The sequence below is a fragment of the Thamnophis sirtalis genome, unplaced genomic scaffold (genome assembly GCF_051295495.1).
Source record: "Thamnophis sirtalis isolate CommonGarterSnake01/CBP01778 unplaced genomic scaffold, rThaSir2_p1.2 scaffold_12, whole genome shotgun sequence".
Classification (NCBI taxonomy): Eukaryota; Metazoa; Chordata; class Lepidosauria; order Squamata; family Natricidae; genus Thamnophis; species Thamnophis sirtalis.
In genome coordinates, this window is record NW_028261392.1 from 62015119 (window position 1) to 62144392 (window position 129274).

The window sequence follows — 129274 nt, forward strand, 5'->3', positions numbered from 1 at the left end:
GAAGGGTATATTCTTGCTCCATTCCAAACCAAGGGATCTGGTTGGACACCATGTCCATAATCCTTCTACAAGTAGATCGTAGATTTGTTTCTAAAAGAAACAATAGCAATAGCAGTTAGACTTATATACCGCTTCATAGGGCTTTCAGCCCTCTCTAAGCGGTTTACAGAGTCAGCATATCGCCCCCAACAATCCGGGTCCTCATTTCACCCACCTCGGAAGGATGGAAGGCTGAGTCAACCTTGAGCCGGTGAGCTTTGAACAGCCGAACTGCAGAACTGCAGTCAGCTGAAGTAGCCTGCAGTGCTGCATTTAACCACTGCGCCACCTCGGCTCTTGGAATAAGCCAATGTTGGTCATTCATATAGATTTTATCCTTCCCTTAAAAGAGAGGCGGAGATGAATTCGAACCGCAACTTTGTCTAGTTGTACTTCATTGTTCTTGAGCGAAGATTCAAGATTAAACAAGGTTTTTTTTTTTTAACAGAACAGAAGGATTTAGGTTGATGGTTTAGAGATGGCCAAAGCCAACCTCTAAAGCTCAATTTGCCTAAAGTGTTTTCTAATTAATTTCCCCGGTCACCTTGTAAGATAAAACACCCCACTGTACTTATTTTTACATTACCAAGTGCAGTGAGAGCTGGATGACCTTGGGAGTCCCCTTGAATATTTTAGCTAAGCAATCTTGATTCAACCTCAATGTCAAGATAAATAGCAACAGCGTTGTCAGTGTGGCTATTAAAACAGGAGGGTTAACAGAATGGCTAATGAATCCTACATTTCCTATAGGGTTGTGATTCATTAGTTGAAAGGGAAAACATTGTTCAGTCAGTTAAATGAAAGATGCATGAGTAGAAGCTATGCCTGTCAGCTGACAAGAAATCAGCTGAAATTTCAGAGAATGCAAGTCTTGTGGCTGGAAGGGGCTTCACATGAAGAGCATTCACTAACTTTTTTTTCCTGGCAACTGCAGGCTGAGTTGGCATTTTTTTTTTTTAAGGATCTGGTAAGTTGTTAGCAAAATGTCATGCTAGGCATGATCAGGCACGATGGCCTGGTGCAAAAAGGAAGAGGGTTTTTTATTCTCATTTTGCATAAACGTTATTAGAATGATGCATTAGTATCTTGACCAGAGGTGGGTTCCTACCAGTTCGCACCTATTCGGTAGAACCGGTTCGTCAAATCTACCGAACCGGTTAGAAGAGGTTCCACCAGTGGACCCGGAAAGCAGGCCACACCTACAGAAGAGGCTCCAAAAATTTTTGAAACCCACCACTGGTCCTTGGATATGATTATTCTACACTATCATGCTCATACTTATAAAACTCAGTGCCTCTGTGAAAGGTAAGGATGACTCCTGCGTTTGTGGTGCAATCAGAACATTGCGTGTGTTGAAGTTGTTTTAACGCAAACCAAAGATGCCTTTTAAAAAACAAGTTTGCATCGTATTCTTATGCATGCCAGTGCTGTGTGTGAGGTAATTTAAGGTGGTTCTGACAAGTGTCGTCGGCATCTTCATATCCGGTCACATGGGCGGCAAGCCACTCCCATCCGGTCACATGGGTGGCAAACCACTCCCACAAAGGAGGCCACACCCACAGAGTAGGTTCGAACAATTTTTGAAACCCACCACTGATCTTGGCTGTTTCCAAAATAAGACTGAACAACCAAGATCAAAATGCAAATGAAATATCACAGCACAAGGCAGAGGCCTCTTGTTACATACACGATGTTCCATAATGCTACACATTATTATTTCCCTACTGAAATATAGATGATCTTGACAAATGAATTGCAATCTACTATATTTCAACAAATCGCTCTTTTAAATTATACTGCCAGGTAGTGGCCCCCAATTCTTATCTTCAGTGGAACTACGAGTCCCTGTTTAAAGTTACCATTGTTGACAGTGAAAGGAGGCGAAGTGATGTCAAAAATCTGGAAAAAAATGGATAGACTATATACAAAATAAATACGGGACCAAGAAATTCCAGTTAGCCTATGCTTAAGATCAGGAATGATTTAAATGGTTTAAAGTGAGCTGAGCAAGAAGAAGCTAAGGTCAATGTAGAATGTCATTAATTTCTTTATTTCTTTTTTCTCAATAGATTTTAGACTGTGTTTGTTAAAAATCCATACCGTGTACGGGTTCTGGGAAGTCGGGGGGGGGGGAAGGAGGAGGGGGTTGGGGTGGAGGGAGGGAGGGGTATATATTAGGCTAGACAAGAATTTGGTGGTAAACTAGAACTATTTTGACACACAAAAAATTGTACTTCGATGTCTTACCGATTGAGGAATGATGAAATGTTTGTTTTAAAAGAAATAAAACTTTTGAACCAAAAAAAAGATAAAAGATAAAAAAATAATACTTGTTCTTTGTTACCCTGTGAGTTAAGGACTATGGCAAAACAAAACCCTAAAATCTCATTCGTCAGAAAAGGGCAAATTCTTTCCCCGTTTGGAATGAATTGCACAGTGATCCTCCTCCAGATATCTTTAAGTATGAACTGGAGATTTCATTTAGTTTTCGTGACTGGAGGCTATCAGCTTTAATAATCTAAATTCCAGTCCTATTTTCTCAAAACATTAAACGCACTTTCTCCAGGCAAGGCATGCAAAGAGGGGTGGGGGTTTTTTTGTGCAAAATATAAGGGTTAAGCCTCTGCTTCATTATTCATCTCAATGAAGTGGGGGGGTTTCCTGCATTCTTTTCCTGGTCAGGTTCGAAGTTTTAAAAGGCCCGAACTGGAACACACCTGCAGGCTTCCGGTTGTACTTTAAAACTTCACATAAAACCAGTTTGTTTGGATCTTTGCGGAAAGGATCTCGAAACATAGCTGAAGGCACAAGAAACATGTCACTGTTTGAACCTTCAGACTGGAAAGTGCTTGAGCCATCAAAATTCCACTCTGGTAGATCTGAAAACAAAAATAAGATTGAGGTTAAGCCACTTCTACACACCTTACAAACCTGCACTATTTAATTTTTGCTGCTATTGTTACTCACACAAGGATTGAGCAATGATTTACATCAATAAAAATATACTTCCCGTTGTACTCATTAATGGGAGTTAGCCAGCTAAAGTCAGCCAATGTACTAATTATTATTTGCATTATTACATGTTCCAAAGGGTAAAAACTAGATAGCTGCCATAACTAGTGGTCACTAATAATCTTAAGAGCAGACGTAGTCAATATTTGCTGGTGGCACTCACATTTTACTTTTATAGTTGTAACAATTGTAAAATCAGTTTTAATATGCCCACGCTGAATTAAAAACTCACTTCAGATCAGAGGTGGGTTCGCACCAGTTTGGTAGAACCGGTTCGTCAAATCTACCGAACCGGTTAGAAGAGGTTCCACCAGTGGACCCGGAAAGCAGGCCACACCTACAGAAGAGGTTCCAAAAATTTTTGAAACCCACCACTGACACACACAGAGACTCACACAGAGAGAAAGAGAAAGAAAGGAAGAAAGAAAGAAAGAAAAAATGAAAAAAAGAAAGAAAAAGTGAGAGAGAGATGAAAGAAAAAAAGGAAAAAGGGACAGAGAGACAAAAGGAAGGAAAGAGAGAGAGAGAGAGAGAGAGAGAACATGGCCAGCAAGCCACTCCCACCAGGTCACATGGCTGGCAAGCCACTCCCACAAAGGAGGCCACACCCACAGAGTAGGTTCGACAATTGTTTGAAACCCACCACTGCTTCAGACATTCACTGACTAGCAGACCAAAAAAGGCATCTAGGATGCTCCAATGCAGAGGAGCCATGCTGACACAGTGGTTAGAATGCAGTATTGCAAGCTAACTATGCCCACTGCCAGGAGTTTGATCCTGACTGGCTCAAGGTTGACTCAGACTTCAGAGCAGTATAGAAGTCTAAGTGCTACAATTACTATTGCTTTCCCTACGCCAGCTTAGTGCAAATATTTCACTTTAATTGCCTAGTACTGGACAGGAACAGGGAGCGTTTTCCAGGATTATAATTTTATTTCTAATTTTACAGACCTAAAGGTTTTGCAGAAAGATTTGCTTTAAACCACTCTGGGTATATAGATGGCAACTGCAAACGATATGCAGTGAAGCATCTGTTCTTAGCTGTTGCCTGTGGCTCGTTGCTAAGTACCCTTTCTTGGTTTTTGTCAACAAGTATATATTATAAAATTACAGAGGGGAAGAAAACCCCAAAACACGGAAATAAGAGTAATTTTTGTTTTAACTCTGAATAGACTCAAGGGTTATAGCATTAATCAATGCTATAATTGATTCCATTGCCCTAGGAAATGTATGCCTCGGTTTGCCCACGGTATTCAATACTGATAATTGCCAAGAGGAGAAAAACTAATGAATACATAAGCACACGGCAGCCAGCATTAAAGTGGTTAATCTAGTTAATCAGTTTGATCCCTTTTCATGTGCTGAAGGTGGTGAGATGATTTAAACAAGTTGTGTCAGCCACTTCCTCGGAACAAAAACAAAGCCTTTAACTAAATTCTCCTAATGAGCTATACACACTGGGGCAGGTTTCGTAACCATCTCTGGCTAGCTCCATAGCAACCAGGGAAGAAACTCTCATGCTCTTGAGCGCCCTGTTTTATTCCAAGCCAAGCAAAAAAGACCAGGTTTTTGCGTATACTCTCTTGTCCATCTGTATTGTGCACATAAATCAGGGCCAAGAACAGGGAGCTACCAACGGTACATTTCCTAAATCATTCCAAAGGTGTTTGGAAGGATTCTGTGGCCTAAAAAGCCCCATCCTCTATCACATAACACCCCCTCCCCATTAGAAATTAAGGTTTCAGATGAACAGACTGAAGTAGGGAGAGGTGATTGAAAGGACAGCAAATGGTTGGTTCTGTAATGTATTAATGTTATTTTTGGGGGAATGGGAAGAAGGAGTACTGTGTTTTTGTTTCAAATTCTCAAATAGGTTTATTTTTCAGTCAATAAATTACCTTGACAAACACAAGCAAGAAAAATCTGAATGAAAAGGCAGTGTTTCTTTCCCAGGCAGGGGGACTATAAAGGGAAAAGGGCTAAGGTAGTGTTTCTCCTTTAAAGCCCTACATGGCTTAGGGCCAGCGTACCTGCGAGACCGCCTACTGCCACATTCCTCCCAACGGCTGATGAGATCCCACAGGGTGGGCCTCCTTCAGATGCCGTCAGCCAGACAGTGTCGGCTGGCGGCTCCCCGGAGGAGAGCCTTCTCTGTGGCTGCTCCGACCCTTTGGAACGAACAACCCCCAGAAATCCGGACCTCGCCCACTCTCATGGCCTTCAGAAAAGCTGTCAAGACCTGGCTATTCCGGCAGGCCTGGGGCTGTTGACCTCATTGTTGAGGTCCAGCCCCGACTGAAATGATTGTATCTGTGTTGTTTTTAACTTGTCTATTTTATTTTTATTTTCTTTTATTGCTTTCCCCCCCCCCTCTCTGTAATCCGCCCGGAGTCCTCCGGGATTGGGCGGCCTATAAATAAAATTAAACTTGAAACTTGAAACTTCTCGACTGTGCCGAGTTTGAGATGTGTGATCTTCAACTTTTAGAGTTGTGGGGGGTTGGAAGTCCACACATCGTAAACTTGCCGAGGTTGAGAAACACTCCTCTAGGGCCCGAGGGCTTCAAAAAAGGGCACGAAGTGGGCAGAGATTAATCGTGTTGAAAATGAGAGAGGCATGAAGGCAAAAGCCAAGTGCTTGCCATCTGTAATTCAAGGAACCAACTAAGGGCCAAGGAATTCTTTATTTCAAGAGCAGCACAAAAGATGGAATCCTGCCAGAAGGTGGTTCTACCATTCAAGCCTGACAGATTGATAGCTAGGAAAAAAGGTGAGGTTTGAGTGAAGTAATACATCTTGGCTGCAGTTCCATAATTTAGCCTTCTCCAGGTGCAATGATGTTCTCCAGACATGCTTCACAAATATGGTAGCAAAGATGTTTTAGCCAAGGTGGAAAAACCTATTCTAAGTGTCAACCTTGTTTCACAGAAATTAGAGGACAGACACAAATATGGATTTGAAGAAGGCATCCATAATTCAAAAATCAGAACTTCCCGGAGCAGTAGATTAGCAATTGTAGTTTTACAGGCTGTCTTTAATCACATGCTGATTGCTCCTCCTGCCTTTGTCCTATCTCAATAAAAGGGACTACCAGACTCCATTCTGGGTCGTCCCATCCCGAGAAAGCTCGTGTCCGTGTCTTTTCTCAACATTGGCCTCATGGGCGAAACCACGGGTACTTCGCACAACATAATGGTCATACAGATTTTAAAAAATGGAAGAACTAAGCCTATTCCATCATTTATTCCATTTAGCAACCTTACATATTATTTTTTTATTTATATATTCATTTCTATCGTCTGGAATTATGAAATGCATTTCATCGAAGCATAAAGCCTTTCATCCTATATGTGGTCTTCATCAACAAAATGTAACCCGATTTCTTTTAGAAATGAAACTGTTTTTTTTCTGTTTATTATTACTTTCTTGCATATTTAGAACACAATGCAACGCAGTTCTATTTGTAAGGTAAAGATTGGTTGGAATGGATAAGCACATATATACAAGCAAATCATTGTATGCCTTTCCTGAGCTAGGCAAATTTTTATTTTTGGGAAAAAAAATTAGCTATGGGATCAAAACCAGAAGAAATAATAGGTAGTATGAAGGTGGTTTAAGAAACCCCTCTGCCAATGATTAACAATGATTAACAGATGCACATTGCCACCGCCTGGTTTCTCAAAATTTCATCAATTCTACCCCTTTTAGCTGAATGTCCATCTATGCAGTTGTGAGAAAATGTAATTTTAATAAAATGCTGAAAAACACTGGATAAAACTTAGCAACTTGGTTTGAATCTTATTTTATGGAGAAAGTATTTATTTGTGGAAAACTATTGAATGCTATATTTCCCATGTCAACAGGGATGCAGTGAAACGGGAAGTTCAGGGGGAAATGAAAGTTAAAAATACAGTATAATGTACCAAATAATTCAATTCTATTCATAGAAAACTGAGATTGGAAAGAGGTGTTAGGGTACCAAATATATATTCTGAATGGGATTCCAGATATAGAGAGCCACAGGGGAGAAAATGTAAGTTTATCTGAGAACTCAAAACCACAGTTGTAGACATGATTTCCCAAAAGAAAACTATTAACCAGCGCTTTTCAGTTCATACAAACATTTTTTTTTCCAACAATTTGAAACTCAACCAGGTGTCTAGCTAGAAAGGAAACTGAACTGTGGCAGACAATTAATCCCAGTGTTTGTTAACTCTGCCATATTTCTTTCACTTAACTGTTTAATGTACATCTACTCAAAAATAAATTCCCCTGGGGAATTTATTATGGGTTGTAGTGTGGTTCCACCACAAATCCGCGAAGCCCTTATCCGCGGAGACATAAGCGCGAAGACTAATTCGCGCTGTTCGAAGCGCTAAGGAAAAACGCGAGCCTACCGCGATGACATAATCGCGGAGGGCAAATCCGCGCATTCCCAAGCACTCAGTACCCTAAACCTAACCCTAAACCTAACCCTAACGCTAAACCTAACCCTAAACCTAACCCTAAACCTAACCCTAACGCTAAACCTAACGCTAAACCTAACCCTAACGCTAAACCTAACCCTAAACCTAACCCTAAACCTAACCCTGAACCTAACCCTAAACCTAACCCTGAACCTAACCCTGAACCTAACCCTGAACCTAACCCTGAACCTAACCCTAAACCTAACCCTAACGCTAAACCTAACGCTAAACCTAACCCTAACGCTAAACCTAACCCTAAACCTAACCCTAAACCTAACCCTGAACCTAACCCTAAACCTAACCCTAACGCTAAACCTAACCCTAACGCTAAACCTAACCCTAACGCTAAACCTAACCCTAACGCTAAACCTAACCCTAAACCTAACCCTAAACCTAACCCTGAACCTAACCCTGAACCTAACCCTGAACCTAACCCTAAACCTAACCCTAAACCTAACCCTGAACCTAACCCTGAACCTAACCCTGAACTTAACCCTAAACCTAACCCTGAACCTAACCCTAAACCTAACCCTAAACCTAACCCTGAACCTAACCCTAAACCTAACCCTGAACCTAACCCTAAACCTAACCCTAAACCTAACCCTAAACCTAACCCTGAACCTAACCCTGAACCTAACCCTGAACCTAACCCTGAACCTAACCCTAAACCTAACCCTGAACCTAACCCTGAACCTAACCCTGAACCTAACCCTAAACCTAACCCTAAACCTAACCCTGAACCTAACCCTGAACCTAACCCTGAACCTAACCCTGAACCTAACCCTGAACCTAACCCTGAACCTAACCCTGAACCTAACCCTAAACCTAACCCTAAACCTAACCCTAAACCTAACCCTGAACCTAACCCTAAACCTAATCCTAACCCTTACCTTAATTGAAATCGGCTTTCTGCCACGGCGCCGTTTTAAAGCGCCCTTCTGTTGCCGCGCTGTTGTCGCGGCGGTGATGACACGCAATGATGACGTCGCAGCTTTAGCGAAACGCTTATGTCTCCGCGGATAAGGGCTTCGCGGTTTTGTCGTGCCACGTTGTAGCGTCATCCCTAAGACTCTAACCTAAGTCTAAGGCAGTAGAAGCTGTTCTTCTTTTGGCTTTTTGCCCTGACTTATTTGTCCTTAGTTCTAAGCTGGTTCTCTCCTTGATGGACGTCCTAGGAAAGCTCACTCCAAATCTGCTTACCTTCAACGTTCTTGGGCTCCTGCTCCAAGGTCCGGGTTTTACAGCGCAAGAATTCACCCGTCCCATCGATCCATATGTACATAGCTTGCACCTTGTCACCTTGAGGGAGTTTCATGTACATTTGTTTTATAGTTTTGCTCAAGTGGGAACTGGCAGAGGTGGCCATGGTGGCAGTGGTTCCTGAAGTTCTGCAAGATGAGGACCTGGAGGGAGAGAAAAAGGGTGTATCTATGAAAATTTCCAAAGGGATTCTTGCCAAAAAAAACCAAGTGGGGACATTCCCAGAGTGCCAGCCTATGAGCTGGCTTAGTGTGTGACGAACTTTCCGCAGCTGATTACAATCCGTGTACAAAATGTACATCTGCTGCAAGTCATCGTATTTCTACTGAAGATCGTGGAGGATTGCAAACTATCTCTACATTCATGATTTCATCAGGCTTCTGTAGCAGCTTCTAAGTTTGATAAAGTTAAAACCAGGCACTGAATAAGCCACTATATCTTGCTTTGGAAGAGCTGTTTCTTATCTGATCCCCTCGATGTGCCTCAGGACTACGATCTTCATAATCCTCAGTCAATTTGACGATAGGATTAAGGCAGTTGTTCCAACGTAACAGGAAGCTACTGGCTGGGAAATATTACTGTACGGTTATTATCCAGTAACGTTTATGCATTGTAATGGGGTGTTTAGAAATAACTTAATTCTTAATTCTAAACTCTAAAAGAAAAGTAATCTCTGAAAAAGAATAATCACAAACGATACAGTCCTTGTTCTGAAAATGAATCTATTGCCAAGACTGCTTCGATTCCCAGAAATTTAGAACTCTGGTCATAAAAGGAGGGAAATAAGGTAGCAATAGCAATAGCAATAGCAGTTAGACTTATATACCGCTTCATAGGGCTTTCAGCCCTCTCTAAGCGGTTTACAGAGTCAGCATATCGCCCGCACAATCCGGGTCCTCATTTCACCCACCTCGGAAGGATGGAAGGCTGAGTCAACCTTGAGCCGGTGAGATTTGAACAGCCGAACTGCAGAACTGCAGTCAGCTGAAGTGGCCTGCAGTACTGCACCCTAACCACTGCGCCACCTCGGCTCGGTAATGCCCCTATTTATGTGCAGTATGCGCCATGGCCAAAATGGATTCCAACTAAACATTGATGTTATTCTAATTGTCCTTATCTCTAGATTCATGATTTCATCAGGCTTCTGTAGCAGCTTCTAAGTTTGATAAATTTACTTTTTTAATAGGATTACTCTCAACATAAGATTTGTTTGGTTTTGTAGCTTTTCTTCTCAACAATAAGCTTTACTACAAGCAACACAAGAACCCAATAGCAATAGCAATAGCAGTTTGACTTATATACCGCTTCATAGGGCTTTCAGCCCTCTCTAAGCGGTTTACAGAGTCAGCATATCGCCCCCAACAATCCGGGTCCTCATTTTACCCACCTCGGAAGGATGGAAGGCTGAGTCAACCTTGAGCCGGTGAGATTAGAACCGCTGAACTGCAGATAGCAGTCAGCTGAAGTGGCCTGCAGTACAGCACCCTAACCACTGCGCCACCTCGGCTCTATAGGCTTGTTTGAGGGTGGAGATGAGGAAGTATACATAGAAATAACACTGAAAATTCCCAAAGTACTATCAGAAAATTGTAAAATCCATACAAGCAATATAGGAAAATCACGAAAGACAAAAAACCTTCCACGTTATTTATATTGTAAAAGTAATACATAGGACTTCCTAAATTGCAAAGTTCTCCATCGAGATTTATATGGGTTTCAACTGAAGAGAGTTCCAAAAGACGACAAAAGTTTTTTACATTAAGAGTTATTTGTGTAGAACCAACCTGATTTCTATTGGTTGAAATGGTGGGCAAACCTTAGAATGTTAAACTTACGGTATATACCCAAATTCCTAAGAGATTAAAATGTGTCTTCTCCCATGATAGCAGAAATCCCATCTTTTATGTCAGGCCATGGCATAACTATTATAAATTAATGGAAACAATCCATTTTTAAAAAATCTCAATCATGAATTTTTCAAATTTGTTGGGAGCACATCTGCATCTCAAATAGGATAGCAATAATCTCTCATTGTAAAACCTGTAGAGGTATATGTGTAATAATCTGTCTACCTTTCCTGAACAATGCGCCTTCAACATTATTGCTGGCTCTTTAGCTATTTCATTTTTTGTTTGAATCCTGTTTAAACATGACAAAGGTTCTAAGCTGCTCAAAGTAAGTCAATTATTGAAATGGTCCAGAAACCCTAGCAAAAATAAGCAATATACTCAAAGAATTCTAAGCAACTGGCGATAATACCTAGAATCTAAAACTAGTCTCAAAGATCTGGAAGACATCAGTGGAGAAGAATTTAGAATGTAGAAATCTTGAACCTCATCAAAACCCTAAATAAGGATCACCTCAAAACTCCCATTAGATCCTATTTTAAATGACCTAATATAATTGTCAATGTTAAAATCCAGCTGTCAAGTGTTAAAATAAAATTACATTTTGCACATTCTTGTAGTGGATTGGTACTATCGTACCAATGGCATTTTCCTGCCAGACAATCCCATGCAAGAATGAATTACTCCCATACCGGCAACTTGAGAGGTATTTGTTTCGTGGTATGGAGACTAACTGTAATGTTATGAAGCACCGGTTTGCAAAACGGTTCTTGTTCACAATGAAACTCTTTCAGGTTCTGAATTTTAAGTCACTGCAAATGTCACATCGTAATACAATACATACTGGGTGGTAACACAAAAGAATGGGATTTTTTAAAATCATTCTGAGATCTTTACCATTCCAAGTCTAAGCTTAAGCTTTTCCTTGTGTGGAGCTGAATAATATTGTATAATTAAAAGGCAATGAACTAGTAGTTGGTAGTCAAGGAATATTGCTAAGAAGTTTAGGATACAGGGAGGGGGGATGGAAGGCGAGGTAAGGGATAGCAGACGGAAAAGGGGAGAGGGGAAGGGAGAGAGGGGGTATCCTACTCTTGTTAAAAGTCATGGAATGTTTTTATGGAGAATGCAGACACCCACTCATCTCCCATTAAACACTACTACTGTGAGATTGAAAAGATGTACAATTTACACGTTTCTGGTAACTAAAATATCAATTGTGAAATTCAAATTCTATTAATTTTCTAAAAGTAAAATGCTGGATTTCTACAAGAGCATTAGTTATTATACAGCAATCCTGCCAGGATTTTAGATGGCAAAACTAAATTGGGACTTACATTTTTTTTTCCATTTCTACTAAATTCCTTGACTTGCTTATAAGTAAAAAAAATTAATGAAGAGCCCTACAGCTCTTTAGAAGCTAGCCAATTATTATTTATTTATTAAATCGATTTATAGGCCGCCCAATCCCGGAGGACCCCTTATGATTAACTATGTACATGATTTTGAATTATTTTACCTTTATATTAATTGCTTGCTACAGTATTAAGTATGTTCCTATCAAAATACTGAATTTTATTGACAATTCCATTGACTAATAAAAACACAACTGTCAAGACTTAGATAATTTCTTCCATAGGATTTTCGCCTTTCTTTTATACCAACAGAAATATTGGAATGAAAATAGTATCAAATCCCCATTCTGGGGGAAAATATTCCTAAATATGTAGCTCCAAGTACTGATCCGACACCATGGTAACCTACAATCCAATTCAACAATATTACCTGGATTTTGAGCTAGTCTTCCTTTTATAAGGAATTATCTTACATGCCACACAGTAATCATGGCTGTTACAGACATTCTAGGCATGTTAGATGACGGAATGGACCATCTGTGTCACTAAACTGGATTCTTAGAATTATCCTACTTATTTCACTTGTATTTTCTCTAAAGGTGATTTTAAAAATGCAATATATACAGGGACAGCAGATGGCAGCATCTAGTCAACTTCAGTTGATCTTGGGGGGGGGGGCAACCAGAGTTGAACTAGTTAGTACTTGGATGGGAGATCCTTGGGAAATTGTAGGGTTGAACTCTAGATTGAGAAATCAGAAACCATCCTTGGAAAAAAACAAAAAAACAATGCCAAGTCACTCTTTGGAACATTCCTCCTATACCAGCCCTGCCTGGGGGAAGTTCACACAACACCAAACCCTGGTTGTATTTTGCAAATAAGCACACACACATATACACACAATCAACACTGTTTCTCATTGGCAAAGGAACAAATTGTTTCGGGATTTTGTTTTTATCTGATTTTGTTTTAATCTGCTTTGTCTTTTACAATGAGGACCCGGGATATTAAATAAGCAAGTAAATAAATCCATATATATTGTTGTTTTTCCCCAAAAATTTGTCCTCCAGGATTCTCTTTACATTAATACATAGATCTCTCTCTCTCTCTCTCTCTCTCTCTCTCTCTCTCTCTCTCTCTCTCTCTCTCTCTCTCTCTCTCTCTCTCTCTCTCTCACACACACACACACACACACACACACACACACACACACACACACACAACCTCTCCTATTCCTAATCAAAACCAACCCCCTCCAAAGGCTCTCTGCGTTGTGTTTTCAACCAGCACTTCCCTCTCCTACCTCTGGCTCCAACCTTGCGAGGAGCACATTTTCACCCTCCTTTTACATCCTGCGCCTTCTCTTCTCCAATGCGTTACGAGGGAGACCATTTTATCCCCTCCCCAGGCCAGCGGCGTTTTTGCTTTCAGGCACCCCGCTGCCTTGAACCAAACCGGAGCCACCCAGCCTTTAAGGAAGGCGGAGGAGAAGAAAAAGGGACAGAGCTGGAACCGTTTCAAGTCCATGGCCGTCCTTGGGCGACCCTCCCTGGCCTCCCCATTTAACAAAAAGCCAGGGCGAGGGATTCAAAAGCAAGATCCGCTCGGGGGCTCAAAGGGCCTGCGAGAAACCGGGGGACCCCTCCTCATAGGCCTCCGCGGGGTTTTCCCACTCCCTCCATCCAGAAACCCGAGTGGCAGGGATCTCCCTCTTAAACCACCGGAGTTGATCGCAAGCCGGCCCGTTCCAATGAAGCCTCCAGTGAAGCAGAAGGGCAGGCGCGGTTCCGAACGTCCGAACAAAGACCCCTTTTCCTCCCCGGAGATTCCAGAACGCCCCCTCCCCAACAGCAGCAGGAGCGCCTTAAGGCTCCCGCTTAACGACTCCATTGCTTTTGTTTAGAGGAGAGACAGCGAGCCTATTTTCTGCAACCCTCTAAAACTGCATCTCTATAACGGAGCAGGGTGGTTCTCGTCCACAACCCCCTAGAGGAAAAATTGAGAGCGACTTCGGGAAGAAAACTTCCTATTCTCCCTCTTCCTTAACCCCATTCTCTCCCCCCCCCAGGGAAGCCCCCCGGGGGGCGGGGAAGGGGATATATGAGATGATGCGCTCGGTTCCCTGGGAAAAATGCAACTCTAAGCCCCGGTTCCCTCCCTCCCTCGCCCCCTCCCCAACCCCTTCCAGCCTCTGCTGCTCCTTTTACCTTGGCCGCCGTGGAGGAGAAGGTGCGACGGTGGGAGGCAGGCGGGGAGAGATCACTGGCGAGTCGGACCACTAAAGAGGATCGCCCATGCTCTGCTCTAGAGCAGTCCAGCTGCCGGCTGCCTCCTTTAACTACTGGCCGGTGCCGATCCCCCCCTCCACCCACCCCGTTTGCTCATTGGCTTCTCCCAATCGGGAGCGAGGCAGGATCAGCTGATGGGGGGGGGGCTCCTGGCTCCAGCGATTGGGCAACCAAGAGAGGAGGAGGAGGAGGGAGAGAGAAAGAGAGAGAGAGAGAGAAGAAAGAAAGGCAGAAGGGAGGGGACGGGGAGGCAAGGAAAGAAAGGCGGGGGGAGTTTGGGGAGGGGGCTTCCTCTCGTTTTGGGGACGGGAGGAGGGAGTAAATTCAGGGCAGATGCCGGAAAGAGGTGGAAGGCGGTTACCGTGGCTAAAGAAACCCCATTCGGGTCCATCCATGCCGAGGAGAAGCTTTCCGTGCCCACCACACGCGCGTGGCAGAGCCCTTTCGCCACGCGAGCTTCGCAAAAGCTCTTTGAGGACCCGGATTGTTGTTGGGGGCGATATGCTGACTCTGTAAACCGCTTAGAGAGGGCTGAAAGCCCTATGAAGCGGTAGATAAGTCTAACTGCTATTGCTATTGCTATCTTTGCCAAAGTCCCCGGGGGCTGAGAAAATTACAGCAAGTTGCAAAGCGAGGATGGCCTCTAGACGAGAGAGCTACGCCGGGGACCCCCAAAAGCAGCCCCCGCAGGCTGCACGGAGCCCCCCTAGGCTTCCTCAGAGGAAATCCGCCGGGGGGTGGGTGGGGGGAGTGGGGAGGGGGCTGGGCTAAGCTGCCTTCTCTTCCGACCGCGGAAAGGGGCTGCCGCTTTTCGGCCAAGGGGCTCTGAACACAAGATTTGATCTGATACGAGCTCCGGAATGTGGTTTGCGGCGAACTCTTCAAAGGGGGGGGGACCAGCTGCTTTCTCTCCTCCTCCTCCTGTCTGTTCAGATGGTTGCAATCTAGGGTCTCCCCCCACCCACCCACCTCCTTAGCAAGCGAGCCTTTGAAAAGTAACGACGCAAGGGTTGGGAACGTCCCCTTTTGTGGGGGTGCAAAGGCTTGCAGCCTTTTATGCATGTATGTATGGAGTCCTTCGTGCATTGCGGTTGGGTTTTGCGGGCAGGCTGCCTCTCGGCTTCCTTTTGTGTGTCTGTGTGTCTGTGTGTGTGTCTTTGCAAAGCCAAGGGCTAAGGCATGTGGTTGGCAGGCTGGCTCAGTCTTTCCCGGCCTCTCCGAGGAACTTCCCGGAAAGTTAAGGACAGGAGGATCTCTCGGTCTTTTAATTAAGGTGTTTACAGCCCCGAGCTGCCTTTGCGTAACTTTCTCTGCGCGCACAAACAGAGCCGCGTTTTCAGCCTAAGCGAAAGTAGCTTTGGCTTATCGTTCAGTCCAAAGAGACAAGCTAATTTAGCCATTAAGCTTAATGCTGACATGCCGGTACATGCAGTGCTCCAGGTAGTAAACAGGCTCCCAGGTATAGAAAGGAACGCAGCTCTTGTGCCTCCCCAGATGAGTTGTTTTCTTGGCTGTAGGCAACTTAGAGAGCAGTGTTTCTCAACCTTGGCTACTTGAAGATGTCTGGACTTCAACTCCCAGAATTCCCCAGCCAGCGAATGCTGGCTGGGGAATTCTAGGAGTTGAAGTCCAGACATCTTCAAGTGGCCAAGGTTGAGAAACACTGACTTAGAGTATCTTTTAAAAAGGCTTTGGTGGCTTGCCTTTTAGAGGAATTACCCCCCAAAAAATCCACCTCAAGGCAGCCTCCCTCAATATCCTCATTATTACCATTCCACATCAACCAAACTACAGGATGAAGTTTGTTGGAGCCCCAACTGACCCAGTGCTGGTTGGTATAATTATTGATTTATTGAGATTGAGATTTAGTTTATTTGTATGCCGCCCTTCTCCGGGAGGGACTCAGGGCGGCGAACATCTCAGAAAGGGGAAAGGGGACACAAACCCAATACACGTAATTAATACACAAGAGTCATACAGCCATACAAGTCGAGAGGGGAGGGGAACTCATCAACCCCAGGCCTGCCGGCACAGCCAGGTTTTAACGGCTTTCTGGAAGGCCTGGAGAGAGGTGAAGGTCCGAATCTCCGCAGGGAGTTCATTCCAAAGGGCTGGAGCAGCTACAGAGAAGACCCTCCCCCGAGTAGTAGCCAGGTGGCATTGGCTGGTGGACGGAACCCAGAGGAGGCCGACCCTGTGTGATCTAACGGGTCTATGGGAGGTAATTGGCAGCAGGCAGTCTCTCAAGTACTCAGGTCCAATACCATGAAGGGCTTTATAAGTTACGACTAGCACTTTGAAGCGTATCCGGCGACCGATCGGTAGCCAGTGCAGCTCGCGGAGGATAGGTGTAACGTGGGTGTACTAAGGTGCACCCACAATCGCTCGCGCGGCTGCATTCTGGACGAGTTGAAGTCTCCGAATACTCTTCAAAGGCTGCCCCATGTAGAGCGCATTGCAGTAGTTTATTTATGGTTTTAATTTTATCAGTTTCCCAGTCTAGGGCTGGGAAAAAAGAATGATTCTCAAAGTCACCCACAGGTTCCCTACCTAAAGTACCAGACCCAATACAAACTCGGCACTCTGAAAATTATTTTTGAAGTGAATTATACAAGCCTTAAATAGGGGAGGGCGCAGGCCGTTGAACAGAAAATGAATTCCAAAAAAATTGTGGGGCCATAACAGAAAAGGCCCTGCTCTTTTCGTACTGATTTTTTTTTTAAGAGTCCAAGGCTTTGCCTGTCATTTTTCACATACAACCGTTCGTGGTTTTTAAATAACCTAAGAAAGTTGATGACATCTTGCATATCAAAAATTCCTATATCTCCCCTGACTTTTTTTTTTCTTAAAAGAGTATTCTCAAGCAGAAAAGGATAAAACAACCGTTTGAGTTGATACTTCTATGCACCCGGTCATAGTTTATTCTTTTAATCATGGTTTAAGTAACTGGCATAGCACAAAGGAGAAACACAGGCAATGTTTTTTTGCTGAGTAGTGTTATGAGCCAGAAGCATGGGAACTATTTCTAAGTTTATCTCAGCTCTTCGAAGGAAGTGTGGGAAGATTGGATGAAAGTTGGATATCTTTCATCAGAATCGGCAGACAAATGCGTCAAGTCTTCCTAAAATCACATTAGCTCCAATCCTGTGGGGCTTTGTGTAAGGCCTTAAAACACCTGGTTTTCCGTGCTCATCAGAGTGTGTAGAATGGCTTGCTGACTGTTACTGTTGATGAGTTTTCGGCTATCTCAGCTACTGCTCATTGAATTGGGTTATTTTGTTTTGTATATAGTTAATTGCTGCGTGGCACGACAAAACCGCGCTCGACTACAGCGCACCCAATTAAACCGCGTCGCTGACGTCATCAGCAGGGCGACAACAGCGAGCGCAGAGAAAAAAGGGCGCTTTAAATAGCGCTTTGAAAGCAAGCCGATTCAAGTTAAGGTAAGGGTTAGGTTTAGGGTTAGGTTTAGGGTTAGGTTTAGGGTTAGGTTAAGGGTTAAGGTTAGGGTTAGGGTTAGGTTAAGGGTTAGGATTAGGTTTAGCGTTAGGTTAAGGGTTAGGTTTAGGGTTAGGTTTAGGGTTAGGTTTAGGGGGGTTAGGTTTAGGTTTAGGGGTTAATTTTAGCTTTAGCGTTTACAGCGTGCTTTTTTCTCCGTGCTGTTGTCGCGCTGTGATGATGTCAGCTACGCGGTTTCGTCAAGCGTGCTTTAGTCGAACGCGGTTTTGTGGTGGAACCAATTGCTGTGAGCTACTTACACAGTCATGGATTTGACCTGGGTAGTTATATACTTTAATCACTAAATAATTGTTTTACAAAATACCAAATTAACCAAGTGACCATCTTCTGTAGGATGTCCACATTAAAGACAAATTCCTTTAAGAACTGGGAATGGTGGTACTCGACTTAACGAACACAATTGAGCCCAACATTTATATTCTAAGTGAAACATTGGTTAAGCGAATTCTTGCCCCATTTTACCATCTTTCTTGCCACAGTTGCTAAGTGAATCGTTGCAATTGTTAAGGTAGTAACACGGTCCTTAAGTGAATCTGACTCACCCCACTGACTTTGCTGGTCAGAAGGTTGCAAAAGCTGGATCCCGTGACTCTGGGACCCTTCAACCATCGCAAGTACTATATAAAACAGTTGCCAAGCATCTGAATTTTGATCACATGATCTTGGGGATGCTGCAATTGTCATAAGTGTGGAAAATGTTCATGTCACTTTTTTTTTGAGAATTTTTTTTAATTGTTTTAATTAAACAAAGAGACAAAAAAAAATCCTCTTTCGTTACATCTTGTAGAAAGCGTATCGATTGCTTACAAATATATTCCATGCGTTTCTTCCACAATCCTTGCATATGCTTCATTCAAATCAGGTTGTACATTTTAAGTCAAGAAAGAAAAGTTACGTATTACGTATTTTACTATCCCTGTACCATAATTCTCATTTGGTTACTATTGTTTAAATATGTTTTTATCTCGAATCGTTTATATTAGAAGACACAACCACCTACTGGCATTCATTTGCAATTTCAATAGATCTCCAATACCATTGCACCTTTATGACATGTTCTAAGATTAATTCGGTTAAGTAAGATATCTGAGCATCCCCCCCCCTCTCCCCGTAACACACCTGTATGTATCATTACAGAGCCGAGGTGGCAGAGTGGGTAGAGTGCAGTACTGCAGGCCACTTCAGCTGACTGCTAGTTCAGCGGTTCAAATCTCACCGGCTCAGAATTTGCTCAGCCTTCCATCCTTCCGAGGTGGGTAAAATGAGGACCCAGATTGTTGGGGGCAATATGCTGACTCTGTAAACCGCTTAGAGAGGGCTGAAAGCCCTATGAAGCGGTATATAAGTCTAACTGCTATTGCTATTGCTATTAAATATTGTCCATTAACATTTCATTGTTGTTATTGTGGTTAACTAAAGGTTATTTACTGTTTATCTCACCTCTCCAGGGCCACACAATATTATAACTTTATAGCCGTCTTTAAACAATGATTTATTAATAAGATCTATAGGACTTTTCCCTCAATCCCAAATTAGTTAATTACGTGCTAAGAAAATAAACATTAGACATCTAAGACAATCTAAGAGATATTAACCTTTCTACTTGACAGTCACCCAAAATATACATTAGCATTTCTATGTCCTGGTTATTTATCCTAACTGAGGTTATTATTTCTCTAACGGTCACTTTTCAGTGCCGTCGTAATATTGAACCAGTCGCTAAATGAAGTTCCAAGTTCAGAACTACCTATATAAGTTTGGGCTGCTTGCAGAGGGCAAACTGACCAGGTTACCTGAAAACACATTTTCCTTGCAGTCAGCTTCGTTATTTCTGTTTCTATTGTTGCCGTTATATTTGAAGTATTCTCAACAGAGTAATTAACATGCGCAACTTTTACGTCTGTCTATATTACATTTTCTTTTTCTTTTTTTTTTGCATCTGAGGATTGTTGCTATTTTCACATCCTGTTTGCAGATGCGAGACAAAACAAATTGACTTGTTTGTGCAAAATAATTCCTATCCTTATTTTTAGGGCACCCTTCAGAGGTGGGTTCCTACCAGTTCGCACCTATTCGGTAGAACCGGTTCATCAAATCTACCGAACCGGTTAGAAGAGGTTCCACCAGTGGACCCAGGAAGCAGGCCACACCTACAGAAGAGGCTCCAAAATTTTTTGAAACCCACCACTCACACACACACAAACATACACAGACTCACACAGAAAGAGGAAGAGAAAGAAAGGAAGAAATAAAGAAAAAAAGAAAGAAAAAGTGAGAGAGATGAAAGGAAAAAAGGAAAAAGGGACAATAATATATAATAATAGCAATAACAGTAGACTTATATACCGCTTCATAGGGCTTTCAGCCCTCTCTAAGCGGTTTACAGAGTCAGCATATCGCCCCCAACAACAATCCGGGTCCTCATTTTACCCACCTCGGAAGGATGGAAGGCTGAGTCAACCCTGAGCCGGTGAGATTTGAACCGCTGAGAGACAAAAGGAAGGAAAGAGAGAGAGAGAGAGAAAACACATGGCCGGCAAGCCACGCCCACCAGGTCACATGGCCGGCAAGCCACTCCCACAAAGGAGGCCACACCCACAGAGTAGGTTCGAAAAAATTTTGAACCCCACCACTGGCACCCTTCCACAATTTGATATTCCCCTAACTCCTGGATTACCTTATTCTTAATCCACAAACCAATTGGGCAATCCAGTTCTGAGGATAATGGGAGTTATGCAACATATTTGGACAACACTAAATTGCAAAGGGAAGTCTTCCAAAAGTTATGTTTTGGAAGCTAATGCTACCTACCGCCTGGCCCACACTTTCATTTCTTCTCAACTCAAGTTTTTAAAAATTCTTATTAAGCAGTGCTGTATTGATTGCCAGATTTTAGGGTACTTAAAATGCTTGATTATTTCACAGTAGACGAAACCTATTCAGACAAGTTCATCTCTGGTCACTTGAACGAAATGCTCAGTTGCGGAGAAAATAAATGAGGAGCAAGGGGGAAGAACAGTTGAATTAATTTGGGATAATTCAAATTAATGAGTGTTCCTTTGGAATTGTCCGGCATAAAATTCAACCCAGAAAACAAAGATTGGGAAGGATTGTTTATTTAACATGTTTGAATGAATCAATCTAGTAATTTTTTTTTGCACAGTAACTAAGCATGTGAAGGAAGGTATGGTGGTATTGGAGTGAATTAGCGATTTGTTTGCATTGTTCATAAAGCAATTTAATAAACTTCATATTCTGCATGTTACAGACGCTTGGATTTCCTAACAAATTTTAGATGCAGATCATAGTTAAGAGCATAAGAGCAAATCTTTTCTGCCAAAAAAAAGGGCAAAAACTATTTAGTACAATTAAAGAGAATCAATCTCAACAGGTAGAATAACTTTATTGTCACTTTGAATGTACGCTAATTGGCATGCATTAAAATGAAATTTTGCTGCATGCAACTCTCAAAGGGGGTCACCGCCTCCAACATACACTACATAAACATGACAAAATAAATACAAAATTATGCATGTACCCACATATATGACACAGAGAGACAACACAGTCTAGATTGGAGGTATACATGTACATGGCAAGAAAAAGGAACCTTGAATTGAATTGAATTTTATTATTTGTATGCTGCCCTTCTCCGGGAGGGACTCAGGGCAGCGAACAACTCAAAAGGCCTCCTTTGTGGGAGTGGCTTGCCGGCCATGTGACCTGGTGGGAGTGGCTTGCCGGCCATATGTTTTCTTTCTTTCTCCCCCCCCTTCTCTCTCTTTCCTTTTGTCTGTCTGTCCCTTTTTTCTTTTTTTCTTTCATCTCTCTCACTTTTTTCTTTTTTCTTTATTTATTTCTTCCTTTCTTTCTCTCTCTCTCTCTCTGTGTGTGTGTGTGTGTGTGTGTGTGTGTGTGGCAGTGGTGAGTTTCAAAAACTTTTGGAACCTCTTCTGTAGGTGTGGCCTGCTTTGTGGGTCCACTAGTGGAATCTCTTCTAACCGGTTCGGTAGATTTGACAAACCGGTTCTACTGAACCAGTACGAACCAGTAGGAACCCACCTCTGTTCCCAGCCAAAGGATGTTCCAGAGGGACCCCCATTAATTTGTATCATTTGCCAGCTTGTTTATTTGATTCCCTTTGTTGCGTATTAGAGCAGAGCTTACTTAAAAGTAAAAATTGTGATAGCTGCCAGTGGGGGCTGCTCAATTCCAAATGTATTTTTGTCTCCCACTCATTGCTTCTCTCCCTTCGGCTGTTTTTTTCCAGTGCTGTTTACAAGGGAAATCTGAGCTTTGCCAGCATGAACTTAGTGCCCTCTAGCGAGTGATTCTGGAAAAATCCATGTTTTGCTGTCCTTTTACCTCCCACTTGTTTACTGAATTCATTTTCTGTTCCCTGGCTGAAGTTACACTGGGATTAATTGCGTTTGTACAAAACAGATCTGGTTGGTGCATCATTCAAAACCTTCCCACTGCAATCAAGACTGTATTTTTTTTTTCCAGTACTAAGTTAGAGCCACGAAACTCCAGCTGCCCACCAGATTGCATCCACAATAAGTAATGTGTCTCTTTTCTGCCACCTAGCGATCATCCAGATACCTGCAGCCAGAACTGGTTACTCTAATACAGTGTTTCTCAACCTTGTCAACTTGAAGATGTCTGGACTTCAATTCCCAGAATTCCCCAGCCAGCGAATGCTGGCTGGGGAATTCTGGGAGTTGAAGTCCAGACATCTTCAAGTTGACAAGGTTGAGAAACACTGCTCTAATAAAAGTACTGCATAGCATTTTAGCTTGGTAGTAATGATACTTGCCTTCATAGAAGAATTGACCAGTTCAGTGATTTTAAAAAGATATTGATCAATGGATTCCACTCTCTTTTCGGTTGAAATTATCTTATCCGCCTTTGAAATGTTATGAAATTAAAAACATATCTTTATTTAGTGAAGGTCATAAATAAACTTGTATTATAAAAACATAACTGAGACACGAAGAGCATATGGTGTTGGGTTGGTGAATGGTAAACAATATAAATAGAAAGAAATGTACAGTGAGAATTACTTTCTCAAGAATAGCCATTTACTCCACATTATTGGGGCAAAGCTGAGAAAGAGTGACACGCAAATCGATCAGGTTTGGTTGGGCCACAAACAGTGGTGGGATTCAGCCGGTTCACACCTATTCGGGAGAACCGGTTGATAACTTTCTAAGCAGTTCAGAGAACCGGTTGTTGAAAGAAATCTTTTGTTTTTTTCCAAATTTACAGGGCTAATCCTGAAAGGAAAGCAGGAAGGAAATATTCTGGTGTTGTTTCTAGCCTAATCTTTATTGCCCTGCTTACAGAAATTGCCTCTCCAGTTAACCCTTATTACCACTGTAAGAACTAAGGCGAAGTGTCCATCGACTTGAGTGACATTGACTTGACTACGTCCACATGATCACCAAGCCCCGCCTACCCAGCTGGTCATTAGGGCAGAGAACCGGTTGGTAAATTATTTGAATCCCACCACTGGCCACAAACAAGGATTTGGGGTGGGGCCACCCAAGGACACCATCCCGATCCTAATAAGCATGTTGATACTTTTTCTGTAACGGCATGGAATTTTATTGGAGTTCTGTCTCTCTTCCCAGAAAGTGATGTTAAATCCCTAAAAGCCGATGCTATAATAGCAAGCCTTAAACCAAAGGTTTACTAATTACAATAATAGTAATCTGTTAAGTAAATCTGTTCTGAGAGTAAGAACTGCAGATAGTCCTCAACTTACAACCACAATTGACCCCAAATTTTTCCGATTGCCATGCAAGACGTTAAATGATTTTTTCCCACATTTTATTACCTTTCTTTCCACAGTTGTTAAGTGTATCACTGCAGTTAGTAACATGGTCGTTAACCAAATCTGCCTTCCCCGTTGCCAGAAAGTTGAAAAAGTGACCACGTGACCCTGGGACACTGCAACCACCATGTTTATGAGTCAGTCGCCAGACATCTGAATTTTGGTTACATGATCATGGGGATGTTGCAATGGTCGTAAGTATGAAAAACAGTCACAAGTCACTTTTTTCAGTGCTATCGTAACTTGTGCGTTGTAAGCTGAAAACCCTGTATTTTAGTTTATGCAACTAGGACTATGCTCTACATGGGGCAGCCCTTGAAGAGCATTCGGAGACTTCAGCTTGTCCAGAATGCAGCCGCGCGAGCGATCATGGGTGCACCTCGGTTCACCCACGTAACACCTATCCTCCGCGAGCTGCACTGGCTGCCTATTGGTCTCCGGATACGCTTCAAGGCGCTAGTCGTCACTTATAAAGCCCTTCATGGTATTGGACCTGGGTACTTGAGAGACCGCCTGCTGCCAATTACCTCCAATAGACCGATTAGATCCCACAGATTAGGCCTCCTCCGAATTCCATCCGCCGGCCAGTGTCGACTGGTGACTATCCGGAGGAGAGCCTTCTCTGTGGCTGCTCCGACCCTCTGGAACGAGCTCCCCGTGGAGATTCGAACCCTCACCACCCTCCAGGCCTTCCACAAAGCCCTTAAAACCTGGCTGTTCCGACAGGCCTGGGGCTAAAGAGCTTTTGCCCCCCCCCCTCGAATGGTATGGTTGTTGTGTGCTTTTAAATTGTGTATTGTTTTGTTCGTCTTTTTTATCCCTTATCTGTACCCACCCACCCCTTGACTTGGGTTGTGAGCCGCCCTGAGTCCCCTTCGGGGAAAAGGGCGGCATATAAGTGCAATAAATTCAATTCAATTCAATTATATTCTTTCTAATGACTTGAAATTTAGCCTGGGCAAAAGCGCAAAAGTATTATTATTGCCAGTATTATTACTATTTATTTTTTCATCGGGCACCTATGTTGGGGAATGTCACTTTAAGAAAAAGATGTAGGATGTTTTGAAAGTCATCTTTTTTTTTTCCTACCCACATAGAGTAACAACCAGTGAAGCTGGGTGTAGGTAGATGGAGAAAATTCTCACCATTATGAGATCAGATTGCAGATCAGCTATCTAGTACTCACTGGTAAAAAAAAAATGTGAGTCGGCAGCACACCTCTGTGTTCTTTCTGCATCTATTTTGCAGCTGCCAGCAAGTTTATATAGGCATTGAGAAAAGTAAAACAGTTTTTTCCATGGTTAACAATACATTTGGACTTGAATTCTTGTAATTCCCGGCAAACAGCACAGAGTAAGTTTTCCCCTCTTCTCTTCTCTTGGCTGTTCTGTTGAGAAAGCGGAGAATGAGAAAGCATTCTGGCCTGAATTGCTTCCTGGCGTAGAAAGGGAAAAATATCCAGGCAAAACTTTAGTTCTAAACTCTGCAGCAACAACCCTGGATTTTTGGAGGAGGCATCCAGTGCTAGTTGTAAAAGAGAGCTTTGATTCCAACATGAGAGAATATGGTTGACCTTGCACGTAGGTTCGGGAGCCTGGGACCCTTTCGGATTGGAGGTTTGGGGGTTGATGAACTTCTCAGGTAGAGTCAGAGGCCTCTCTGCCCGCGTTTTGAATGAATAAATATTGAAAAGTCCACAAAGGTCCTTTGCTAGCTTTGAAGAAGCTGCCAGGTCGGAGGTTGATGATCGCTGGTTTCAAATTGGTCTCGGATACAGAAGAGGCCATCGGTTTTATCAGGATTGCGCCGCGCGGCTCTCTTCCCCCCCTTCACCCCCTCCAAAAAAAGAGGTCCATCTGGCACTGATAAACGTAGCTTTGATGTGCGTCAGCAACGTATCTAGGACTGTCTCAAGCTAAGTGTTTCGGGAAAACGGACTGGAAGTAAAAGAGCTTTACTGAAACTAGTAGGCATTGCACTTGAAGGACCAAACCTACGTGTGCTGACCTGCTAATTGAGTAAATTTTATTGCCATGTAAGCATTCAAACATGCTTAATAGGTTAAGGCCAACTTGGGCCATAGAAGCTCAAGGCAAACAGGAGTTTACTGCGTAGAATCAATACTACAGTTCTGCCTGTTGATTTTCTTTCCCCAGCAGTGAGATCAGTGATGTGCGGTGAGGTTTATGGCTGGCGAGGCAAAAAAGAAAGAAAGCGGCTTTTGGCCCTGCCGCCATGACCGACAATTTTTAGAGGCTTTTTTAAACAGTTAAGCACTAAGCAGAGTCATCCACACGGTGACTCTGGCAGCAACTAGCTCAGCCTGACCTCAGCTCTTGCCTTTTTCCTTTTACATTTTTCTTTCTTTTCATGATGACAGTGGTGAGGCTCTGCCTCCCCTGACTGCACGTCACTGAGTGATATATTTTATTAAGTTCTTGTCTAAATGTGTGCAGGCCGCTTCCTTTCCGATCGTAAAAGTCTGTATTTTAGAGAATCGTAGGGTTAGAACATGAATCACAGCTTTTGGGCTGGGATTGTAAAACACCCCTGACTCAGTGGTCAGGAGTGTTTCTCGGAACTACTCTGCTATGTGGTAACCTTTAGGGGAGATATCTGTATTATTGAAAAGGAGGGTAACAGGGTTACTGCTACTGTTACTGCTTAAGAGCCGAGGTGGCGCAGTGGTTAGGGTGCAGTACTGAAGGCCACTACAGCTGACTGTTATCTGCAGTTCAGCGGTTCTAATCTCACCGGCTCAGGGTTGACTCAGCCTTCCATCCTTCCAAGGTGGGTAAAATGAGGACCCGGATTGTTGTTGGGGGCGATATGCTGACTCTGTAAACCGCTTAGAGAGGGCTGAAAGCCCTATGAAGCGGTACATAAGTCTAACTGCTATTGCTATTGCTATTGCTACTTTAAAAAATGGTTGGTACGTTATACCGGATGGCCAGATGGCTAACACAGCTTATCATAATGTTAAACCCCATGACGAATGCATACATTTACTACATAGACGCATGGGGCACATTAATTTCAAGATGCTGCAAGAAACTGTTAAGTTGGCAGAGGGAGTAAAACTAAAACAATGCGGCAAATATTTAAACGGCAATGTTTGCAGTCAGGAGAAAAGCAAAGTTACTCCTGCAAACAGACTGAATGGTTTTAAAACAAAGGAATCGCAGCTGAGGAAAATGGGGATTTTGCAGTAACCTCCTCCTGGAGTGGGGAGGGAATGGAGATTTTACAGTATCCTTCCCCTGCCACTCCCACTAAGCCACACCCACAGAACCGGTAGTAAAAAAAATTGAATCTCACCACTGACCTGTAGTCAGTAGAAATTCTCTTGTTCTATTAAACTTCTCCAATTTTTTTTTGGGGGGGGGGGGCTGCCAGGACCTACTTATCATGCTATTTACATAGTGTTTTCTCTTTTTGGGGGGGGGTCAAAAGTTTTATTTCTTTTAAAACAAACATTTCATCATTCCTCAATCAGTAAGACATCGAAGTACAATTTTTGTGTGTGTCAAAATAGTTCTAGTTTACCACCAAATTCTTGTCTAGCCTAATGTCTAGCCCTCCCTCCCTCCACCCTCCCCCCCAACCCCCCTCCTCCTTCCCCCCCCCCCGACTTCCCAGAACACGGTATGGATTTTTAACAAACACAGTCTAAAATCTATTGAGAAAAAAGAAATAAAGAAATTAATGACATCTCTACATTGATCTTAGCTTCTTCTTGCTGAGCTAACTTTAAACAATTTAAATAGTGTTTTCTCTTTTTGATGAAACTCCTTTTCGAAAGTTTTTTTTTTTTTAATTGAGTAGAATTATGGACTATGGGGAAATAATAGGAACGGGAGGTTTACGTCTTAACAATCCACCATTCATTTAGGGCTGTTCAAAGTTGGAACGGCACTGGGGGAAAAAAAAAAGATTTTTGAGGATTCCTTGCCTTTAAGGCCATCACAGGATCATCCCCTTGGTTACATGATCAAAAAGTGGGCACTCCGCAACCAGGATTTATATCCAATGGTTGCAGTGTCCTGAGGTCATGTGATGGTCTTTTTTGCAATCTTCCCAGCTGGTTTCTGGCAAGCAAAATCAATGGAGAAAACCAGATTCGCTTAAAGACTGTCTGGTTCACTTAACAACCACTTAAGAACCATGGCGAGAAACGTCATAACATTGGACAAGACTCACTTAACAGTCATCTTGCTCAGCAGTGGTAACTCTGGTCCCAATTGTTGAGGAGTACTTGTATTTCAGAGGCATGATAGATGTGTTGACTTAACAGTGTTTTTATTCTTTCTTGTTTTAACTGTATTCAATGTTTATTGTTTGTCTTTTCAAATTTTAACATTTTGATTACTTAAAAGCCAACTAAGCTGCTAAACAGATTATTTTAGACCACAGCAATATTTCTCAAGCTATTGGCAAACATTTTAGGGTTCCTATGTAAATAAATACTCATCCATGCAGGAAACCGTTTTCCTTGGATCAGCCTCCTAAGGATATGATTATAAATTGCCATAGCATCTGTTTCCACATGAGATTGCCTCTTGATTTCCAATATCATTATTTAGGATTTCCTTGTTTTAATCATGGACAAGGTTCTTATTAATGTCTTAGGCAGAACCAGAATGTCATGTGCATTCTAGTTCTGCCTAAGACATTACAAAATTCACATTTTGTTCTTTCAGATAAGGATGTTTCGTTTCACTCTGCAGTTCCTCTCTATGGAGAAAGAAAAAACTTTTCTTCGTGTTTGTAGCTACTTCTATTTCCTCGCATGCCACAGGCTTGAAATATTTTATCTTCTGCATTTCCATATTGAAAAACGAGTAACAAAGAAACAGCTGTACCTCATGCTTTGGTAGGTAACTTTTTAAACTTAAAATATGTCCTTAACCATACCATAAGTGCATTCTTGCCACCCTGTCACAATTTGTGAGAAAGTACGAATCGCTGTCCAAAAGCTTGAAAAACAATGCTTTAAAATTCTTGAGCTAGAAGAGTAGAAGAATGTGGACATAATTATGCATCATTTGGGGATAGTTTTAAAAAAAACGGATCAAAGGAATGACATTCTCTAGATTGCTCAAGCCTGTAGTAGAGAGCAAGTCTGACGTGATAGTAGCTCTGTTGGCACACTCACAGTTGACTCCGTAAGATAGTGGGACCTTAGCCAAGCACTGTAAGGTCACTCAATGTCTGTCCTTCCCTCTCATCTGATTGGCCTAGGAATCTATGAGCAGAGCTTTGGAATGTGCTGGTTAAATGATAAGTGTAGCAAATGAAAACATACGTCGTGTTCTTAGTCTATTAGAGTTGTGGTACTGTATTGCATTTCTCAAGGATGTTCTCCAAATGTTCTAGGTGGAACAAGAGCCGAGGTGGCGCAGTGGGTAGAGTGCAGTACTGCAGGCTACTTCAGCTGACTGTTATCTGCAGTTCGGCGGTTCAAATCGCAATAGCAGTTCGACTTATATACCGCTTCATAGGGCTTTCAGCCCTCTCTAAGCGGTTTACAAAGTCAGCATATCGCCCCCACAGTCTGGGTCCTCATTTCACCCACCTCGGAAGGATGGAAGGCTGAGTCATCCTTGAGCCGGTGAGATTAGAACCGCTGAACTGCAGATAACAGTCAGCCGAAGTGGCCTGCAGTGCTACACCCTAACCACTGCGCCACCTCGGCTCTTCTTCGGGAACTCACTTCGTTACGCAGGACTAGGGATTCAAACTGCCGAATTGCCTGCCTTTCTGATTGACAAGCTCAGCGTCTTAGCCACTAAGCCACCTTTTTTGATTATTAATGTAATATTGGCAATATTACATTAAGCCATAATGCCAGTTTGGTGAGTGTTAACCTTGGTGCTTTGTAAATCATGGTTTCTGCCTAAGCCCCAACAAGCTGAGGGACTGTGTGATACTGTGGTGGGTTTCAAAGATTGTTTGAACCTACTCTGTGGGTGTGGTCTCCTTTGTGGGAGTGGCTTGCTGCCCATGTGACTGGATGGGAGTGGCTTGCCGCCCATGTGACCGGATATGAAGATGCCGACGACACTTGTCAGAACCACATTAAATTACCTCACACCCCAGCACTGGCATGCATAAGAATATGATGTCAACTTGTTTTTTAAAAGGCATCTTTGGTTTGCGTTAAAACAACTTCAACACACGCAATGTTCTGATTGCACCACAAACGCAGTAGTCATCCTCACCTTTCACAGAGGCACTGAGTTTTATAAATATGTCCATGATAGTGTAGAATAATCATATCCAAGGACCAGTGGTGGGTTTCAAAAACCTTTGGAACCTCTTCTGTAGGCGTGGCCTGCTTTCCGGGTCCACTGGTGGAACCTCTTCTAACCGGTTCGGTAGATTTGACGAACCGGTTCTACCAAATAGGTGCGAACTGGTAGGAACCCACCTCTGGTGTGATATATTAATACAGTTGTAATATCAGTTCGTAGGAAAGCAGGTTTAACTGGGAACATTCCTCCTCTACTCTCCCCCCCCCCATCACTCCAAGGTGAAAGGACGCCGTAACCTTACCAAGGCTATTCCAGGTTACATCATCTCAGAGAGAGATTGGATCAGCAATCCTGTATTGCCTTGAACTAATCACCCTACAAACCTCAGCCTGCCAACAAGAGGGCTTAATAAGAAGCCAACACATGCGATCTGCAAAATAAGGTGCTCAAAATTGATGCACTCAGAAAAGTTTAGTTTAATTAGTTTAGTTTAATAAAATTTGTATGCCACCCACTCCCTTGGGACTCTGGGCGTCTTACAGGCAGATAAAAGAAGCATTTAAAAAAATATAAAATAAAAGATACAATTAATAAAATTCCACACCATCCATTTCGTCTAAGTGGGGCTGGATATTGCTCAACAGCCCCAGGCCTGCCGGAACAGCCAGGTCTTGGTGGCTTTACGGAAGGCCGGGAGAGTGGGAAGGGTCCGGATCTCTACGGGTAGCTCGTTCCACAGGGCCGGTGCAGCAACAGAGAAGGCCCTCCCCCGGGGGGCCGCCAGCCAGCATTGTCCGGTCGACGGCACCCGGAGGAGGCCCAATCTGTGTGATCTTGTTGGTCGTTGGGAGGTAAGTGGCAGGAGGCAGTCTCTCAGATAGCCAGGTCCTAAACCATGTAGGGCTTTAAAAGTAACGACTAGCACCTTGAAGCCCGTCCGGAGACCAATGGGGAGCCAGTGCAGCTCGCGGAGGATAGGTGTAACATGGGTGTATCTAGGTACACCCAATATCGCTCGCGCGGCTGCGTTCTGGACCAACTATAGTCTTCGAACACTCTTCAGGGGCAGCCCCATGTAAAGTCTCCAAGCTGTTAGCATCCATGTGCTACTCTAAACAAAAAGCTGTCCGTTGAGTTGCGTTTAGCACAAGAAGCTCTTACGGAATAGGACTTGCAATCCGTCTCTCTCGTCTCCAAAAATAATAAAATCCCCACCACCACGTGAGAGGAGGACTCTCTAGAATGAACTCTTGAAAAAGGGGTTAACTGACGCAACTGAGGCAGGAGCCACCACAAGCCGTCTCCATCCCAGGGGAGGCTTTCTATGATTCCCCAAGTTTTGGAGAAAGAAGAAGAAACCTGTCTACTCTGCATTGTCAATCTCTAGTGTGGAAGCATTACTAGGATGATGAGAGGACCAGGCCAATTCTTGGAACTGAGTTTTGTACAGTCAAGGAATTCTGAAGTCTGTGCAACAGGAAAAGGGCTGAGAGACCACCTCCTGCCACTTACCTCCCAACGACCAACAAGATCACACAGGTTGGGCCTCCTCTGGGTGCCATCAACCGGACAATGCCGGCTGGTGACTCCCCGGGGGAGGGCCTTCTCTGTTGCTGTGCCGGCCCTGTGGAACGATCTACCCGCAGAGATCCGGACCCTTACTACTCTCCCGGGCTTCCGTAAAGCTGTTAAGACCTGGCTGTTCCGGCAGGCCTGGGGCTGTTGATTGATATCCAGCCCTGTTTAGATGGTATGGGTGATGTGAATTTTAATACTGTATTTTTTTATTTTCTTATTCTATTTTTAAATTCAAATGTTTCTTGTCTGTTGTGAGCCGCCCAGAGTCCCCTGGGAGTGGGCGGCATACAAATTCTAATAAATTTGAACTTGAAACTTGAAACTAGACTGGCCAAGTATTTCCAAAGGATAAAGGGAAGGATAGATCTGCACGAAAGAAATCATGAAAAGTTGGCAGGAAGGTATAAAAAATAGAGTGGGCTTTAATTCCAAAGTCCTCAAATTCTAGCAGAAATGAGCAGGCCTTGACTATATTTTAGGATTGCTTTAGAAGGCAACCAGAAAACCTTTGTTTACTTTGAAATAAAAACTGGGAAAGTAGAATGGTGTTTTCCTTTTTGCCTTCATCCATTTTTGCTCACCTTCTACCTGTATTGGAGCTCCTATTACAAGGAGGAGAGAGAAGGAAAGAAAAAGACATGGCAGGCAATTAAATTTGGGACAATTTTTAATTTATGGCTACAATACAGATGACATCCCTCCCTGGATCGTTAGAAGGTGGAAAGGAGGTACATCAATTGCAAGCAGAACAGAGGTGGGTTCCTACCAGTTCACACCTATTCAGTAGAACCGGCTCGTCAAATCTACCAAACCGGTTAGAAGAGATTCCACCAGTGGACCCAGAAAGCAGGCCACACCTACAGAAGAGGTTCCAAATTTTTTTGAAACCCACCACTGGCAAGGATCTTGTAACTTGACAGCTTTAAGACTTGCATGCTTCAATGCCAGAGTTTCTGAATAGCTACTTGGACCGACCTAAGTACTAATTCATAATTTCATATCCGGTCACATAGGCGGCAAGCCACTCCCATCTGGTCACATGGGTGGCAAGCCACTCCCACAAAGGAGGCCACACCCACAGAGTAGGTTCCAACAATTTTTGAAACCCACCACTGAAGCAGAAGCAAAGTAGCTGTTTATAATACCAGATGAAGCTGTTTCTGAATCAGGAAACCGGCGTGATTCCCTCATCATTTCTCACCTTGATTACTGTTGATCTGCTTTATTTGGGCTGACCCAGAAGACCACTACTCAGCAGTTGTATCTGGTCCAAGAGGCAGCTATGTAGGTGCTGATGGTCAGTCCCAGTTCAGAAGAATCCTATCTGTCCTGCAGGAACTTCATTGGTCGCCAGTAGGTTTTCAGATACAATTCAAAGGTGCTGTTTATAAAGTTGTACAGATTGTGAGCAAGAGTGTGTGAGAGAGACGGATGTGTAGTGTGTAGGGGTAATTGGGAACTTCTGTGAGTTTTCTGCCAATACTAAAAATAATAATAATCCAGGTTCAGGGAATTAATTGAAAATTTAAAAAAAAAGGCTTTTACAAATATTTACCTCCCCTCTCCTCCCCACCTGAACCCAACCCCCCCCCCCAACCTCCCCCCCCCCGACTTCCCAGAACCAATACAGGGTATAAATCTTTAACAAAGATGTTCTAAAATAAACTTTAAAAAAAGTTAATATCATCTTCCATTTGAGGCTTTAACTCCTCTTTGCTAGGCTAGCTCTAAACAGATTATATCATTCCTTGTTTCGCTAGTCATAAGCTATCTGAAATTTCTTAGTCCCATATTTATTTTGAGTATAGTCAATCCATCTTCTCCACTCCAGTTTATATCTCTCATTTGAGTGATCCTTGAGATATGCTGATATTTTAGCCATCTCTGCTAAGTTTGTGACTTTTAATGTCCATTCTTGAATAGTAGGCAAATCTTCCTTCTTCCAGTATTGCGCCACCAACAGTCTTGCTGCCCTTATTAAGTACAAAATCAAGTTAGTCTCTATAACAGTACAATCAGTAGTTATACCTAACAGGAATAACCGAGGGGTAAACTTTATCCTTTTTTAAAGAGCATTTTGCATAATCCACCATATTTTTATCCCAGGTTCAGGGAATTTCTTGTAGTATTTTTCCTCTGCTTTTTCAATAGTGTTTGAACTGGAATTTTTAATCTCAACTACTATTACAAAATGTGGTTTCTCAATCTTCTTGTGCCATCTGCTGGGGAAGTAATGTACCAACTCTAAAATAACACAAATTCTGCAGAATGTAAAAAACAGGAGAAAGATTAATACTATTTAACGTAGTCTATTAAATCTAAGCTTCAAAATTCAGTTGAAAACTATGAGGCCACAACGAAGTAAAATATTTATTGCCATTTTGCAATCCAGCTGGGTGACTTTGGACCAGTCACTTTCTCTCTCTCAGCCCAAGCCGTCTCACAAGATCGTTGTTATGGAGAAAATTGGAGGCAGAAAATTAGATATGTTCAGAGATAGATAAGATAAAACTCTTAAAAATGGTAAAAGCATTAAATGCGTATAGGTGAGCTGGTCTGACCCCCCTCCGTACGGTGAGTCACGCCGACACAAGATTACTGCTAGACAATTTATTCACAGTAAATTATCACATTGGCAAGACTTTGGCAAAAACCCAGACTTCCACAGATAAGAAATACACAGAAGAGCTTCTCCAGCTTTAGTATAATAGTTGAGTCCTGCAAACAGCCTCCTCCCAAAGTCTCTTCTTATATACTCTCTTGGGAGGAGCCTAACCACAACCACCTGGCCCCAATTGTCTTCTATATCTCCGTACTTGCTGTCGGTGCTTATCTGCCCATCTTTGCCTGGCGTCTGGAACCAATTCCCTTAGCTCCTCCTCACTGTTCCAGGGCCTGACGTCAGGGACCAACTCCTTTTGGCTTTCACCACTGCTCCATGCCTCAGGCGCCTCCTGGTGGCCAACCAGCCTCTCTGGTCCCTGCTCAGAGTCTGAAGCCTGTCCAGGGTCCTCCACATCTTCCAGAGCCGTCTCATAGGGTCCCTCGCTATCAGAGTCTGTTTGCAGCTCCAACGGCTCCTGCTGGGCCACAACACTGTGCATAGAGGTTAGTGTGTGGCAAATTAGACCTATCATAGTAGAGAAATCTAGTATGATAAGCTGGATGCTTTTTAAGACTGGTTTATGGCTAGTCTTTATGGCTCATGTCACCATCTCCAGCTTTAATATAATAGTGGAGTCCTGCAAACAGCCTCCTCCCAAAGTCTCTTCTTATATACTCTCTTGGGAGGAGCCTAACCACAACCACCATTCTGCGCAGAATGTGGCCACATTATATGTTGTAGCTGGTTAGTATCTGAAAGCATCAGGGAGGTTATGTTCAGAATTGTGTTCTGGCCTCGCTCCCAAACATGAGAAACCCTCTGCAGTTAAATCAATGATTCCTTTATTGGGAACTCCAGCAGCTCCTGCAAAAAGTCTCTCTCTCTCTCACAGCAGGCTAAGAAGACATACAACTATTCATCTCCACCCGCTGCCTTTTATCCCCAGAGCTAGGGTGGGGCTGCGCTGGCAGCAGTGGCTCTCCCGTCCCGAGGACCGGCCCATAGAATTCCACTGCTCTCCTCTCTTCTTCACATCCGTGGACCAGGCTGTTCCTCCTCTTCTTCATCAGCCACCTCCAGACCTGGGGGTGTTGACTCTTCATCTGAGGGCTGATGGACGGTCCAGGTTCTGCCTCGTCTGTATCTCTGACAGCTCCATTCCCTTTTCTCCCTTGGAGCTCTCAGCTTGCCTTGATGTTGGCCATGAGCCGAGGTGGCGCAGTGGTTAAATGCAGCACTGCAGGCTACTTCAGCAGTTCGGCTGTTCAAATCCCACCAGGCTCAAGGTTGACTCAGCCTTCCATCCTTCCGAGGTGGGTAAAATGAGGACCCGGATTGTTGTTGGGGGCAATATGCTGACTCTGTAAACCGCTTAGAGAGGTCTGAAAGCCCTATGAAGCAGTATATAAGTCTAACTATTGCTATTGCTAACTCCCACACCGCCTTCTCATCTGATTTGGCTGCTGGAGGGGCTGACAGCTGACAGGCCACAACAAAGTGTCTTTTGTACTCTGGATATTTATGTAATATTTGTGAGATGATGCTAGTACAAATGTCTTTGTAATGCAGACACCGGAGGAATACCTGTTCTATTGTTTCTGTATGACAATGTCCAGGGGCCGGCATTGTCTCTCTGGATGGGAAATCTCCCTGTATTGGTCTTCAAGGACAGCTGAGAGGATGGCATCACATCATGCCAAAGTAAAGGCCCTCTAGTGCCTAGGTACTTTGAGATTAGTGAGGTACGGCATGGGGGAGGCAGGCTGCCAGTTGGATTCGCTGTTAATAAAGATTGGAGACTTGGCTCTGTCCAATTGACGCTCTGTGTGTACTGCACACTATTTAATTACTTTTTTTGGCCTGATGACTATAACGTTTTTCCTCCTCCGATGCCTGTGGTTTTGAGAGAGACATTAAGAAGAAAAGCTATCTGATTCATTATGACAACTGTTGAGGTTGCCTGGTGATGCAGCAGCCTTGACGATGTAGCTTTTTATGCTGCATTTCTTGTACATTTTCCTACAAGGAAGGGAGCACAAGACAAGCCAAAGGTTTGAGGCGGAAGGCTACGTATTTGGTGGAGTGGAAGGAAGAGGCTGATGCCCAGGACTACTCACCCTAGATTCCTCCCACCCAATTTCTTCCCACTCTGTTCTTCCTCTCAATGTGTCCTGTGTCAAACTACCCACATAGATGTTTCTTTGGGTTAAACAGCTGTATGCTCAATCACTCAATTTGTTCTTCTTCTTTCCAGCCTAATACACATGATAGGATCTTACTCACCACTTCTGTCAATGGCTGGGCAATAGGATGTCAATGGCTAGCTGTTCTGACCCCCCTCATCCCACACCAACACACTCTGAGCCAAAGATAAGTTACGGCATTTAATTAACAGACAGACAGGTCCTTGGCAGCAAACCAGCACAGACAAGCTTGGTCACCTTAATCTAGTACCACACATGGGTAGACTTTGAGATTAAATCCAGACCCAGGTCAGCCTTCCTCAATCTGGCAGGTATATTGGATCATGTCTCCCATCATCCTCAGCTGTTCAATAGTGGAGATCATGCCATTAACTACCTGGGTAATTTGACATGGCCTTCCATTTTTGCTTCCATTTCAAGAAAGAAAAACGCAGAGGGGGGGAGGGGTTTCCTGGCAAAATAAACTAATAACAAAGCCATCCATAGAAAACTAATGATTCTTTTCACTATCACAGTAAGTCTGCATTTTAAACTATGGTTGGATAACCAACTGGAATGGTTGCTTAACTCATACTTCTATTTCTTCTTTTTTTTAAAAATGTGAAATCATTTTATTAAATGTTCTCACCGACTGGTGTAAATGAATGTTGTGGGTAAGTTCTGGCTGGTATTTTTGTTCCCAAGAAGTAACTTCAAACATAACATTGCAGGTCTTTCACACCAGAAAGCTTACGAAGTCCTCACTTCCTGAACTCTGTGGGAGACCACAAATGCAGACAGCAAAGGTTGAACATCATCATGACTGTTGAGGTAGCTCTGCCATTCTCAGATGCCGCCCTTTGAAAAGTTGCTTCTGGTTTTTTGTGATCCGACACAAAACAGATGTGGTGGGAAGCGAAGAGCATCTGGAGTCTTCTCTGGCTGCTCAATGGTAATAGTGATATGGCCCTCTCCCTCTCTCAGCCTCTCCAATTGAAGAGAGGAAATTCAAATTTCAAATTCTCTCCACCTCCTCCCCAACTTGTAAGCCCACCAACTGACGTTGAAGTTGGTCTGACTTCCTAGAACTTGCAAAATTTATTTTCATTTATTTTCTTCATTTTTTTTTAAAGGGACCATTCAAACTCATTTTCAAACTTATATACATATGAAAAAACTTCACACAGAAAAGAAAGCTAAAAGCTAACCAAAGTGTAACAGAAAACTAAGCGTCACTACATAACGTTAATTCCAGCTGAGCTAACTCTTGCATATAGAGAAATATTTCACTGCTGTGGAAAAATTATGTACCGTATTTTTCTGAGTATAAGACGCACCTTTTTCCCCTCAAAAAAGAGGCTGAAAATCTGGGTGCGTCTTATACATCGAATACAGCATTTTTTGCCTCCCGAAGCACCGCCCCTTCACCAAAATGGCCGTCCATACCCTTATGGAAGCTTTCAGAAAGTTCCTGGGGGTTGGGGAGGGCAGAAATTAGCAAAAAATGGGCCTTTTGCCCCCCCCCAACCCCAAGTAGCACTCTATAAGCCTCCATAAGGCTATGCATGCAATTTTTTTGAGAAAAAAATGGGGCCGTTTTCACAAAAAAACAGGCTATTTTTTGCCCATTTTTGCCCCCCCCCCAGGAGCACTCTGCACCCTCCCCCCAAGAATATTCATGCCTTTTTTTAAAAAATGGGGCCGTTTTCATAAAAAATGGGCCATTTGGGGGAGGTTTCCAGAGTGCAAAAACTGTGCAAAAACTGTCACCCCTGTTGGAGATCCCTATTTTATTTCTTTATTATTTTTGCAAGCACATTTGTACATTTTATTTTATTATTACATTATTCTGAAATATACCCAGCACATTACTTCAATACAGTGATATTTGTACAGTATTGTCTAGAAATTAACACATGTTGTTTACATAAATTAGGCCATTAAAGATAGGAAAAAGGGGATATTATATCAATATGAACTATGATTTACAATTTCAGGGTTAACAGAAATAAAATTAGTTAGCCTTTTCATACAGAACTGGATGTAGCACTAAAGAGCAGCTGCAAATGTCATCAAATGCCTGGAAGATAGGTGTACTATAAGTTATAAAACATAATAAAAACATAGCACAATGAAGGTTTTTAATAATCAGATGTTTACAAGATGACTCTATCTCTGATGCTGCTGTTTCATGCATATGGTTTTAGACTCCTGTGATGAGTGAAAAAGATGGAGCACAACTTTAAGGAGGAAGACCATGCTTAATTGAAACTTGGTTTGTTGAGTTCCAGCTTACAAATGGAAAGGAGCAGAGAACAAATGAAAGGAAGGGTTGTCTAAACATTCTAAATTCTAAAGCTTAAAATCAGGGTTCACCGACAAAAGCGCGCCCGACAACAGCGCACCGACAAAACCGCGGGGACAAAAGTGCAAGTTTGAAATTGCGCCAAAGAATGAGGACATAAGCGCACCAACAGCACGCCGACAGAAGCGCGCTGTAAACCTAACCCTAAAGGTAACCCTAAATGTAACCCTAAATGTAAGAGCCGAGGTGGTGCAGTGGTTAGGGTGCAGTACTGCAGGCCACTTCAGCTGACTGTGATCTGCAGTTCAGCGGTTCAAATCTCACCGGCTCAAGGTCTACTCAGCCTTCCATCCTTCCGAGGTGGGTGAAATGAGGACCCAAACTGTGGGGGCAAGTTGCTGACTCAATTTGCTAAAAAAATTGTAAACCGCTTAGAGAGGGCTGAAAGCCCTATGAAGCGGTATATAAGTCAAATAAATAAATAAATAAATAAATAAATAAATAAATAAATAAATAAATAAATAAATAAATAAATAAATAAATAAATAAATAAATAAATGTAACCTTAAACGTAACCCTAAACCTAACCTTAAACCTAACCCTAAACCTAACCCTGAACCTAACCCTGAACCTAACCCTAAACCTAACCCTGAACCTAACCTTAAACCTAACCCTGAACCTAACCCTGAACCTAACCCTAACCCTAACCCTGAACCTAACCCTAACCCTAACCCTGAACCTAACCCTAACCCTAACCCTGAACCTAACCCTAAACCTGACCCTGAACCTAACCCTGAACCTAACCCTGAACCTAACCTTAAACCTAACCCTGAACCTAACCCTGAACCTAACCCTAACCCTAACCCTGAACCTAACCCTAACCCTAACCCTAACCCTGAACCTAACCCTAACCCTAACCCTGAACCTAACCCTAAACCTGACCCTGAACCTAACCCTGAACCTAACCCTAAACCTAACCTTGAACCTAACCCTGAACCTAACCCTAAACCTAACCTTGAACCTAATCCTAAACCTAATCCTGAACCTAACGCTGAACCTAACCCTGAACCTAACCCTAAATCTAACCCTTACCCTTACCCTAACCCTTACCTTAACCGTAATGGCGCTTCTGTCAGCGCTCTTTTGTCGGCGCGCCTTTGTGGGCATGCTATCGACGTCACGGTTTTATTGACGCGGTTTTTGTCGGCGCGCTGTTGTCGGGCGCGCTTTTGTCAGGTCACGTAGAATCAGTACGTGTTACTCAGCTGATGTGGAGCATAAACAGGTGGAGAGAACAATTTCCTAAGACCAATTTGGGCTGAGGAAAATTAAGAAAAGGGACTTCAAGATCCAACAAAAGGAAAAGCAAAAAACAAAAACGAAAGAAAACTATCCAGACACCAAAGAAATGAAAGAATCCTTTTGACAGAACTATTTTGTTCATGTTGTTTCCAATTGTGGTTTCTGCCTTATCGCATATCTGTGGTCTTAGAATTCAGAAATGGACAGCAATTTACTTAAAAATGACTTGTGACGTGCAAGCTATTAGTTTCATTTCCTGTTGTCTTTCTGCATAAAATAAGAGAAGAAATATGTTGCCCTATTTCTATCATGTCACGAAATCCCCCAAGTTTGGCTGAATGGAAGTTGCAGGTTAGTTAATTGCTTTTGTTAAATATCAGATCTCTTCTCAGCCTTAAATATCATTGTCCAAGCTCTTACTATAGTACCAAGATAATGCATTTTCTGATTAAGAAAGCATTAAGGGAAACAAGTAACAATTCCAATCCAGCACCATTGCAAACACATCTCTAAATAAGTAAATAAATAAGTAAAATATATATTGAGAATCTCTGGAAAAATCACAAGCAAGGTGACTTGTTCAATTTTTTTTAGACAGTTTTATGAGGCAAGTATTATAATAGAGAACGCCCTGCACCTCTAGATTCAGTGATAGAGAGTGATCTCAGAGGTATGTACATGAAGTATTCCTTCAAGGCCATCAGATCTTTCATTATCCTCTCCCCCCACCAGTGGTGGGATTCAGCCAGCCCGCACCTATTCTGGAGAACCGGTTGTTAACTTTCTAAGCAGTTGAGAGAACCGGTTGTTGGAAGAAATTTCATTTGTTTTTTCCACTTTACAGGGCTAATCCTGTAAGGAAGGCAGGAAGGAAACATTCTGGTGTTGTTTCTAGCCTGATCTTTATTGCCCTGCTTACAGAAACTGCCTCTCTGGTTAACCCTTATGACATTGTAACAGCTAAGGCGAAGTGCCCATCGACCTGAGTGACATTGAGTTGGCCACGCCCATCCAGTCACATGACCATTGAGCCACGCCTACCCAGCTGGTTATTAGGACAGAGAACCAGGTGTTAAATTATTTGAATCCCACCACTGCCCCCAACCCTTCCCCCTCCTTCGGTGAAACTGACTTTGAAATGATAGGCTGTAGTTGCAACCATGTGCCTTAAACCAGGTCAGAGTTTGAATGTTCAGGAATGTCTATCAGAGGTGGGTTCCTACCAGTTCGCACCTATTCGGTAGAACCAGTTCATCAAATCTACCGAACCAGTTAGAAGAGGTTCCACCAGTGGACCCAGAAAGCAGTCCACAACTACAGAAGAGGTTCCAAAAATTTTTGAAACCCACCACTGGTCCTTGGATATGATTATTCTACACTATCATGCTCATATTTATAAAACTCAGTGCCTCTGTGAAAGGTAAGGATGACTACTGCGTTTGTGGTGCAATCAGAACATTGCGTGTGTTGAAGTTGTTTTAACGCAAACCAAAGATGCCTTTTAAAAAACCAAGTTTACATCATATTCTTATGCATGCCAGTGCTGTGTGTGAGGTCATTTAAGGTGGTTCTGACAAGTGTCGTCGGCATCTTCATATCCGGTCACATGGGCGGCAAGCCACTCCCTTCTGGTCACATGGGCGGCAAGCCACTCCCACAAAGGAGGCCACACCCACAGAGTAGGTTCGAACAATTTTTGAAACCCACCATATATCTATGGTATGCTGGCTCCTGTTACCTCATCGGTCAATATCTCTAAGTTGTAACTGAGAAGCCCTTTGTGTAATGTGGCTCATGATCACACTATTTTAATCCAGAGCGAATAAGGGAAAGGCAATGTGCCATCTGGTGATATTCTGGTTATTTTAGTTTTGCAGAGAACATTTCCTTCTTTGTTGTCAACTGGACTGACTGACTGTCTCATGCAGTGGCTAAGGATGCTCATTTTTTCATGTAAAAAGCCTGGAGACATGGAAGGAATTAGAAGACGCAAAAATCTTGCAGGAAACCCTTCTAGATAGAAATGGGACAGGCTTCCTTAACTGTTCCTTCTTTTGCAAGATGGGTGCAAGGGAGCAAATTTGGAAAGCAGAAGATCCCATCCTCCATAAGCAAATCTCTCTTTCTCTGCAAAAAGAGCCGAGGTGGCGCAGAGGTTAGGGTGCAGTACTGCAGGCCACTTCAGCTGACTGTTATCTGCAGTTCGGCGGTTCAAATCTCACCGGCTCAAGGTTGACTCAGCCTTCCATCCTTCCGAGGTGGGTGAAATGAGGACCCAGACTGTGGGGGGCAATATGCTGACTCTGTAAACCGCTTAGAGAGGGCTGAAAACCCTATGAAGCGGTATATAAGTCTAATAAATAAATAAATAAATAAATAATAAATAAATAAATAAATAAATAAATAAATAAATACATAAATAAATAAATAAATAAATAAATAAAATTTACTTTTTACTCTACAGATTAGATTTTTTTTTAAATCCTGCCTTTGTTATTTTTATACTTCATTATAGTAAAGGTGGCATTCAAACCTAATACTCCTTCCTCCTCCCGTTTTCCCCACAACAACCAACCTTTTAAGGTGAGCTGGGCTGAGAAGGAGCGACTGACCGAAGCTTGAATTCATGCCTAAAGTGGGATTAGATTGGCTCGCTTTGATGCAAGCTCACTATCCTATCTTTTTCCTCAGACAAATATCAATAGTTTAAACCAGTGTTTCTCAACCTTGGCAACTTGAAGATGTCCAGACTTCAACTCCCAGAATTCCCCAGCCAGCTGGCTGGGGAATTCTGGGAGTTGAAGTCCGGACATCTTCAAGTTGCCAAGGTTGAGAAACACTGGTTTAAACAGATGTTTGTTTTATTTCTTCTTCTCTGTGGTTGTTCTATCCTGTGTGAAAGGGAGTCACAGATATAATGAAACTGACTCACGAGTACGGAGGCACTTCCATGTGTTGCTACGCTTTGGCAAAGCTAATATTTGCCATCTGAAATGGCAGTGGGTTGATACAGAAAAGGTCAAATCATAGTTTCCTTGATGTAAGCTGTGACTACTTTAGCCCAGCTGCACTTTATTCTGCATTGCCTGGGGCAGCCAGGAGCAACTATTCTTGGGAGGGAGTCAAACTATTCTCCAAGGCACCTGAGGGTAGAATAAGAAGCAATGGGTGGAAACTAATTGAGAGAAGCAACTTAGAACTGAAGAGAAATTTCCTGACAGTCAGAACAATGAATCAGTGGAACAGAAGTTGCCTCCAGAAGTTGTGAATGCTGGAAGTCTTTAAGAAGATGTTGGAGAGCCATTTGTCTGAAGCGGTATAGGGTTTCCTGCCTAGGCAGGGGGTTGGACTAGAAGACCTCCAAGGTCCCTTCCAACTTTGGTATTGTATTGTATTGTATTACTGTATTACTGTATTACTGTATTACTGTATTACTGTATTACTGTATTACTGTATTACTGTATTACTGTATTACTGTATTACTGTATTACTGTATTACTGTATTACTGTATTACTGTATTACTGTATTACTGTATTACTGTATTACTGTATTACTGTATTACTGTATTACTGTATTACTGTATTACTGTATTACTGTATTACTGTATTACTGTATTACTGTATTACTGTATTATTGTATTGTATTTTGTATTGCATTGTATTTGTATTGTATTTGTATTTGTATTTGTATTTGTATTTGTATTTGTATTTGTATTTGTATTTGTATTGTATTGTATTTGTATTGTATTGTATTATATTGTAGTATTGTATTACTGTATTACTGTGTTACTGTGTTATTGTATTGTATTTTGTATTGTATTCTATTGTATTGTATTGTATTTGTATTTGTATTGTATTGTATTTGTATTGTATTGTATTGTATTTTATTCTATTCTATTCTATTGTAGTATTGTATTACTATATTACTGTATTACTGTATTACTGTATTATTATATTGTATTTTGTATTTGTATTTGTATTTGTATTTGTATTTGTATTTGTATTTGTATTTGTATTTGTATTTGTATTTGTATTTGTATTGTATTTGTATTGTATTGTATTTGTATTGTATTGTATTGTATTGTACAGTACAAACTATGCACCACACTCCAGACTGAGTATCGTGGAACTTTCAACCTCCGTGCAAAGAGTGTTTGGCAATTCATTCTTGAAACATTTAAGCATTTCCTAGGAACATGGAATTCCAAAAAAAGAATTGGGATTATTTTTAGATTGGGTATGAGGGGGTTAGTCCATCCCCAATTTCAGAATGGATAAGGTAGTGTAAGAGAACTGGGGGAAACATAACATACATAGTGAAGTTGCCTCAAAGTGAGGCGGGCAGCATACAAATGAAGATAAGATAATAAAACAAAATAAAATAAACTTTCCTCAATTACTCTGGACTGGGATCCCATAATCATGTGATTTGACCAGGACTAATATAATATGTGACCCTGTTGTGCAATGGTTTCCAAACACCTGGTTCATAATGATTATGGTAATTATGAAAAGAAAGTTTTACAAGTACAGATAAAATAGATAAGGAATTTTTCTACCCAGGAATATTGGGACTCAGTTCACAGCAAAGTCAACGAATAAATGGTTACGGCCCTCATTGCATGTGGAATGATCTTTTCTTTTTTTTAAAAAATCTCAAAATGATGTAGCTATTGAATTGAAAAATACATATCAATGTGGTACTGTACCTTTATTAAGTCACTTCAAAATCAAAAAAAGAGTGCAAGATATCCATTTCTTAAGTCCCTGTCATCAGGTAATTCACAAAACTCTTCCCAATTTGCCAAAAAAGGTGAGAAATCAGGTGGAAAAACAGCTGATGACCTCTTTCTATCGGTCCATCATAGAAAGTGTCCTCACATATTGCATTATAGTATGGTATGCTGCAGTGGTGGGTTTCAAAAATTGTTCGAACCTACTCTGTGGGTGTGGCCTCCTTTGTGAGAGTGGCTTGCCGCCCATGTGACCGGATGGGAGGGGCTTGCCGCACATGTGACCGGATATGAAGATGCTGATGACACTTGTCAGAACCACCTTAAACTACCTCGCACACAGCACTAGCATGCATAAGAATATGATGTAAATTTGTTTTCTAAAGGGCATCTTTGGTTTGCGTTAAAACAACTTCAACACACGCAATGTTCTGATTGCCCCACAAACGCAGTAGTCATCCTTACCTTTCACAGAGGCACTGAGTTTTATAAATATGAGCATGATAGTGTAGAATAATCATATCCAAGGACCAGTGGTGGGTTTCAAAAATTTTTGGAACCTCTTCTGTAGGTGTGGCCTGCTTTCCGGGTCCACTGGTGGAACCTCTTCTAACTGGTTCAGTAGATTTGACGAACCGGTTCTACCGAATAGGTGCGAAGTGGTAGGAACCCATCTCTGGTATGCTGGTTCAACAGCTGTGGACAGGAAGGCCCTACAGAGAGTGATCAATTTGGCACAAGAAACCATTGGTTGCCCTCTGACACCGCTGGATGACATCGCCAGATCTCGCTACTTTAGCAGAGTAAGGAAGATACTCAGAGAGGATTCACACCCTGGTCAGTGTCTCTTTGCACTTCTACTATCAGGCAGAAGACATCAAAGTATAGCTAGCCAAACAAATAGGTTTAAAAATAGTTTCTAGCCTTGGCTGTAAGTCTCTTAAACACAACCACAATCATTCCACACACACACAGAAATGTATGAGTAGTCTTTCTTTCTTTCTTTCTATCTTTCTTTCTTTCTTTCTTTCCTTCTTTCTTTCTTTCTTTTTTCCTAACTTGCATAGGGATTATTCTTTATACTATTTATGTTGTTTGTATTTTTTTGTCATGGGTTCCCCCAGTGAGGCTAAAACCCATTTTGTCGTATACATGATGTACACTGACAATAAAGGCTATAGTATAACCAGTAGCTCATGTGAAAAATCGCTTTATTACAAATATATATATATATATATTAATACTTATTTCCCTTATTGACAGTTGTGTAAAATAGATAATTATTTACATTGGAAAAGGGAAAAGATCAAATCTTAGGGCCACATTCTGTCAAAACCCCAGATCTGAGTTTCTAATCCCGGCTTCTAAAGATGAGTTATAAATTTCATCCTGGTTTCTGCATATCAGTCTTTCCTAGTTGCTCAGATCTTTATATCTGTTTATTAAGATGTTTGTCTTGTCTTCTCCCACTCCTGATTATTTGAATGAAACATCAGATCAGCGTAGGAGATGTCCTCCTGTAATAATTAAATGATTATTAGAAAATGAAATAAAATAATAGTAATAATTCAGAGTCATAACAAGAAAATATTGATGTAGCCAAACTATAGACAGTGGGCTTAATTCTAAGCATACAGGTGTGTTGTGGCCCAGCAGGAGCCGTTGGAGCTGCCACCACACTCCGACAGCGAGGGGCCCTATGAGTTGGCTCTGGAGGATGTGGAGGACCCTGGACAGGATTCTGACTCCGAGCAGGGCGCAGAGAGGCTGGTTGGCCACCAGGAGGTGCCTGAGCCTTGGACCAGTGGGGAGGAGACAAGAGAGAGTGAGCCGGACACCAGCAGTGAGTTGTTCCTGGATGCCCAGCACCGAAGAGCTAATAGGCATAAGGAACAGTTGCGCAATTACAGGAGGTAATTGCACTCAACTGGTGGTCATTAGGCTCCTCTCCAGACTATAAAAGGACTACTTGTGCACACACCTCTCTTGCAGAAGTCAACGCAGGAACTAATGTCGGAGAACATTATGGTGAGCTTGGCAGGCTGGATTGCTGCCACAGCTTATCTGTGCTGGATTGCTGCCCAAGCTTGTCTGTGCCGGTTTGCTGCCAAGGACCTGTCTATCTGTGAATTAAATGCCGTAGCGTATCTTTGGCTCAGAGTGTGTATTGTTGTGGGACGAGGGGGGTCAGAACACAGGTGTATTAACTATGCTGTTATATGTATATAAGACATATAAAGGAATATATGAATTGGGGTGCCATCTTACAAGAAGACTGCATTTTTCTTTCTTTCTCACAGCCAAAAATAAGGAACCCAGTCTGCAGAATTATTGACTTATTTATTAGATATTTCTTAAATCTTCTTGACCCACCCAAAGAAGGATACTCCTTTTCTGAATCTGCCCTGCATTAGAAGACATCAGACATATGACTACATCTACGGGATTACCAATAACCATTAGGAAAAGCAATAGCAAAACTTGAAATATTGTCCAAAATGGGGAAAGTAGCAAGCAAATATACCTGTGGTGTCTCTAAAGCTGGTGGCACTGAGTCCATGGGCTGGAAACCTTATGGGCAAAAAGAAAAACATTTTTTTTAAAAAAGACAGAAATGTCATTTTCTTTGCTTTTTTCTCTTTTATTTTACAATTTAGCTGGACTTTTCTCTTGATGCCCTGGGCTCTTGAAGGTTCTTGTGTTTATGTTCAGAGATATTTGAATGGCTAAGATCTCTGCCTAGTGTGCCTAGTATGCCATATAGCCCAGGTTCAAATCCCAGTAAGGGTATGGCTAGCTGATGAGAGCTAAATAGCTTGAAATAGATCTATACTAGTCTCCCTTTATTTATTTATCAGCACAAATAAAAAAAACACAAATATAACAAAGGCAACAGTAAAAATATTGGGTTTCTGTCGTGATGGACTCTTGTGACGAGCCAATTGACAGATGATGGAAGCAGTTAGCTTCCTCCCATAATTGGGGCTTACCAGGGGTTGTGACACTATATATATATTTGTGCTGATAAATAAAGGGAGACTAGTATAGATCTATTTCAAGCTATTTAGCTCTCATCAGCTAGCCATACCCTTACTGGGATTTGAACCTGGGCTATATTACATACTAGGCAGAGATCTTAGCCAGAGGTCTTAGCCAAAAATCTAATAGATACCTTTCACCCTGGCTTCGCTGATAACGGATAAGAGCCTGTGGCCTAATGGCTAAGATCTCTGCCTAGTATGTAATGTAGCCCAGGTTCAAATCCCAGTAAGGGTATGGCTAGCTGATGAGAGCTAAATAGCTTGAAATAGATCTATACTAGTCTCCCTTTATTTATTTATCAGCACAAATAATAAAAAAAAAACCACAAATATAACAAAGGCAACAGTAAAAATATTGGGTTTCTGTCGTGATGGACTCTTGGGATGAGCCGATTGACAGATGATGGAAGCAGTTAGCTTCCTCCCATAATTGGGGCTTACCAGGGGTTGTAAAAATCTAATATATATATATATATATAGATATATAGATAGATAGATAGATAGATAGATAGATAGATAGATAGATAGATAGATAGATAGATAGATAGATATATATATATATATATATATATATATATATATATATATATATATATATATATATATATATATACATACATATATCAAAGCAAATCAATAAACAAAATCATAATTGTAAATCTTGGGATTGAACTGCGACAGAGACAGATGACAGATACCATGAAAGAATTAAGATTACCTCCCACTGCTGCTGCTTCTCTCTCTGTCTCTGTCTCTCTCTCCTCTCCCTCCCTTTCCCTCCCCCCTCTCTCAGTAAGTAAAATCTTTATTACGGTCAAAGACCCGCAATACACATTAGTTTTTACACTATATTAAAAAAATACTAACATTAAAATATAATTAAAAAGTATTGACATTAAAAGTGGATAATAACATAATGGTCCAAAGATTGTTAGAGTCCAGATAATTGGTACCAGATGACAACTATACTTCTGTAGCCAATTTTTTTTCTTATGGACATTGCAGCAGCACAGAACTTCGCCACTGCATACGTGGTAACCGGGTTAGTGTCCTGGAGGAGAAAACCTAGATAAAAATGGTCTGCCCTCCCTGGCAATCTCTCTAATAAGGGCAGAATATGTGCAGACCTACAAGCTCTGTAGAGCTCGCAGTGTAATAGAACATGTGAATTATCTTCCACTTCTCCTTTGCCACCTATACAAACCCCTTCTGCTATAGGTGTTCTCTTATACCTGCCCTGGAGGAGTGCTGAAGGAAGAATGTTAAATAGCAATAGCAATTAGACTTATATACCACTTCATAGGGCTTTCAGCCCTCTCTAAGCGGTTTACAGAGTCAGCATATTGCCCCCAACAACAATCCGGATCCTCATTTTACCCACCTCGGAAGGATGGAAGGCTTAGTCAACCTTGAGCCGGTGAGATTTGAACAGCCGAACTGCAGAACTGCAGTCAGCTGAAGTAGCCTGCAGTGCTGCATTTAACCACTGCGCCACCTTGGCTCTGAAGAAAGCTATTCTTTGTTTTGGGGAGATCAGGTCATTTAGATATCTTGCCGATTGTCCACACACCCTGCTTGATTCTGTCCCTACTGTGGAGAGGCAACCTATTTAGTTCTTCTTGGAACTCCGTGTCGTCTCTCAAAATGTCTTCGTCTCTGCCCATTTAAAAAAAGTACTATAAAAATATATTGTTCTGAATCTCCTACTAAGATCATATATCACACATAATTATCTTACTAGATTTTGCCAAAGAATTTCCAAGGTTCCAAGGCCACTTTGGCCTATGAAAGATTACGGGAAAAGCAATGCCTTCTTGCCAATGGAGAGGCCATCGAATCTTTATTACATCAGAAGCTCTATTGCCTGACCTTCAACCCTAAGAAGCTAGAAGATAGGCTGGGTGCTTTTTCTGCCCGACTGGAAGTTAGTTCTTAGCAGTGACGTGCGGTGAAGTTTATACCTGGTGAGGCTCAGCTGGGCATCCTTTTGCGAAGGACTTCCAGCGGCGGAGCCTGGAGAAGCAGGCCGAGGCGGCGGGCGGGCGGGCGGGCGGGCGGCAGGGCAATTTGCATCGCGGGAGCCGCCAAGCGCCCAGGTCTGCAGCAAAGAGCCAGCCTCCTCCTTCTCCCCCACTCATCTCTCCTCTGAAGCACGCCCTCCGAAATAGCCCGCCGAACGTAAGCGTGCTCAAGAAGACATGATTGGCTGCTTCCAGATCAGGAGGCGGGAGAATTAGTGCCTCTTTTCCATATGAACTTCTTTGCCTTTTAACTCTTTCTTAACTTTTAGAAGGCGAAAAATTCCTCCTGGAAAGGAGGCCCCGAGTTCTCTCGCCTCCTGCTTTGGTTAACACTAAGCAGACACCAAGCCACTGTGAGCTGGAATCTGGTAGCGACTATCTTGGCTTTAATTATTTTAAAAAATATATTTAAATTTCTTTCTTTTTCCTGAGGAGACTGGTGAGGCTCCGCCTCCCTTGCCTCTAGTGCAGTGTTTTTCAACCTTGGCCACATGAAGATGTCTGGACTTCAACTCCCAGAATTCCCCAGCCAGCGAATGCTGGCTGGGGAATTCTGGGAGTTGAAGTCCAGACATCTTCATGTGGCCAAGGTTGAAAAACACTGCTCTAGTGACTGCACGTCCCTGATTCTTAGAGACATAAGCTGAATGTCATACAAAAAATGTCAGTCTTTCCTTGCATCTTTTTAATTCTATTGTGATTTTATGACCTTGCTAAATTTGCTTTCTTTGCACATTGTTCTGAAGATCCCTGGAGGGCCGATCTTAATCATTATTTCAATCAATCGAAGAGCAAGGAAATACTGCATCCAGAAAGGCTCAATGGTGGTTGCACAGAGCACATAAAGAGGAGGAGGCCTGTGAGTGGTGCTAGGTATCATCTTGACTTTTATTTTATTCCCATAGCTAAAACTGGATTCCAGAAGGATTAACTTATACTCTAGCCACCTTAGCTGTCGTATTAAGCCTTAGCATATGAATATTCCTATTTTGCAATCCAAAATGTCACAATGAAATAGGATATATTTTCCTGATGTTACCAAGCCTAGAAGGACAGCCTCGAATCCAAAGCCAGATCACAATTAGCAGCAGAAATGCCAGTATTCCTACGACAGACAAAGGAATTGCATAACGTTGACGGTCATTTGTATGGAAAGTCCTTGTCTCTGTGGGAAGTAGGGAGAGAGAAAGGAAATCGGTTTAGTCGCGGCTGCTTAGTAAACTCAAATCAATTCTATCTTGCTCCTCTTTTTACAAATTTGGAGAAATGGAATGGAAAGGGGATCCTTCTCTGCTGATTACTTTCAACTACTTCAACATTGCGCACGCAAATAAATTGTTTTACAAAGTTCTGATTTGTCTTGTGACCTTTTTAATGGTCAGATTGGCGATCAAGGAGTATTCCAGACGATATATAGTGTTCACATCTTTAGAAAGCTGACTCACTGAAATACTTAAGTGTTGTGGCCCAGGAGGAACCGTTGGAGCTGCCACCAGACTCCGACAGTGAGGGGCCCTATGAATCAGCTCTGGAGGATGTGGAGGACCCTGGACAGGGTTCCGACTCCGAACAGGGTGCAGAGAGGCTGGTTGGCCACCAGGAGGCATCTGAGCCTTGGACCAGTGGGGAGGAGACAAGGGAGCGTGAGCCAGACGCCAGTAGTGAGTTGTTCCTGGATGCACGCCATCGAAGAGGTACTAGGCGTCAGGAACAATTACACAATTACAGGAGGTGATTGTACTCAGCTGGTAGTCATTAGGCTCCTCTCCAGACTATAAAAAACTACTTGTGCACACGGCCCTCTTTGCAGAAGTCAACACAGGATTGAATGTCGGAGGACATTACTGGGAGCGTGGCAGGCTGGATTGTTGCCAAGCCTTATCTGTGTTTATTGCTGCCTGAGTTTGTCTGAGTTGCTGCCAAAGTCCTTATCTGTTTGTTCTGCTTGGCTTTCAGCCACCGAGGTTTCGGTGTCTTGCTATTAAAGTACATTCCAGTTAAGCTTGTCTCGGCATTCGTTACTGGACGGAGGAGGGGGTCAGAACACTTAATTATTTAATAGAAAATAATTTACCTGCATACAGCGTGGTGCTCAGATTCATGGACATACCAGATGAATTGAATCTGGCTTTGCAGATAAATTCCTCCCCACTGATGGAAACGTTTTTAGGGATGTAAAGGATGCTGACAAATGTTAAGGAACCACTATGGTTTTTCATTAAAAGAGTCTGTCCACCTTGGAGAACATGAGAGGCATCCCAGGATATCTGGATCCAGTTGGAAGCTCCGTGAACCACACAAGCCAACAGGCTGCCACTCTGTATTGCCTGGTCTTGCGCAGAAGGCTGTAAAATCATCATCCAGCTGCTTGAGGTATAACTGTCTGAGGAGGAGGGGGGAGAAGGAGGAACAGAAAGGGGCAACAACTCAATAGTAATAGCAATAGCAGTTAGACTTCTATACCGCTTCATAGGGCTTTCAGCCCTCTCTAAGCGGTTTACAGAGTCAGCATATCGCCCCCACAGTCTGTGTCCTCATTTTACCCACCTCGGAAGGATGGAAGGCTGAGTCAACCTTGAGCCGGTGAGATTTGAACTGCCGAACTGCAGATAGCAGTCAGCTGAAGTGGCCTGCGGTACTGCACTCTAACCACTGTGCCACCTCGGCTCTTATAATAAATAGATGACCCTTTGTAATTAATTGTTAAAGTGGACAACTGCTTTCAGTGGATTTGCTAAGCAGAGTCTTAGCCCTACTAGGTTAATCTGTATTTCCATTTCAAATCCATTATTTATCTCCTACTTATGCTATTTAATGACTGCAAAACCTGGACTCTAAAAAAGGCAGGTAGGAGAAGGTTGGATGCCTTTGAACTGTGGTGTTGGAAGCAGTGGTGGGTTTCAAAAATTTTTAGAACCTCTTCTGTAGGCGTGGCCTGCTTTGTGGGAGTGGCTTGCCAGGTATCTGAGTGGGTGGGAGTGGCTTGCCGGCCATGTGAGTGGGTGGGAGTGGCTTGCCAGCCATGTGACTGGGTGGGCGTGGCCAACTTGTAAAACGTGGTGAAACTCACTTAACAACGCTCTTGCTTAGCAACCAAAATGTTGGCTCAGAAACTCTGGCATTTGAAGCACGCAAGTCTTAAAGCTGTCAAGTTACAAGACCCTTGCACCCCTAACCCTTTAGAAAAAAAAACTCCAGGGGTGTTCAAACTTGACAGCTTTAAGACTTGTGGACTTCAACTCCCAGAATTCCTCCTCCAGTCATGTTGGCTCAGGAACTCTGGCATTGAAGTGTGCAAGTCTTAAAGCTGTCAAGTTACAAGACCCTTGCACTCCTAACCCTTTAGAAAAAAACCCCAGGGGTGTTCAAACTTGACAGCTTTAAGACTTGTGAACTTCAACTCCCAGAATTCCTCCTCTCGCTCTTCATCTTGATGATGTACGGACGGGCGGGAGGGAGGGAGGGAGATGGAACCGGTTCTAAACGGCACTGTAGATTTGTGGAACCTCTTCTATAGAAGAGGTTAGAACTGGCAGGAACCCACCCCTGGTTGGAGGTGACTATTATGGACTGCAAAAATAACAAACAAAGAAGTCCCAGACTGAACCTCGCCAAAAATATCACTTGAAGCCAAGATCAACAAACAGAGACCATCATAATTTGGTCATGAGAGGTGACTCACTCAAAATGTCGGTTACGCTGAGAGTGATCAGCAATAAAAGGAGAGTACTATCAAAATTTATCTGCCAAGGTACCTCTTCCAAACAATTCCAATAAAGCTGGAAAAGAAATGCTTCGAGGAATTAGAGTACTAACAAAATGTATCTGGCAAGGTAAAAAAGCAAGAATAAGTCTTGTTCCAAGACTCTAATAATAGAGGAGGCTTTGGGTTGGCAGACTGGAGTTATATTACGAGGCATCTGCACTACCAGGCTAAAAAAATGGATAACTTCAAAAAATAGACAATTATTAACTTTGGAAGGACATGATTTGCAACTGGGATGGCACGCCTTTCTATGGTATGGGTAAAATAAAATACACAAATATTTCCAAGGACACTATATTAGAAATGCTCTGTTTTTAGTATGGGCAAAAATTATTAAGGGATAGATTTAGCATGGTGGCCGCATATACAAATACAATTTAAGATGTGAAAAAGATGCTAAAACATATGATTTTTTATAAAGAACCAAGAGAATTGGACCGGATCCTAACAGGAACTGATGAGAAACTAATTTTAAAAAATTTACAACTATCTACTGAATATTAGAATGGAAGAAGAGCAAGTAAAGGAAACAATGATAGTGCGAGCTAGAAACTTTGGTTATTCTATAGAATTGGAGAAATGCCAAAAGCTGTCGGATAGAAATTATAAATTAACAAGGTCTACTGCATATAAAGAAAATATATACAAAATGTTTTACATTTTGTGGCCCTTCTTCCCACCAGCAAGATGTTTAAAGATATGTCTGCTAAATGTTGGAAGTTTAATCAGATTCTGGGTTCATACTACCATATGTGGTGGACATGCCCAAAGGCAAAAAAATATTGGGAAAAGATACATAATTCGATAGAAAAAATGATAAAGGAACATATAGATTGAAAACCAGAAATATTTCTGTTGGGTATCACACCAGAAAAATATAATAAGGGACTATGTATCTATTTTTTTTCTCTTTTTTTGTAAGACGCCCGGAGTCCTTCAGGATTGGGTGGCATATAAATTTTATAAATAAATAAAATAAATAAATAAAATAAAATAAAAAAAATAAATAAATAAATAAATAAACAAACAAACAAACAAACAAACAAACAAATAATACTACACGTGTTAACTGTGGCTAGAATTGCATTTGCACAACATTGGAAAAGTGCGGAGATCCCTACAGAAGAGAAGATAATTTTAAAAAAAAACTAGAATGTGCAGAAATGGATAGATTAACATTTAATTAAAGAGAAGGAAAACACAGAATATTTTGAAATATGGGATTCGTTTTATCAATGGTTAACTAATAGAAACAGAAGTTAGAATGTTTAAAATTATAAGAGAAGGATCAACTTTACTATGATGGCATTACGGTATATATTTTATTAATATTAATTAGTATCAATAATTAATAAGCATTAATATTATGATGAGAAAATACTGTTGTTCTATGACTACTACTTATGAATATTATAGCTATGATGATGATGATTATTGCTCAAACTAATTGTAACCAGACAACACACTGTTTATATCGACATTGAAACTGTTGCTCTTTCTATATTTCTGTTGGGTTTCATACCAGAAAAATATAATAAGGGACTATGTATCTAATACTGTGTTAACTGTGGCTAGAATTGCATTTGCACAACATTGGAAAAGTGTGGAGATCCCTACAGAAGAGAAGATAATTAAAAAAACACTAGAATGTGCAGAAATGGATAGATTAACATTTAATTAAAGAGAAGAAAAACACGGAATATTTTGAAATACGGGATTCGTTTTTTCAATGGTTAACTAATAGAAACAGAAGTTAGAAGGTTTAAAATTATAAGAAAAGGATCAACTTTACTATGATGGCATTACGATATATATTTTATTAATATTAATTAGTATCAATAATTAATAAGCATTAATATTATGATGAGACAATACTGTTGTTCTATGACTACTACTAATGAATATTATTGCTATGATGATGATGATTATTGCTCAAACTAATTGTAACCAGACAACACACTGTTTATATCGACGTTGAAACTGTTGCTCTTTCTATATATAGCAAAAATAAAATAAAAAATAACTTTAGAAAAAGCAATAAAAGGAGAAGGAGCCACCCTAGTATCTGCTGGCTGGACAATATATAAGTTGACACTGGGATGACCATGGCAGATCTAAAGGAGGCAGTGCAAGACAGGGGGGCATGAAGATGCTGATCCATAGAACGGCCAAGGATCAGACATGTCTGAATAGCTGGCAATAACAACTTACCTCCCACAATCAAAGAAAATGCACCGGCAAAGTTTAAGGAATAGACATTTTGGGATGTGTCTGCACACAGATATAAGCCAGCGTCCTCCATTTTTGCGTTCGAAATTTCTAGTGTCAGCGTCTGACCTTCAGCCTTGCAGTTAAATTTCGACTTGCTGCCACTAAACCCACAATTATTGGTTAAAAGCCTTAGTTTAGTCTCTTCTCTTTTATACCAACGCATCTTAGGTACGTTGTCGGTGATGTTCTTTGAAAAATTGCACACGATTGTGGCATTTTCCCCAACGTCCACAAACAGGAACTGATCATTTTGAGCTTTGTATACTGCGAAGACAAAATAAGAAAAAAAATAAATATTGGGATTCTAATTTTAACTTGATGTCAGATCAGGGGCAGAGAAATCAACGATCACATTCACCTCATACAGATCTCTCCAGGTGGTCTTGGGCCACAGGTTGTGAGGGCCTGTTTCCCACTAGAGGAAATATATACTATAATGGGGTAAAGTAAGTAATTTAAAAGGCAGCATTATTCCTTTGGTAGGATACTATAGTTCTGTCAGGTCCAGTCTAAGAATGACATAGAACAAACCATCCTTTATTTGCCTACATCCAGTAGACAGAATCTTGCCAGACTAAACATTTACTGTTCTCACCCCAACAGATAGGCGCTGGGAAATTCTAGAGAATGGCTATCCTAACTCTCTTCCTCTGTATTCTAACCAGGACTGGGTGCTATTGCCTTTTGTTTCACTCCCTCCTTAGAATGTGATCCTTCCTTCTTAGGAAGCTACTTCACTGTATTCGATCACAGCACCTCAATCTGTAGGCACCATATCCCGCACATCTTCACTAGAATAAAACCATAACAACACATAATCAGAGTTGTGGAGAAAACTCTTTAGGAAATGTGTATTACTGGTCTTTGACCGTAATAAGGATTTTACTTACTTACTTACTAACTAACTTATTTACTTACTTACTTACTTACTTACTTACTTACTTACTTACTTACTTACTTACTTTAGGAAATCAAGTTAGAGAACTTCAAAAGCTTTTGTGGCACTTCAAAGACTATCAAGTTAATTGCATTTGTTTTCGTGGAATGAAAACTGCTAAATTGTTATCAGCCTACAAGATACCACAGTTTCACCCCCCACACACACACCTTTTCCTGCCACATGAAGAAAATCTCTTCTCTGAATCAGATCCCAAAGTGCTTGTTTAAGAGGTTTCTGATAGAACAGATCGGACTTACCGATGGAGAACAGGATAAGGCATTTGGTGAACTGCATTGCTAAAATGAGCATCCAAAGAAGGGTTAGTAATTTGTGTACCAGATGGGTGGTAACAGTGTTGATAGTGAGCCATCAAAAAAACAAAAAACATTGGTGGCATGTGATTCACTCTTTGGTTAACCTAGTGATGTGGATTCCGCTGCCTGCATTTCACCCCCTCCTGTCTGACTTTTTTCTTCACATCTTTAGACCAGGACTGAGGGGTATTTTTATTGAGGTCACAGTTCTTCCTTGTTGGTTTCTTTGCCTTACGAGCTGATTTTATGATTTTACGTACTATTATAGCATTATTTGGGCAGAATAATATTATTCAGTAATAGGAATATTAGTGTGACTGTGCGGAGAGGGGCTTGGATTTCATCGTTGTCTTCCTAAAACCCTGCCTGCTTTCCTTTTAAAAAGGGGAGAAGTTAGCTAGCAAAGGCAGAGCTAAAGTTTTCACAGCTGAGAATATTTCCCCTGCCCCTCTTAATCTTCCTTCTCTTTCTCTAAGTGGTGACAGGAACTCTAAAAGTGTTGCTGTGCACGGGCTGAGTTTAAATCCAACTGTTGAAAATTAACTGTAGAGGCTGGGAAATGAAGATGTTTGCTCGTTGTGCTGGGATTCTCCTACTTGTCTTGCATGGTAAGTATTTTCGAAACTTTTGTCTTATTCAGATTCTTTTTTATTTATATTTAAATACACACACACGACATCAGGGGGGAGAGGCGATTAAATTGTGTCTATGATTGTCAGAATGTGTCTTCAGACATGTTAGCTCAATGGTCATTTATAATAAATAATAATAAAGAGCCGAGGTGGCGCAGTGGTTAAACGCAGCACTGCAGGCTACTTCAGCTGACTGCAGTTCTGCAGTTCGGCTGTTCAAATCTCACCGGCTCAGGGTTGACTCAGCCTTCCGTCCTTCCGAGGTGGGTGAAATGAGGACCCGGATTGTTGTTGAGGGCGATATGCTGACTCTGTAAACCGCTTAGAGAGGGCTGAAAGCCCTATGAAGCGGTATATAAGTCTAACTGCTATTGCTATTGCTATAAAGAGCCTTTGCCCCCTCCCTCGAATGGTATGGTTGTTGTGTGCTTTTTAAATTGTGTATTGTTTTGTTCGGCTTTTTATTTTTTTCATTTGTACCCCTTCCCTTGACTTGGATTGTGAGCCGCCCTGAGTCCCCTTCGGGGAAAAGGGCGGCATATAAATGAAATAAATTCAATTCAATTCAATTAACTGCTATTGCTATTGCTATTTATAGCACATCATTAAAAAAGCAAGCAAAGCATAACTGTCAGCTTTCAATATTTCCCATCCGCAGAGCACAGCTAATAGCTAACGCGTTATTGTTTTTATAATAACATTAGAAACACAAAAGCACTAATTTGCAAAACAAATGGAGGAGTATTTTGCAGGGAATGTTTAAAGCTGTTTTCTGACACACAAGCTGTTTTTAAGTAAATTCTACAGAAATCCATATTTTTTTCTACACCAATAGTTTTAACACTTGAGTTGTTCAGCTTCTGTGTTTTATTTCTATCCTGATGACGTGGCTTTGCACAACACCTTCATGAATAAAACAAATGCAACTCAAGAACTTTCGAAATTATAATGTATTACATAGCATGCATTTTTTTTTTAATTTTAAAAAAAGATTTTATTGGTAAAAAGAAAATACAACATCCATAACTTGTAAAAAACAATACAACTACATTTCGAGATATTCCCATACTATCAAATCATTATAAACATCAAAGGTTAGGTATCTTATTCCTTCCCTCTCTCTTCTCTTCCCTCGTTTCTTCTTTTCCACACCCTTTTCTTCCCTCCCCCCTTACTTCCTTCTCCCCTGCCTTCCCTCCTTTCTTTTCTCCTTTCCTCCTTTCCTTCCCCCTCCTTCCCCTCCCTCGATCCCCCCCTCCTTCTCACATACCTTCCCTCCTTCCCTTCCTCTTTCTCTCCTCCTTCCTTTTCTCTTAATCTCCCTCCTTTCCTCCCTCCTTCCTTCCTTCCTTTCAACTCTCCTTCTCTCTTTATTATATATGTTATTTTTTATTGATTGGTTGATTGATTGATTGATTGATTGATTGAGGGGCTTCTAGTGTATCATGCTATTAGTTTATGGTGTAGATTGTGCCAGTACGCTACTTCCTCCATTCAGCCATGGTGATGGTTTTGGAGTTTACTGTAGAAGAGGAAATCCATCTTAACATGTATTGTAAGAATGAATGAATTGAGCCAATGAGTGAAAAATGCATATACGGAGAGAAGGGACACATTCGCATTCTCTCTCTGCTTCGTTTTGCAATAAAAGGTGTCTTTGTTTTCTTGTTGTAGCAGCTGATTCACAGAGTAATGAAGTAAAAATGATTGAGGTCCCTTTAGGAGACACGGTAAACATCAGCTGTGAAACTTCAACTGCGTCCTTCACACGGATCGTGTGGTACAAGGAAGGACAAAACAGAAACCTGGGCAAGATTGATCAGGATGACAAGAAGTTGAATAGAGAGTCACCATGCACCTCACACTTCTGTAACCTGATTATCAACAACGCACAAAGGAAGGTCTCTGGTATTTATACCTGTGTTGAACATCAGGGAGCTAACATACTACTCATGCACAGGACAAGAGTGATAATCACAGGTGAGAATTCAAGCAGATCAATAACTTAGTGAGCCAGCTATGCTTTCTCAGTCCATCCTGCTGTACAGAGTTCTTGTGAAGAAAAATGAGCAGAGTTTTATATGTACCATGCATAGTCTTGGTGGAGAAGCAGGATATATACCGTAATACATAAATGATGTAATCAAGTGTCAGTAATGACGCTGATTTTGGGGAAGAACTAGAAAGAAGATGGTTCACAGTGGAAAGTGGACATATTATGCATGCACATTTCAGTTTAAAAAAAAAAATCTAGATACTTCCACCATCATAAATTGTAAAGTGTGGGCATGAAATATGGAAATATTGAACAGTTGTAATGTCCTGTCAATGTGTGGGAATTATTCACCATGAATAGCCCAATATATCTCCTTTTGATTTTCTATTTGCGTGTATTGTTCACAATAGGCTATAAAATGGATTGGTTTTGGCTGGCATAATTTGCTTTACTTGTGTTATCACCTCTCAAAAAGTTTGTTTTGACCTGATTGCTCGCATACCTATCATTTTTTGACTGTGGTAAGCTAACCAAATAATTTATTATTACAAATTTTTATGATAATAATGTATTATTATTAATAGATTTAATTCAAATTTAATTCAACCATATAGCCCAAAGGAAATTTAAAAGAATGGTCACAAATTCTTTGGTAGAAGGAATATGTTTCAAATAGTTCTATTTAAAAACAAATTCTTTAGTTGATCATACAAGGTTTTATGAGTAGAAGATGTGTGAAAATTTGTTTTAGGTTTTTTAAAAAAATATTTTCCTCCTAAAGCCGAGGTGGCGCAGTGGTTAGGGTGCAGTACTGCAGGCCACTTCAGCTGACTGTTATCTGCAGTTCAGCGGTTCAAATCTCACCAGCTCAAGGTTGACTCAGCCTTCCATCCTTCCGAGGTGGGTGAAATGAGGACCCAGACTGTGGGGGCGATATGCTGACTCTGTAAACCGTTTAGAGAGGGCTGAAAGCCCTATGAAGCGGTATATAAATCTAACTGCTATTGCTATTGCTATTGCTAACATTTTCCTGCAAGTGTAGGGTCCCCTCCCCCCCACCTTTGGATGAACACTTGGTTGATCCATTGGTTGCAACGGGAATTGACTGACTAGCATCATGGACTGAGAGAGTGTGACCGATCTAAAGTCAAGCACCTGACTTTCATGCCCAGGGCAGGACTTGAACTCATGGTCTCCTGATTAGCATGGCCACCTAGGGTAGCTTGGTCACTCAACAGTGAGGCACTGGTGAAGTGACCACAGCAGCACCAACATTTTCTGTGATGCATGCAAAAGGTTCATCATCTTTCCACAGTCCTTACCACTTTCTATAGAGGGATGATTGAAAGCATCCTGTCATATTGTATTACTGTCTGGTTTGGAAGCATTACTATTTCGGACAGGAAGGCTGTGCAGAGAGTGATGAGGATGGTAGAAAAGATCATTGGTAGTTCACTTCATTCTATCCAGGGCATAGCATATAAGCAATGTGTCAGCGTTCCAAGTATCATGTAGAATTAAATCAGAGTCCAAGCCAAAACGATACTTAAAGTTCCAATTTAATAGGTCAGACATCTTGACATTATGCTATGAACGCTGACATTATCCCAATACTGGAAATGACATCAGAATCCCACCCAGTTAAAAGTTCATGATCTTGTCCCCACACCCATAATCCATCACATGGTCCAATCTTCTTCTTCCACGCTGGCCTCTCCACCCAGCTGCTTCCAGTCAGGTGCAAAGGGTGCAGAGACAAAAGATGACCTTGAGCTTCTAGAAAGGAATTTTTTTATTTTGAAAACAACACATTCTGCCCCTTGCTATTTCCAGCCCCCCTTAATGAGAGTGTGGCAGGCCAAAGATTCTTAAAGGAACCTCTGTAGGCCTGACACAATGTTTGAGCAGGCTCTGCAAAATTGTCCGATATTCTCTTCGCAACCTGTTTTTCTGGTTACCGTCTGGGAGGTGGTATCCGTAGCCAAACATCCAGATTCAATGACAGTTTTGTTCCATATATATATATGGGTGTAGATATATTTATGTATGTATATACATACCTACATGTTGTATGTGTTTGGGTAGATACACACTTTCTTTTGAGAGCAGGCAACAGAATTTCAGTTTTAATGCATGCCAGTGTGTTCCACAGTAAAAACTGACAATATGGATTATCTTATCTTATTTCTATCCTGGTGCCTTAACTACTAGAGCGAACTGCTTTAAGTTTTAAAATGCTGGTATGATTTACTATCTGAATTGCTGATTCACTTCTACACGTTCATATTTATTGTAGAAGAATTTGGTGTGTTTTTTTAATTTTTAAAACCTTTTTTTAAAGGTTTAAAACATATAAATTGAATATGTGCAATCGAGTTGTAATGACTCCAAGTGCCCACATAGGTAAATTCTTTTCCACAGGGAATTTTCTCTACTTTGGTCTTTCAAGTGTACCACTGCCATTGTAATTGAGTCAATCCGCTTTGCTGTTAGTGGAGCCAAGGTGGCACAGTGGTTAAATGCAGCACTGCAGGCTACTTCAGCTGACTGCAGTTCTGCAGTTTGGCTGTTCAAATCTCACCGGCTCAAGGTTGACTCAGCCTTCCATCCTTCCGAGGTGGGTAAAATGAGGACCCGGATTGTTGTTGGGGGCAATATGCTGACTCTGTAAACCGCTTAGAGAGGGCTGAAAGCCCTATGAAGCTGTATATAAGTCTAACTGCTATTGCTATTGCTATTTTTTTTCATGTTTCCCAGCATTAGAGTCTTTAGGGAGCTAGTTCATATAAATCAAAACACACACATTTTTTTTTAAACCACAAAACCCCCAAACCATCAACTGCAATGAACAACTAACATTTCCTTATAATTACTTGTATTCAGTGATATCACCACTCCCCTGATTAGCATAAGCCTGGGTTCCAACATCATATTCTTATCTCTTTTATGTTTATCTATGAATACAATGCCACTAATTATTTACTGTGAATATCTGCACTAGAGTCTAAAAATATATCCAATAGTGCAAACTGAAGTCATATATTAATTGATTTATAACTTTCTCAACCTCCAAAAACACCTTGGAATACAAGGAAGAGTCATAGGATTTAGAAATGCTGTTAACCAAACTGAACATAGGTAATTTAGAGAGCCAGTTTAGTCTAGTATTTAGAAAACAGGTTAGAAAGCAGGAGACTATGACATCAAGTCCTGATTTAGCCATAAAAGCCAGTTGGTGACTTTGGGACGGGTCACTTTTTATGAGTGCAACTTGTCTTACACCTTTGTGGGGAAAATAGGAGGAGGAAGGTGGTTGGATGTGTTGATCATCTCGAGTTTTTTTGTAATGATAATAAAGCTGGGATACAAATTTGTTCTGACCCCCTCCTCCGTCCAGTAACGAAAGCCGAGACAAGCTTAATTAGAATGTCCTTTAATAGCAAGACTAGAATCTCGGTGGCTGAAAGCCAAGCAAACAAACAGATAAGGACTTTGGCAGCAAGTCCGACAAACCTTGGCAGCAATTCAGACAAACCTTGGCAGCAATCCAGCCTGCCAAGTTAGTTACATTCTCTTTAGTCAATGCGTTGACTTCTGCAAAAGGGGCGTGTCACAAGCAGTCTTTTTTATAGTCTGGAGAGGAGCCTCATGACCACCAGCTGAGCGCAATTACCTCCTGTAATTGCATAATTGTTCTTGACGCCGAGTAGCTCTTCGATGGCGTGCATCCAGGAACAACTCACTGCTGGTTTCTGGATCACTCTCCCTTGTCACCTCCCCACTAGTGAGGCGCCACCTGGTCGCCAACCAGTCTCTCTGCGCCCTGCTCGGAGTTGGAACCCTGTCCAGGGTCCTCCACATCCTCCAGGGCCGGCTCATAGGGCCCCTCGCTGTCGGAGTCTGGTGGCAGCTCCAACAGCTCCTACTGGGCCACAACACAAATTAAACAAACAAAGAAAGAAAGAAATTCAAGGGATATTAATCTGCTAATAACCTTTATCATTTTTCATCTCTTGTAGAAACTTTGAAGCCACATTTTTCCATCCTTGTGCCATCCATCTTGCAGGATGGACCACTGAAGCATGATATTCCTCTGCTCTGCATCCTTTTCAATGCTAACCCTAATTCAAATACCGTCATTTGGAATATTAATGGGAAAATACATCAGGATAAGATGGATGTTGACCTGATAGATGGGGAAGGATCTTTCAGTATTTGGAGCTTGAAACTGATTTCTCCAGAGGACTGGCAGCCAGGAATCTCTTATGCTTGTTCACACCCAGGAAACATGACCTTGCTACAGTCTTCACAATAGGATGTGTCCTCAAACAGGAAGAATCACAGGTAAAGCATGGCAAAATCAATTGATTTATCCAGAAATTATAATACGTATATTCATCTCCAACCAGCTGTCCTCCAGTTATGTTGAGCCACATTTCCCATGATCTACACCTAGAAGAGATAAGAATTTAGGTCTAAGTGGATAAAACCACTTCCATATGGAGGGTAAGAAAATTGCATGGATGCATCCATATAGTCACTAGGAATTAAGCACTTTATATATGTGCAGTGTACTAGACTGTGAAAGGTAAGGATGACTACTGCATTTGTGGTGCAATCAGAACATTGCGTGTGTTGAAGTTGTTTTAATGCAAACCAAAGATGCCTTTTAAAAAAACAAGTTTACATCATATTCTTATGCATGCCAGTGCTGTGTGTGAGGTAATTTAAGGTGGTTCTGACAAGTGTCGTCGGCATCTTCATATCCGGTCACATGGGCGGCAAGCCACTCCCATCCGGTCACATGGGCAGCAAGCCACTCCCACAAAGGAGGCCACACCCACAGAGTAGGTTCGAACAATTTTTGAAACCCACCACTGATCCACACCTAACCAAATTTGAATTTAAAACATGGTCAGATTTGCACACGAAAACTTATCTAGAGCACATCTCAGCACCAAGACTTAAAGGTGGAGCCTTTTGAGTGCAATAAGAATCTGTCCAAGAAAAAGTCAAACTCTTTTACTTCCTCTCTTTCCAGCTGCAGAGTGAGGCTATAAGAGTCTTTTCAATTAGATCATGGAAGAGGACAGTTCCATAAACAAATGAACAAACAAAGCTGTTTCTTCTGCATGGACAGAAATAAATTGAACGGATATTTAGGAGAAAAAAATAGGAGACTTATCTCTCCCATAACAACTTAGGACATTATGTAGCTGAAGCCTCTGTGATAAAAGAGAAGATGGGGACAGCCATATTCTTTAGGACAGCTGGATCATTTAACAGGTGTTGGGAGTCTGAGCTGGCTTGGGATGTGAGTATTTTGATTTGATTTGATTATATTTATATGCTGCCCTTTTCCCCCGAAGGGGACTCAGGGCGGCTCACAATTCAAATCAGGGAAGGGGGGTACAGACAAAAAATAAAAGACGAAACATAACAATACATAATTTAAAAACACACAACAGTCATACCATTCGAGACGGGGGCATCAGCTCTTTAACCCCAGGCCTGTCGGAACAGCCAGGTTTTAACGGCTTTGCGGAAGGCCTGGAGGGTGGTGAGGGTTCGAATCTCTTGTATCCTCTTCCTATTTTCCTGGGCCTTAGGCTTTGTTCTCAGAAAGCATTTCCCAGAAGTAAGATACAGATAAGTCCTAATGATCTATTTTGGTATGCAGCTGATGCTGAAATAGAAAAGCAAATTCTCTGACTGCCAAAAGCCAGAGAGGCTGAAAATGTGATCCAGCTGGGCTTAGATAACAGCAGATGCCATGTTGGTTTGCAACAGTCTTCATGCTTTAGGCCAAAACACACATAAAAGGAATACTTCAGAACTAGAGGGTGGCATAGTCAGTTCGCCATCACAGTTTCCTTTCGATCCAGAGGATTTCTTTTATGCCAAACCAGGTTTCCAGGAAATGACCTGCTCTATTTATTTATTATTTTATTTGATAATCAAATCTGTAGGGCTGCCAATGGATATTATATATATATATATACATGCAAACATACATGCATACACACACACACATACACGTCCGTGCACGCACACAAACATAACACACACACATAGTGTTTTTTCTTCTGTCAGATCACCTGGTCTACCCAAATATGGGAGGGAGAAGTCCAGTGGTGGGTTTCAAAAATTGTTTGAATCTACTCTGTGGGTGTGGCCTCCTTTGTGGGAATGGCTTGCTGCCCATGTGACCGGATGGGAGTGGCTTGCTGCCCATGTGACCGGATATGAAGATGCCGATGACACTTGTCAGAACCACCTTAAATTACCTCTCACACAGCACTGGCCTGCATAAGAATAGGATGCAAACTTGTTTTTTAAAAGGCATCTTTGGTTTGCGTTAAAACAACTTCAACACACGCAATGTTCTGATTGCACCACAAACGCAGTAGTCATCCTTACCTTTCACAGAGGCCCTGAGTTTTATAAATAGGAGCATGATAGTGTAGAATAATCATATCCAAGGACCAGTAGTGGGTTTCAAAAATTTTTGGAACCTCTTCTGTAGGTGTGGCCTGTTTTCCGGATCCACTGGTGGAACCTCTTGTAACCGGTTCAGTAGATTTAATGAACCGGTTCTACCGAATAGGTGCGAACTGGTAGGAACCCACCTCTGGAGCAATTGCTTTCACGACAAACTGCAGTAACACAAAATAATTTTGTCGTGAAAGCTATTGCCTGCGAAGGTTCCTGGATTGGGGCTGAAAGGCAAAAGGCCAGCAGTAGGCTCCCTCCCATATTTGGGTAGACCAGGTGATCCGACAGAAGGAAAAAACATTTAATCTCCCCCCTGGTTCAGCTGATAAAGTGAGGATAACTTGTGGCTTAGAGGTTAATGCAACTTGCCTAATATGCAAGCAGCCCAAGTTCGAATCCCAGAAGGGATTCACTGATGAGAGCTAAATAAGTTGAAATAGATCTATACTAGTCTCCCTTTATTTATTTATCAGTAAAATGTAAAACACCCACACACATACACATATACATATGCACGCACACTGGTATAACAGTGTTAAACACTTCACAAATTTGTTGTCATCCTTGTGTAGGGCCATGGAACTTTCTTTGTATTATTCTAATTTTAATGTAGGTACTGCCCAAGTTTTCTTTAAAAAACAGAACAAAACAGCATATACAAAAGCAATATGTAGAGAGGCATGTACAGTGTGTGTTGTATGCCCCACTTGCTATGCTTATGTTACATTATTGGAATTTTTAAATAAAGAAATAAATAAAAAACGTATTTTAAAAATAAAGAAAAAAGTGGCATCTAAAAGATCTTACCTTCCGTGAAATATCCGTGATTTTGCTTTATGTGCTAGAAAATTAGCTGCATCGTTTCTAATCTTAATTTTTGCCAGTACAATAGAAACCAAGCCATAGTCTGCCTAAACATAAAATTTTTTGCAGCAATAAAGCAGGATCCTAGGCACCTATTATATACATTAGAAATATTTCAGTTTTCAGCCCATTAATTTGTAATTCGTAATTTAATGAGCTTATATGCCGCCCAATCCTGGAGGACTCCGGGCGGCTTACAAATACGAGATAAAATAAAAATAACAGATAGGGGAAGGAAAATGAAAACAGTTTAAAAACACAACATACATTCGGCTTAGCTGGGGGTTAGACCTGATTTATAGATCAACAACCCCAGGCCTGCCGGAACAGCCAGGTTTTGGTGGCTTTTTGGAAGGCCGCGAGAGTGGGAAGGGTCCGGATCTCTGCGGGCAGATCGTTCTACAGAGCCGGAGCAGCTACAGAAAAGGCTCTCCCCCGAGTGGACGCCAACCGGCATTGTCCGGTCGACAGCACCCGGAGGAGGCCTAGCCTGTGAGTTCTTATTGGCCGTTTGGAGGTGTGCAGCAGGAGACGGTCTCTCAGATATCCAGGTCCATTAATATTTCAAGTAGAGTTTTCCAAGTCTAAAATGGCAATAAATGCACTGCAGCACATCAAGCTATCATTCTAACTTCCTTCATCCTTGGTTCTTCTGACAAAAACTATAATGGAATTGACTAATCAATTACTCATGAAGAATGTCCATCAGGTAACTAGCAATTCATAACACTGAGTGAAAAATCACTTGGGAAAAATAAGTACAGAGATGAACAAATGGGAGAAATTATAATAGTCTTTGCTCGGAAGGATAACAGTAGTAAAAATGAATGTTTTGTTTTTATTTCTTCTTCAAATGATACCAACATTTCAAAAAAGATGCAGATATGGAAGAATGGTAGAAAGGTATTGATAACTTTGTTTAATAATGATGGAAAGATTTGGGTAAGAAATGTAAAATTTATGCAAGCTTAAAAATTGATAGAGAGTTCTTATAAGATGTTTAATAGATGGTATTTAGATCCCAAAAAGTTAGCTTGTATGTATCCAAATTTACAATTTAAATGTTGGAGATGTCATTGTGTTGATGCTATGTATTATTATGTATGGTGGGTTTGTAAAAAAGCTAAAGCATTTTGGATAAAAATATGGTGGATTATCTAAAATATTCTTAAAAAGAGGATAAAGTTCACTCCTGTTGTTCTTGCTATTACAGACTGTATAGTTATAGAGACTAATTTGATTCTGAATTTGACAACAGCAACAAGATTGCTGGAAGAAGGAAGAACTGCTTATTATTCAAGAATGGGCGTTAAAAGTAGTAAACTTAGCAGAGATGGCTAAAATTTCATCATATTGGAAAGACTACTCAGATGAGAAATACAAGTTGGAATGGAGAAGATGGATTGACTACATTCAAAATAAGCATTGGACTAAGGAACTTCAATTAGCTTATGAATGAACAAGGAATGTTACAATTTATCTAAATTTAGCTTAATAAAAGGGGAGTTAAAGTACAAGAGGGAGGTAGGATGTTACAGTTAGTTAGCTTATGTTAGTATATACATTGTTAAATGTTTATACCCTGTATTTTGCTCTGGGAAGTTGGGGGGAGGGAGGGTTGGAGGGGGGCAGGGTTGGGGAGGAGGGAGGGAAGGGGAAGAGGAAATATCTGTAAAATTTATTAAAACTTTTCAATAAAAAAAGAAAAATAAATACAAAGTCTTCAAATAAGCTATTAGGATTTATCTTGGATTAAGGAATGGAACAGAAGGAGTGCCAAGAGCTGTGGAATTGCAGGCTTAAAGTAAGAGATCAGGGGACAATATTATGAGTTTATATGCTTATTTATATAGTTTACCTCTGGTGGGGAAAAATGACCTCCAGATGATCAGCTTCAGAACTTTAAACTAGAATAACATTCTTAAAGAGGTTCTTTTTTAAAATTATCAAAATAAAGTGACTGATAAAGGAGAGAGAGAGAGAGAAGTCAGGTTTTAAATTAATGTGAATTATAGAAATCAATTTAGTCTGTAATGCACCCGTCTGAATATTCATTATTCACCATCCCCCTTGAATTCAATAGATATAAGATTTTAAGTTGCCATTTTAATGTAGATTACACAGTATTAAATGAATAAAAGAAGTCAATTCAGAAGATAGACTGTTGTGAACGTTGGAATTTCATTAATGAACCAGAGGAAGAATTCTTCAAGCACCAAAGAATGCTTTGTCATTTTAGAAAGAAACGTTTTGCTTTGATTTTTCAGAGGTAGAAAATGTAAAAGTAAAACCAAGTTCAGTTTTGTCTGAAAGACTCCTGCCATTTTTTTTGTGTTTTTCTTCTTCTTCTAGACATATTCAGAATTCAATTGGAAAAACCGAAGTATGATACAAAAGAAATGGCTAGAAGTCTACGTTAAATATGTCTGATCAAAAATCACAGGGAAGAAAATATATTTCAACTTGTCCAGATGATCAACATTGGGTTATTAATTGTAAATCTTTGCTTAATGCATGAAACTTAGTTTGCATTAATGTGACTCTATGCTCTCTTTTTTTAAAATCTCCCTCTGGAAGCCTGAATGTGACCAAATGAAGTGAAAAAGGCGTGTGGAAAATTCACATCACACCCAGCTGAGAACACTGAGTCTTAATCATTAAAGGAAAATCTCTCTCTCTCTCTCTGTCTCTCTCTGTCTCTGTCTGTCTGTCTGTCTGTCTGTCTCTCTCTCTCTCTCTCTCTCTCTCTCACACACACACACACACACACACACACACCGTGACTAATGCAGGAAAACCCTGTCAATTTATGACCTGATCTTAGTACACAGATGAGAGAGAATGATATTTGTTTCCAGACTGAAATTCTAATTCCACTTAGGGATAGCTGAGAGTCAGCACCATGGAGAACTCCCTCAGGTCAAGTTTACACTTCCAAAAATAGGAATTGTCTAACAAATAACCTGGGATAAACTCATTAATTATGTCTCCTGAAAAAAAACTTTGAATTCCTCCGCAACGTCGAATGAATCATTAGATTATTCATATTCAAAGTAGCATCATAATCTCCTCCCCCACCTGAGGTGATTTTTGGTACCTCACTCTTAGATTTTATCCATTGTAAATAATTGGAGGAGTAAACTAATATTTCCACAACCATAACTTTAGTTTTAATAGGGAAATAAAGGAAATAGGAGAATAATCCTCGAAATGAGCTCTTTCCTTGAATTTATATTTCTGTGTAATCACTATTTTTGCAATATACCACTACCCAAAATGGACAAGATTCTTAAAGCTGGCACCCAAAGTACTATATATTTTGCAAGTTTTATATTAGTGGCACTTAACTCCTACTTTATTCTATATACTATAAAATCACTTCGAAATGTCATAGGACCACGATGGCAAATCTATGGCATGAGTGCCACAGGGGGCTCTCAGAGACCTCTCTGCAGGCACACGAGCTGTCACCCCAGGTCAGCTTCATTGCACATGTGTGCTGGCCAGCTGATTTTCATGTCTCTGTTACACATTTGTGGGGGCGGAGGGCATGCAGGAGATGGGCATGTGTTGTGGCCCAGCAGGAGCCGTTGGAGCTGCCACCAGATTCCGACAGCGAGGGGCCCTATGAGTAGGCTCTGGAGGATGTGGAGGACCCTGGGCAGGGTTCCAACTCCGAGCAGGGCGCAGAGAGGCTGGTTGGCTACCAGGAGGCACCTGAGCCTTGGACCAGTGGGGAGGAGACAAGGGAGAGTGAGCCGGACGCCAGCAGTGAGTTGTTCCTGGATGCCCGGCACTGAAGAGCTAATAGGCGTCAGGAACAATTACGCAAGTACAGGAGGTAATTGCACTCAGCTGGTGGTCATTAGGCTCCTCTCCAGACTATAAAAGGACTGCTTGTGCACACGCCCCTTTTGCAGAAGTCAACACAGGAATTAATGTTGGAGAACATGATTGTGAGCTTGGCAGGCTGGATTGCTGCCAAGCCTTATCTGTGTTTATTGCTGCCCAAGGTTGTCTGTGCCGGTTTGCTACCAAAGACCTGTCTGTCTGTTAATTAAATGCCGTAACTTATCTTTGGCTCAGAGTGTGCTTTGGTGTGGAACGAGGGGGGTCAGAACAGGTGTATATGTGCGGGGGGAGCACATAGGGGGGCATGACCCCGCACAGCCCATTTTCGGTCCCAGGAGGCTTCAAGGAGATCTGCTAGGCCCAAAACAAGGCATCGAGGGTCACATGCACATGCACGGGAGGGGTCGCAGATGCATGCACAGGGAGCCAGGGTGGGGGGTTTCACACATGTATTGCATTAGGGTGTGGGCATGTGTGTGCGTGCGCTATCACATGTGCACGCTTTTGGCAGGCAATGATAAAAAGTTTAACCATCACTTTCATGGGGGCTGTAACAAAAGGGACATTACCATATGTGGTAGACATGTAATAAAATAACAGCCTTCTGGCACAATATTTTTAGTGAAATTAGTATTATTAACAACCAAAGATTTGAATGCTCCAAGAACCCAATATATTATATCCTTTTATGCAATACAAAATAAAAAAGCTGATTGCCTATTTGCTATTGGCAACAAAACCAATTATTGCTCACCATTGGAAATTTCTTAAAAATTTAACAATTGGTTTGTGGATCAAAAAGCTTCCCCATTTTTTTTTAAATTACTGTTATTAACAAACGTGTAAAATACACACACACACACAAATTAGATGTACATCACATTTATACAATACGAACAGGAACTTCCTGTTCTTTATAATAGCAATCATCAATCGATACAGCTCACCTTATATTATTTCCCCTTCTATTGTATTTCATTTGGATTTCACCATTCTTAACCCTCATATTTTACTCATAATTATTATTTTTTGAGTTTTGTTGTATTCCTTCTTTGATTCTTGTTTCTTTCCTCCATCCACCTAAACCATTTATCCCATATCTGGTAGAATTATGGTTCTTCTTTTCCCTGGATTTCTTTAGTTAGTTTGTCCATTTTTGCAGAGTTCATAACCTTTCTTATTATTTCATTTTCATTTGGAATTAATTTGTTTTTCCATTTCTGGGCAAAGGCAATCCTTGTCGCCGTAATTATATGTAGTATTAAATACTGGATTTCTTTTTTGTATTTTGCAGACATTATTCCTAATAAAAAAAACTTCATGTTTCCATTCTATTTTAACCCCTGTTATTGCCTCCAGCCAATTTTTGATCCTTTCCCAAAAAAAATTTAGCCTCCTCCCAGGTCCACCATAAATGGTAATATGTTCCGTGTATTAATTTGCATTTCCAATATTTTGAGCTTCCCCAAATTTTTTATTAGAAAAAATATTAGAAAAAAACTTATAATGATTTAATTTCCAAAGGCAAGAATCACACTTTGATCATGCTTAGAATTGACATTCATTATGTCAGTTGCAACAGTGTGATTTTGTTAACTTTTACAATATATAGCAATCAAGAACAACTTTAAGATTTACTAGGTATAAGTACTGACTTTACAGCGGTAGAGACTAACTTGATTCTGCACCTAATAACGGCAGCAAGACTGTTGGTGGCGCAATACTGGAAGAAGGAAGACTTGCCTACAACTCAAGAATGGACATTGAAAGTCACAAATTTAGCTGAGATGGCTAAAATATCGGCATATCTTAAAGATCACTCAAACGAGAGATATAAACGAGACTGGAAAAAATGGATTGACTATATACAAAATAAATACGGGACTAAGAAATTCCAGTTAGCCTATGCTTAAGATCAGAAATGATTTAAACTGTTAAAAGTTAGTTCAGTAAGAAGCTAAGGTCAATGTAGAATGTCATTAATTTCTTCATTTCTTTTTTCTCAATAGATTTTAGACTGTGTTAGTTAAAAATCCATACCATGTACGGGTTCTGGGAAGTGGGGGGGGGAGGAGGAGGGGGTTGGGGGGTGGAGGGAGGGAGGGGCATACAAAAAAAATTGTACTTCAATGTTTTAATGATTGATGAATGATGAAATATTTGTGTTTTTTAAAAGAAATAAAATAAATATTTGTGAAGAACAACTTTAAGATTTTTGGTCATTGCCTTCTACTTTTTATACTATTTTTTTGTGTTTGTCATTATAATACTGTATATTCTTTGTTTAGCCATTTCTCTCTTTGTGCAAACGGCTGTTCAATAAATAATCGTAATATTTCACTTAAAAATACATGCTTGAGTAGGGTGGTGTATAACAGAAGAACAATCCATTCTTGAACTGAACTCTAGAAATTGGATCCTACCTATATTATTTCTTGGAAGCCTATTGGAATGAGGTAAAGGAACTGTGATCTTTCTTTGCAGAAGAGTGACAAGAGTATTTAAATGAAACTAAACCGTGGAATTACCAGAAATTATTGAAAGACACATACTGAAATCATCATTATCATACGGGCCCAAACAGTTCGTTGGTCTTCCAGTTTTGGCCCAGCGAAATGTGATCTAAACACACACACACAAACACACACACAGGAAGGAAAAGGTGGGTGTTAGTTTCTTTGTGGTGTTTATCAAGAATGGGACTTATTCATGATGTCAAACTGCCTAATATATTTTTAACACTCTTATCGTGGCAAGAAATATTGGCAGAACTGAAGAAATAGAAAGTTTAGATATCTCTCTGGCACCAAAGTTGCTTTTTTTCTTTCAATATTACTAAAGTTGGATACATTATGACTCAGAGGTTTCACTTCAGTACTGGCGGTGAGAGAGCACAATTGATGCAAGATGATAGATTGTGTGCAGAAATTGAGAAAGCCATCCCCCCTTGAACCAAGAGCTGCCTATATCATAAACGGCAAGAAAGGTTTATTTGATAAGTTGCAAAGAAAAAGGTGGCACTTGAACTTCTGGGGGCTTAAAGGATTATTAAACTTCCCACTTCTGTGTTAAGGAAAATGAAAATCTTGAAGCAATGGATTTTGCTTTGTAAATACCAAATGGTAAAGAAAGTTTTGTTTTGCATAGATTAAAAGCAACCCTCTAGCACCAGGTCTCTGGAAATCGAATCCCACATTTGGCAACTGCTGAAGCTTCTCTGCTTTGACATGGCTGCCTCTTGCAGGAATCAAGTCCCATACATGGGTCAGCCCCAGGGTTTAAATTCCTGGACTTTTTCTCCTGCCACTTCAAGACAATGGAATTTTTATCCATCCTTTTCCTTGCCTGAAGAGTCTGCTCTGTGTTTCCCTAGAAGCTGCATCTGACATAACAATTATATTGTCACCTTCACCCAGGGGTGGATTCCTGCCAGTTCTAACCTCTTCTATAGAAGAGGTTCCACAAATCTACAGTGCCATTTAGAACCGGTTCCACCTCCCTCCCCCCTCTCCATCCGCACATCCTCAAGATGAAGAGTGAGAGGAGGAATTCTGGGAGTTGAAGTCCACAAGTCTTAAAGCTGTCAAGTTTGAACACCCCTGGGTTTTTTTTTTCTAAAGGGTTAGGGGTGCAAGGGTCTTGTAATTTGACAGCTTGCGTGCTTCAAATGCCAGAATTTCTGAGCCAACATTTTGATTGCTAAGCGCCAAGCCACTCCCACTCAGTCACATGGCTGGCAAGCCATTCCCACCCAGTCACATGGCCAGCAAGCCCCTCCCACCCAGTCACATGGCTGGCAAGCCACTCCCACCCAGTTACATGGCCAGCAAGCCACTCCCACCCAGTCACATGGCCAGCAAGCCCCTCCCACAAAGCAGGCCTACACCTACAGAAGAGGTTCTAAAAAATTTTGAAACCCACTACTGTCTTCACCCCTTATTACTTTATACATTTAATTTAGTCTTTTATTGCCTTTAAAATGGTGACAAAAAAGAAATGGGGAAAAAACCCACAAAAATAAAAATATATGCATTGTAAAAAAAGAAAACAAACAAACAAATAAGTGCTTTTAATAGAAATCGGTGGCTCGGTGGCTAAGGCACTGAGCTTGTTGATCAGAAAGGTTGGCAGTTCAGTGGTTTGAATCCCTAGCACTGCATGCTGGAGTGAGTTCCCATTACTTGTCCCAGCTTCTGCCAACCTAGCAGTTCGAAAGCATGTAAAAATAGAAGTAGAAAAATAGGAACCACCTTTGGTGGGAAGGTAACACCTTCGGCGTTTAGTCATGCCAGCTACATGATCACGGAGACGTCTTCGGACAGCTCTGGCTCTTTGGTTTTGAAACGGCTTTGATGAGCACTGCCCCCTAGAGTCGGGAGGAACTAAAACTCTATAAACAATTATCTAATAAATTATTATTCAAGCAGATAAGTATTTCTAATACATGCATATAATTATTATTATTTTTTAAACCTACTGGATTCTGTGTGAATGAGTCCCATATTTCACTATATGTATCCATACAAGATCAATGTCTCTAGCCCATCCTGCATAGGAAGCCTGTACATTCAGGTCTCCCATCCATTGAATGCCCCCCAGAGTCATTAGGTGAGATGCGCGGACATACAAATATGAAAAATAAATGTGAACCGCGTGGAAAGTTCTCCACACAAAATGTAAGTTATTGAAATGAGATTTTTCAGCTGTAGGGCATCATCTCCTCCTCTTCCATCCCCTTGGGAGCTCTCTAGGGAGCTGATTTCACAAAGAGATGGATTAAGGCTGGTAGGTAAGAAGAGGAACTGTGTAAAAGAAAACTGTTGAAGTGGAATTGATATGACCTGAAAACATTTGGAGAGATCTTGATTGGAGGAAAGGGTCCTGGTGGAATGTGGAACCTGCTGGAACAACAAGAGATCTAATGCATTGTAACATAACAGAATGCTCAGTCGGGAGCAGTCTTCTTCAGGACAAGCTCAACATGAATACAGCTAGTGAGTTGTCTGCCCTTCATATTCCTGTTCCATCTTTCTGCAAAGAATCCCTAAGTGGCAATAGAAATCAACCTCTCTGTCTCTTGATTCTCAACAATTTGCAAAGATTTGGAATCAGGGATGGTTCCCACAGCTCAAGATGTGTCAGTCTTGCCAATTAATGACCCCTCTCCCCAAGAAGGGTACAGCTGTACTTCCCTAATTAACCTCTTATCGGTTATTTGCAAAAGACCTGTATCAATTTATCTTACCCACTACTGCCTATATATTCCTATGCAATGAAGGCTGGAGAGTATAGTCTTATTCTGAACACAAAAAGAGCCACAGAGATGACCTTGCCGAAACGAGGCAAAAAAGATTGTTACACAAAAAAAGTGCAGGCGACAAATGTGTGTTACTATACACTGTAACAATAGACCATAGCTCCAGTTAATCTTGTGCAATCTTTTTCCTGATCTGCCTTGCCTTAAAGAACAGACAGAACATAGAGTTTTTACCACTTCATAAGTTCCAGATGAGATGGACATTCTACTGGCATCTTCCAAGGGTGTATTTCTGAGGAGTGAATTGCCACAACAATAAAATTAGTTGAGGCCCTGCAACATTTGGATTTGGATTTAACTTTATTTGTATGCTGCCCTTTTCCCTGAGGGGACTCAGGGCGGCTCACAATTCAGGGGGAGGGAGGTACAAAACAAGTTATACACATGAAGACAATACATCGTTAAAAAGCACAACAGTCATACTATTCGGGTGGGGTTGAAGTCTTTAGCCCCAGGCCTGTCGGGACAGCCAGGTTTTAAGGGCTACGCGGAAGGTCTGGAGGGTGGTGAGGGTTCGAATCTCCACGGGGAGTTCGTTCCATAGGGTTGGAGCAGCCACCGAGAAGGCTCTCCTCCGGGTAGTTGCCAGTCGACATTGACCGGCTGATGGGATTCGGAGGAGGCCTAATCTGTGGGATCTTATTGGCCTAGTGGAGGTAATTGGCAGTAGGCGGTCTCTCAAGTACCATCTTTGAAAATTGAGCATATAGGCTTAGTGGGGTAGTCTAGTTTCTTTGTGGGAATATGGAAGCAAATTTCCCAGGGATGATCATATATCAGCCCCAGTTCACATTTTCTGCTCATTGAGGTCATAATTGCTTTTCCTCTTTTCAGAGTTGATTGCCAGCAAGCGTTTGTCCGTTCTGCTAAAAGATGAAATATTTACAGACTTCTTCAACACATTCCTGAATCTTCCTGTAAGTTTCCCTCTTGAGTCAAGAATCGTTTTCTGTATATGAACCAGTTATCAAAAATCTGTCATGTTGGCTTATAGCACTGTTCTGACCCCCTCCTCCGTCCAGTAACGGAAGCCGAGACAAGCTTAATTAGAATGTCCTTTAATAACAAGACCAGAATCTTAATGGCTGAAAGCCAAGCAAACAAACAGATAAGGACCTTGGCAGCAAGTCCGACAAACCTTGGCAGCAATCCAGCCTGCCAAGTTAGTTACATTCTCTTTAGTCAATGCGTTGACTTCTGCAAAGGGGCGTGTCACAAGCAGTCTTTTTATAGTCTGGAGAGGAGCCTAATGACCACCAGCTGAGTGTAATTACCTCCTGTAATTACGTAATTGTTCTTGACGCCAAGTAGCTCTTTGATGGTGTGCATCCAGGAACAATTCACTGCTGGTTTCTGGATCACTCTCCCTTGTCTCCTCCCCACTGGTCCAAGGCTCAGGCGCCTCCTGGTGGCCAACCAGCCTCTCTGCACCCTGCTCAGAGTCGGAACCCTGTCCAGAGTCCTCCACATCCTCCAGGGCCGACTCATAGGGCCCCTCGCTGTCGGAGTCTGGTGGCAGCTCCAACGGCTCCTGCTGGGCCACAACAAGGTTGCCTCAGCATTAGCCAATATACCAAGTAATTGTGATGAAGGGAGGTACAGCCTACCAATATCTGAGCCTAAATAGTAGCTTTGCTAATAGCAATAGCAGTTCGACTTATATACCGCTTCATAGGGCTTTCAGCCCTCTCTAAGCGGTTTACAGAGTCAGCATATCGCCCCCACAGTCTGGGTCCTCATTTCACCCACCTCGGAAGGATGGAAGGCTGAGTCAACCCTGAGCTGGTGAGATTTGAACCGCTGAACTGCTGAACTAGCAGTCAACTGAAGTGGCCTGCAGTACTGCACTCTACCCACTGCGCCACCTCGGCTCTCAGGAAGGAAGCCTTGCTAAGGAAGCCTTGTCAGTATACAGCTGGTTTCCTGCACTATGCTAAGCCGTAATATGACTGGTTAGGCATAGCAAGATGTGTGAATCTGGTTTATCTCCCCTCTGCTTCATCTCTCTCTGCAGGTGTTCGGCCAGACCCCTCTTTTCATTAGCAGAACGCGTCAGTGGTACCTGTGGCCAGAATTACCATGCAACCAGGTATGATATTTTCAGTGCATAATTTTGTAAAATTATGCACTGGAGGATGGACATCATTGATTTATTCCAAATCTGGGAAATATAGCATATTAAATGTGTTCTGACCCCCCCTTGGCCCACACCAAAGCACTCCGAGCCAAAGATACTTTACAGAATTTATTCACAGACAGACAGGTCCTTGGCAGCAATCCAGCACAGACAAGCCTTAGCAGCAATCCAGCCTGCCAAGCTATCCCCACAGTTCTCCAACATTAGTTAATGCATTGACTTCTGCAAAAGGGGCGTGTGCACAAGCATTCCTTTTATAGTCTGGAGAGGAGCCTAATTACCACCAGCTGAGTGCAATTACCTCCTGTAACTGCGCAACTGTTCTTTTTGCCTATTAGCTCTCCGGTGCCGGGCATCTAGGAACAACTCTGTTGGCTCCTCCCCACTGCTGATGTCCGGATCACACTCCCTTGTCTCCTCCCCACTGGTACAAGGCTCAGGCGCCTCCTGGTGGCCAACCAGCCTCTCTGCACCCTGCTCTGAGTCGGAACCCTGTCCAGGGTCCTCCACATCCTCCAGAGCCGACTCATAGGGCCCCTCGCTGTCGGAGTCTGGTGGCAGCTCCAACGGCTCCTGCTGGGCCACAACATAAATGTAGCTTCAATACAGGCTTGTAGTCTAATCATTGTCATTACTAGTAATTCTTTTCCATAAGATTAAAGTACAAAGAATGTTTGAAAGCCCAAAGTATATTAAAAAATGTCTCAGGACAAATCAAGACAGAAAGAAGATGCTTGATCAGAATATACTTATCTGTTATTGTTTTTGAAGTATGTTATGTTTTGTGGTGCATCTTGGAATTTGTAGGCACATACACCTATGCCTTATATCAATACCTTCTTTGTGTAATCCAGTACAGTTTGCATGTGATAATTAGTTTTTTTTTAACACAATGTCCAAAATTCTATCTATTTATGTTCTCTTTTTAGGGGCAAATGTGATTGTGTGATGGTCCTAAAGATGCTTTTCAGAAAGGCAACTGGACTTTGTTTTCCTTGAAGACCTTTTGCTTTGCATCCAAGAAGCTTCTTCAGTTTTGTGAGATTATTTCAGGGGTTCATTGTCTTGTGGTTTATGGCTACAGAGACAGAAAACCATTTAGTCTCCAGGAATCAAAATGGTTACTCTAGCACAATGGTTCCCAAACTTGGCAACTTTAAGACTTGTGGACTTCAACTCCCAGAATTCCTCCTCTTGCTCTTCATTTTGATGATGTGCGGACGGGTGGGGGGAGGGATCTGGAACCGGTTCTAAACGGCACTGTAGATTTGTGGAACCTCTTCTATAGAAGAGCTGGCTGGAGAATTCTGGGAGTTGAAGTCCACAAGTCTTAAAGTTGCCAAGTTTGAGAACCACTGCTCTAGCAGTAAACTAAAGGAAATAAAAGGGGCAGATAAGAGAAAAGAAAATAAGATTGATTAAATTTAGTTCACCTATCCCCATATTCAGTAAACAATCTAGTAAGGTGCACAAATTTGTCTACTTGTCCCAGTTTTTTTGTCACTCATTCTACAGCTTCAGATTTATTTCTCCTTTTCCTTTCCCTTAACTCTGCGGGCTCACAATATACTTATTTCCCTTCTTTCATTTCTTAATTCACACTCTTTACTCCTGCTATATTCTTCTGTACTTAGAGTACATTCAGGTCCAGTATTTTTTGACTTCTACGTCATCAGCATTGGGAAGTCTCCAGAATGGTGGCCAAATTTTGTGCCATTGCCATGGCAACCACAAGATACTGGTTCCATGCAATAGCTATGCTTAATCTCAGCTTGTTCTGCCCTGGGCAATGAGGTTCTGCTCGGGCAGCCAGTTAACTCAATTTCAATTTCAATTTTCAATTTATTGACATTTGTATGCAACCCACTCCCTTGGGACTCTGGGCGGCTTACAGGCAAGATAAAAAGAAGAATTTAAAAATTACAATAAAGATACAATTATTAAAATTCCACACCATCCATTCTGTCAAAGTGGGGCTGGATATTGATCAACAGCCCCAGGCCTGCCAGAACAGCCAGGTCTTGGTGGCTTACGGAAGGCTGGGAGAGTGGTAAGGGTCCGGATCTCTATGGGTAGATCGTTCCATAGGTGTGCATGTGCGAGATGGAAGATGGCTGCCCGAGCGTTTGGCTCCTTGTGAAGAGAGGAAAATATCCAGATTCTTAAGACTGAGCCCCTGATTTTCCCAAAAGAGGAGCCCTTGCGAAAGACCAGCCACCAGACGAGCCAGGCAGATGGTTATCTGGAGGGGGCCGATCCCCTCCACGCTTAGGAATATCTTTCAGACCACATTTATTATCAGGCATCCTTAATAGCAAAACTTACAGTTCAGTGTTAAGATTCTTCTGACTTTCCATGATCTGTCCCATCACGTAGTGTAAAAAGATGATGATTTTATCCCCATGCTGAGTGGAGATGTAGAAAGCTACTATTCCCGTTCACAAAGGCAATTGAACTAACCGGCTAAAAAACTTCGCATGTGGGCAAGACGCCCCGGTGGCCAATCATAAACAGAGATGTGATCACATGTCAATAGCAATAGCAAAAGCAGTAGACTTATATACCGCTTCATAGGCCTTTCAGGCCTCTCTAAGCGGTTTACAGAGAGTCAGCATATTGCCCCCAACAATCTGGGTCCTCATTTTACCCACCTCGGAAGGATGGAAGGCTGAGTCAACCCTGAGCCGGTGAGATTTGAACCGCTGACCTGCTGATCTAGCAGTAGCCTGCAGTGCTGCATTTAACCACTGCGCCACCTTGGCTCATGTCATGGAACTACGTTTCCCATAAGACAGTCTTTGCCTGCATTTCCCATGAGGTAGTTTCTTAAAGGAGACAGTTCTTAATTCCTACACTAGCTATATACTGCTGGGGCAGCACACAGCTACAAAGCAATTTTAAGTCATGGTTAATCCTTTCTTGCGACAGAATCACTCACACATGGTCACCTTTCCTCTAGAAAAGAAGCCATACGTTCTCTAAGGTTCCTTGCATTTCAGAATGGCGATTCTTTTCTTGCGTTGATCTTTGGCTCATGCAGATTATTTTTTTAAAAAAGTTTCATTGATCTTTTGGGGGCTCCTACAGGTATCAAAGCACAAAGGCTTGTTGAATTGGATGGAGAAGCATCGGCTGCCTTTCTTCTGCAAAACAAACCTGTTTCTTCACTACGTTCTCTGTGAGGAGCTTGTCAGTTTCATTCGCTCTCCAGAGGCAGGTGAGAGTTGAAGCTAAATGTATTAAGTTAACATAGACAGGACATGGGGTGTGGACGTGTGTGTGTGTGTGTGTGTGTGTGTGTGTGTGTGTGTGAGAAGCAGAGGTGGGTTCCTACCAGTTCGCACCTATTCGGTAGAACCGGTTCGTCAAATCTACCGAACCGGTTAGAAGAGGTTCCACCAGTGGACCCGGAAAGCAGGCCACACCTACAGAAGAGGTTCCAAACATTTTTTGAAACCCACCACTGGTCCTTGGATAGGATTATCCAACACTATCATGCTTGTATTTATAAAACTCAGTGCCTCTGTGAAAGGTAAGGATGACTACTGCGTTTGTGGTGCAATCAGAACGTTGCGAGTGTTGAAGTTGTTTTAACGCAAACCAAAGATGCCTTTCAAAAAACAAGTTTACATCCTATTCTTATGCATGCCAGTGCTGTGTGTGAGGTAATTTAAGGTGGTTCTGACAAGTGTCGTCGGCATCTTCATATCCGGTCACATGGGCGGCAAGCCACTCCCATCCGGTCACATGGGTGGCAAGCCACTCCCACAAAGGAGTCCACACCCACCGAGTAGGTTCAAACAATTTTTGAAACCCACCACTGGTGTGAAGGTGGAATTTTGGGGAAGTGAGGACCTTATTTTTGAGCACAGATGCAGGATAGTCAACGCCTGTGAATTTGTCAGGCGAAAGAGAAACTTTCCAACAAGTACTCAAGGGCAGAGATGTCTCGGGCAGTAATGTTATTACTACTCCTACAAGCACTACTACCTCAACCGTCCCGGTGGAAGAACTTCTAATGGAAATTTGCAAAGCCAAGGAGATGCAGATTTCTGGAGAAATGACAATAGATTGAAGGAAAGGGCCCATTACTTCCCCAAAGTTCACGTATAAGCTGCTCGACTTCCTCCTTCACAGAAAGAGCACAGAAAGAGGGAGGGTTATTTATACCCTCTCTTGGGCCTTGCCCTTGAGATTCCTGTGCAGAAAATGTATTCTATTGGCAGACTCCCAGGCTAGGAGTTTGTCTGAGATAAGTTTGGTAGAAGCCTGGAGGGTGATGCAATATCCCCAGGTGATTTTTGCAATACAGTGAGCCCTGGTGCTAGATAATCCTGCTATGTCCTGGAACGTCCATGTCTTAATCCCATCACCCTGGAGCTGAAGATCTTTTGTCTTGTAGATAGGCTGGCGCAGGCCTTTTTAATAGGCACCAAATATATGCTGGGGACAGGGAGCTGGGACTGAGTTTCTGTCTCCCTTAAGATTTCCATTTCTCTTTTATTGTAAATATAATTGTCAGCCCTGCAATTATATTCCTTTTAGAATTTTGGCCTGCCACACTTTCTCTTATTTCATTATGCTGTTTCATTAGTATAGTCGATTGGGGGGGGGGAATAGAAGGAGTGGGATTGTGGAATGTATTGTTTTCATTCTTACTAGAAGCCAAGGTCATCCTTTGTCTCCATACTTTGACACCTGACCGGAAGCAGCTGGGTGTGGATGCCAGCGTGGAAGAAGAAGATTGGACCATGTGATGGATTGTGGGTGTGGGGGCAAGATCATGAAATTTTAACTGGGTGGGATTCTGATGTCAATTCCAGAATTGGGATTCCATAGCATAATGCCAACATGTCTGTCTTATTAAATTGGAACTTTAAGGATAGTTTTGCCTTGGACTCTGATTTAATTCTGCATGATATTTGGAATGCTGACAATGATATCCTACCTTTTTAAATATTTCTCAAAATATTTCATTCGTCTAGGAGGGGTGACTTCCCCTCAGTAGGAAAGAGAAAGCAAGCCCAGTTGATGACCTGTCTTCTTTTTCCCCTCTGTTTTGTCACTTTTCGTACAAAAACAAGTAATTTCTAAGCCATGGGGCAGGACCAGTGGTGGGATTCAGCCGGCTCGCACCTATTCGGGAGAAACGGTTGGTAACTTTCTAAGCAGTTCAGAGAACCAATTGTTGGAAGAAATCTCCTTTTGCTTTTTCCCCACTTTACAGGGCTAATCCTGTAAGGAAGGCAGGAAGGAAACATTCTAGTTGTCAGGCCTGCAGTGGTTCCTTTAAGAATCTTTGGCCTGCCACTCTCTTATTAGGGGGGGGGGGATTTAGCAAAGGGTAGAATGTGTTGTTTTCAAAATAAGAAATTCTTTCCTAGAAGCTCAAGGTCATCTTTGGTCTTCCAAACCTGAACACCTGGACGGAAGCAGCTGGGCATGGGTGCCAGCATGGAAGAAGAAGATTGGACCATGTGATGGATTGTGGGTGTGGGGACAAGATCATGAACTTTTAACTGGGTGGGATTCTGATGTAACTCCCAGAGTCGGAATCGCATAGCTGTATGCCAACATGCCTGCTTTATTAAATTGGAACTTTAAGCATAGTTTTGGCTTCGACTCTGATTTAATTTGACATGGTATTTGGAAAGCTTACACTAGTGTTGTTTCTAGCCTAATCTTGATTGACGTCCTTACAGAGACTGCCTCTCCGGTTAACCCTTATTGCATTGTCGCAGCTAAGGTGAAGCGCCCATCAACCTGAGTGACCTTGAGTTGGCACCGCCCACCAAGTCACATGACCACCGAGCCCCACCTACCCAGATGGTCATTAGGGCAGAGAACCGGTTGTTAAATTATTTGAATCCCACCACTGAGCAGGACCCCATTCCACCCCTGTAAAAACGTTCTCTGGTGACATTGTCTTTGTTTTTGATTTGCAGCGGAGATGTTGCGGTGGAAAAAGGCTGATCAGTGGCTGCTTGAGAAGTGCATTGCTGGCAGTAGAGGCATGTGGCGTTTTCGGTCCTTCATGCAAGGAATGGCAGGTAGACGAGGGAGCACCAGAAATCCCACTCCAAGAGAAACGGGGCTATGGGGAGTTGAACGATTCCTCTCCCAGATCAATGGAGAACCATAGCTCAAATAGCAATAGCAGTTAGACTTATATACCGCTTCATAGGGCTTTCAGCCCTCTCTAAGCGGTTTACAGAGTCAGCAAATCGCCCCCAGAGTCTGGGTCCTCATTTCACCCACCTCGGAAGGATGGAAGGCTGAGTCAACCCTGAGCCGGTGAGATTAGAACCGCTGAACTGCAGATAGCAGTCAGCTGAAGTGGCCTGCAGTACTGCACCCTAACCACTGCGCCACCTCGGCTCAAAGAATGAAGAATAGGAAGAGGTCCCTGGTTCCAATCTTTGACTGTTTGAAATGTAGTGGGCTGGCTACAGAGCTAGGATGAATACACCTTCCCTGATCTGAACAGGAGTTCCCGCCTTGTCCCTTTTTAGAAAAACTTCATACTTCATACAGCCATACTGTCCTAAATTCTATGCATTGGAAACACAAATGTAAAAGAAAAGAAGGCCCTTGCACCCCTAACCCTTTAGAAAAAAACTCCAGGGGTGTTCAAACTTGACAGCTTTAAGACTTGTGGACTTCAACTCCCAGAATTCCTCCTCTCGCTCTTCATCTTGATGATGTGCGGATGGGGAGGGGGGAGGGAGCTGGAACCGGTTCTAAACGGCACTGTAGATTTGTGGAACCTCTTCTATAGAAGAGGTTAGAACTGGCAGGAACCCACCCCTGATTTGCACAGACAGCAGCCCATCAGCTTTCTTTAGGGTGATTTTAACTATTCATTTCCTTTCTCCTGGAGGAGAAAAAAGCAGCGTGGGACTGCACCCCATGAGAATGCTTTCATATTAGCCCCACTACTCTTAAGGCCAGCATTAGGTCTTTCTTTATAACAACATCAAATTTTGTTATATTTCTTGCTAGACTGCAAAGTGCCCTTAATAGGAGCACTTTTACAGACCCTCCTCTTGATAGGCAATTACTTAGTTAATATCAAATCCACAAGTGCCATCCTACGTGTGCTTGGAATCAGAAGTGACTTGCCATTACATTCATTCTAGACTGAGAGAGAGTAACTGACCAAAAGTCACCCAGATCTTCTCGTTTCTAACCTGGTTTCTTTACCCATGAATCTTTTTTATTATTTAAGTTCTCAGACTAGACAACAGAAATACTATATATGTCATTCACTGTTCCCTCTAAGGTGCGCGGCTGCGCGGCCGCGCACATGGCAAGAAACCCCCACGCAGAGGTTTCTAACTGCCGCGCAGAGATTTCTTTCAAAGCAAACCTGGGGAAGTCCTTTGCAGGCGGCTAGAACTGGCCGCCCGCAAAGGACCTCCCCAAACTTGTTTCAGCGGCAGCTCTCAGCCTGGGCGGCAGCGTCACCGCACAGCGTCACAACACTTTTAATTAAGCGGGTACCTTGAATAAACATAACTTTGAGTTTCAAATAACACTGATTTCGTTGTTGTCTTAGGTGACATCTGTGAAAAAAATTAAGGTGCTCAGGCATGAAAATGTGCTGCTCAAACACTATACTTTTCCGCTCACACTGAAAAAAAATTAGAGGGAACATTGATGTCATTCCTTCCTTCCTTCCTTCCTTCCTTCCTTCCTTCCTTCATTCATTCATTCATTCATTCATTCATTCATTCATTCATTCATTCATTCATTGAATTTCTATCCCACCCATGTTACTGATACAGCAACTCTGGCCATGTTCTCATACCAGAGGTCCACAATACCACAACCTCAGAGGTTGGCTTTATTGCGGGAATCTTTCCTTAAGATCAGTGGGGAGGTTCAAGAATTTCCACAGGTAAACCATTATTTTTTTTAACAAAAAAGCGAAGAAAGAAACATTGACTTGAACTATTTTGCTAGTATTGTTGGGGACTACAGATGTGGCAAAAATCAATGCTCTAACTTCTACAGGAGAGGAACTCACCAAATTCTGGCTTGCTGCAGAAAGGATACTCGGGATTGATGAAACAGATGAATCCCAGCAAGATCTCTACGTGTCCCTGATCCAGATCCTAATGGCCACCCACTTGCAGGAAGGGTCTACAGTGGTCACCCTCTGTAACACAACTGTTGGTAAGTGACACATATCTCACAGTCAGAATTGTCGTTTTCTAGCTACATACCATGCTGGCTAGGTTCACCGACAAATGCGCGCTCAACAAAAGCGCGCCGACAAAACCGCGGGGACAAAAGCGCGAGTTTGAAATCGCGCCGAAGAATTAGGACAGAAGTGCGCCGACAACAGCACACCGACAGAAGCATGCTCTAAACCTAACTCTAAAGGTAACCCTAAACCTAACCCTGAACCTAACCCTGAACCAAACCCTGAACCTAAACCTAAACCTAAACCTAACCCTAAACCTAATCCTAATCCTAACCCTGAATCTAACCCTGAACCTAACCCTGAACCTAACCCTAAACCTAACCCTGAACCTAACCCTGAACCTAACCCTGAACCTAACCCTGAACCTAACTCTGAATCTAACCCTGAACCTAACCCTGAACCTAACTCTGAATCTAACCCTGAACCAAACCCTGAACCTAACCCTAAACCTAACCCTAAACCTAATCCTAAACCTAACCCTGAACCTAACCCTGAACCTAACCCTAAATCTAACCCTAAACCTAACCCTGAACCTAACCCTGAACCTAACCCTGAACCTAACTCTGAATCTAACCCTGAACCTAACCCTAAATCTAACCCTAAACCTAACCCTGAACCTAACCCTGAACCTTACCCTTACAATAGCAATAGTTAGACTTATATACCGCTTCATAGGGCTTTCAGCCCTCTCTAAGCGGTTTACAGAGTCAGCATATTGGCCCCAACAATCCGGGTCCTCATTTTACCCACCTCGGAAGGATGGAAGGCTGAGTCAACCTTGAGCCTGGTGGGATTTGAACAGCTGAACTGCTGAACTGCAGTCAGCTGAAGTAGCCTGCAGTGCTGCATTTAACCACTGCGCCACCTTGGCTCTTGGCTAACCCTTACCCTAACCCTTACCTTAACCGTAATGGCACTTCTGTCGGTGCTCTTTTGTCAGCACGCCTTTGTGGGCGCGCTATCGACGTCGCAGTTTTATCGACGCGGTTTTGTCGGCACACTGTTGTCAGGCGCGCATTTGTCAGGTCATGTGCTGACTATGCTTCCTTCAAAGAAAGTTATATGAAAAGCCTTCTGGAGCAAAATCTATCTAGGTCAGTAACTTGCTTCCTTACAAAGATGAAACCCAGGCTTCCAAAGACTTTTAGGTCTCCATCTGCTTTCCCTTTTCTTTGCATGGGCAACCCCTGCGCATGCACGTGCATGCACACACACACACACACACCTGCCTCACAACACTGAGATTCTATTCAATATAATGGATTTCCTCTCAATGACCTTCACTAGGTCTAGCCAGAATAACAGTCAGTGGATGTATATGAAGCAATATTCTGAATTCACATACTATATTGAACCACAAACCAATGAAACAGACAAGGGTTGAAAAAGCCTTAAAACCACAAAAGAACCAACCAAGTTAAAATGTCAGCGTTCCAAGTATCATGTAGAATTACATCAGAGTCCAAGGCAAAACGATCCTTAAAGTTCCAATTTAATAAAGCAGACATCTTAGCACATCTGTGTTAATCCCAATTCTGGAAATGACATCAGAATCCCACCCAGTTAAAAGTTCATGATCTTGTCCCCACATCCACAATCCATCACATGGTCCAATCTTCTTCTTCCACGCGGGCATCCACACCCACCTGCTTCCGGTCAGGTGTGAAAGTACGGAGACAAAAGATGACCTTGGCTTCTAGTAAAGAATGAAAACAATAACACATTCCACAATCCTACTCCTTTCTATTCCCCCCTCCCATCAACTATACTAATGAAACAGCATATTGAAATAAGAGAAAGTGTGGCAGGCCAAAATTCTAAAAGGAATGTAATTGCAGGCCTGACATAATAATGACTATACTAACATATGATAATGGAGCCCTTAGGCCTTTAGCTAGTTAAATGTTTCATATGAAGAAACAGCCAATTAGAATCTAGAAGGGGGGTATTTGAGTATAATTTTGACATAGAGCCGAGGTGGCGCAGTGGTTAAATGCAGCACTGCAGGCTACTTCAGCTAATTGCAGTTCTGCAGTTTGGCTGTTCAAATCTCACCGGCTCAAGGTTGACTCAGCCTTCCATCCTTCCGAGGTGGGTAAAATGAGGACCCGGATTGTTGTTGGGGGCGATATGCTGACTCTGTAAACCGCTTAGAGAGGGCTGAAAGCCCTATGAAGCGGTATATAAGTCTAACTGCTATTGCTATATAGTCATTTTACAAATCTGTGCATGTGTAGGCTTGAAACGTTCCTTAACATTTTAATTCACAGAAGAAGACTCAGCTATCAGAACATAGAAAACACTTGCAGCAAAATGCTGGGATTATCTGAGTTTCCTCAAATTGGCACCCCTGCAAATATGCTGAAATTGAACTTGCAAAATTCCCAGCCGGACAATTCCCAGAAAGATTTGCCTAGGCAGTAACAGCTCAGTTATGGCCTCCTTAGGTCTGATCCAAACATCAGAAATCTACAAGTCAACATGAGATTAAAGAATTCAGGTAAACTCTTTTCCTCCCTTGGTAAACAAGGAAATCGCTGAGTCCCCTTTTTCTGGTTTGTTCCCCTCTTCCCAGAATCCCTTCTGAAAAAGATTCCCTTTCACGGGCAACACGTCCACACTCGAAGGGAAATCCTACACAAGATGCAGAAAGTAGCCCTGTTCAAGATTGAAAGCTACTGGCTCCCCAACTTCTTCAACCATTGCAAGTTAAGCATGGAGGAGGAGCCCAAATGTCTCCATCTACTCAAGCAGTATCAGGACCCCTCGCTCCACCTTAGCCTGAGGAGGCAGAAGTTATTACCTCTGGCTCCGATGAGCATCCGAGGAAGCAGCTTGGACGCAAAATCCTACTTCAGTTTGAAAAACAAAAGGGAGCTTTGGGATCAGATGAGAGGCAGGAGCGTTTCTTACAAAGGGAAAAAGAAAGATGGCCGCAGCCAGAAGCTCAAATTTCATAAAGGTAGTCCCAAGAAGCTGACCTTCTCCAGAAAAAGCTTCTCAAGTCCAAGTCCTCCTCGCAAAGAACTCAAGTGGGACTCTGAAGATGTGACGTCTTTTGATGAATCGTTGAACTTCAGAAGCAGTCCGAGCGAGTTCTTCACCTCCCCTGTCTCAGATGAGTTCCCCGACAAGTTCACCTTCAACAAGTTGCCCTCCTCCACTCCTGTAGTGCAGTTCCCTTCCATGCTCGCTCTGAAGACTCTCGTCAAGTCTCCCCCGTGCTTAGACTTCCTACCTTGGGTACTCACAGCTGACAAATGCGCCGGACGCCCCTTCAGGGAGTTTTTGCTGCGGAGGAACTACGCGGTAGAGGTTCATCTCCTTGACCTGTGGCATGACCTGGAGGACTTCTTGCGCATGATGTTGTGCTCCCTTGGCGAAGGGAACATCCTTCTGCGCCACGTGATGGGGGAAAGGATTTGTGAGCTGTATCTGACACAGAGCAACAATTGGCATCTGCCTCTGAAACTAACAACACTCCAGAGTTTGCAGAATCTCCTGCCTTCTGGTCATGTGATTCCATGGGTCCTGAAAGCACAGAAGGAAATCTGTAAGGTGGGTAGACCATCATTTGAAATTTTTGAAATTTAATAAAATTCGTATGCCGCCCAATCCCGCAGGACTCCGGGCGGCTTACAAAGACAAGATAAAAAACATTTTTTAAAAAAAATTAAGAATAAAAATACAATTATTAAAATTACACACCATTCATTCTGTCTAGGTGGGGCTGGACATTGATCAACAGCCCCAGGCCTGCCGGAAAAGCCAGGTTTTGGTGGCTTTTCGGAAGGTAGGGAGAGTGTTAAGGGTCCGGATCTCTACGGGTAGATCGTTCCACAGGGCTGGCGCAGCTACAGAGAAGGCCCTCCCCCGAGGGGCCGCCAGCCAGCATTGACTGGCCGACGGCACCCGGAGGAGGCCCAACCTGTGAGATCTTATTGGTCATTGGGAGGTATGTGGCAGGAGGCGGTCTTTCAGGTAGCCAGGTCCTAAGCCATGTAGGGCTTTAAAAGTAATGACTAGCACCTTGAAGTGCGTTTGGAGACCAATAGGGAGCCAGTGCAGCTCGCGGAGGATGGGTGTAACATGGGTGTATCTAGGTACACCTAGTATCACTCACGCGGCTGCATTCTGGACCAACTGTAGTCTTCGAACACTCTTCAGGGGCAGCCCCATGTAAAGTCTCCAAGCTGTTAGCATCCATGTGCTACTCTAAACAAAAAGCTGTCCGTTGAGTTGCGTTTAGCACAAGAAGCTCTTATGGAATAGGACTCTTCGAACACTCTTCAGGGGCAGCCCCATGTAGAGTGCATTACAGTAATCGTACAGTAAGCATTTCCATCCTTTTCCTAAGGAAAGCAGCCTAATCTTTCAGCAACTTTGCTAGCTCCCGGGGCTATGATAACACACAATACCTATAGTTTGCCACACAGATAGAAAAGGTGCTTCATCACTTGTAACTAAACATGGCACAAATGTGGTCTGGCACATTTGTAAATGTTGCTCCGGCAACATTTACTTTCTGCAGAATTCCCCCTTATTCCAAAACTGTCCAAAGGCAGACCCAAGGTAAATAAAATCCGCTAGGCTTTTTCACGCATTGCTTGCAAGGAAGTTAGGAGGCAAAATAAGTAAGTAAGTAAAATCTTTATTACGGTCAAAGACCAGCAATACACATTAGTTTTTACACTATATTAAAATATGCTAACAGTACAATATAATTAAAAAGTACTGACATTAAAAGTGGATAATAACATAATGGTCCAAAGATTGTTAGAGGTATGTCCAGATAATTGGTACCAGATGACAACTATACTTCTGTGGCCAATTTTTTTCTTATGGACATTGCAGCAGCACAGAACTTCGCCACTGCATACGTGGTAACTGGGTTAGTGTCCTGGAGGAGGAAGCCTAGATAAAAATGGTCTGCCCTCCCTGGCAATCTCTCTAATAAGGGGAGAATATATGCAGACCTACAAGCTCTGTGTAGCTCGCAGTGTAACAGAACATGTGAATTATCTTCCACTTCTCCTTTGCCACATATACAAACCCGTTCTGCTATAGGTGTTCTCTTATACCTGCCCTGGAGGAGTGTTGAAGGAAGAATGTTAAATCTGGCTCTGAAGAAAGCTATTCTTTCTTTTGGGGAGATCAGGTCATTTAGATATCTTGCCGATTCCCACACACCCTGTTTGATTCTGTCCCTACTGTGGAGAGGCAACCTATTTAGTTCTTCTTGGAACTCCATGTCCCTCATTCTACTAATTACTACTTGCTTTGCTTGCTCAAAGCCTAGGGACATTAAGAATAATGGTGAGAGCCCATAAGAGCCAAGCTTGTGATCAATTGCCTGTTTCCAGGGGGAAGGGAAATTCTCAGTCAACACTAGTGGGGACAGTCCCTTTGGTAAAGAAATGCATTTTAAGCCAATAAATGATCATCATCTTCCAGGCTCTTACCTGAATGGAGGCAAAATAAGGATTAGAAATGGAAGCATCAAATTTTCTAATAGTGCAATTTTCCGCCAACTCCAAAAAAAAAAAATAGGAGGAGAAAACAATATTCAACAGTAAGGAAAGGAGCAGTATCTAGTCATTGCTAATTAATTAAATAATTATTGTGAAACTGAAAGAAAATCATGTACTCAGGTGGTGTTCTTATGTTCATTTTAGATACTCAGCTCCCTCTATGAGGAGTTTCTTCAGAATGATGACAAGATGTTCCTGTATTATGTGGTAAGAGAGAGCTGTGGAGACCTTTAGTTCAGGTGCAAGGTGGGACGAGTAAGGGACCTGGTTCTGACCGCTCCTCCATCCAGTAACGAATGCCGAGACAAGCTTAACTGGAATGTACTTTAATAGCAAGACACCAAAACCTTGGTGACTAAAAGCCAAGCATAACAGACAGATAAGGACCTTGGCTGCAACTCAGACAAACTCAGGCAGCAATAAACACAGATAAGGCTTGGCAGCAATCCAGCCTGCCAAGCTCACAGTATTGTCCTCCGACATTCAATCCTGCGTTGACTTCTGCAAAGAGGGTCGTGTGCACAAGTAGCCTTTTTATAGTCTGGAGAGGAGCCTAATGACCATCAGCTGAGTGCAATTACCTCCTGTAATTGTGTAATTGTTCCTGATGCCTAGTAGCTCTTCGATGGCAGGAACCCACCCCTGCTTTGAACTCACTACTGGTGTCTGGCTCACTCTCCCTTGTCTCCTCCCCACTGGTCCAAGGCTCAGGTGCCTCCTGGTGGCCAACCAGCCTCTCTGCGCCCTGCTTGGAGTCGGAACCCTGCCCAGGGTCCTCCACATCCTCCAGAGCCGACTCATAGGGCCCCTCGCTGTCGGAGTCTGGTGGCAGCTCCAACAGCTCCTGCTTGGCCACAACAGGAAGGTAAGTGAATCCCACAACTGATTAGACCCAAGCTGTACTCAAAAGCAGTCCTTCAAGGCTCTGTTTGCAAAAGCAGTCAGTTTTAGCCAAAAGATATTTCCATTTCTCCAGGCACTCCTGATTACTGATTATACTGACTTTGATGACCAAAAACCAGTAATTTTTTTTAAAACTGGCAAACCTATAGAAAGCAAGTAGAACATTGGAAAGGGTAGGATTCAGAACGAGCATGCTGCCATACCCCAGGGCTCTCAGAATAGGCCTACAAGATCTGGGCTGAAAAAAGTTTCAATGATCACTTGGAAACATCAAAAATATAGTTTCATGGAGACCCTATCCATCTTCTGAGACTTCTGCAGCCTCGATCTGGAAGTCCAATCTCAGAGTCTGAGGCGGGGGGAGAGTTCTGTATGGATCTAACTCAAACTCTCAGTGTGTAGTATCCCGACATTCACCGCCTTGAATAACCAGGTGTATATATGTTTATATTTTCTTCCGTAGAGTGGAAAGGAGAAGAAACCAACTGCAGAAGAGCCGTATGACAGAACTGAGAACCTGCGGCTGATCAAAAGGATCGCTGAATCCTTGCATCTGAGCCAGGCCTTAGCTGGGATGAGAGACATTGATCTCCTGACGCGAGACCACTGGCAACTGTTGGGCATTCAGGACTTGGCCACGGGAGGCTCTATTTTCATGGAATTGGAACCTGCTGCATCACAGATAGGTAAATTGACAGAGTTGGCTCCGCAACGCAGTGTGTAATTGGAGAGCAAGATCCGAGTCCTTGCAGGGTTAGCAATTTAGAATATATTTGGGGGTTCATGGAAACACATTTACCTGTTGATACACAGCATGCTTGGTTAAGCTACAATGGGATGGGGTAATCTGTGACTGAAGGGTTGTGGGAAGTCAGGTTTAGCATGCTATGTGAAACAGACCACGACTGCTACGGGTCTCTTAGTGCTCTACATGGGGCTGCCCTTGAAGAGTGCTCGAAGACTTCAGCTAGTCCAGAATGCAGCCACGCGAGCGATTGTGGGTACACCTAGGTACACCCACATTACACCTATCCTCCGCGAGCTGCACTGGCTTCCTATTGGTCTCCGGACACGCTTCAAGGTGCTAGTCGTTACTTTTAAAGCCCTGCATGGTATCGGACCTGGCTACCTGAGAGACCGCCTCCTGCCAATCACCTCCCAAAGACCTATTAGATCGCACAGACTAGGCCTCCTCCGGATTCCATCTGCCGGCCAATGTTGGCTGGCGACCCCCCCGGGGGGAGGGCCTTCTCTGTTCCTGCTCCGGCCCTCTGGAACGATCTCCCCGTTGAGATCCGGACCCTTACTACCCTTCTGGCCTTCCGCAAAGCAACTAAGACCTGGCTGTTCCGGCAGGCCTGGGGCTGTTGAATTTGTCCAGCCCCATCCTGAGTTATGACTGTTGTTGTATTTTTTATTGTTTGCTTTTTGTTTTTATATCCCCCCCCCTTTTTATTTGTAAGCTGCTCTGAGTCTTCCGAGATTGGGCGGCATACAAGTTAATTAATCAATTAATTGATTAATTAAATAAATAAATAAATAAATAAATAAATAAATAAATAAATTTGTTTGACCTGGTTTAGATTTAGATGTCCTGAGGTAAATTTCCACTCAGTTCTCAGTTCTCAGTTTCAGTTTCACTTTATTTGTATGCCGCCCTTTTCCCTGGGGGGACTCAGGGCGGCTCACAGTTCAAAAGGGGTGGGGGGAAGGACAAACAATTTACAACATAAAAAGACACTACATCATTTAAGAACTCGACAGTCATACAATTCGAGAAGGGGTTAGAGAGTCTTTAACCCCAGGCCAGGCCGGGATAGCCAGATTTTAAGTGCGGCGCGGAAGGTCTGGAGGGTGGTGAGGGTCCGGATCTCCACGGGGAGTTCGTTCCAGAGGGTCGGAGCAGCCACCGAGAAGGCTCTCCTCCGAGTAGTTGCCAGTCTACACTGGCTGGCTGATGGAATTCGGAGGAGGCCTAATCTATGCGATCTCAGAGCCGAGGTGGCGCAGTGGTTAAATGCAGCACTGCAGGCTACTGCTAGATCAGCAGTTCAGCGGTTCAAATCTCACCGGCTCAGGGTTGACTCAGCCTTCCATCCTTCCGAGGTGGGTAAAATGAGGACCCGGATTGTTGTTGGGGGCAAAATGCTGACTCTGTAAACCGCTTAGAGAGGGCTGAAAAGCCCTATGAAGCGGTATATAAGTCTAACTGCTATTGCTACTGCTATCTCAGTAGTGTAAGCAGATCAGGTTTGCAGAGATTCATCCCCGGAACCACAAGAGCCGGTTCTTTAGAACTGGGGCAGCGTTAGGCAGCTCAGAGACCAAAGTAAGCTGGATTGAATTAGAGTCTGCTTCCTTACTGGGCCAAACTGTTTGTAAGAATGGAACTAAAGCGGGACTAAAATGTGTGTGTTGAACCTCTTGTGACTCCAGATACAAAATCGCCTGCAATTTCAAGGTGCGTTGAGTTACATCTTGAGTTGCAACTTCTTTCCCCATAACTTAAAACAAATCCTGAGTAGCCAGCTCAAGTGAGTAGCTCAAAATCACTAATGCTATGCTTGTCCTTTCTGCTTCTCCCCCTGCGCATAACAACAGATTATGGCAGCATGCCATTTGAAGAGCTGGCGCGGCTGAATCCCAAGATAGCTGTGGAGCTTCTCAGCAAGAACTTCAGGGACTTCTGCAAGAGATGTCCCTCAGGCAGTAAGTTCTTGGAGCACTGGAACCAAGAGGGATTTATCTGGTCCACAAGCAATATGGAAGAAAATGGAATAGAGATGATTAGGGTGTATTGGTGGCTTTCTGTTACCTTAAGAGCTGAGGTGGCGCAGTGGTTAGGGTGCAGTACTGCAGGCCACTTCAGCTGACTGTTATATGCAGTTCAGCGGTTCAAATCTCACCGGCTCAAAGGTTGACTCAGCCTTCCATCCTTCCGAGGTGGGTAAAATGAGGACCCGGATTGTTGTTGGGGGCAATATGCTCACTCTGTAAACCGCTTAGAGAGGGCTGAGAGCCCTACGAAACTGTATATAAGTCTAACTGCTATTGCTATTGCTAATATCTCAGAATGGGGAAAGAAAAAACATCTGGAGGCATCTAAAAATAAAGTACAGATACTCCTTGTTTAGCAACCCCAATTGAGACTAGCAGCTTGATCATTCACAAAGTGAAACCATGATTGTGTTTATTATCCTACTTCACCTTTCATCCCCTTTACAGGTCTGTGAAAGTTCTAAATATGATGATTGGTTGTATAGTTACCTTTTCATCATTTTCAGAACTGGAAACTCTTGCTAAGTCAGGCTAAATGAGGACTGCCTGCATTCCCTGCAGCAGTCTTGAGATTCTGCAAGGATATCATATCTTCAGAGTACCAGCACTTCAGATTCTTGTTGCCCAAATTTCATGATTTCACCAGTGAAATGAAGTAAGGTAGTCTGATGATACAAAATACTGCAGGAACAGGAAAAATCTAATTAAGCGGGTGAAGCTAGTGGAGAAATTACAGCCGCTTAGAACCTGCCAGTTGTTATTAGTTGATAAGGGAAATTCCTCAATCAAATGCTGCTTGGGTATTGCCAGCTATCTTCACTTCCCATTCCCTCCAGTGGTGGGTTTCAAAAATTGTTCGAACCTACTCTGTGAGTGTGGCCTCCTTTGTGGGAGTGGCTTGCCGCCCATGTGACCGGATGGCAGTGGATTGCCGCCCATGTGACCGGATATGAAGATGCCGACGACATTTGTCAGAACCACCTTAAATTACCTCACACACAGCACTGGCATGCATAAGAATAGGATGTAAACTTGTTTTTTAAAAGGCATCTTTGGTTTGCGTTAAAACAACTTCAACACACGCAATGTTCTGATTGCACCACAAACGCAGTAGTCATCCTTACCTTTCACAGAGGCACTGAGTTTTATAAATATGAGCATGATAGTGTAGAATAATCATATCCAAGGACCAGTGGTGGGTTTCAAAAATTGTTCGAACCTACTCTGTGAGTGTGGCCTCCTTTGTGGGAGTGGCTTGCCGCCCATGTGACTGGATGGGAGTGGTTTGCCGCCCATGTGACCGGATGGGAGTGGATTGCCGCCCATGTGACCGGATATGAAGATGCCGACGACATTTGTCAGAACCACCTTAAATTACCTCACACACAGCACTGGCATGCATAAGAATAGGACGCAAACTTGTTTTTTAAAAGGCATCTTTGGTTTGCGTTAAAACAACTTCAACACACGCAATGTTCTGATTGCACCACAAACGCAGTAGTCATCCTTACCTTTCACAGAGGCCCTGAGTTTTATAAATAGGAGCATGATAGTGTAGAATAATCATATCCAAGGACCAGTGGTGGGTTTCAAAAATTGTTTGAACCTACTATGTGGGTGTGGCCTCCTTTGTGGGAGTGGCTTTCTGCCCATGTGACCGGATGGGAGTGGCTTGCCGCCCATGTGACCGGATATGAAGATGCCGACAACACTTGTCAGAACCACCTTAAATTCCCTCACACACAGCACTGGCATGCATAAGAATAGGATGTAAACTTGTTTTTTAAAAGGCATCTTTGGTTTGCGTTAAAACAACTTCAACACACGCAATGTTCTGATTGCACCACAAAAGCAGTAGTCATCCTTACCTTTCACAGAGGCACTGAGTTTTATAAATATGAGCATGATAGTGTAGCATAATTATATCCAAGGACCAGTGGTGGGTTTCAAAAAATGTTTGGAACCTCTTCTGTAGGTGTGGCCTGCTTTCCGGGTCCACTGGTGGAACTTCTTCTAACCGGTTCGGTAGATTTGACGAACCGGTTCTACCGAATAGGTGCGAACTGGTAGGAACCCACCTCTGCATCTTGCCCATCCCCCAAATCAGATAAGGCAGAGCTTGTACTTTATCTGGAAATGTCCTTTTTTTTTTTAACAGAAGTGTTTGTTCAGCCGGTGGTTCAAAAAAGGAGTCTCCCATGGGTCAAATCAAGTTTTTCTTTCCTGAGGAAGGCTGTGATGAGGAAACCCATTGCAAAGCCCAGGTATTTATCTCATCCACCCAGAAGGATACATTCTGCACAAGAGCCAAGGTGGCGCAGTGGGTAGAGTGCAGTACTGCAGGCCACTTCAGCTGACTGCTAGTTCAGCAGTTCAGCGGTTCAAATCTCACCGGCTCAGGGTTGACTCAGCCTTCCATCCTTCCGAGGTGGGTGAAATGAGGACCCAGACTGTGGGGGCGATATGCTGACTCTGTAAACCGCTTAGAGAGGGCTGAAAGCCCTATGAAGCGGTATATAAGTCTAACTGCTAACTGCTATTTCATTTCAATTCTTAGCCAAACGGGTTTTGTTCAACAAACAAACAAACAAATATGGATCAGGGAATTTGGGGATGGAGTGACGGAGTAAATGTACTTCCTACTTTCTTTTTCAAGCTCCAGGTTAAGGTGTTTCCCCTAAAGCTGTTTGGCTTTTATTTAAACAGAAGTCTGCAATGGGAGCGTTGTGTACTTTGTTAAGTTGTCAGGTCTGGCCTAGTCCTTGCTGGTTGCTCATTCTACAAATTTAACACCATGCTTTGGTGGGTTCATCTAATTTTTTAAAGAGGCAGGGAAGTATAATATTGGCACCAGTGCCAGGGCCTTATATAATTATCTGTTCTAACCCCCCTCGTCCCACACCAACACACACACCCCGAGCTAAATATAAGTTACGGCATTTAATTAACAGACAGGTCCTTGGCAGCAATCCAACACAGATAAGCCGTGGCAGCAATCCAGCCTGCCAAGCTCACAATAATGTTCTCCGACATTCGTTCCTGCGTTGACTTCTGCAGAAGGACGTGTGCACAAGCAGTCTTTTTATAGTCTGGAGAGGAGCCTAATGACCACCAGCTGAGTGCAATTACCTCCTGTACTTGCGCAACTGTTCCTGACGCCTATTAGCTCTTTGGTGCCGTGCATCCAGGAACAACTCACTGCTGGCGTCCGGCTCACTCTCCCTTGTCTCCTCCCCACTGGTCCAAGGCTTAGGCGCCTCCTGGTGGCCAACCAGCCTCTCTACGCCCTGCTTAGAGTCAGAACCCTGTCCAGGGTCCTCCACATCCTCCAGAGCCGACTCAGAGGGCCCCTCGCTGTCGGAGTCTGGTGGCAGCTCCAACGGCTCCTGCTGGGCCACAACACTTATTAGACCACCACTTCTTGCCACCTTTTGTTTTTAAGCATTTATTACTATACTTTTTGGGGGACTAAGGTCTGTTGAATTTAATCAAGTGAACATACGTAAGATTGCATTGTAAAGCTGGTATTGCTTTGAAAATTGGCAATCCCGTTTGAAGTCAGACATGCAAGAAATGACCAGGACTAACAATGCGGCTTGTGTGAAATTGTATGTTTGCCCTGCTTCTGCATCAAAGGAAGCAAAGCAGAGTTCGGAAGGACTCTGATCAAGGCAAGCAAATATCATGGATATTTTTCCTAAATGGCTAAATGTGCAAACTTCCATGGTCTCCATGGCCCAGAGGAAGGAGCAGTATTGGAGCTGATAAACAATGTAAAGGCATAGATTATATGAAGAAGCAAGTTTGAGAATAAGAGATATCAGAAACAGCCTTGGGGTGGGGGTGGAGAGCTGGAGATCTACTCCAGGGGTGGATTCCTGCAAATTCTAACCTCTTCTACAGAAGAGGTTCCACAAATCTACAGTGCCGTTTAGAACCGGTTCCAGCTCCCTCCCCCTGCCCATCCACACATCCTCAAGATGAAGAGCGAGAGGAGGAATTCTGGGAGTTGAAGTCCACAAGTCTTAAAGCTGTCAAGTTTGAACACCCCTGGTTTTTTTTTTTCTAAAGGGATAGGGGTGCAAGTGTCCTGTAACTTGACAGCTTTAAGACTTGCGTGCGTCAAATGCCAGAGTTCCTGAGCCAACATTTTGGTTGCTAAGCAAGAGCGTTGTTAAGTGAGTTTCACCACATTTTACAAGTTGGCCACGCCCACCCAGTCACGTGGCTGGCAAGCCACTCCCAGCCGATCACATGGCCGGCAAGCCACTCCCACAAAGCAGGACACACCTACAGAAGAGGTTCTAAAAAAATTTGAAACCCACCACTGATCTGCTCCCTAGAAGCAAAGTGGAGGAGGGAGGGGTTTCTGCTGCTTTGTTTTCCTTAAGCATCATTTGGATATTCTGAAACATGGTTTAATTTGCCACATTTCTTTCTCTCCTCCTCTCCAGAGATCTCATGGCAATTTTCTCCTTGTCCATTGAGAATATAGCCAGGCACAAAGAAACTCCAGCTTCTATAATAAGCTTTATAACTGAGTAGAAACCCAGCTGGATTACCTCTCTCAGCCCTAGAAAAGGGGAAACAGCACACTAGATCTGAAATCTTGCCAAAAAAAACAACAACCCTGCAGGGATAGGTCCAGTTATTTACAGGAAATCAACCCTGACTCAAAAATACTCCTCAAAAGGTTGTGCATTAAACTACGTGTCTCTAATGTCTTAATCCCACTCACACTCTTCTAATGAGGCTTAGACATTTGATTTTAAACAAAAGAGCATCTACTGTTCTATAAGGTGAAGAAAATGAATACTTTTCTGTGTAGCAATAGCAATAGCAAGAGCAATTAGACTTATATACCGCTTCATAGGGCTTTCAGCTCTCTCTAAGCGGTTTACAGAGTCAGCATATCGCCCCCAACAACAATCCGGGTCCTCATTTTACCTACCTCGGAAGGACGGAAGGCTGAGTCAACCCTGAGCCGGTGAGATTTGAACAGCCGAACTGCAGAACTGCAGTCAGTTGAAGTAGCCTGCAGTGCTGCACTTAACCACTGCGCCACCTCGGCTCTTTTATTAAGTGTATTAAGTGTTAATAAAATAGTAATATTTCTTATGACATGATTTGTCAATAATTGTATAATTTTATGACCATATGATTTGTCGATAATTGTATCATTATAATTGTATAATTATTGGCATCATATCAAATCATAATCATATCACAACAACAATTACTACATAATTAATACTTAATACACCGAGAAGTATTTATTTTCTTCCCCTGGTAGAACAGTACATCCTCTTTTGTTTAAAAACACCCTCTTTTGTTTATAATCAAATTTCTAGACCTCAGGAGCCAAGGTGGCGCAGTGGTTAAATGCAGCACTGCAGGCTACTTCAGCTGACTGCAGTTCTGCAGTTCGGCTGTTCAAATCTCACCGGCTCAAGGTTGACTCAGCCTTCCATCCTTCCGAGGTGGGTGAAATGAGGACCCGGATTGTTGTTGGGGGTGATATGCTGACTCTGTAAACCGCTTAGTGAGGGCTGAAAGCCCTATGAAACGGTATATAAGTCTAACTGCTATTGCTATTGCTATGTAATATGTTTCTGCACCATGGATATTTTATTGATATTACTGTTATGTGTTTTTAAATGGCTTTTAAATGGATTCCATCGCCATCTCTGAGATTGTAGCTTTATGGAAAAGCAGTCTCTTGAGCTTCCTCGTCTCTCTCTCTCTCTTCCCTTCCTAGAAATCTCTCTGAAGTGATGCAAAACTCGCTCCATTTTGATTTCTTCAGGAACTTCCTCAGGCTGCACAATGCAGAAGCTCCGCTCCAATTCTGCCTGGCTGTAGACGAGATTAAAAGAGAGCACGATCCCAGAATTCAGGAAATGCAGATCCACAAGTGTGTTCGAACGTACTTCTTCAGCGCCATTCCACCTGGTATGCCACAAGCAAGTCCCTCCTTCTACCTCACAAGGCTAGAGATAGGCCCAGGGGTGATTCACTATTGAAGTTTACCTCCTTGCTGCCAGCCACAAGACCTTCTGCCCCAGTGGTGGGTTTCAAAAATTATTCGAACCTACTCTGCGGGTGTGGCCTCCTTTGTGGGAGTGGCTTGCCGCCCATGTGACCGGATGGGAGTGGCTTGCCACCCATGTGACCGGATATGAAGATGCCGACGACACTTGTCAGAACCACCTTAAATTACACACAGCACTGGCATGCATAAGAATAGGATGTAAACTTGTTTTTTAAAAGGCATCTTTGGTTTGCGTTAAAACAACTTCAACACATGCAATGTTCTGATTGCACCACAAACGCAGTAGTCATCCTTACCTTTCACAGAGGCACTGAGTTTTATACATATGAGCATGATAGTGCAGAATAATCATATCCAAGGACCAGTGGTGGGTTTCAAAAATTTTTGGAACCTCTTCTGTAGGTGTGGCCGGCTTTCCGGGTCCACTGGTGGAAACTCTTCTAACCGGTTCGGTAGATTTGACAAACCGGTCCTACCGAATAGGTGTGAACTGGTAGGAACCCACCTCTGTTCTGCCCATCTTGTGCCCCTGCCTTACTAGTCTGGATGGGCCTTCTGTGTGGTGCCCTGTGAGACAAAGGGGGAGAAAAGGGCAGTACTGCCTTTAAAAGTCTCAGCAGAAAGCTCCTGATCTTGGCTGCTTGTAAATGTTTCCAAGTCTGGTTTGCTCAACCCAATTTGAGAAGAGATTTCAACCTGAGAGGCTTTGAATCTTCAAAAAAGTATGGGAAGAAGTGCTTTGGATCTGTTAGGGGTATCTCTGTTGGGAGACAGAAAGTAGTGCAGCAGAATGTACAGCTAGTAGAAACACACAGATAGAGTTTCAGACACTGCTAGTAAAAACAAATAGCTTTACTACTGATAATTGCTTCACAAGCAGTGATAGTAGATATTAATCCAAACACAATTCAAAGAACAAACAATAGCTTACAGTTGCAGCTCACATTCCAGTCATCAAGCATAGGACAAGCAGAAAGAGAGAGTGAGCCCTCTTGACTCCTTCTTATTGTAAAGTTAATTACAGCTGTTAAGTACATCCACTCATTTAAAGCAACAACGACCATTTGTTGTTGTATATAGATATATATTGCCTACCCGACACTAGGAATATACTCCCAAAAGCATCTTACACAAGAGCACCTCTTTCGTACTCTTCTTCAGGCTTCTTTAGAAGACTAAAAAATAATAATAGTGTGGCTCTTTCAGAGTTGTGTGAAAGATACAATGCTATAATGACCGCTAAGAGCCGAGGTGCTGCAGTGGTTAGAGTGCAGTACTGCAGGCCACTTCAGCTGACTGCTAACTGCAGTTCGGCAGTTCAAATCTCACCGGCTCAAAGGTTGACTCAGCCTTCCATCCTTCCGAGGTGGGTGAAATGAGGACCCAGAGAGGGCTGAAAGCCCTATGAAGCCGTATATAAGTCTAACTGCTATTGCTATTGCTATTGCTATTGCTGTTAGATTCATACCTTCCATAGGGATTGAGGGTTACAGAGGCGGGTTTTATATTAACATCCTTCTGTCCTAGACTGTGGGGTGACTCTGTAAACCGCTTAGAGAGGGCTGAAAGCCCTATGAAGCGGTATATAAGTCGAACTGCTATTGCTAGTGTGACCCAGAGTCACTTAGGGACGAAACAATCACCAAGATGTCTAATATGTACTTTGTCTTATCCAGAAAAACTGCTGCAGTGTGACGAATATGTCATCCATGAGATTCCAAAGTTACCATCTGTCTCTGTTGCCATTTTGGCCACTGCTCAAATATTAATCCTGAGGAACTTGGAAGAGAAGTGGTAAGTAAAGAGCAATGGACAACCAGTGCCATGGGGGGGTTGTTCATTTTGGGCCATCCCATAGTCAGAAGACTGTGTGGTGATATGGAAAGCCACAGAGGCATTGAGCCGAGGTGGCGCAGTGGTTAGCGTGCAGTACTGCAGGCCACTTCAGCTGACTGTGATCTGCAGTTCGGCGGTTCAAATCTCACCAGCTCAAGGTTGACTCAGCCTTCCATCCTTCCGAGGTGGGTAAAATGAGAAGCCGGATTGTTGTGGGCGATATGCTGACTCTGTAAACTGCTTAGAGAGGGCTGAAAGCCCTATGAAGCAGTATATAAGTCTAACTGCTATTGCTAGTGCTATCATAACGCAAATAACAAGGAGATGGTACTCCTCAGAGGGAACCTGCTGTATTTTTGTTCTGGGGTGTAGTAAAGTTGGAGGTAAACCTTCTTTGTGTGGGATCTGCCCATAGGTGGCTTACCATGTGATCAATTTAGATCTGGAATATAAATTACTTCGCGGGGGAAGAATATAGGAATTCTTTGTCTGTTACATTCAAGTCTCTCTTAGAAACATTTTCAAGTTGCAGTAATAATTTACCAAAATGGTTTTCCTTTTTTTACTGTCAGGTTTAATATGTACCAAGGCCTGTATCCTGATAGTGATGTTGCCCTTGGTCAAACTGGTTGGAAGTCAAAGAAGGATTCTCAATTTACAGGCAAACAGGTGATTGATGGTTGAAAGAGTAGTGGTGGGGAAGGGTTAGATTCGAGCCGAGGTGGCGCAGTGGTTAGAGTGCAGTACTGCAGGCCACTTCAGCTGACTGCTAAGCTGCAGTTCGGCGGTTCAAATCTCACCGGCTCAAAGGTTGACTCAGCCTTCCATCCTTCCGAGGTGGGTGAAATGAGGACCCAGACTGTGGGGTGACTCTGTAAACTGCTTAGAGAGGGCTGAAAGCCCTATGAAGCAGTATATAAGTCTAACTGCTATTGCTATTGCTGTTAGATTCATACCTTCCATAGGGACTGAGGGTTACAGAGGCAGGTTTTATATTAACATCCTTCTGTCCTATATTCAGACCCAATCTGAAATTACAAACTCATAAACAGCTGACTCGGTTGCCTTGATTCTGATTTTAAAAGCTATCCTAAACTTTGAAGGTTCAAAGGAAGCCAGGATGGAGGGCATTCAATAAACAAAGCTTGTCTGCAATACTGAATTTCTGGCTTGTCTTGGAGAATCAGATGAATAAAAGAGATGACCTTATTCTGACCTGACATTTTTCTAATCAATTGAGATGCTGTGTCCAGAGCAGTGGTGGGATTCAATTTTTTTTAACTACTGGTTCTGTGCGCATTGGCTTTGGTGGTGGTAGTATTGTTTGGTGGGCATTGTTTGGTGGGTGTGGCTTGGTGGGCATGGCAGGGGAAGGATACTGTAAAATCTCCATTCCAGTGGTGGGTTCCGGGAACCTGTTCTAACCGGTACGGTTGGAACGGGCCCGGCGGCGTCCACATGGATGTGCACAGCACGCACATGTGTCTTACCGCTTCCTCAAGCTGCTCAGTGGAGCATCACGCAGAAACTGTACATGCCATGTTTTGTTTTTATTTAAACAAAAGTCTGCAATGGGAGCTTTGCGTAATTCATTAAGTTGTCAGGTCTGGTCTAGTCCTTGCTGCTTGCTCATTCTACAAATTCGACACCATGCTTTGGTGGGTTCATCTAATTTTTTTTTATAGAGGCAGGGAAGTATAATATTGGCACCAGCGCCAGTGATGCAGGAGGGGGTGCACAGGTAAACCCACCAGTGTCTGGCCAGGTTAGGTGGTCTTACTAGAATGGACCTTATCAATTCATATTAGCTTGGCTTTTCATTCTAGTGCCCTGGAGTTCCAAAGTTGACTTTTAGCTGGAGTGAACTTTCTCTCCAACTTCCTCATAAGTATTAAAAATAGGGCTGAACAGTGTGGCAAGACCCTGTAAAGGAGGGGCACAGGAAGCCAGGCGTGGGTGAGAGATAGAACAGAGGTAAAAACTGCTGACAGCTTAAGACATTATAGGAACTTCTCTTTTTTGTATTTCTCCTATGTACTTCTCTGTAACATTCCAAAATGAACTTCCCCTTTTTTGAAATGTCATGCTTGTCTCGTGTATGGAAACGCCTTGAGAATGCACAGTGTGGAACACGGCATAAAAGTAGCATCCTGGGCAGAGCCCAGGCAGTTCAGACTTTGGTGTGTGAACACGCTGAACTCGATGCATCCAATAAACCTGTTTCTCTCACCTTCGTGGTATCGAGTCCTGGTCTTTCGTAAGTAGATTACAAACCTCAATCTGCTGCAACACCAGGGCTTTATATAATTATTAGGCTACCACTTCTTGCCACTTTTTGTTTTTAAGCATTTATTGCTACACTCCTATGCATGCTTTTTGGGGGGACTAAGATCTGTTGAATTTAATCAAGGTAACATACGTAAGATTGCATTGCAAAACAATGGTTTCTTTTCCAGAAAAGATGCTGGGCTATGCTTACTGCCTTCATCAAGAGGGTCTGTACATTTCGAAAGGCAATGAGTTATGTGGCCCAGCGCAAGCGCTTTGAGAACTTTCTACTCAAGGAGGTGAAGAATGACAAGGAAAGTGAGTCCTAAATCTCTCCGTTTCCACACATTGGTGGATTTTTTTCCCAGAAGGAATCTTTTATGCTATGGTTTATTTTAAAAACCAGGAAATGGAGAAAAGGCATCAGTTGGTTCTGATTTAAAAGAATTCAGCATCCAAAAATTTGGTTACCAGGAATGAAATGAAGTTTGAGAGTTGTTTGTTGTTTATTAGTTTTGTATGCCGCCCACTCCCGAAGGACTCCGGGCGGCTCACAATAAACAGGGAAAGGGAAATAAATAAGACAATACAAAGAATTTAAAAATGCACAACATTCACAATTGAGGTGGGGCTGGATATTTCAACAGCCCCCAGGCCTGTCGGAACAGCCAGGACTTGGTAGCTTTACGGAAGGCCGGGAGGGTAGTAAGGGTCCGGATCTCCACGGGGAGCTCGTTCCAGAGGGCCAGAGCAGCAACAGAGAAGGCTCTCCCCCGGGGGGTTGCCAGCCGACATTGGCTGGCCGATGGAACCCGGAGAAGGCCAAGGAGTGTGGGCGGGCGGGTCGGTGGACCTTCCGGAGCATCATACCGGAATAGTACCTGGTGCTCCTGGCAGACACTGGTATGCCCGTACTGGGGCATACTGGTCGTATCCCACCACTGACACACACACACACTTAATTCCTTGCTCCTTCATTCCGCTAACCCAGTGGTGGGTTGCTCGTCCTGGGGCCGGTGGTGTCCTCATGCACGTGCACAGTTCACGCATGCGTCTTAGTGCCTTCGCAATGCTCCAGCATTGGGTCCTTCGCCGTTTCCGGAAGTTACTTACTTCCAGGTTCACCAACCAACCGGTCCACGCGGACTGCCACGGACCGGTTGAAACCCACCCCTGCTCTAACCTAAACCTCTTCAGCCACACAGCATGGAATGGTTCCACTCAAGTGGACACTGGTTGAGTTTGTCCCTTACAGGGAGACCATCTGCAACTGGAAGCTAGGAAAAAAACATTCTAATAGTAAGAGCAAAAGCCATAGTGAAGCCATCATTGAACTGAATTATTTTTATACCTCTCATCGTGTATGGATTTTTGTGGAAAATGCTCCCTCTCTTTCTCTCCAGATATACCGAGTCCCCCTCAAACAAAGCCCCCAATTCAGAGTGGAGTTAGCGGGCGTTCCGGCCCATCTTCTGGACAATCAGAAGACTCTGAAGTGCCACAGATGAAGCGCAAGCTACCTGGTGGCCGCGTCATCTCAGTCAATTTCTTGGTGAATGATCTCTATTTTTATCTAGAAATGGAGAGGTAAGTCACCCCATGCAATATCACTTGCTATATCATTCGTGCTTCTTATATTCTGGCGTCAATAATATTTATCTCCACTCTTTGTGTCTGGTACAATTCTTCGGTCACACTCATCAAGCATCATGTTGTAAAGCCTTAGATGAATATCTGATATATCTTGTTTGCAGTGGTGGGTTTCAAAAATTGTTCGAACCTACTCTGTGGGTGTGGCCTCCTTTGTGGGAGTGGCTTGCTACCCATGTGACCGGATGGGAGTGGCTTGCCTGTTATTTACCTCAGCTAATGCCCACTTACCAGTTTGAAAGTATGCAAATGCAGCAGTGGTAGGATTCAAAAAAATTTACCACCAGTTCTGTGGGTGTGGCTTGGTGGGTTTGGCAGGGGAAGGTTACTGCAAAATCCCCATTTCCTCCCGATCAGCTGGGACTCGGGAGGCAGAGAATAGATGGGGCGGGGCCAGCCAGAGGTGGCATTTACCTGTTCTCCAAACTACTCAAAATGTCTGCTACCGGTTCTCCAGAACTGGTCAGAACCTGCCAGTGGTGAGTTTCAAAAATTGTTCAAACCTACTCGGTGGGTGTGGACTCCTTTGTGGGAGTGGCTTGCCGCCCATGTGACCGGATGGGAGTGGCTTGCCCCCCATGTGACCGGATATGAAGATGCCGACGACACTTGTCAGAACCACCTTAAATTACCTCACACACAGCACTGGCATGCATAAGAATATGATGCAAACTTGTTTTTTAAAAGGCATCTTTGGTTTGCGTTAAAACAACTTCAACACACGCAATGTTCTGACTGCACCACAAACGCAGTAGTCATCCTTACCTTTCACAGAGGTACTGAGTTTGATAAATATGAGCATGATAGTGTAGAATAATCATATCCAAGGACCAGTGGTGGGTTTCAAAAAATGTTGGAACCTCTTCTGTAGGTGTGGCCTGCTTTCCGGGTCCACTGGTGGAACCTCTTCTAACCGGTTCGGTAGATTTGACGAACCGGTTCTACCAAATAGGTGAGAACTGGTAGGAACCCACCTCTGCTTGTTTGGACTGGATAATTGGCCAATAAGTTTTGCAACATGGGAGGCATCATCTTATTTAGTTCACCACAGCAATCTGTGACACACAGAGACTTTTATCAGGCCGATACTGAATTAACACGACAGCTTTTAGCATGGGAATGGGCCACAGGAAGAAATATCCACTTGGCCCCAAATTTGGCCTGTTATTTGCTGCATTGCCAATCCAGGTGCAGATGATATCAACTGTGATGTGGTCTTGCCTCCAATTTCTGTTACATCAAGGGAGGAGGGCTTTTGTATTTCCCATCTCACCTGTCTCTCCTTTTTTCTATTTATTACTACCACAGGTTTCTTCACCTATCTGACACTGTAGTCATGCTGGCTTCTCTTGGGTTCTATACAGAGAGGGATATTGCCTTCTTGAGGAACAAAGTAACCACCATCACCAAACTATTTCTCCACTCAGATATCCCACCTAAACTTAGGGTAAGAGATCTGAAAACAACTTTTCCAAGGTAATGGGATTGATTGTGCTTGCAGGAACACAAAGAAAATTTGCTGTGTTTTCAACTTAATGACAGAGAGTAGGCACTGAAGTGAGCAAATGGACAGATAAGATTTAGAGATTTCATAGTAAAGCTCAACTTATAATTATGATAATAGTGGCATGTTTTGTAAAAGCCAGAACACAGTGGTGCTGCATCTCACACTAGTACACAATTTGTATCTTTAAGGACCTATGTTTAAAGGAACCACTCAATTCCCTTTGCTCAGAAAGGAAGTTTCTACTTTGGTCTGTTGTGATAACCTTCCTACACACAGAGAGAGAGTGTTGCTTTGGATACTGAGACTGGTGACATATAAATTTAATAAATAAATCAACAAAATAAGCATTTTTTTTGAAAAAAAATCAGTAAATTAATTCTTTTTTGCTATTCATTTTTTGAATATTGCAAACCTTGTCGATTCTTTCATTTTTCGTGCTGCCCCTTCTGCCCTAGAGATCTTGACATGGCTCTCTTGATTGGTCTGTAGTTCATATCTGATAATGATTGGTCTGTATGTTCAGGTCTGATAACATTATCAATAGCAATAGCAATAGCAGTTAGACTTAAATACCGCTTCATAGGGCTTTCAGCCCTCTCTAAACGGTTTACAGAGTCAGCATATCGCCCCCACAGTCTGGGTCCTCATTTCACCCACCTCGGAAGGATGGAAGGCTGAGTCAACCTTGAGCCGGTGAGATTAGAACCGCTGAACTGCAGATAACAGTCAGCTGAAGTGGCCTGCAGTACTGCACCCTAACCACTACGCCACCTCAGACATGACCCTGAATAATTTTAGGGATGTGATTTCACAGAGTGGAAGGAAAGCCAACATGAGTTGCTAGGGAATCTTTGGAGTTGAATCCGCAAGTCTTAAAATTGCCAAGGTTGAACACTCCTGACTTAAAGTTCATTTCTGGGACTAAGAATTCAAGGTAATTGCTGATCATCAACTTCTTGAAAAGGTCCAGTCATGTCCAACTCATCTCCATTTCCCAGCCTAGAGTGCTGGCATTGTCTGAAGAGGTTTCTGTGGTCAAAATGTGAGGGGGGTGGCTATATGCCCAAAGGCACAGGGAACGCTGTTACCTTCCCAACCAAGTGTACCTATTTATCTACTTGCATTTGCACGCTTTCAAACTGCTCGGTTGGCAGGAGCTGGGCAAAACAGGAGTTCACCCCATCACGCAGTATTTGGGTCACAAGTTCCACTACCTGTTCTCCGGAACTGGTCAGAACCTACTGAATACTACCTCTGGTTCCAATATTTGATTTGAAGGCGTTATCTCAGCGATTGGGGAACAGCCTCATTACTTTTCCTGTTTCTGTTTTGATGATGGGCTGACATAATTACCCATTTTTATGACATTACATTTGAAAATATATTTTTATTTATTTAGTTATGATATCTTCCATGATCAGGTCAATCTCACAGATGCACAGTGTTTTCAACTTCGGAATTTAATTGCTGAAGGTGTGCTGAACAGGACTCTTTATCATGGTGCTATAATTTCCATCTTCCCACATTTATTATACTTCTGGAAAAAGTAAGTATTTTTATCACTTGGAATAGATTTGCTGTATACGTATGTTTCAAATGTGTGTTGAGACACTCCTATATGGCTTTTTTCCAAATGCAGAATTGAAGGGTTCCACCACAAAACCACGGTAGACAAAAGCGCGCTCGACGAAAGCGCGTACGTGACGTCATCACAGCGCAACGAAAACATCGCGCTGTGAGCGGTAAATTTAAAAATAAAGCGAAAACCTTACCCTAACCCCCCAAAACCTAACCCTAAACCTAACCCTAAACCTAACCCTAAACCTAACCCTTAACCTAACCCTAAACCTAACCCTTAACGTAACGCTAAACCTAATGCTAATCCTTAACCTAACGCTAACCCTAACCCTAACGCTTAACGTAACCCTAAACCTAACCCTAACCCTAACCCTAACCCTAACCCTAACCCTTAACCCTAACCCTAACCCTAACCCTAACCCTAACCCTAACCCTAACCCTAACCCTAACCCTAACCCTAACCCTAACCCTAACCCTTACCTTTATGTGAATCGGCTTGCTTTAATTTTATTTTAATTTCAATTTTATTTATTTATTTATTTTTCGTCGCGCTGCTGATGATGTCACGTACGCGCTTTCGTCGAGCGCGCTTTTGTCTACTGCGGTTTTGATGGGTCACGGAATTGAAGTGTTCTCCACTCATCAGAAATCTACACAGGATTAGCATTTACTGCCCTTACTACCAATTCATGCTGGCAATGTTCCTTATTGATTTGTATTCTTCCTTCATTATTTTTACAAATAATTCCAAGAAGCAAACATGCCGAACACACCTTCCTCTTTCTGTTTCTCCCTTATCAACAACCCTGTGAGGTGAATTGGGCTGAGAAAGAGTGACTTACCCAAAGTCATCCAGCTTCCTTTCATGACTAAGGTGGGACTTGAACTTACCTTAAGGATGGGATTGAAAAATTTTAGAAACCAATTCTCTGCCCAGTTGCTAGGGGGGCATGGTAATTGGGGTGTGGTCTACTCAGCCTCCTGCACGACGGCTGGGGGGGGAGTTTTTACCCTTCCCAGGTTCCAGTGATGGGTTTCAAAAACTGTTTGAACCTTCTCTGTAGCTGCTCCGGCCCTATGGAACGATCTACCCCCAGAGATCCGGACCCTCCCCACTCTTGAGGCCTTCAAAAAGTCTATTAAGACCTGGCTTTTCCAGCAGGCCTGGGGCTGTTGACCTCTTGAATGAGGTCCAGCCCCACTATGGTTGAGTGTGTTGTGTTAAAATACAAGACAGAAACAGATTAAAAGAGACACAACATACACTCGATTTTAATGGGGCTGAAGATCAATTTAGATCAACAGCCCCAGGCCTGCCGGAAGAGCCAGGTCTTAACAGACTTTCGGAAGGCCGAGAGAGAGGGGAGAATCAGGATCTCAGGGGGTAGATCGTTCCAGAGGGCCGGGGCAGCTACAGAGAAGGCTCTTCCCTGAGGAGCCGCCAGATGGCATTGTGTGGTCGACGGTACCCGGAGAAGGCCTGCCCTGTGAGATCTTATTGGGCGCTGGGAGGTATGTTGCAGGAGGCGGTCACAGAGATATCCAGGTCCTAAGCCATGTAGGGCTTTAAAGGTAATAACCAACACCTTGAAGCATGTTCAGAGACTGATAGGGAGCCAGTGCAGCTCACGGAAGATAGGTGTAACATGGGTGTACCTAGGTACACCCAGTATCACTCGCGCGGCTGCATTCTGGACCAATTGTAGTCTCCGAACACTTTTCAAGGGCAGCCCCATGTAGAGCGCGTTACAGTAGTCGAGCCTTGAGGTGACGAGGGCATGAGGGATCATTTGGAGTGCCTCCCGGTCCAGGTAGGGCCGCAACTGGTGCACCAGTTTTTGGATTCTTTCATTCTAGACCTGGCCTACACAAATTATTCGCCACCCCGCCAAACACAGTCTGTTATCCATGTATGACAGGCCATGGGGAGGGCTCAGAAAGCCTCTAAGTTTGTCTGCTTTGTTTTTTTGTACCTTTCTTAGCGAGCAACTCTTTGCTTTGCCAAATGTGCATTATGTCAATAAAAGCTGCCAGGAGTATCAACATTTTTCCTGGCAGATACTGTTATTGGAAAGTGATGAAATATTTCAGAAAACGTAAAGCAGACAAAACCGAAGAGCCTCAACCTCTTCCACCGCCATCACCTGTGAAGGCAGCTAGGAGAACCAGTGGGTTCAGTGGAGGTAAGCAGGACATGATTTATTTTGTATATGCTGAATGTTATAAAACAGTGGTAGTCAACCTTTTCCTACCTACCGCCCACTAATGGATCTTTTTTTTTTAATAAGATTTTATTGGTAAAACAAAAATACAACATCCATAACTTGTAAAAAACAATACAACTACATTTCGAGATATTCCCATACTATCAAATCATATAAACATCAAAGGTTAGGTATCTTATTCCTTCCCTCCCTCTTCTCTTCCCTCATTTCTTTCTTTTCCATACCCTTTTCTTCCCTCCCCCCCTTACTTCCTTCTCCCCTGCCTTCCCTCCTTTCTTTTCTCCTTTCCTCCTTTCCTTCCCCCTCCTTTCCCTCCCTCGATCCCCCCCTCCTTCTCACATACCTTCCCTTCCTCTTTCCCTCCTCCTTTCTTTTCTCTTAATCTCCCTCCTTTCCTCCCTCCTTCCTTCCTTCCTTTCAACACTCCTTCTCTCTTTCTTTCCCTCCCTCTTTCCCTCTTTACTACCCTCTCCTCTTCCCTCCCTCCTTCCTCCCCCAGTTTCTTCTCTTTCTTCTCTCCTTCTTTCTTCCCCCCTTCTTTCCCTTCTCTTCTTTCTCTTCCTCTTCCTCCTCTTTATCCTTCCCCCCTTCTTCTGCCTTTCCTATTCCTCTCCTTTCTCCTCTCCATCCTGACTTCCCTACTGTCCCCCTTCCCTCCCCTCTAACCTTTGTTACATTTACATATTTTCCTCTGCTGAGGACAACCTGGTTCTCTTTTCCTTTCCTTGCTTAAAGAGGCAAGGATTATAAATCCTCTCGCCTCATCTAAAATGAAGTTTAATCGCTAATTTCAATGGATCTTTCTTGATGGAAAAATTTCCCTTACCGCCCACCAGTTTTTGCGCAAGTGCGGAACATGAGCATATTTCTTTTTTTTTTTTCAGACATGGCTTCTAAATTTGTTTCACAATTTAACAACTGCTTTTACTCTTACGTTTTGATCTGCACTCCACACAGTGCTTTTTCCCCTCCTCTTTTCCCTTTTATTACAAACACCAAAAACAAGGTTGTGTTAGGGGCCAATTTTTATTAAGTGTCACCATCAAAACAAAATTCCTTTTCCTGCCTTCTTCTTCTTTACCTTTCTTATAGTATTTCACTATATCAAGGATCTCTTTTTCCCTTTTTTATTTTCTCCTTCTTCTTCCTTTACTTATTTCTTTCTTTTATTTTATAAGATAACAAAACTTAATTTATGAGCCAGACTAAACACTGCTTACTCTCCTCCTTTATTTTATAGCAATAGCAATAGCAGTTAGACTTATTTACCACTTCATAGGGCTTTCAGCCTTCTCTAAGCGGTTTACAGAGTCAGCATTTATTGCCCCCACAGTCTGGGTCCTCATTTTACCCACCTCGGAAGGATGGAAGGCTAAGTCAACCTTGAGCCGGTGAGATTTGAACCGCCAAACTGCAGATAGCAGTCAGCTGAAGTGGCCTGCAGTACTGCACCCTAACCACTGCGCCACCTCGGCTCTATATCCCCTTTTCTCCATTTTTCTTCCCTTTTTGTTAATTTTTTTTTATCTTTTCCTTTTTATCTCCTTTTTTTTACTTAGGGCAACATACAAAAGTAAGGCTGAGCTAGTTAGCCCACTTATTATTATCAGCCAACAATTCTCTCCTACCTATAACTTTTCTTTCCTATTTTGCAACTGCTCTGTTGGGCTTCTGCCTGTCTCTGCCATCCACTCCTCCCCTTCCCCTTCCCACGTGTTTGCTTCCCCTATTTTGCAACTGCTCTGTTCGGCTTCTGGCTGTCCCCTCCCCGCTTTCCCCTTCCCACGTGTTTGCTTCTCCTATTTTGCAACTGCTCTGTTCGGCTTCTGGCTGTCCCCTCCCCGCTTTCCCCTTCCCACGTGTTTGCTTCCCCTATTTTGCAACTGCTCTGTTCGGCTTCTGGCTGTCCCCTCCCCGCTTTCCCCTTCCCACATGTTTGCTTCCCCTATTTTGCAACTGCTCTGTTCGGCTTCTGGCTGTCCCCTCCCCGCTTTCCCCTTCCCACGTGTTTGCTTCTCCTATTTTGCAACCGCTCTGTTCGGCTTCTGGCTGTCCCCTCCCCGCTTTCCCCTTCCCACGTGTTTGCTTCTCCTATTTTGCAACTGCTCTGTTCGGCTTCTGGCTGTCCCCTCCCCGCTTTCCCCTTCCCACGTGTTTGCTTCCCCTATTTTGCAACTGCTCTGTTCGGCTTCTGGCTGTCCCCTCCCCGCTTTCCCCTTCCCACGTGTTTGCTTCTGCTATTTTGCAACTGTCCACTCGCTCAAAAGGACGTTTTAACCTCCAAAGTCCCTACCGCCCACCTGGAATCCTGAAACGCCCACTAGTGGGCGGTAGGGACCAGGTTGACGACCCATCTTATAAAATATGCATTTGATTAGCATGTTTGAACGGTATATCATAGCACCGAAAAGCAACTCTCGACCTTTTTATAGGGTGCTAAATCAGTGTTTTGCAATCTCAGTAACTTTAATTCCACCACTGTTACACTGTGCATATTAAAAACAACTTTTATCAGAGATCTTTTATTTGAGGGATCGGGAGATAATGCCTTGAGTTATAATTTGCCTTCCCTTTTTAATAAATTTATATAGAAGATCATCCCATCATCAGATTTACTTTGCTTAAGGGAATACAGCTACTGCTGCCTCAGCTAAGGGAGGCAACAGACGAATCACCTGGAGAAAAATGTAAGTCTTGTTATATAATTTTATTATTTTAATTATAATAGTAAAATCTAATAGAAGCTAAATTTAAAGAGAGGGAAAAGAGAAAGGAAGATTAAAAAACGCAAGGAAATAGGGGATATAAAGAAAGAGAATAGGAATATACAGGTAGTCTTCAATTTATGATCACAATTGAGCTCAAAATTTCTGTTGTTAAGTTAAACATTTTGCCACATTTTACTGCTTTTCTTGCCAGTAAAGCAGTGTTTCTCAACCTTGGCCACTTGAAGATGTCTGGACTTCAACTCCCAGAATTCCCCAGCCAGCATTCTAGGAGTTGAAGTCCAGACATCTTCAAGTGGCCAAGGTTGAGAAACACGGTTCCACCACAAAATTGCGGAGAACAAAATCGCGCTCAACGAAAGCGCACATTTGACGTCATCACAGCGCGACGAAAACATCGCACTGTGATCGAAAAATGTAAAAATAAAGCTAAAACCTTACCCTAACCCCCCCAAACCTAACCCTAAACCTAACCCTAAACCTAACCCTTAACCTAACCCTAAATCTAACCCTAAACCTAACCGTTAACGTAACGCTAAACCTAACGCTAACCCTTAACCTAACGCTAAACCTAACGCTAACGCTCTAAACCTAACCTAACCCTTAACCTAACCCTAACCCTAACCCTAAACCTAACCCTTACCTTTATGTGAATCGGCTTGGTTTAATTTTAATTTTATTTCAATTTTTAATTTTTTTCGTCGCGCTGTGATGACGTCACATGCGCGCTTTCGTCGAGCACGATTTTGTCCTCGGCGCTTTTGACGGGTCACGGAGAAACACTGCAGTAAGGGAATCACTGCAGTTGATAAGTTGGTAACAGTTTGTTAAGTGAATCTGGTTTTCCCATTGATTTTGCTTGTCAAAAGGTTGCAAAAGGTGATCACATGACCTGTGTGACATAGCGACGGTCACAAGTAAGAACCAGTTACCAAACATCTAAATTCTCATTTTTAAAATGTTTTTATTTTCCATTTTTCATTTTCATACAGTCACATATATACTGTGCATAACCGGGGCCATACAACAAATTAAACAATAATCACAGCAGTTCCTCTTGTCAACAATACCCCCAGAAATATAAATAAAATAAAACTCAAACTCACAAACATCTAAATTCTGATCACATGACCATGGGGACGCTGCAAAGGTCATAACTTGAAAAATGGTCATAAGTCACATTTTTCAATGCCGTCGTAACTTTGAACTCTCACTAAATGAACTGTTGTAAGTTGAGGACTACCTATATAAACAAGTGACCCTCCAGTCTTGATCACTAGAGGAAGTCAAGCTATTCTCCAAGGCACCTGAGCGTAGGACAAGCAGCAATGGGTGGAAACTAATCAAGGGGAGAAGCAACCTAGAACTAAGGAGAAATTTCCTGACAGTGAGAACAATTAATCAGTGGAACAGAAGTTTGCCTCCAGAAGTTGTGAATGCCCCAACACTGGAAGTCTTTAAGAAGATGCTGGATAGCCATTTGTCTGAAATGGTTTCTTGCCTAAGCAGGGGGTTGGACTAGAAGACCTCCAAAGTCCCTTCAAATTCTGTTATTCTATATTCTACTACAAGTATAAACAAATATAGTTATTCTAGATTTGCTAGTGGAAAATCCAGCTTCTCTGGATGATGAACAATTTGCTAAAGTCTCAGCTGCTGATTAAATGCCAGCTGGTCGTAAACTGGTGTATATGTATATGTATATGTATATGTATATGTATATGTATATGTATATGTATATGTATATGTATATGTATATATATATGTATATGTATATGTATATGGGTCTGGGTCTGGGTCTGGGTCTGGGTCTGGGTCTGGGTCTGGGTCTGGGTCTGGGTCTGGGTCTGGGTCTGGGTCTGGGTCTGGGTCTGGGTCTGGGTCTGGGTCTGGGTCTGGATAGATAGATAGATAGATAGATAGATAGATAGATAGATAGATAGATAGATAGATAGATAGATAGATAGATAGATAGATATAGATATAGATATAGATATAGATATAGATATAGATATAGATATAGATATAGATATAGATATAGATATAGATATAGATATAGATATAGATATAGATATAGATAGATATAGATATAGATATAGATATAGATATAGATATAGATATAGATATAGATATAGATATAGATAGATATAATAGATAGATAGATAGATAGATAGATAGATAGATAGATAGATAGATAGATAGATATAATATAATATTAGATAGATAGATAGATAGATAGATAGGTAGGTAGGTAGGTAGGTAGGTAGGTAGGTAGGTAGGTAGGTAGGTAGGTAGGTAGGTAGGTAGGTAGGTAGGTAGGTAGGTAGATAGATAGATAGATAGATAGATAGATAGATAGATAGATAGATAGATAGATAGATAGATAGATAGATAGATGATAGAGAGATGATAGAGAGATAGAGATAGAGATGTATAGATATAGATATAGATATAATAGATAGATAGATAGATAGATAGATAGATAGATAGATAGATAGATAGATGATAGATGATAGATGATAGATGATAGATAGATGATAGAGAAATAGAGATAGAGATGTATAGATATAGATATAGATATAGATATAGATATAGATATAGATATAGATATAGATATAGATATAGATATAGATATAGATATAGATATAGATATAGATATAGATGATATAGATATAGATATAGATATAGATATAGATATAGATATAGATATAGATATAGATATAGATATAGATATAGATATAGATATAGATATAGATATAGATATAGATATAGATATAGATATAGATATAGATATAGATATAGATATAGATATAGATATAGATATAGATATAGATATAGATATATATGGCTAAATCAAAGATTGAAGTAGCAACAATCTAACCCTCAAGTTCTGAACCTATAATTTACCGGTAGTTGTGTATGAGGGGGGGGGGAAGAGATGGTTTTAAATTACTTTTTTCCCCCAGATAGGTTGAAGGCTTCAAATCTAACTTAACTCCTTTTCCTTGGCAGCATCAACACTAAGTGTAACCCATAGGAAATCATCATCTGGTGCCTCTATGCAAAAAAGGTAAAATGTCTTTGAAATATCTTGCCTCTACTTGACTTTTTGGGAGATGTAGAACTATATAAAAGCATCCTCCTGAAATTCTCCACCAAATTTATAGGCCAATAAATTAGACAAAGATTGACCTTTTTCAGTGAAAATTCTCCATCAGTTCATTGGGCAGAAGCTCCCCAATAAACATGTAAGGTATTACATTTAGAGATTTAGAGATTTTTAGAGATTTTATTAATATTTGTAGGCCGCCCTTTTCCCTGAGGGGACTCAGGGCGGCTCACATAAAATCGGGGAGGGGGAATACAGACGTTAAGATAGAGACATATAATAAAATAGTAAACAACATACATTCATCATTCGGGAGGGGTAACTATCCTTGTCCCCAGGCCTGACGGGCGAGCCAGTTCTTAAGGGCTATGCGGAAGGCCATACATGGGTTTCCTGTGGGATGTGTATGTGTTTCACTTCTGCAACCAGTAGTAGAAGCAACCATTTGGCCAACATTTTGCATGCTCCCACCTCCATGCAAAGGGCAAGAGTGTTATTGCTGCCACTTACGTACATGTGGAAACACACACAAGTGATGGAGACTATTCAGAGGAAGTTCTACAAAGCAGCCAGAGGTAGGGATGAAACATGAGAGAAACACATTCTCAGATATTTCGCAGAGAGAAAAATAATCTGAATTCTGTAGATTTCGGCATATCAAGACATAATCGTGGTTGTCAGCTATTCTCCTGCACACTTTGCCCTGTCCCTAAATTGCCCTTATCACCATTCCACCCACAGACTCAAGAAAAGATAAGTTTTCCCTAGATATTCCAGTACTGAATTTGAGTAGCCTATTCCTCCGTATTCCAATGTGATCCAATGGCAGGCTGAAGTTATGTAAAATAAACAGGTGGTAGAGTTAACCATGAGTAACAAGTATTGACTGTGATCAGAAAGAAGCTCTTGGGTGTTTAAGGCAATAGATTTAAGGCCAGTCTTCTCCACCACCATTCTATATCCAATTATTCTCTTCCTAAAGAAGTGGAACAGGATGGCCAATGGAATGTCAAGGAAAGAGCTTGGCATGGGTTCCACCACAAAACCACGTTCGACTAAAGCGCGCTCGACGAAACCGCGTAGCTGACGTCATCACAGGGTGACAACAACGCGGAGACAGAAGCACGGTGTAAACGCTAAACCTAAAATTAACCCCTAAACCTAAACCTAACCCCCCTAAACCTAACCCTAAACCTAACCCTAAACCTAACCCTAAACCTAACCCTAAACCTAACCCTAACCCTAAATCTAACCCTAACCCTAAACCTAACCCTAAACCTAACCCTAAACCTAACCCTAAACCTAACCCTAAACCTAACCCTAAACCTAACCCTAAACCTAACCCTAAACCTAACCCTAAACCTAACCCTAAACCTAACCCTTAACCTAACCCTAAACCTAATCCTAACCCTTAACCTAACCCTAAACCTAACCCTAACCCTAACCCTTAACCTAACCCTAACCCTAACCCTAACCCTAACCCTAACCCTAACCCTAACCCTAACCCTAACCCTAAACCTAACCCTAAACCTAACCCTAACCCTAACCCTAAACCTAACCCTTACCTTAACTTGAATTGGCTTGCTTTCAAAGCTCTATTTAAAGCGCCCTTCTTTCTCCGCGCTCGCTGTTGTCGCCCTGTTGATGACGTCAGCGACGCGGTTTAATCGGGCGCGCTTTAGTCGAGCGCGGTTTTGTCGTGCCACGCTTGGCATGTGATCACCATTTGCAACCATCTCAGCCAATCTCCGCCAAAGAGAATCAATAGCGGAAACCTTGGCCGGGGGGGGAGGGGAAAGATCATGAAATTGGTCACAACCCACTGAATTCTGGTCCCAAACATAGTCATAAGGATTACCTGTATGGTTGGGCATGCTTGTTGTGCAGAAGCCACAGCCTGATAACGCCAAAAGATCAACTAATTCTTAATTCAGTCCTGAATTCTTATAACATTATGTACCTCAGCTTTAAATGATTACGTTTGTTTTTCCTTGCATTCTGACACAGGATATCAGTTTTTGAAGACGGGAGAAAAAGTTTTTCGACATCTTAATATCTTCCCTTCTGGAGGCCTGTTGTCATCACTTTCTCAAGGGGGGGAATACATTTCTGCTGCAACGTGTGGAAAATGAAGTCCTTGTCTATCACCACAGCAAGTAATAGGGCTTTGACAAGCCCGAAGAGATCTTTGGGAGCTAAGTGATAAAAGCATATTTTCCCTCCTGGGATGTATTTTTCTAATCCTTTCTATTACTTCTCAGAAAAGCAGAAGCAATCAAGAAAAAAAAAAGAGGATAAAAGCAAAAGAAATAATTGAGGATATGTCTTGTGCGTATACAGGGATAAGAATCACTGCAAAATTTAGAGAGCCACTGTAGTATAATTAACATGGCTTTGTCCACCCCCTTGGTATATTTGAAGATTTAGTGGGCAGATTTCTATTTTATTATCATGGCAAGTTATCATTTCAGGTTTCAAATCATTTCAAATCATTGTTTCGGTTCAGAAGATGTTAACAGGGACTTATATGAGATAATACCAGTAGCATTTCTGGAATAAGCAGTTATCTTAATCATGAAATACTGGCTCTCTTATTAAAGAGCCGAGATGGCGCAGTGGTTAAATGCAGCACTGCAGGCTACTTCAGCTAACTGCAGTTCTGCAGTTCGGCTGTTCAAATCTCACCGGCTCAGGGTTGACTCAGCCTTCCATCCTTCCGAGGTGGGTAAAATGAGGACCCGGATTGTTGTTGGGGGCGATATGCTGACTCTGTAAACCGCTTAGAGAGGGCTGAAAGCCCTATGAAGCGGTATATGTCTAACTGCTATTACTATTAAGCTATTAAACCTCCCCTGTCAGATCTTTCTGTATCAGCAAGCTTAATAGAAAAATCTATCTTTCTTTATTCAATCATCCCATCTCACAGAATCAGCAGCTACTGTTATCACTCTGTTTTTTCCAGAAAAACAATCTACTATCTAAAGATTTGACAACATCTTCAGCAATGGGACAGTACTCCATTAAAGAATCTAAATTTCCATTTGTCAAGAGATACTGGTGGGAACATTAGGGGACAGCATCCACAGCAAACCACTGTGACGCCAAAATAATGGATACATGTTTTGATGCTATCTTATACAAGCTCTCCTTATCTGTTTGCATCCTGATGTCTGTCTCAATCACACAACTCCCACACAACCTTGATGCAGCCATACACATTTTGTCATTTGTTTTGTTGATGATGATTTCTTAACCCATGATTCCAGGAAAGGGAAAGGAGGGAGGAATAACATCCTGGTCTTATTTAAAAAAAAAATCCTTCAGCATATGAGACTTAGAAACTTCACTTTTACCTCCGTCCTAGAATTATGGGACTCAGTGATTTCCTTCCATGGAGCATCTCCTTCACACAATAACATATGCATAAATATTGGGTTCTTAGTGCTATCCGAGCTTGGTGTTTTTCTGCAGACTCTTCCGTGCATCAAAGATGTTTGTAAAGAAATTTCTGTAAGAAATCAAGCACGCTTAGAGAACACTGACAATCCAATCATTCAATCCTGAGTAACAAAGCTTCTTTTTTACCATTGGATGCCTAACTATTTCTGGATGAATTAATCCATTGGATCACTTTGAGAAGCCACAGATACATACATTGGTACCATTTGCATACCTAAGGAGGCCCCGCGTGCATTCAAGATATTATTACAGCTACCCACTAAAAACTAGAATTACAACACAGGATCACAGGGTCCTCCAAAGTCATGGGTTGGCAATATATAAATCATGTAACAATGCTATACCTGTTTCTTTAAATCATACTGTAAAATGTGATTGGTTGCTGTTTTCCTCAATCGGCCATAAGAGGGAGCCAGAATGATGTGATGGTGTGATTTCATTGTTGCTATTGTTCACTGATAACATAGCATTAATCACTGAAACCGAGGAGCCGAGGTGGCGCAGTGGTTAGAGTGCGGTACTGCAGGCCACTTCAGCTGACTGCTATCTGCAGCTCGGCGGTTCAAATCTCACCGGCTCAAGGTTGACTCAGCCTTCCATCCTTCCGAGGTGGGTGAAATGAGAACCCAGACTGTGGGGGCGATATGCTGACTCTGTAAACCGCTTAGAGAAGGCTGAAAGCCCTATGAAGCGGTATATAAGTCTAACTGCTATTGCTATTGCTATGAAACTAAGCAAGAAACTATAAGGATTATAACACTGTTAAGGACGAAGTTCAGTGTAAAACATCTTGGGGAGATTAGGCAATATCTTGGTTTACAAATAGATAAAACTAGAGGAGGATACAAAATCTCACAAACCGAGAAGATTAACCAGCTACTCAGGACATTTAGGATGGAATTATGTAAACCAGCTAAAACTCCAATGGGTCAGGAGTTTTAGCCATGACGATGTAAAAAGGCCTATATTTGATAAAGGTATTTATCAATCATTAATTGGTAGCTTATCGTATCTGAGTAATTGGTCAAGGCCCGACATAGCATATAGTGTAAAACAATTAGCCAGGTTTAATGCTGAACCTACTGAAAGGCACTGGCAAGCTGCTAAGAGGATATTAAGATATCTTAAGCAAACAATGCATTGTGCATTGTATTTAGAACCTAAAGATGATCTGAGCTTAACTGCATATGCTGATGCAAGTTCTGCTACAGATGTGTCTACACAGAAATCAACCTCAGGGTTTGTTGTATTCCTGGGAAAAGCACTAATTGGATGGCGGTCTATTAGACAAAAACATTTATCAACTATGGAGGCTGAATTCTCATGTTTGTCATTATTATGTACAGATGTAGTTTGTTACAAACAACTCCTACTAGATATGGGAACTAATGTACAAGAACCTATTGTTGTTTATGAAGACAATCAAGCAGCAATTCAGATGGCATCCAATCTTGCTGTAAAAACTAGGTCAAAACACACTGACTTGTGATATTTACATGTGAGATAAAGTGTTAGTAGTAAACTGATTACACTAGAGTATTGTATGTCTGAAGATAACATTGCCGATCATTTTACTAAGGCCCAAGGTAATATAAAGCATAAACATTGTTGCGAGGAATATGGATTAAGATTGTAAGATTTATATATTGTCCTGCCAAAAGGGGAGAATGTTAGGAATATAATCTAATGGTTGGGTTGGCAGTATATAAATCATGTAACAATGCTATACCTGTTTCTTTAAATCATACTGTAAAATGTGATTGGTTGCTGTTTTCCTCAATCAGCCATAAGAGGGAGCCAGAATGACTGTTAGCTCTCTGTTTGTTAGATGCTGGGCTGATCTGATCTGAGTGTTTTGGAAGCTGGCTGTTAGAAAGTGCCGTGAGCTATTGTAAGTTTTGCAACTGCTAGCAAACTTTGAGTACCAGACCGTTTGTATGATTATGGACTATGTTACTTGGATTATCCCTTAACTGAAAGACATTGATGACTGACTGTCTTATCCGTGTATGACTTGGACTGTTTGATGGACTCTGATACCTCTATTTCCACGAAAGTAAATGCCTATTTAAACTGCAGTGTCTCTGTATGCTGATTTGTGTGTTCTCCAATACAACTCTCACAACGCTTCTCTGAACGCACTCGCTCTCCCAACGGGGAGCATACCTAACAATTGGTACTCAACTTTTGCAATCATTACTCCTAAATACCCTCTACCCCCCACAAAAATGCAAAGCTTTACCCTTAAGATCTTTTACGGTGTCTTAAAAATCTGGGGCTGTTTTGAATTGTACTCTGTGTCACAAGCCATACTTCCAGTAGCTGCCAACTCACTATTTTTCGACATTGGCAACTTGAAAATATGTGGACTTCGACTCCTAGAATTCCCCAGCCAGCATCTGCACATCTTCAGGTTATCAAAGTGGAAAAACACTATATCTCCACCAGTGGTGGGTTTCAAAAATTTTTGGGACCTCTTCTGTAGGTGTGGCTTGCTTTACGGGTCCACTGTTGGAACCTCTTCTAACCGGTTCGGTAGATTTGACGAACCGGTTCTACCGAACTGGTGCAAACCGGTAGGAACCCACCTCTGATCTCCACGTTTCCTGAGCCCAAATTCTGGAATTCCACCTGGCTGTTTTCCTGTATTCTATAAGGAAAATGAACTCAGCTATATTAGAAAGAAGCTATTGTATGTTTCTTTGGATATCATGGATATATAGTCCTGGAGGTATGTATTGAATTGTTACACATTTATAAACAATCCCAGATCTTAAATTTGAAACAGCAAGGAATACTTTTTTTCCTGCAAGTTTCTCTTTCATTTGCAAAGGGATTTTACGTGAAGCGAATATAGAGCATAATGAAATGCCCTTGTTTTCTTTTACCGCAGCTGCATTTACAAAACATTACTTGGCATCAGTACGTAGGTCAAAGGTCTTCAATGTGCTCTACATGGGGCTGCCCTTGAAGTGCATCCGGTGACTGCAGTTAGTTCAGAATGCGGCCGCGCGAGTGATAGTGGGCACACCGCGGTTCGCCCACATAACACCCATCCTCCGCGAGCTGCACTGGCTACCTGTTGATCTCCGGGTGCGCTTCAGGGTGCTGTTGACCACCTTTAAAGCCCTTCATGGTAGTGGATCTGAGTACTTGAGAGACCGCCTTCTGCCGATTACCTCCCTCCGACCGATAAGATCGCACAGACTGGGCCTCCTCCGAATCCCATCTGCCAGTCAATGTTGACTGGCGACTACACGGAGGAGAGCCTTTTCTGTTGCAGCTCCGACCCTGTGGAACGATCTCCCCGTCGAGATACGCACCCTCACCACCGTCCAGGCCTTCCGCGCAGCCCTCAAGACCTGGCTCTCCCAACAGGCCTGGGGATAAGTCTCTAATTTGCCCCACCCGAGTGTTGAATGTTGAATGCAAGTTGTGTTTTTATTACTTTATTTGTTTGTATATTGTTTATTTTGATTTGCACCCCCTCCCTGGTGATTGTAAGCCGCCCTGAGTCCCCTCAGGGAAAAGGGCGGCCTATAAACCCTAATAAAATGAAAAAAATGAATAAAAAAATATCAAGCAAGGAGGGCTTGCAATCCACACTTTCTCTTAACATAGATATTAAACAATTCTCTTTTTGTGTTTCTCTTTACATCTGGTGTGTTTTATATTTAAATAAAATCAAATAGCATTTCAGCATACTGCTACAATGAATTAAAAGTAGAAGTTTTACCTGCAGGAATTGGCTGCCACTTATATTCATTGAACTGATTAAAAAGGGTTCTGAACATGAAAACATGGAACATTTTGATATACAAACTTCAATAAATTGTTAAGTTTGGAAATAGAATGAGATTTGTTTATTAGATCTTTATCGCACCTTTCTTATTTTATAAGTACCTCAAGGCAACAAATATACATAATACTCCTGTCTTCTCCTATTTTCTCCACAACAACCACAATCCTGTGAGGGGGGGACAGCTTTCATGGCAGAAAGCAGTCATATTATGTCCTTCACCATGTACTGTAATGAAGACAAAAAAATCTTTTCATTGTTAGTCGTACGCGAACATTACCCACCACTGATGCAACTAAAGTTGCAGATGACATAGAATAACATATAACTCTACAAACTTTGTGTCTGCAACGTGAATATCAAATTGCTAAAGTCGCTCTCTTAATGCTTTTGCTCGCTTTAAGCCCCAGCAATCAGAAGCAAAGATTCTCTCTGCTCATTTGATTTGTTTCCAAATGAATAGCAAATTGAAATTTTGCAGAAGATTGAAAGATTATAACGTTATCTCTTATCTGTTCATTCAGTCATGGCCTTATTAAAAAAGAAAGAAAACTAGGTTCATTCAGGATCTTAAGCTGTGGCTAATCACAAAGCCAATTCTCATCTACAAAGGCTCCTGTTTTCAGCGTTCCAAGTATCATGTAGAATTAAATCAGAATCAAAGGCAAAACCGATCCTTAAAGTTCCAATTTAATAAAGCAGACATCTTAGCACATCTGGGTTAATCCCAATACCGGAAATGACATCACAATTTCACCCAGTTAAAAGTTCATGATCTTGTCCCCACATCCTCAATCCATCCCATGGTCCAATCTTCTTCTTCCACGCTGGCATCCACACCCAGCTGCTTCCGGTCAGGTGCAAAGGTGCGGAGACAAAGGATGACCTTGGCTTCTAATAAAGAATGAAAACAATACATTCCACAATTCTACTCCTGTCTATTCCCCCCTTCCATCGACTATACTAATGAAACAGCATGACGAAATAAGAGAAAGTGTGGCAGGCCAAAATGCTAAAAGGAATATAATTGCAGGCCTGACACTTGTAGCTCCTGATGATGATTGAGAAAATTGGCTAATACAGATAGCATGCAGCTCAGCCTCACTTTTCCTGAACCAACTGAGTAAAAGAACTGAGGGAAAACTGTATTTATCAAAGCAACTGAGATAATTTAAATAATAGATAAATAAAATTATCAAAACAACTCTGGAGAGCTGGAGAAGGCAGTTAAGAAGGCAGTTCCATGAACAAATACAACATATTAGGTTGGGGAGCAAGTAGATATGCAACTCCGCCACGCTTTGTCTAAGGCTGTGGGAACTTACTGTTGTCAGACCAGATTGCAAATTTGACTGTATATTTTGCATTATTTGATTTCTCTGGGGATTACCTTAACTAGCAGTTGTCATTTTGACTTGATTGTCCGTGAGCAAGAGACGGTCTAAAACAGATTTTCCAGGATGACATACAATATTAACGGCTACCAAACTATTGATTGGTTTTAGATAGAAAATATGTAGGTCACATTCACTTATGTCATCAAACGTTCAGTGCCGGTTGACCCATGTTACAGTTATGAAGACTTATTTGGATTCGGGAAATATTTGCTGTAGTCCGAGTTACACAAACACTGATAGACATAAATGGTTAAATCTGGAAAGCGGTTCAGAAAATAGTCTGCAGGATCCCGAATTATTTCTTTCACCCTGAAATGAAGGAAAATGTGGTTTTTAGTATAAACCATAAGCAAGCAATAGTTTGTCCTGGGTTAAAGACGGTGAAGCGTAACTAAAACATGAATGCCAACTTGTTAAGTTGCAATGCAATTGTCAGCCAGGGAAATACATGTTTTTGAACTATGTACGCTGTGAAAGACTGCAGAGTTATTAAAATCCAAGCATTTCCTAGGAATTGACTTGATAAACCTATTTTCGATCGTAAGAGGCTACATTGACAATTCACCCAGAAATCAATTCAGCCCTTGAAGAGCATTCGGAGACTTCAGCTTGTCCAGAATGCGCGCGAGCGATTGTGGGTGCACCTCGGTTCACCCACGTAACACCTATCCTCCGCGAGCTGCACTGGCTGCCTATTGGTCTCCGGATACGCTTCAAGGCGCTAGCCATCACTTATAAAGCCCTTCATGGTATTGGACCTGGGTACTTGAGAGACCGCCTGTTGCCAATTACCTCCACCAGACCGATCAGATCCCACAGACTAGGCCTCCTCCGAATTCCATCCGCCGGCCAATGCCGACTGGCGACTACCCGGAGGAGAGCCTTCTCTGTGGCTGCTCCGACCCTCTGGAAGGAGCTCCCCATGGAGATTCGAACCCTCACCACCCTCCAGGCCTTCCGCAAAGCCCTTAAAACCTGGCTGTTTTTGCCCCCCTCCTCGAATGGTATGGTTGTTGTGTGTTTTTAAATTTAGTATTGTTATGTCTCGTCTTTTTTATCCCCCTGTCTGTACCCCCTTCCCTGACTGAATTGTGAGCCGCCCTGAGTCCCCTTCGGGGAAAAGGGCAGCATATAAATGTAATCAATCAATCAATCAATCAATCAAACCACTAATTTACTAGTCTAATTTGCCTTAAATACCCTGCTCTCAAGTTTACGTAGCCAATAGCATACAACTCCTTTGATCCTTGAATCCTGGGATGTGTTTTCTTAGTCATGTTCTTCTAACATGCACTTTTTCTCAAGTTGCTGGTTTCCCGATTTCTTTGTCTTCCAGTCTTCAATCTACATTTGCTTAAGCTTTCTCCCCACAACCTTGAGAGACCGCCTGCTGCCAATTACCTCCACTAGACCGATTAGATCCCACAGATTAGGCCTCCTCCAAATTCCATCCGCCGGCCAGTGTCGACTGGCGACCACTCGGAGGAGAGCCTTCTCTGTGGCTGCTCCGACCCTCTGGAACGAGCTCCCCGTGGAGATTCGGACCCCCACCACCCTCCAGGCCTTCCGCAAAGCCCTTAAAACCTGGCTGTTCCGACAGGCCTGGGGCTAAAGAGCTGTTGCCCCTGTCTCAAATGGTATGGCTGTTGTGTGTTTTAAATTATGTATTGTTATGCTTTGTTTTTTTGAATTTTTTGTCTGTATTCCCCTTCCCTGGTTTAGGTTGTGAGCCGCCCTGAGTCCCCTTCGGGGGAAAAGGGCGGCATATAAATGTAATAAATTGAATTGAATTGAATTGAACCTCACAGAAACACTTTCTTTCCATCCTCCTGAAGGGAAAAGACACACTCCTTCAAAAAATACAGCCCGCTCTACACTATTCTTCTTCCCAGCCTGCCAAATAGGGCAGGAAACTTTGCTGTGTTGCTATGGAGGAAAAGTGGAGATAGGATCAGCTGCAGGGAAGGGAAAAAATCCTCTCCAGCATGCATGGAGATTTCCTATGGAGAAAAAAAATATA

The 129274-nt window shown here is 42.4% G+C and overlaps 5 protein-coding genes across 5 annotated transcripts in view; 2 read left to right on the top strand and 3 right to left on the bottom strand.

Moving 5' to 3' along the window:
* GLUL (glutamate-ammonia ligase) overlaps positions 1-14342 on the bottom strand; it is a 20036-nt gene extending 5694 nt beyond the window's left edge. The window contains exons 1-4 of the mRNA XM_087726928.1: positions 14186-14342; positions 8717-8919; positions 2757-2918; positions 1-90 (exon numbers count right to left, since the gene is read on the bottom strand). The exon at positions 1-90 is cut by the window's left edge and continues 57 nt beyond it. Coding sequence (XP_087583054.1) covers positions 1-90; positions 2757-2918; positions 8717-8882 — 418 coding nt within the window. The 5' untranslated portion in view covers positions 8883-8919; positions 14186-14342. The remainder of the gene's footprint in view (positions 91-2756; positions 2919-8716; positions 8920-14185) is intronic.
* Positions 14343-45894: 31552 nt separating this feature from the next.
* On the bottom strand, positions 45895-57052 carry LOC148043380 (uncharacterized). The gene is made up of 6 exons (XM_087726929.1): positions 56878-57052; positions 55621-55944; positions 51718-52026; positions 50683-50808; positions 47106-47152; positions 45895-46098 (listed from the first exon to the last, which is right to left on the bottom strand). The coding sequence occupies exons 1-6, from the start codon at positions 56927-56929 to the stop codon at positions 46024-46026; spliced, it is 933 nt and encodes a 310-aa protein (XP_087583055.1). The 5' UTR covers positions 56930-57052; the 3' UTR covers positions 45895-46023.
* Positions 57053-57251: 199 nt separating this feature from the next.
* Positions 57252-63917, top strand: LOC106547272 (uncharacterized). Its single transcript, XM_087726529.1, has 3 exons — positions 57252-57542; positions 59241-59546; positions 63582-63917. The coding sequence occupies exons 1-3, from the start codon at positions 57494-57496 to the stop codon at positions 63875-63877; spliced, it is 651 nt and encodes a 216-aa protein (XP_087582655.1). The 5' UTR covers positions 57252-57493; the 3' UTR covers positions 63878-63917.
* An 11837-nt stretch (positions 63918-75754) lies between these two features.
* RGSL1 (regulator of G protein signaling like 1) lies at positions 75755-121140 on the top strand. Its single transcript, XM_087726300.1, has 21 exons — positions 75755-75767; positions 76925-77007; positions 78105-78179; positions 81315-81444; positions 86244-86405; positions 89012-89994; positions 92112-92174; positions 93334-93556; positions 95472-95579; positions 97807-97912; positions 101407-101600; positions 103377-103494; positions 104109-104205; positions 105993-106122; positions 107208-107391; positions 108763-108901; positions 110383-110507; positions 112598-112722; positions 115356-115451; positions 118503-118560; positions 120607-121140. Exons 1-21 carry the CDS (start codon positions 75755-75757, stop codon positions 120650-120652), a joined length of 3258 nt encoding a protein of 1085 aa, XP_087582426.1. The 3' UTR covers positions 120653-121140.
* Positions 121141-126531: 5391 nt separating this feature from the next.
* RNASEL (ribonuclease L) overlaps positions 126532-129274 on the bottom strand; it is a 15018-nt gene continuing 12275 nt past the window's right edge. The window contains 1 exon segment of the mRNA XM_087726926.1: positions 126532-127563. Coding sequence (XP_087583052.1) covers positions 127431-127563 — 133 coding nt within the window. The 3' untranslated portion in view covers positions 126532-127430.

What these genes read in the sequence shown, in the direction of transcription:
- RGSL1 (XM_087726300.1), top strand. An exon ending in CCTCTGTAACACAACTGTTG is followed by an intron (nt 86,406 to 89,011) that starts GTAAGTGACACA and finishes CCCTCTTCCCAG; the next exon opens with AATCCCTTCTGAAAAAGATT. An exon ending in CACAGAAGGAAATCTGTAAG is followed by an intron (nt 89,995 to 92,111) that starts GTGGGTAGACCA and finishes TGTTCATTTTAG; the next exon opens with ATACTCAGCTCCCTCTATGA.
- LOC148043380 (XM_087726929.1), bottom strand. Translation starts at nt 56,929, where the DNA reads ATGCTCATTTTAGCAATGCAGTTCACCAAATGCCTTATCCTGTTCTCC. An exon ending in GAGCACCACGCTGTATGCAG is followed by an intron (nt 50,809 to 51,717) that starts GTAAATTATTTT and finishes TACTTCCCACAG; the next exon opens with AGACAAGGACTTTCCATACA. An exon ending in AGGCTGTCCTTCTAGGCTTG is followed by an intron (nt 47,153 to 50,682) that starts GTAACATCAGGA and finishes TTTGCCCATAAG; the next exon opens with GTTTCCAGCCCATGGACTCA.
- LOC106547272 (XM_087726529.1), top strand. Translation starts at nt 57,494, where the DNA reads ATGAAGATGTTTGCTCGTTGTGCTGGGATTCTCCTACTTGTCTTGCAT. An exon ending in TCTCCTACTTGTCTTGCATG is followed by an intron (nt 57,543 to 59,240) that starts GTAAGTATTTTC and finishes TTCTTGTTGTAG; the next exon opens with CAGCTGATTCACAGAGTAAT. An exon ending in GACAAGAGTGATAATCACAG is followed by an intron (nt 59,547 to 63,581) that starts GTGAGAATTCAA and finishes CATCTCTTGTAG; the next exon opens with AAACTTTGAAGCCACATTTT.